General features: G+C 46.4%; 3 protein-coding genes across 3 annotated transcripts; 2 read left to right on the top strand and 1 right to left on the bottom strand.

The window, feature by feature from the left end:
- The first annotated feature begins 26251 nt into the window (after positions 1-26251).
- LOC144100417 (uncharacterized) lies at positions 26252-36088 on the top strand. The gene is made up of 4 exons (XM_077633378.1): positions 26252-26329; positions 30526-30843; positions 33388-33459; positions 35795-36088. The coding sequence occupies exons 2-3, from the start codon at positions 30532-30534 to the stop codon at positions 33445-33447; spliced, it is 372 nt and encodes a 123-aa protein (XP_077489504.1). The 5' UTR covers positions 26252-26329; positions 30526-30531; the 3' UTR covers positions 33448-33459; positions 35795-36088.
- A 10913-nt stretch (positions 36089-47001) lies between these two features.
- Cisd2 (CDGSH iron sulfur domain 2) lies at positions 47002-59436 on the bottom strand. The gene is made up of 3 exons (XM_077649981.1): positions 59298-59436; positions 50284-50492; positions 47002-47180 (listed from the first exon to the last, which is right to left on the bottom strand). The coding sequence occupies exons 1-3, from the start codon at positions 59299-59301 to the stop codon at positions 47091-47093; spliced, it is 303 nt and encodes a 100-aa protein (XP_077506107.1). The 5' UTR covers positions 59302-59436; the 3' UTR covers positions 47002-47090.
- A 118-nt stretch (positions 59437-59554) lies between these two features.
- On the top strand, positions 59555-87206 carry LOC144115556 (ubiquitin-conjugating enzyme E2-17 kDa). The gene is made up of 6 exons (XM_077649979.1): positions 59555-59695; positions 61049-61112; positions 62463-62494; positions 62706-62783; positions 76166-76271; positions 86911-87206. The coding sequence occupies exons 1-6, from the start codon at positions 59672-59674 to the stop codon at positions 87048-87050; spliced, it is 444 nt and encodes a 147-aa protein (XP_077506105.1). The 5' UTR covers positions 59555-59671; the 3' UTR covers positions 87051-87206.
- Positions 87207-144179: the final 56973 nt, after the last annotated feature.

Raw genomic sequence — 144179 nt, 5'->3', positions numbered from 1 at the left:
TCAATCTGTACGCAAAAGCCACTGAAGGAAAGTAAACGTGCATAACTGGCTCCCTGGCTCAGTGGACACCACGATCGCGTTTTGAGCTACGTGGCGATTGACATTGAGATTTGGGCCGCTTGCATTTGCGTTGACAGTGTTTCGGAGGAAACGCGGCAGTGGAGCAATAGGCAGCCGAAGTCCATTTGGTTCATCGGCGATGACAATGTTGTATACCGTTGAATTTGAGGATGGGAAAGGGCATAACTGGCTCACTCGCCCAGTAAGCACTTGAGAATTGGTTTTGGGGGAAAGGAAATGGCGCAGGATCTGTCTCACGTATACGTATGGGCGGACGCCTGAAGCGCGCCGTAAGGGAAGGGATAAGCCCCGCCGCGGTGGCTCAGTGGTTATGGCGCTCGACTACTGATCCGGAGTTCCCGGGTTCGAACCCGACCGCGGCGGCTGCGTTTTTATGGAGGAAAAACGCTGAGGCGCCCGTGTGCTGTGCGATGTCAGTGCACGTTAAAGATCCCCAGGTGGTCGAAATTATTCCGGAGCCCTTCACTACGGACCTATTTGTTCCTCTCTTCTTTCACTCCCTCCTTTATCCCTACCCTTACGGCGCGGTTCAGGTGTCGAACGATATATGAGACAGATACTGCGCCAGTTGCTTTCCACCAAAAACCAATTATTATTATTAAGGGAACAGATAAAGGAGGGAGTGAAAGAATAAAGGAAGAAAGAAGTGCAGTAGTGGAGGTCTCCGGAATAATTTCAACTACCTCGGGATCTTTAACGTGCACTGACATCGCACAGCACACGGCCGCCTTTGCGTTTGCTCCATCGAAACGCGGTCGCCGCGGTCGGGTTCGGATCGGATCGGAAAAACATTTATTGAGCTCTAGAAAAGAGATCTTCGCGGAACCTCTGGCCACGCTGCAGTTGTCTCACACATAGCGAGGCGAGGCAGCCCGTCAAGGTGTCAGGAAATAAGCCGGCTCGCTAAGCGAGGAAGCAAAGGAACGAAGCACCTCGCCAAAATAAACTGCTGTCGAGCGATAAGAAACATTAACGGGCGCATGTAAATGGAAACTGCCGCTCACGTGAGGGCTCCACCTGAGCGCAGTCGGAGAACAGGAACGAGGAGAGGCCGCAGAGAACAACGCAAAGGCACGGGAACGTGGCTGTCGGCTCCGTCATGCACGCGCTGCTACAGCGGGGTTGTATTCTTCTTCTTCTGAAAGTTTTCATTACGTTTGCAAGAATTAACCAGAAGAAGAAGGGAAAACAAAGACCAGGCGGTAGCACGTGGACATTTCTGGAAAAGTTAGAAAAAGGTGGAGAGGTCGGGATACCTGAAACAACACTTTTCGTCACCGAGGCGTCGCCGAACTTTGAGAGGCGCCCCAGCAGGTCCTCGGGGAACTCTTTATGGCTTAATGGAAAGGCGGAAGGTATGGGATGACGGGTGGAGTGAGACACTCGAATTAATTCGTTCATTACTATACTCTGCAGTCGAGAAACAGCCGAATTGATGAGACTAAGATATCAGCCGCCGATTTTCAAAATTCTGACCTGATTGTGTGCGAAACTTGACTCCATTATTACTAGGTTTGACGTAGTGACGCCTCAAAACTGATATCATGCAGTCACTGACTTCAAATCACTTTCCTTCAAGAAGACAGGAACCCGTCACAGCACAGTGCAGGACATTGTCTACCCGAGTGGAAACCAGACATGCAGAAGAGAGGCTGCACGCCTTCTTTTAACATTTCTGCAGTACACGGATCTTGTTTTTAAATGGTGACAGCAGGAACGGACTATGGCCTACTGTGATTGAATGTGTGCGTAGATGGTGTCTTCCGGAGTGGACTGCTTTATACTGTGAGTGAATGTGTGTATAGAGTGTGGCACTACAATGGCCTATGTTCTACTGTGATTGAATATGTGCGTAAATGGTGACTTCTGGAGTGGACTGTGATGTGGACTGTGTGGTTTGATTGTGTGCATAGATGGTGACTGCGGGAGAGAACGTGTGCTATTATAAGAGACTTTGTGCTTAGCGGGGTAGATGCGGCATTGTTAATATTGAAGGGACGCTGCGGTGGAGCAATTGCCGGCACCGAAAGCAAGGCTAACCCCACCTGTAGCATTCAACACCTCAACTCAACTCAACTCACTTCAAATCACTTCTTAAACCTAGAAAAGATAGCAAAAGCGCAACGTGAGTGGTGCTTACAGGACAACATTATGAATTAAAACGGTCAAAATCTTCAGAGCAGGCACGTTGAGCGCGCTGTATACGAGAGATCCCCTAGACACCTATTAGCCACTGAGTGATTTCCGGAAAACCTACTCAAGCTATATTTATATATCTGCAAATGTCTGCAGTGCCTCCGTGATTCTAAATCACAAATTGTTTTATACAGCCCTACGTGTAGCCCGTCCCATCAACAACTAGCAGATATTGTTCATTTGATGCAGGCGACGAAGCAATGTCCGAGATACACTGAACACCAGAGTTTCGGCGAGAGGGCCTTTTGGCGAGCTAGTTGGTGCATGAAGTTTAAGGGAGGGACGAAAAAGATACGGACGTGCCTGTGCAGTTGTGGTTTCCCTCACTTAAATATCAGTGAGTGTCAGCTTTCTCTTCAGGACTACAAAATGGACGTTAACGAGTCGTCGTAAAGGGCACACTTGTTATGAATTGGGCGAATTGCAGCGTATCGCTCCAGTGCGGCATGACTACTACGGCGGCAACCAAGGCAAACGAGCGCTCAGAGAGATGAGGAAGACGAATTTCACTTACACTTTGTGCTAATCGTCGATAGGAAGAGTAAAGATAGGGCTAAAGCAGTCTATTTTATTCCGTGTGTCTGCAGCCATTTTCAGGATATCCGCATTACAGTTATATTTACCATCCCTTTTTTGTTTTGCTCTGCTCTTATCTCGAATTCTTTTTGTTTTTCCAGGGCGGAATACTGTGGGGTGGAGCGATAGTACGCATACATTCTTTTGGTGCTTTATTTTTATCGTCTCTTTTACTTTTCTTCTGCACCTTTTTTACAGTACCCTTCTCCCCCCCCCACCCTCCCCCCCGTATCCACACACCTTCAACAAGGAAGCTAACTTGTAACGACACTTACCGGCTAGTTCTTCACGCTTAATTTTGATTAATTATTCTTCCTTGAGAACTCTCATTTGATGCCTGCCGCGGCGGATCGAAATTCGATGCAAGTGAAATTCTAGAGGCCCGTGCACTGAGCGATGTCAGCGTGCGTTAAGGAACCTTAGGTGGTCGAAATTTCCGGAGCCCTTCTCCAGTGCGCGTCTCTTAGGCAGAGTCGCTTTCGGACGTTAAGTCACCATAAAACTTTTTATTGCTTTTCTACAAAGTTCCTTCCAGCACCATCGCTCTTCATTTTTTTTTTGCTTTCTCCGTCTGTTTTATCTTTCCCAGCAAAATAAAATTTTTCAGGAAAAGAAAAAAAAAGTGCGCCCCTCTCGAGCGGCGCGTGCATCAGAGAGCCGAACGCAGCGTCCCAGTCCCTCCCGAGCCGTGCACGTGCTCCTACCTCTCTTCGCTTTTCTTTCTTTGCGAAGACGCTGGCGTGAGGTGAGCAGCACTTCCCGGTACTACCTGCTTCTCACTGTTTCTGCACACTTCGCAACACTCTCCGTCGGTGAGATATTTCATTTCTTAGCGTTCTTGCACAGGCAGCTTTATTAATCGCGTTTACCCCGCGCTACCTGGCCTTCCAAAGCATTTCACCAAACTGAACCCTTTGCCATTGACAGCATAGCGCTACCTGGAGCTCTTAGCGCCTCTTATTTTGTACGAGTCTAGAAGTCAAGGTCGCTTACCATTTTTCCTCCTTCAGACGCGAATGCAGCTTGCGTGAAGAGCAAAACGTATCGCAGCCTTTAACTGCGCAAAATGTAAAGCGGTATTCAGTTAACGGGTACGCTCTTTTGGCATTAAATTGGAATTGAGGTCACGTCCCAGACTTATTCGAAATGGTTGTTACGGTCTTTGTGGTGAAACGGCATACGAGAAGCCAACTAACCGAAAGCAGCCAAGGCCTCCACTACACGAATTTTTCCTGCGTTGGTCCATAACCTTGTGTACTCACTCCGCGTTGCCTTTAAAAGAGCTGGCAAAGGGAACAATGAAGTGTCCAGTCAGTGCTAGATAATAGAAACGTTCGAGGTTTGATGTCCGGTCAGGAATGGCATTTGAAAATATTGAATAGCAATGAGGCGCCTGTACAATGTTTTAAGATCCTTTAGGGACATTTGAGAAAGTAAATCACAAGCGTCGGTGTGCTTAAGCTCAATAGCTAAAAAAAACGCTGCTCCGCTGCTGCCTGCAACTCTGTATGCAGAGCAATGGCGATGAGATTTCGAAGAAGGGTGATGTAGGGTTTGGCGTCCCGGTGATGGATGCACCTAGGCCACAAATGTCGCGATTGCTGAAGGCTCTGCATTTATTTCAAGCACTTGGGGTTCCTAGATCTGCAGTGGCATCGCACAGCACACAGCTATTTTTGCATTTCGCCCCCATCTAAGCTGTTACGCTGGAACCGGATTGGATACCGCCCCCTCTTGTCCAGCATCAGAGTGACTTAGCAACTACGCATCAGCTAGAGTTCGGTTATGGCGGCAACTATTTTTTTAGTATTGAATCTTAACTTCTGGTCACCAGTGGCCCTACTCTGCCTGCTCTGCCGGTTTCTTTTAAGGCGCAAGCTTTACTTGCCCCATTGAGCGAATGCGTCTGTGCGTTGTGTGTGTGTGTGTGTGTGTGTGTGTGTGTGTGTGTGTGTGTGTGTGTGTGTGTGTGTGTGTGTGTGTGTGTGTGTGTGTGTGTGTGTGTGTGTGTGTGTGTGTGTGTGTGTGTGTGTGTGTGTGTGTGTGCGTGCGTGCGTGCGTGCGTGCGTGCGTGCGTGCGTGTGTGTGTGTGTGTGTGTGTGTGTGTGTGTGTGTGTGTGTGTGTGTGTGTGTGTGTGTGTGTGTGTGTGTGTGTGTGTGTGTGTGTGTGTGTGTGTGTGTGTGAGAGAGAGAGAGAGAGAGAGAGAAAGAGTCTAGTCTAGTCGATTCGAGTCGGGAGGTCGTGTCTAGAAAGAATGCATGCTTTTGAGGCAGGATAGCGAGAGAAAGGAGGGGAGATAAAGGTGTCAGAAGTAAATATATAAGGGTTACCCATTTATAACAACAATAATTGGTTTTGGGGGGAAAGGAAATGGCGCAGTATCTGTCTCATATATCATTGGACACCTGAACCGCGCCGAAATGGAAGGGATAAACGAGGGAGTGAAAGAAGAAAGGAAGAGAGAGGTGTCGTAGTGGAGGGCTCCGGAATAATTTCTGACCACATGGGGATCTTTAACGTGCGCTGACATCGCACCCATTTATGAGACAAGGATTATTCGGTTTTGAGAGGGAATAGAAGGAAGAGTCCCAGGTTTTTGGTAAAGACCCCCGTGAATTGTATTTAACTAGTGTATAAAACAGGATTCACTTTTTTCACGTTCTCACGTGTGCTTGAAGCCGCCTTGAAGAATTGTTGCTTTTAGTGCATCAAATTCAAAGAACCGTTTATCTGAGTTCACATGTTTGGATAAGGGCAGATTTGGTGTGGGCATGGTGTTTGTTACACTGAGAGCGTAATGAGTGTGCGTCTCTCCTATGCATTGCTGGTTACACAGACTGCATTCAAGAAGTTAAATAATCTTTATGTATCGCAGTCAAAGTTGCCATTGATTGGATATTGTAACCCTGATCTCGCACTTGTTGCGGAACGCGAGATTGCATGCGTTTACAATTTTCGTGACGCCATATAGCACATAGGCGATATTCATAATTTGGAGTCTTGTATTGCTTCGAGTGGATTAGGTAGTTGTGAATTTTTAGTGGGAAAGTATTATTTCACCAGCAATCTTGAGACAAAACAAATATTGCCGCGACTGGGTTTCGAAACCGAGGCGGCGCGAACAGACTGGCCACTGCACGAGAGCACTTTCATATCGCCGCATTTTTTATTGCTCCTGCTTTTTTAACTGCTCTGTATTTCCCTGCAGGTTCTCGCTCTCCAGCACGGCACATTATTTTGATACTCTGCCAAGGGAATCTGAAGGTAGGTGCACGCAATACGTGAAAACTTTACATTTTTGTGAACTTCGGGATGGCATGCAGCCAACTAGGTGGTATTGATGCAGCTCCCTTCGGCATGCCATAACTCAACAGATTTTTCCAGATTAATGCGACAACCTACCACATCACAAAACCTTCGGGCCAGCCTCATTGCATTGCTGATGCTGTCCTCACGGACAGAAAAGCAGCCGTAATCAGCAAAGCCTAATGTTTTCATTATGACTATATGACCATGATATCACCGCAGCCAATCACGCCTCGAGTTAAACTCCCGCACTGCCGCGCTATGCATTCCACGTTGTCTTCATCAACCTCCATCTGTACGCAAAAGCCACTGAAGGAAAGTAAACGTGCATAACTGGCTCCCTGGCTCAGTGGACACCACGATCGCGTTTTGAGCTACGTGGCGATTGACATTGAGATTTGGGCCGCTTGCATTTGCGTTGACAGTGTTTCGGAGGAAACGCGGCAGTGGAGCAATAGGCCGCCGAAGTCCATTTGGTTCATCGGCGATGACAATGTTGTATACCGTTGAATTTGAGGATGGGAAAGGGCATAACTGGCTCACTCGCCTAGTGAGCACTTGAGAATTGGTTTTGGGGGAAAGGAAATGGCGCCGGATCTGTCTCACGTATACGTATGGGCGGACACCTGAAGCGCGCCGTAAGGGAAGGGATAAAGGAGGGAGTGAAAGAATAAAGGAAGAAAGAAGTGCCATAGTGGATGTCTCCGGAATAATTTCAACTACCTCGGGATCTTAACGTGCACTGACATCGCACAGCACACGGGCGCCTTTGCGTTTGCTCCATCGAAACGCGGTCGCCGCGGTCGGGTTCGGATCGGAAAAACATTTATTGAGCTCTAGAAAAGATATCTTCGCGGCTTCAGATGGCGTCTTCCATCTTCCGATGGAGTCTTCCGTCTTCATTCACAGGGTAGGTGCCCTAGTCCAAGGCTCCAATGAGTATGGCCATCTCGCGAGCCAGTTCACTAGGCAGCTTTGGCCTTTCAAGCTTACGCTGGAAAGCATACTCTCCCACTGTTCCGCACTCAGGTGTTTCATTCTATAGATAGTTGGAGGCTCAATCTTTTTACAGGCCCGTGATATGCAGTATAAATCTGGTTTCTTTCCGCACCTTGGGCACCTAGCCTCATACGGCGTAGGGAACATTTTACTAAGAAGGTTTAGATTCGGGAAAGTACCCGTCGGCAGCTGTCGCCATGCAACAGCATCCTCTCTGCTTAGATCCTGGTGTGGTGTTGAATACTTCAGTCTGACCCGTTTATAATAATTTAGACCAGTGAGCAGTTCAGTCGCGTTTTCAGGCACGTTTTCAGGAACGTGGCGGTAGACCGGCCGCGGTGGCTCAGCGGTTACGCGCTCGGCTACTGAGCCGCAGTACCCTGGTCCGATCTCGACCGCGGCTGCCGCGTTTCGATGAAGGTGAAACGCAATAGGCGCTCGTGTGCTCTGCTATGTCAGTGCACGTTAATGATCCCCAGGTGGTTGAAATTATTCCGAAAAAAAAAAACATTTACCTACGTGGCGGTGGTGTCCACCCAAAAAACATGCTTTTGCGCAACATTTCTGGCTTAGCAATGCTAAACCGCCTGGAATTTTTTGGCACGCCTGCACAGTGTAATAATATTTTCGCAGAAATGGTGCGAGGGATCTTTCCCGACCCGACCCGACCCTGAAAGGGTACTTCTAGCGGTCCCTAGACGGGTGCGCTATTGGACAGTTGTCTACTGTGCATCTTAAACGCTCTTCTTACGTCCTTAATACTTCCGCCTTCTTAATATAGGGAAGTTAGTGACTGGCAGCAAGGGTAAAGGGAATGAAAGCGGATTCTGCATAGAACGCCGGTGCACTTTCATGCGTTCAACAGCACGCTGGACGTGTTCGGTGCGACGCCCGGTCGCCTTAAGTCAAAGCTCCCGTCGGGGCAAGAAGTCACGTGGACTGCCACGTGGCTGCCGCACCACCACCGCTCCTCCACTTCAACGTCAAATTGCGATGCCGATCCCCTTGGTTTCACGAGGCCAGTAAAGCTTTCGCTTTAAAAATTGGCTACTCTATACTGGTATACAAGTTATGTAGCCTCCAATGCCTCTCAAAGCAGGCCTTCCAGCCAATATCATCGACCGGTTCCCATGACTTCACGGTTGCAATGCAGCAGAGGCTGAGCAGGAACGAAAAAATTAATGCGGATTAGCTCAGCTAATCCAGGATATACAAAGCGAAAGATGTCGGCGTTCAGTGTGTTCATTGGCGTGTGCGTTGACAATGTTCTAGACGGCGACGGCTTTGAGCAAAGAAAGGGCGCAGAACTGCCTCCCTGGATATGCGGATGCCTGATTCGTGCTTTGATACATGTGGCGGTGGTGAGAGAGGTGTGGCCTGAATGCATTAGCTCTGACAGCGTTGTGGCTGATATGCGGCACTGCAGCAATAGCTAGGCCGCAGCGTTCATTTGGTGATCAATCTCTCGCGATCAACCATTAACAGCATGCCACCTCCCAGGGTGGCAGGGAGGGTGCGCTCCCTATTGTTGGGATTCAGGTAGCGTGACTGGGCCGGAGAAGGGACGACGAGCATCGAAGACGTGGTTACGAAGGAAGAAACAAGAAGTTCATACAGCGGCTATTTACATAATGTACAATTAAGGGCAACTGAGAGTGCCTCTCAGTAAAGGGAGCTTCTTAGCGATCGGGAGTCTCTCCCAGCAAAGGGTATCTCTCAAGAGGGGAGGCTCTCCTCTGGTACCAAACCAGCAGCTCGTTAAATACTCTTCGTATTCCCCAGATCTCTAGGTGGGGAATACAGTTCGAAGAATGATGTCCAATCAAACGATGGCACTGATGGTACTACCCACGGCAGGGCGATCCTGATGTTCTCTCGCAGCTCGGTCGATGGAAAGAGAACTGGACCCGGTCACGTTGTCGTCCACACGGCCTCCAGGTGGGCGCACAGGTGGGTCCGGACTGCGCCCATGTGGAACAGGAAGGCGTCTGCGTGACACAGGAATGCGGGCTGTCTCCCAGCAGGGGTTGAAAGATCTTGTTCTCTGTCGACTGATGACCGGAACGTGGAACCTCTGTCGAAGGCGCACCTCTCGGGCAATTGTTCAACCCCAGCGTGACTGAAGAGGACAACACTGATCTTGTACTTCGTCGTCTGATGTCCGGAACGTGGAACCTCTGTCGATGGCACAGCTCTCGGGCAATTGTTCAACCGCAGCATGACTGAAGAGCACAATACTCCGTTCGTCGACCCGATGGCATGTTCGAATACGTGGGGACGCTATTATCGTCGCTGCTTCCGACATTCCTGCAGCCACGTTTCTTCCAGAGGGCTCAATAGCCTTCTCGTTGGTTTTCTGGAATTCCAGATCGGGGAGTCCGCGTCTATTCATTTGGGCTGGAAGGCATGAAAGGCATAACACTATGCAGTGCGCGGAACGCAATCAAAGCGGGCTTTTGCAGTTGGACGCCAATGCCACGGACATGACAGCGAGATTTAGGCCTCCACTGACCACCCGCCGCGGTGGCTCAGTGGTTAGGACGCTCGGCTACTGATCCGGAGTTCCCGGGTTCGAACCCGACCGCGGAGGCAGCGTTTCGATGGAGGCGAAACGGTAAGGCACCCGTGTGCTGTGCGATGTCAGTGCTCGTTAAAGATCCCCAAGTGGTCGAAATTATTCCGGAGCCCTCCACTACGGCAGCTCTATCTCTCTTTCACTCCCTCCTTTATCCCTTTCCTAACGGTGCGGTTCAAGTGTCCGCCGATATGTGAGACAGATACTGAGCCTTTTCCTTTCCCCAAAAACCAATTTTCCAATTTTTCCACTGGCCCACGGAGCCGGTTGTGCGCCTTTCCTTTCGTGAAAATGAACGGGTCTTTGCAAAGTTGTCAACGGCACTGAACTCTATGAACGCCGTCGGCTCACTTGTTTCGTTCGGTTTTTGAGGAAAGGAAATGGCACGGTAACCGCCTCACATATCTCGGTGGAGACCCCAACTGCGCCGTGAAGGAAGGGGTAAAGAAGGGAGGGAAAGAAGAAAGAGAAAACTGAATTTTGAAAGTTGGATTTTGAGGAAAGGCGCGGCGCTGCGTAGCGGCGGAACACCTGCGGCTCGGTGCTACTAGTGGCGCATGCGCTGTTGTGACTAGGGAGCGAGAGAGAGAAAAAAAATGCAGATGGCCTAGCTCTGTTAGGCCAGGATATAAGTAGCGAAAGCGCGGCGCCTTCTGCATCGCAAGAGTGCATTCACTAGTTGCGCCTTTATTCATGGTTAAAGCTTGAGCCGTCGTGGCGGAGTGGTTGCGTCTCCGTCTCGAACGCCAAATGCCCTGGTTGAATTCCGAGCCTTGGCACAGGCTTTTTTTTCTCATTCAGTGAGTGTGCGGGGGCTTCAGTGGCTCCCATAGATGTCGCCACCGAATAAGTTGCTTAGCGGTTAAGCGCAGGCTCTGTTAAGGCGCGTTTATACTCGGGCGTAACGCGCGCGAGCGCGCTGCACGGCAATGTCGCATCGGCCAACGCGAGACCCTCTATACTCCAACTGCGCTTGACCGCTGACGCGTTCGGCGGATTCGGTGCTCTATGAAAGCACTGGCGGAGACTTGGAGCATGTCTCTACTTCGCGCCGAGTGCGCCAGCCGCCGCCGGCCCGGCCAGACCGGTTCGACTCCGGGGCGAGGCGCGCGTTGTGACATGTGCCTCCTCGGAGCACCGCGACGGCAAAATCGCAAGTTCGCGGCCAGTAAAGCTTTCGCTTTAAAAGGAGATTGTCCTTAATCCCCGGGCCGCATCGCTAATCCCCTCCTCCACCGCGTCGGTGGTGGTGTGAGGAAGTCTGGCCCCGACCTAATAAGTTGCGCAGTCGCAATTGGGATAGAATCCGAATTTGATTGCATGTGGAGGGAAAGACAACAGACTCAGAATGGAAATAGAACCACAAGTGAAATATAACTAACTATAATTGATTGGTGTCACATACAATGAGTTTGAAATAATGTTTGAGCGAAAGACGTTTGAAGAATACGACGAGGATGGTGATAAGGATGACGTGTATTAACCGAAGAGTAAAGAAGATGAAGTATTCGGTGACGGTGAGAACTGATGAATGGCGGAGAAGAGAAGAAGAGGAGGATGACCAGGATGACATGGACCAACGCCAAAGTTATAAAAGCGCGAGGCAGAACGAGGCACGGGGGGGACAGAGAAGCGGAGGTTCCAGCAGGTCAGGAACACCTCTTCTGGAAGAGAGCGAAGCCGTCCACTGGGCCCACGCAACGCTGCATAAGCACTGAACCGTGAGCACGAACGCCGACTGCTAATAGTAGAACGCTAGTAGTAGACGCTAGTAGCAGTGTTCCCGGGTGCTGTGTATCGGTAGTCTTTGTGCTAGTTTTGTTAGTTTTGTGTCCTAGTGTCTCTGTCACGTAAGGTGTATTAAATGTGCGTCTGTGTGGGTACATCTGTCGCCTAGTCCATTCTTTCGGCCTTAGCGCTCTCCTGGGGGATTCGAGACCCTTGACGAGTGAAGAGGGATGAGATCGCACTTTCTCGCCATCAGTCCAATTGATGGCCCATAATTTTTTTTTGGATCAGTGTGCTTGAAATTTGCACCGCCATTTTGGTTCAAAAAGGAAAACGCCCTACGGAGTACGCGGGTTCGAACCCAACCGCGGCGGCCGCGTTTCGATGGAGGCGAGATGCAAAAGGCGCCCGTGTGCTGTGCGATATTAGTGTACGTTAAAGAATCTCAGTTAAAGAACGTCACGTGGTACTCCTCGGTTCAAGGCCATTTGGAACAGGCCGAACAAGCTACGGAAGCTAGTAGTAAAGGTTTCGCTTTAAAACGCACCGGCTGTTGCCTCAAACCGCTGCTGTAACATCGCGACCGCTGTGATATCGGCCCTCATCTAGGCGGGTATCCCTCTAGCTACTCTCTTCGTGATGAAAATTCTATCCCATCTATGCAAAGAAAGGCACACTGCATGCCGTCCTCCTTTCTGCCAAAATTGCACTCACTGTGAATCAGTTCATTCTCTCTACCCTGTGGAAACGCAGGCTGTCCATTTGTCCTGGCTGGCCGCTGGGAAGGAAGAGCTAGCTGGCAAGCACCGCAACCTGCCGGCGGTTTCCTGCTTCCATTCCTCAGCCGTCACCTACAGCGTGTGCAGACAGAAGCGTTTGTCGAGGCAGCTTGCAGACCTTTGAACAGTGAGTTATTCATTGGTCGTGCGGCAAACATGACGAGACGAATGACCTAAGCAGTCGGAAGCAAAAGTTTACAGGACGCGTGCTCTCGGCGGAAAAGGTTATTGTATCGTTGCCTCACGACTCAGTCGTCTGTTACTAGGGGCTTTGGCATGAACGTCCTCTTAATACATTCAAATGACCGACTAACGTGACGCCATGGAAAGAAAATTATTACACACAACCGCGTATCGTGAAATTCCCTGTCGATACCGTGTTTCATTTCTGTGTATATATTACCGCTACCAAACAAGTGGAGGCATGGTACGTACTTGATAGGACGCGTTTTCACCGCAATAAATGTGCTCCGTTTTTCGACACTTTTGCACAAAACGCCACAGCTCACCTGTCGAAGCTCTTGATGCTAAATGTGTTCAGACTGCTTTTTTTTTTACTTTTCTTTACGCTAAAGTTTTCGTTGTAGGTACCCTCCGCATCTAACTCCGGCCAGCGTGCCTCGATACTGCTTCCTTGCTGCTGTGCAGCGCAGCTGGCCACTTCGCTGCTCCTGCGCAGGCGGGACAGAGGATGCCACGTGGCATGGGTAGTGTCTCGATTTGATGGACGTCACCATCAGGTTGCTTTGCGTTCTCCGCATGCGCGCCGTTTTCGAATGACTTGAAAAATGGCCTAAATTTGTTGAGCCACTGCGGTGAGGCTAATCCCGTTTTGGAAGTGTTAAAAACTGATATGGCTATTATTCAAATGAATAGTATACAACAACTCTATGTTTCCGATACTCACCTAAGTTGCAGGCACGCGGAGGTTGACAAAAAGGGTTTCGCTTAAGTTAAGGACAACGCAGCAAGCTTTGGAAAGAAAAATGATAGATTTAACGTTAAGAGACCGGGTATCGGGCAGAGTGGGTAAGGGAACAAACGCGGGTTAATGACATTCTTGTCGAAATCAAGAGGAAGAAATGGGCTTGGGCAGGGCATGTAATGCGAAGGCAAGATAACCGCTGGTCCTTAAGAGTAACGGAGTGGATTCCAAGACGAGGCAAATGTAGCAGGGGCGGTAGAATGTTAGGTGGGCGGATGAGCTTAAGAAGTTTGCTGGGATATGGCGGCCGCATCTAGCCTAGGACAGGGTAAATTGGAGAGATATAGCAGAGGCATTTGCCCTGCAGTGGCCTTAGTCGGGCTGTTTATGATGATGATAGTTATTACTAACGGCCGACAATAAATCCGCAATTGGAATCAGACGCCTGTCTGTAACAGTTAAAGAGATAACCATGAAAGTTTAGTTAATCACTTTACCAGTTAACATAATTCGCCTCTTTTCTGACGTCAGCCAACACTGGTAGCACTAGGTTGCAGGTTTAAATAATAGTAGCGGGCTTCCCTCAAACACTTATTAACAACAGTGGCGACAATGGACACCCTTATCGTTGGCGCGCACAGAGCGCATGTTCGTCGGGAAGCGGATTTTTCATTTATGTCTTCGGTGTGGTCTACCACGCAACGAATGTACGTCTGTGCTGTTCATCCCTACTCACATTTTCCCTCTATCAAACAGTACTAAAGGTTTTTAACGCGTATTGTTGCTCGTCGTGTTACCCGTGAGGCAGGCTACTAGCTGAAAACTGTCATGTAGTACGAGCAGATCCCTGCGCTGGTTGGTTGTTTGTTGCTGCCTTTCACGAGCGCCGCCGTCAAGGATACCTGTAATGCATGTCTGCTTTCCTTCACCTGTTGCCGGTTTTATGCACCTGAATATAGATTCATTGATTAAACTCGATGGTGTAGGGATCCGCAAGAGGAATTCGGCTCGGCAAGCTGCAGACTTCGAGTTATTCGGGCGACTATTGCTCTTATTAATCACAGTTCGTGTGCAGGACTACAAGCACGATACCTACCAAATTAAATTGCTGTTCTTGTATCTTAGAGGGCAGTAATACGTGCTACAGGGCTCACCGTTGCATCCGTTGTGCTGTTGTTATTTTTCCCGAACCAATGTAAAACACGTACGGCTGCAGTAAATTCTATGACACTGACTCAAATGGCGATGCTACGCTGTCCAATCCGCCGAGAGCTTCTGATTAGAATTTTTCTAGGTGTAGAAGAGGTGAAAGCTGACTTCCCTGATAACATTATAGATTCATTATATATATATATATATATATATATATATATATATATATATATATATATATATATATATATATATATATATATATATATATATATATATATGCGGGAGCATATAAAGGAACACTATGCTTAAGTTTGCTTGCTGCCGAGCTAAAAATACGTACCAAACAAATGGAACAACATCCCGCAAGATGCCTTCGTTTAGCATACGTAAGCGTTCATACGTTCATTGTACGTAGACAGCGTCGAGTTAGGCTCTTTTGTAAAGATATCTGTGTACGCCGCGAGCAGAACACCAGTCGCGGAGAAACACGTTTAAAGCCCTCCCCTGATTCGCTGAGCAATAGAAAGTAAAAACAGCGAGCTGTAAAAAGTAAAATGACAGCGGTACCCTTAAAGACACGAGAAGGTGAGAGTAGTTTAGTTGACAATATCCCAGCTGACGTCAAGAAGAGGAAATGAACATGTGCAATGATTGTGATGAGCAGAAGAGATAACTGATGATGTCTTAGGGTGGTGAAGTGGATTCCATGAGAAAGAAACTGAATCAGGGAATGGTACAGAGTCGGGGGCCTGTTGAGGTGAGGGTTGATTGAATCGCAGTGGGTGAGGGTTTTATCCTGCAAGAGAATTAGTTCAGCCGATGATCACGATGCGTGTATAGCTCAGGGGCATGAATTTGTAAGGCGGGAGGCTCAGAATGCGTCCTGCTTTAAGAAGATATCGGCAAACTGTACGATTTCCCCAAGTTAAATTTTAGAGGAGGTAAAACAATGGAATAACAATGAAATCTTTCTGATTCGCATTCTGATGCTTCCACTTGCCCCCAAGAAAAAAAATGTACGTTCGTTGAGGACACGTTGAGAGAAAGTCTGATTCGAACCCTCCAAACTTTCTTGCAGCCGACGATGGCTCCGAAAGACAGGCGTCTGCAGCAGTATGCGGCCTACGTGCCTGATCTCTGCCCGGCGCTATACTCGTCCGCCAACAAAGCGTACGCCAGCCTCCAGGAGCTGAAGACCATTCTGTCCCAGCGCGGAGCCAACCTGAAAGCTAGATGCTTTCAAGGCAGCACGCACAGCTGCGAATTGCCGCGACAGCTGCAACAATGGAACCGAGTCTTGGGGATCATAGGCGTGCAGCTCAGAGAACGGAACAATTGTGGCGAGCTTGCCGTGGTCTGCTTCCGAAGCATCTACGGACTGCATACCAGTTGGCGCATTCCACGCTCTGTGCTTCTCTTCCATTGGTTGCTGGCGAATCACCGGTGCGTCACCGCCCTCCGGATGGAAGGATCGGGAGTCTTTGGTAGGCTGGAGTACAGAACAGTTTTCTGGGACGCTGTGGCTAAGTGCACTGATCTTAAAAACCTGCGCTTTTCCGTGCAATTTTTGAGGATGTCAGCTTGCAAGCAGCTGCTGCATGCGGTGCAGTCCCTACCCAACCTCGAGGAGATCGTCTGTAATATTTTCGACGTCGGCAACGAATACAAAAACTTGAGCGCCCTAGCTGACGTAATTAGTACAAAGGGCAAGCTTTATCGGCTCGCGATCGAGGACTTTGATGTTCGGCCGTATAGGCAGTGCCATCGACCAGGCACACGCGGCATCACGGCAGCGCTGCAGAGCAACACGGCGATCACCGACCTAACCATAGACGTCAGCGTGATGACAGAAGAAGATTGCCGGCTCTTCTCGCAGTTTATCAAAGAAAGCCCCTCGCTGATGTCGTTGAGCCTGCTCTGTTGGATCATAAGCCCCGCCTTGAGCGTGGTTGATATCGCTGGAGCGGTGGAGAAATCGCAGGCGCTGGTTAGTTTACAGTTGGTTCGTTTTTCCGTCGACACCAGTGCGGCTTGGGCATTGGCGAGGTCGCTGTCCAGTGCGAAGAAAGTGCAGCAGCTGGAGCTCATCTCCTGCAGACTTGACATCACAGACCCGAACAGTGTGCCCAGCCCTGGATTAGAAATGGAAGGAGGCTCACACAGCCAGGTTCCCTGGGCAATGAAGCCCTTTGTCCACATGCTGCGTAATGTCAAGACGTTGCGGAGGCTCAGATTCCCCTTATGTGTCTCTACACCGGAGAATGAGCGGGTGTGGTTCGACTCATTGGCGAATGAAGCCTCCGTCGAAAGTGTACGCTGGGAGTGCCAGAACAATTCTTTTCTAATCGACTTATGCAGCGTCGTCAGTGAGGCAGGCACTGGCGTCGAAGTAACCATCGACGACCTTTATAGAGACGACCAACAGTTGGAGTGGATAACAGAGTGGGCGCGAGTTGTAAGGTTTTTCCTGTTGGTAAACGAAACAACACTGGCTGTTGGCCGCTTTAAGAAGCTGCTCACATTCAACAGCCTGTCAACCCTGACGGTGGAAGTTCGTGTGCGCATTCAAGCCGAGCAGGCTGAAGCTCTTGCTCAGTTCCTGACGGCAACCAAGTCACTAAGTAAGATCACAATAAGCTTCGAAGTTGAAAGCACGGTGTCAATGGTTCTGCTCGACGGACTCTCGCACAACACCAGCATCACGACTCTCATCATTGAGGGCTGGTGTACGGGTAGGCGAGCCGGGCGTTTTCTCGCAGACGTCGTCTGCTCGAGCAAGAAGATTCGGTCGCTTACCTACAACGTCAACCGCGGGAATAGACCTCGAGCGTTCTTCACTACGCTCGCCAAGTCTATCGGGAACAACATCACCCTCCTTTCGTTGACGACAGGCGTGCTTAGTGCTCCAACCAGGCAAATAGACCCGGTTTACGAAGTCCTAGCCCGCAACAACCAGCTGCTTGTCCACACCGCACGATTTGTCAGCGGCCGCGCCTTCAGCAAAAGTGGTGCAGAGGCACTCGAGTTAATTGGCTCGGACCCCATGATAGTCGACAAAGTGCAAGAAATGTCGTCAGTAAATAAAAAAGAAGCCGAGGACATGATCAGAAAAAGGCTTGGTGATCTGGACGACATGGACGGCTTCATGAGAGCTGCCGGTGTTGTCCGCGACAGCGTCGTCTGCAAAGAAAGCCCTGACGGCCGCCCCGGCCTTGCTGGACTTCCACAGCTTTGCTGGCGGCACTTGCGCCAATATTTGCGCCTGGTGGACGTTGTAGAACAGCCCTGGAGTAGAAACGCAGTTTCGTGGCAGCACCAGAGCTGATTGGGTTTTCGCACTTCCAACCTGCCGAGGTTCTGGCATTTTGTTGTTGTTGCCTTGGTGACATGGCACATACCCACGACGGGGTATTGGCCAGGGTTCAGTGGGGAGACCCCATAGAATAGGGTAAACTGGTGCCAAGCTATAATGATTGAGCCTTTGGTGGCATTTTGTAAACTGGTTGCTTCATTTTTCTCCCTGCTCTATATCAGCTGCTCTGAGAAACGCCGTCTATATAAGATGGACCACGCTTCACTGATTCCTTATTGGTCTTTAAGTTTGGTGTTAGTGCTTGTTGTAATGATTTTTTTCCCAACACGTAATTTCTAGTGCTGTCCCAATGTACAGATGACTTAATTTACTCTCGTGAACTTTTTCTTTTGAAGCTTTATCATCTCAGCTTATGCTTTTTCTGCTACTAAATGCTCGTTTCTCGCCCTGCTTTCGATTATTTCTTAAGCATCATCCGTATTATTCCCTTTGCACAATCAGAAAAAACTTATCTTCACGGTGGCAACGTACATTTCAGCGCTGCTTAGCGTGCTCGAGAAAACAAAGCCCGCCACTAGAGCGCTCTATATTCCTGGCCCACGTTGCCGCCTGCACGGTTGCATTGTAACGCCGCTCCCTGCATTGTGATGCTAGCAGATTCGTGAGAATCGGTCGGCGCCATTGGTTGGAAGGGGGTCCGTTGACGGGGCACAGCCGCTTCGTTCTTCAGTTACATCCGACTTTAGCTACGTGATACGCAGTCACGCGCTGTCATAATGTGCTGGAATTCTGTTGTGTTCATGCTACCCCAAAGTAGAAAAAAAACCTGCATTTGAAAAGAACAAAATTCCATGGATGTACTTAGGTCTGCTTAGGTACATAAGAAAGCAAAAGTCCTTAACAGATTATCGTGGCTTTTTGTCAGCCTGAACATTTGATTTAGCAGTAATAAAGCAGAAATGGTCGTTAATTACTGATTGGTTGTTCCTGAATAATCTCCACGAGCAAAAATATCGGTTGTTAGACGCCGCGGTGGCTGAGTGGTTATGGCGCTCGGCTGCTGGCCCGAAAGACGTGGGTTCGATCCCGGCCGCGGCGGTCGAATTTCGATGGAGGCGAAATTCTAGAGGCCCGTGTACTGCGCGATGTCAGTGCACGTTAAAGAACCCCAGGTGGTCGAAATTTCCGGAGCCCTTCACTACGGCGCCTCTCATAGCCTGAGTCGCTTTGGGACGTTAAACCTCCATAAACCAAACCAAACCAATATCGGTTGTTAAATGATGAGAATCTCTAGACAAAAGCACAAGTAGAAGTTGATTTCTACAACGTGGCATATGCTCTTCTGCATTCTTGGAGTAGCAAAGACTGGCGCTCGCGCAGACTAAAGGTCTCTTTCACGCGTTTGCGTTGCCGGGTTCCCCTTCTAAATTTATATCTTCACAGATCTGGCCTGGCGGTCTCCCCATTGTGCCCTTTTTGTGCCGAACCGAAGACAATAGATCACTTCCTGCTGTTCTGCCGCCATATCTCTCATTTGAGGGAGCGTCTTTTGCAAATTCCATTTCATCAACTGGGTTTGCCTGTGTCCTCTGCGGTTGTCTTTCCGTTGGCGCTTCTTTGCTTGGACGAAGCGGCAGGAGTGTGCGCTCTGCTGTGCAAAATTTCCTTCAAGAAACAGCGACTTCCACTCTAATTTCTTTTTCGCGCTCTCAGTCAGTACGACATTGAAATATTACAGGCATTGTATACTATTATGCTCATTAAGCCATTGTCCCGTCTTCGATCTCCAAGTTAACAGGACCCCTGTCCTTGCGTCTTCCAATCTATCAGCCTACATGCTATTACCACTCCTTTTCCCATCAAAACTTTCCTGTATCCAGCAATTAACCGCCTGTCTCTTGGCCACTCCCCCGCAGTGGGGATGTGCCAGCATTGTTTGAGGCCTACCTACTTACCTATCTTGCTGGGCCGTCGGGCTACGTTGAGCGAGAGTGCAGGCAGTGGTGCTCCATTTGCACCATTCTGATACATCCGCATTTTGCTGCTCCAAAAGCGGCCGATTGACCAATATTGCGCCTCAGCCGCGCCACAAAGAAGACGTGGTCACGGGAAAACGACTATTTTTGGAACCATTCAGGCTTTCAGTTGTCAACCTAGTAAGACGTTTCCGCAGTTGGCAATCCAAGGTGGGCTGGCTTGTGGTAGAATTTAGCAGGCAGTTCATTCGCCACATGGAAGAAGGAACGAGCTCAGGAGAGGTGATTAAGTCATATTTTTTGAAGCCGGCTGCCCCCTGCTCCGCCTATACTTGGCCACCGGCTCAGCGCGCTTGCTCATGCGCAGCAGGCGACGCCTAGCGTTATTGGCTGCACCTTCGGCCAAAGATTCCCAATTGTGCTTGCAAAAGTGCATGACTGGCGGCACATTTTTTGGCGTGCAGCTCGGATAGCGAGAGGCTCTCTGGAGTTTACCTTGCTTCGTGTTCGCGCATCATGTCGGTTACATGAAAATGTTGCATGTCAGTGAACCCTGAAGCGGACTGAAGAAGTCATATCTTCTGGGTTGAGCAACAAAAGCTTGTAGAAGGTCCAACGAGGTCAAGCTTTGTTGGAACAAGGGAATTTCAGCCCTGCTGATTCACTTTGCGCTCTTGATGAATTTGTGAAAAATTCCAAGAAGCGTTGAGATAGTGGCAACGTGAAAGAAAAAATGGTTCAAGTAAATGTGTTCTTTGGACTTCTTGTCAAGCGTGCTTGGCTGAACTTGTGTGCGAAACAGTGCCAGCATTAATAAAATGTTTTGTCGCTGTTTTTTGTGAGCACCTTTCTTGTTTTTTTTTCTTCTTAGCTACATATGGCTGAACCTGATCCCGTTAGTAAAAAACTCTTCAGGGTGACTGCTTTATTCCGTTCGCGCTGCTCTCGGTTTCTCCAGAATTATAGTTCTGATACAAAGAGGCTCCAAACTGAATCTTTTTCTGCTCCCAAAATTGCTCCAGAACTTGAAATGGCTGGACCACCACTGTGCAGGACATCGCATGGTATTCGTGTTGGCGACAGCGATGGAGCTGCCGCTAACCGTCTCTGTAGCGAGGACATGATGCTATTTAGTAACGCTTGTGCATGATTTCGAGAGCCCTCACATGAAGCAGAGAAACCTGCTTAACCGCGTAACTGCACTACATGGCCAATGACACTGAAATGACAATGTTAGTCTGCAGAGGCGAGTAAGACAGGAAAGCAATACCTCAAAAAGCACAAATGAACTACTCTCATCTGAACACCGTATCACTATGTCCATTGCTTCCGCACTCTTTAGCCGCGCCCTGGCCTTGAAGCGCGAGATAAGCAGATGGCGACGCGCTGCCACACGGTTCAGCCAATGAGGCGGATGCATGGTCATACGGCTGCAGCCAATGGGAGGGCTGATATCATATAAAGATCACCCCATGTCAGATAAAGATCAAATTCGAATTGTAGCAGATTTGGGGCTAAAAATGGGAACCGATATTTGCGCCCGAAACGTAGAAAAAAATCAAGCCTGCAAGCAAAGCGCCCTACGTACCTTAGAAATGCCTCAAAACTTTTTTTCTTTTCCTTATCTAAAGCTTCAATTGTCTTACAAAATTTTTCAAAACATGCTTTGACCCATAACGTGGCTCGCTATTATCGGCGCCCAGTGGTTAAATGTGTTTGAATAATTCATCTCGGAGAAATAATAGAGAAAGAGCAATGTCACATTGAAAGCATCGAGCTCGCAATCTACACAATTCAAAAGCAACTCACAGATGTGTGAGCACAATATCCGCGGATCAATCAATGTTTCGAGGACACGCGGATAAACTGCGTGATGATTTCAATTCTCTGGGCACAGCATTCTACATGGGACCACCCTGCAAGTACAAAATTCGATCGTAATCATTGCTGCCAACCAGTGAATAGCAGCTGTTGTTAGCTGCTGTGCACTTGTTAAGTAAACAAATTCAGAGGAATTACACGCATGAACTGAAAAGGAAGAGTTTAGAAATATCTGCTCTTATTGCAGAAAATGATCTCTATTCTCATATTTTGTAGTCGATTCACGGATTAAATCCGCTTTTCGTGAGCTGTCTCAGTATTATGGGTTCAGATATCCTTGCGCGAAATTCGAAATAGCAAATACGCAGAACAGTTGCCTCAAGAGAAAGAGACTACCTAAATGCTGTAATTAGACAATCCTACAAAATTGCGCTCAACCTCCCCCGTCATGCCCCAAATGAAAAACTACTACAGTTAGGAATTCATAACACCTTAGGGGAAATGATGGAAGCGCACCTCACCGCACAATACGAAAGACTGTCAGGCACTGAAACGGGACGTTTCATCCTAAAGGCAGGAATATAATATGAACGAATCCGTGCACACACCTTGCCAATTCCAAGACACGTCCACGAACACTTAATAGTCCATCCTCTGCCCAAAAACATGCATTCACACTACGATACGGACAGAAAGGCTAGGGCAGAAAAACTTCACGAAAAATTTTCTGCTCAGAAAGACACGGCCCATGTGGACGTGGCAGAACATGCGGACAGAGACGCCTTTTCCCTGGCAGTTGTCGATCGAGGTTCTGCCCTCGCATCGGCGACAATCGATAAAACAAAATTTTCGGAGGAGGCCGAAGAAGCTGCCATAGCTTTAGCTATTACCTCCACCACTCCCAAATACATCACCAGCGACTCTAAAACCGCAATTCGAAATTTTGCCAAAGGAAGGGCCCACTACGCAGCCAACAAAATATTATAAAAAATCTCAAATACCCTCCAGATCACATTGATCTGGGTCCCCTCGCATTCGGGCCATCCTGGAAACGAGGCAGCGCACCAATTTGCCTGAGGATTCATAGTTAACCGGGAGGTGCGCTGCCCCGAGCTCAGGTCGGCCAAGGAGCGAATGACGACCTACAAAGAAATTACTACCCACTTCAAGGAAGAAAGACAAATCTTCCCAGAACCACATAGATCTCTAAGTAAAACACAAGTCAGCTGGCAGCAGCTCCAAACAGACACCTTCTTTAATCCGTACATGTACTCTGTATGGCTTCCAGAGCAGTTTAGCCCCATCTGTTCTCTCTGTGGACACCATGAGGCAGACACACCACACATCCTATACTCATGTAATCAATACAAGCCGTCGAACAGTCTGCAGCTCTCTACCCAATCGCAGTGGGAGGCCGCGCTGCTCAGCACGGACCCGGAGGTTCAAGTCCGAGTCACGGAACGGGCCGAAGAGGTCGTCGACCGACGATGTCGTTCGGCCACCTGGTCTATGAGATGTTGAATGCCAAATTAAAATTATAAATCCTCGTTTCTTCGACATTGCAGCGCTGAATTATTACAAGCAAGATCTTTTTCATTTTCGTCAGTCAGTTGCATGATGAACAGAAAATTGGTTTTCAGGAAAGGAAAGGACCCGCCGGGGTGTCTTAGTGGTCAGGGCGCTCAGCTACTGATCCGTAACACCCGGGTTCGAACCCGATGGAGGCGAAACGCAAAGGCGCCCGTATGCTGTGCGACGTCAGTGCATGTCAAGATTCCCAGGTGGTCGAAATTATTCCGGAGCCCTCTATCACGGCACCTATTCTTTCACTCCCTCCTTTATCCCTTCCTTTTTTGCGCGGTTCAGGTGTCGGTCCAGGTATGAGACAGATACTGCGCCATTTCCTTTCTCCAAAAACCAATTTTCCAGGAAAGGAAATGGCGCAGCAACTGTCTCACGTATCTCGGTGGACATCCGAACCTCGGTACTCCGGCTCAGTAGCCGAGCGCCCTACCCTAACCACTGAGCCACCGCGGCAGGTTAAACATTTTGTTGGTTTCTATAGAGAAAAAAATCGCACCATCTATCTCTCGTTGTCAAGGGTAGATAGAGCATAAAATGCATTTCAGTACCGGCGTAGCACTCTCCAAGAAGTTAGTCCGGCTATGCGGACGAAGCGTGAATCCAAACATGAGCGCTTCCGCGGCTGCTCACTTGCGCCCAGTGCTGGTTACTCAGGTGTATTTGACAAGAAGCGTCGGGTCTTTGTCATGGAATTTTCTGCAGAGGTGTTAATCGACGCCGCAAAACATTATCCTTTCTTATATCTAAGTAAAAACCGCCTGACAAAAAAAAAATGGCCGTAGTTTAGCTCTGGTTAACCCTATAGTTGAATTGCGAAAGCTTCGTTTCCTCGGCACGTCGTCTACACAGCGTCTCGTTCCGACCTCGCGAGAGCTCAAACTGGTCTCTTCCGCACTTGAAGAGTCACTCCGGGACGTGGCACGACTTCTAGCCGCATCTTCGTTACGACGCTTCTAGAGTCGTGCGGCGCGCTCTTCTGGCGTCTCTTGTGCGCGTTCTCTCTTCCTCGCTTCGTTCTGTCGTTGTTGCGTCTCTTTCGCGCTCTCCATAACGACTGCAATACACTGCTGCTGCTGATAGGAAGAAGGAAAGGAAAGAGCACGGGCCTGCCTACTGGCTCAAGCCGAGCCACACTCACTGTGCTGAAAGTAGGAGAGTTAAAGGATAGGAGAGCAAAGATTGAAAGAAAAGGCGCGCGCTAATATGCCCCGGGCCGATCCCGGAGGCAGTGCCATACCGGACCGACCCGTGCCAGAGAACAATACACTTAGACCTCCTGCATGTTTGTAAACAAACGAGGTGGCGCTGCAGTCGCTAGCGAGCTCGTGGTAGGCAAAAGGTCGGGGAGTGGCGTCGCGGATAGGTGTTGTGCGCAGGTTTTCAAGGCTTGTAGGCGCGTTTCCAGTTTCTGCGAATCATAGCAATGGTCGATGCTTCCAACTTAGTAACGCGGAGCGTTCGGTCACTGCGTGTAACTACCTGGCGGAGAACAGACGGGACGTCAAGCCCGTGTGTTCGCAGAATGCACAGATGCTCACCAAGGTTCGCTCACTGGTGCGCGCACTGCCCTGCGGCCACAATAGTGTCTTGAGGGAGTCTGGTAGTATGCCCAGCGGCCTATAGGCTGCAAGCATGTCACGACGAGCATCGGCGAACGTGGCATGTGGAAGACTTTGAAGTAATGAGCGCCAGCTGCTTGGTTTACTAGAATTTATATGAATGACATTACAGCGAGGTACCCCTATGGAATTACGAACTTTACGCTTCAATAAACTACCATTATTGGCCGACATCTTCGAATTATAAGTGACGTCACCAATCGATCACCAAATGAATAAATCAGTGACATCACCAATCACCAATTCGATACACTAATGACGCCAGCAATCAATCCCAAATTGGGTTGCTATATCGATTTACTATGGCGGCCGCCATTTTGAATTGCTCCGACAGAAAATTTCACGGCGAAGGGAGGCGGTAGCAGACGCCAAGAAGTCGAGAAACGTGACAAGTAAGAGCTAGCGCTATTAAAAAAATGAAAAGCACAAGCAAGGTCAAGGTATTCCCAGGAAAATCACTATTTTTTCAAAGACCGGCTACCGTTATCATTTGTCTCAAATGTGGGTGGACACCGGAAACGAGCAGTGAGGGAAGGGATAAAGGAGGGAGTGAAAGGAGAAAGGTGCCGTAGTGGAGGTCTCCGGAATAATTTCGACCACCTGGGTATCTTGACATGCACTGACATCGCACCTCACACGGGTGCCCTTTGCGTTTCGCCTCCATAGAAACGCGGCCGGGTTCCGACTACGGTACTCCGGCCTAGTAGCCACCGCGGCGGAGCATAAAGCGCTGATTATCAACAAGTCATCGAGTGGCGATTATCAACAACACGAGTTGGACAAAACGCCCGTCGCGGTGGCTCAGTGGCTAGGGCGCTCGGCTACTGATCCGAAGTTCCGACCGCGGCGGCTGCGTTTTTATGGAGGCTAAACGCTAAGCCGCCCGTGTTCTTTGCGATGACAGTATACGTTAAAGATCCCCAGGTGGGCGAAATTATTCCGGAGCCACTACGGCACCTCTTTCTCCCTTTCTTCTTTCACTCCCTCCTTAATCCCTTCCCTTACGGCGCGGTTCAGGGGCCCAACGATATACGAGACAGATACTGCGCCATTTCCTTTCCCCGAAAACCAATTATTATTGTTATTAAAACGCCCGACACGACTTCCACCACGCCTGATGGCCCAGTGCCATGTGTCTTGGCAAGTGACTCATTTTCATTAATTTGTCGAGAGGCAGCGGCTGGGCTGGTTGAAGGCTGTAATACATGGAGCGCGACTGCCTGCGGTCATAGAGAGATATCCTCCAGCACTACAGACTGTAGCGAGCAAGGGACCTGCCGGCCGTGAAATATTCAATAATTTCCATCTAAAATGTCAATTTTTCTCGCAAACCAAGATCTCCACTACGGCACCTCTTTCTGCCTTTCTTCTTTCACTCCCTCCTTTATAACTTCCCTTACGGTGTGGTTCGGGTGTCCACCGAAATATGTGAGACAGTTACTGCGCCATTTCCTTTCCTCAAAAACCAATTCCTGTCGCAAACCAAAACCGCGGCGTCCCGGCGCGCGTCTGTGCGAAGACAGGACGCATGTCAGACGCGTCTTTTTTTGGTTGTTGTTTTTGGCGGGCCAATAGCACGCGAGCATGATCACGTGACTCGCCCACGTATGTAGACAGTCCACGAAGGGAGCAGAGAGCGAGCCGCTGCATACAGTTCAGTGGTGCGAGAGCCGGCTGTTCGTGAGCTCAGGCAAGGTGCGTATTGTTATTTTCTGCTTCGCAATATTTTCCCGTGCTTTTATTTCACATCCCTCTGAAGGAGATTTTTAAGTTCCTGGTGTGTTGAGGAATTTGGCAACCAGTTTTTTTTCCCAATTGTTTGAGTCTGTCGTTAGGCCTAATGACGGTTTTCACCCGAGGTGTACATGTACCATGTGATTATCATGCTCCTTTGCAATGCAATTTGGATCTCGATTTTTGCTCACTCACGATGTATTGCCTCTGTATTAGTAAATACAAACCGATTCCGCGCGTCGGAAGTTCTTTTCGAATGATTTATACGGGCGAAACGGGCTTCTGCATTTCCGGGAGCGTTGTAGAATGCGTTGAGACGCGACTTCGAAAAATCAATTGCACGAGAAAGTGGGTCAATAGCGGATGTTTCAGGAGAAGATATGACCTCCGATTATTGCGGAAATGCATTTTGTAGTTCGACAATCTTTCCCAAGTGTCGGAATTTTTGTTGATCTTGGTGCAGAATGCTTTCAGATCTGCTAAGACTGAGCGTTCGAAGAGTGCACGGAGGCCAAGCTTTGTTGTGGGCATGCTTGCTTAAACGTCGCATTTCTTCTCTGCGTTATCGAGTTGTTTTTAAACCTCGCTGACTGCTTATTGTCACGATGCAGTAACCGAGATGTGCATCTTGCCACTTACGTATAAATATCTTTCTGCGCGTATTAGCTGGGAGAAGTTACTAGAACGAACGCTTGTCAGAAAAAAAAATGAGCAGTCCATAAAGAATAGTAGTGCGGGAACGTAAGCTGTGTAAGGTTAAGCTGAATTAGATTCGAGTTCTGCTTAGCGTTACGCGGCTTTCAGACTAACGTTCGAGCAACGCGCCGGCATTTGCTGGCCTTGACAAAAAAAAAAAAAAGCCGTGGGCAGCTGTGAATAAGAACGCCCTGATGGCTGGCGTTTGGCAAAAATTGGGGATGTCTTATTGGAATACTTTGCTTAATTTCGTGCCCATTTATGATTTTGGACGACGAGCTCATCCGACTGCCACGAAAGAAGGGAACTGCGAGTCAGTTTAGCGTTTCCTGAAATTTATAGGCTTTCACAACTTTTTGCTATGTGTGATCTTGGTTGTTTTATGGTCGAAAGCTGCGTTGTGCGTCGACTACAAACCTGGATCGGGATCCGGTTTGGCGTTGTTGCGTTCGAACTACTACTGCGCACGCTATCTCCCCCTCGAACGCTGCGTGCCCTTGGCTGGTTGTGCCGTTCAGTTCGAGGTTTAACGCGATGGCGTTAAGGAGCTCGTTTCGCAAGAAAGTCGGCGTTGTGTCTTAAGAATTTTTTCCAATTATTTGTAGTTGATATTTGTCATTTCGACTTCTGTTCATTTTTTATTTCTTTCTATTGCATGTCTGTCAATTTCCTTTTATTTCTTATTGTTTTTATTTTTCATTCATTTTTTAAATGTTTTTTGGCTTTTTATTCTGTTTTATTTTGCTGATTCCATGAGTTTGAGTGTGACACGTTTCTGCGAACATCCCCGCTGGCGAGTCATGTGTCTATAAAGGTGTTGGCCTTAAAAAAAATCGCGTAGACACTGGGAATGGAACCATGGTCTCTCAGATCGCGAGGTGAGTACGCGCTACGAAGGCTCGTTGGTTCGAGGTGATTAGAAGACGGACTTAGTGAATGCGTTGGGATCTCTGACTTCGTGAAGTCTTTCTGTACTGATGCGCACATGAGTAATGAGTGTGCAAATTTTGAAACGGGACCCCATAAAAATCGCGTTCTGCTTTAAAATGCATTTCAATTTACTGCTGTGAGCTGTTTGAACGCAGCGCCATCTATGTTATAGAGATGAATTAAATGTGAATAGCTTGCACTGAGGCACGATAAGTGCTATAATGGCTGTGTTCGGTTTGGGGTTATGAAGTTCGGCGTTCCAAAGCGATTCAGGTTATTAGGGACGCCGTACTGGAGGGCTTCGGTAATTTCGCCGATCTGGGGTTCTTTAATGTGAACTGGCATCGCATAGGGGTTGTGGATTTAAATTTAGGGAACCAGCAGGCGAAATCATTGAAGACGTCAACTGGTCCGAACTCTGTGCCCAGTGGTAACATGACGGTGGTAACATGCCCCTGCGCGCGGCAGCTTGCGTGCAACACATCGCGACCTTTCTTGGCATTGCAGACGGGCAGGCAGCGGTGGCCGGACATGTGTGCGTCATGTTTTCTGCGGGTGGCAACCATTGCGATGTCGTTCTTCTCGCACCGTCCGAGCGCCTGTGATGTAGTACGCGTCCGTGTGCTCTTGTGTTCAACGAACGCGACACCAGCGGGGACGCAGGCCTCCATTACAGCCTTTGTCTTTAACTGCAAACTTCCTCCCTTCCCTGACAGCATGGTTGAGGTGTCCACTGATATGTGAGGAAGTTACTGCGCCTTTCCTCTGAAATCGCAACGGAGACGCACAACGGCCAATTCAGGGAGCAGCGTCACTCCTGCCCATTCGCGACCTCTTTGGGCGGCGGATGGGCTTTCTTCAGAGGACTGCTAGAGACGCCGAGCCATATGTTTCATGGGCAAGTCGTTGCGCCGAACGGGCGATGGCGTTCCGTGGACTCCCTGGCAGCGCTGTAACGCACTGTCGGGTTCCGCACTTAAAGCCGCCGCTTAAGCGTCCTGCAATGTTTTGTGCCACCTTGTTAAATTTGTTTCTATTTTGCAAGCCTGTAATCTTCAATGCAGTTGTACGTTATGCCTATGTAAGCCCGGAATGTCGCGTGTTTGCGCGTTCTACTTTGCTAGCGTAGACGCTCCTTGACATCCGATAGAGGGCTCTCCTGCCGAGTTATCCGTTACGCGATCACGTGATCACCGATTGCATCCACCCCGAGCTTTGCTGTTCGTGCAGCTTTGTCGTGAGACGCTGCCGCGCGCTTGAAACGCCTCTTGGACGCTATACGTAGCTGCGAGCTACGTGCAGCGTTCGTGGATTCCCGGCGTGTTTCATATGAGGCGAAAAGGAATATCTGCACAGGAACGCCCTCGTGTACTTGAGCTATCGGTGCACTGTTGAGAGCCACATCTTTTCGTGGCAATGAGGAGGAGCCGTCGAACCAGACACGTATAAAAGCGCAGTCTACTCCATCCCGTCGTAATTAATTGGCAGGAAGAATATCCGCCGAAACCATTAGCCTTGCAGTGCATTTCAGTGATTGCATGGATGCCTATACATTTTGGCTGGTGGAACAAAAATGTTTATTATAGAGCGACGGGTGACTGTCAGATCCTTGATGCGAAGAGTTCTGGTAGTACCAAGCGATTATAGATTTTAGTGTGTGACGTAGCAGTTGAGGTATACTCATTTGGGAAGGAATTAAACGCCCTCGTCAACGGCTTAGTCGCGTTGTACCTCTACCCGAACTAGCCGGAACGCAATGTCGCAGGTAGTGTCTAATATTTGCGATTGAAAATCAGCTAAGCCGTACACGGAAACCCATATTTCGGTCGGGCCTTATACCCAACCAGTTAGACACCCAGATAGTGCGCTTGAGCCGTGAATGCCACCATTTGAAGCACGATGCCACGTGAGGCAGCTTCGTTGCTGTTGTCCCTCTGCTGCTGTGTACTGTCGCGCTGCATCGAACGGAAGATCATGCCTTTTGAGATCCAAGTTTGTTTGTTTTGGTTTGATTTATGGGGTTTATTGTTCCAAAGCGACTCAGGCTATGAGGGCGCCGTAGTGGAGGGCTCCGGAAATTTCGACCACCTGGAGTTTTTTAACGTCCAACGACATCGCAAAGTACACAGGATTCTGGAATTTCCCCTCCATGAAAATTCGACCACCACGGTCGGGATCGAATCCGCGTCATTAGCCGAGCGCCATAAACACAGAGCCACCACGGCGGCTTAGGTGCAAGTTGTGTTATCCCCTGAAAGACATGAAAGCGCGTGTGTGCTGAACGTCAGCGCTCGTGTAGGGGTGCTATGCAGTCACCTCCCCATATATGGTCCCTTTGTCCTGCTTATATTTTAAAAGTGACGATTGTGTCTGTTCGCCGCCGCAGGGCTTCTGCTGCCCACTTTCCCGCTCTGGGAGTCGACGAGGCGAGGACATATACCTAAGCGGTCTCGCCCTTGAGCTGTCTTGTGTACAACACCACTACACCGAGTGGGCATCGCTGTAGCTCAGCGTTTTTTTTTTTTTTGCAGAGCCAGATGGACGAAAACAGTGGCGATAAAGCACCTCCGCCCGTCGGTCGCGCTCGCGGCCGTTCGCGCGACAGGGCACGGACCGTGGTCGTATTGCCCGGAGCACAGGTGGCACCTACGGTGCCTCAATTTCCTGCTGCCATGGCGCCGCTAGCGGCTTTGCCAAGGGAGCCTGGTGTTTTGAGGCCTGCGACGGTGACCTTGCCGTCGATGCCCACCCTCGACAGCGTGGCGGGCCTGTCGTCCTCCATCGACAGGATGGCCATCGGACAAGGGGCGCACCTCCAGCAGACGGCGGCGATGGCCCCTTCAGCTGTAGTGAGTTATCTTTTGTTTACGGCGACAGCTGTTAAAGGGCTGTTGCTTATGTTTTAGCCCTTGGTCTATGGGGTTTAATGTCCCAAAGCGACTGAGGCTATGAGCGCAGTGAAGGGCTCCGAAAAGTTTGACCACTTCGGGTTCTTTAACGTGCGCTGACATCGCACAGTACATGGGCCTCTAGAATTTCCTCTCCATGGAATTTCTACCGCCGCGGCCGGAATCGAATTGACATCTTTCGTGTCAGCAGCGCGCCATAATAAGCCACAGCGGGGCACCCCTGGGTTTTGCGTCGTAGTAGCAGTAATGCGCAAAGGAAAGATGGTTGCCACGGAAACCGTTTGAAGAGCGTCCGGCGAGCGTGGAATGTGCAGAGTATGGAGAGAGCGAAGGGGTGTGCAATCTGAAGCATTTCATTCTATAACGACACCTGTTAAATTCCCGTTACCTGGGTTTCGCGTCGTATACTGCTAGTAAAGAACTTCAAAGTGACGCTGCTCTGTAACTATACGCGTATGCATGTCGCTCTGAAATTCTAGCGCATTAATCTAATGGCGGGGAGCTGCTTCAACTGGAAACGAAGCTTTTCTACGCTAAGATAGAGACGTGGAGCGCAGGTGTCGCCTTTGCCGTCTGTGGCAAAATGAGGATACTCGGTACTGTTTATAGTCGCAGAGCTCCGAGGCTGTGCCACACAGTCGTTCACATTCAAAATGTGATCACGGCAACCCGCCGCGGTGGCTCAGTAGTTAAGGCGCTCGTCTACTGAGCCGGAGTTCCCGTGTTCAAAACCGACCGCAGGGGCCGTGTTTCGATAGCGGCGAAACGCAAACGGCGCCCGTGTGCTATGCGATGTCAGTGCAGATTAACGATCCCCAGTTTTCCGAAAATTTTCCGGGGTTCACTACAGGACCTCTTTCTTATTTCACTCTCTCCTTTATCTCTTCCCTTATGGCATGGTTCGGGTGTCCACCGAGATATGTGAGACAGGTACTGTGTAATCTTCTTTCCTGAAAAACATATTTTTTTCATTTTCACACGGTCAGATCGAGTGGCAAGAAGGATAAAACACCGTTTTATATTAACGCGACAGCGGTAAGGAGTTAGTGTCGCAGAAAAGCCGTTATCGTCGGCGTCTTTGGCCGTGAGCGAAAAATGGCGCATCTCGGTGGACACCTGAGCCGCGCTGTAAGGGAAGGGATTTTAACGGGACAGCAATAAGGATTGATTGATTTATGGATTGGTGGATTCACTGAATAATTAATTGATGGATTGATTGACTGGTTGATTGATCGATCGGTTGATTTTTCTTTCCCCACGGCATGATTCGGGTGTCCAGCGAGAAATGTGAGACAGGCTTCATTTCCTTTCCTTGAGAGCAATTGTTCATTTCATTTTCCTTCCCTTACAGCCCGGTTCCACCGAGATATGTGAGACAGGCGTCCTTTCCTTAAATTGTCCAACTGGCCGCGCAGGCGATGGCGTTCCGTGTACTCCTCAGTAACGCTGCGCTGCGACACACGCAGTCGCGTCTCACTCTTAAAGGGAGTATGCAATCAATTAGTCTTAAGCAGTAAAAAGATCCTGTGCATATAGCACTAGGGCATGCTAGTCATCCATTTGATACATCAGCCAGGTACTGGGGTGAAGGGGGAGGGACGGCAAAGAAAGGAGGTTTGTAGGGCTGCTCGCCGCTGAAAGAGACAGTGCCTAATAATGCATAATAAAGATGCATGTATAGTACCCCACATCAGGAATATATTGGGGACGCCGTGGTTGAGGAATGCGGGTTCACCGGGGTTCTTTAATGCGTGCCGACATCGCACAGCCGGCTTTTTTTTTTTGGACTTTGCCTCCATCCGAATGGGCCCCCTCGGCTGGGATTCTGTCCGTCAACTTGGGCTCAGCAGCCAAAAGTATATGAATTGTAAATTTTGGTGTTTAATTAACGTCTCGAAGCAACATGTAGGCTATGGGGGATGCCGTAGTGAAGTGCAACGGATTAATTTCAACCACCTGGGACTCTTTAATGTGCGTTGACATCGCATAGCTCACAGGCGCCTTTTGCGTTTCACCTCCGTCAAAACGCGGCCGCCCTGCTTCTGATTGAACGTTGGTCTTCCAGCTTGGCAGGAGAGTGTCCCAACCACTAAGCCGCCGCGGCGGGTCTATTTCTAGGCTTACAGACCATCTGTAATGGGCAGCGTGTTGTACAATACACTCACGTGCATTAACGTTTCTGGTGTGGAATGAACTTATAAAGTACAGCAACACGTCTCATACTTTTCAATCTCTGATTAACGCACATGTGTAGAGCATTTAGCCCTTGACTGACTCTGAAGTGCCAGTCTTCTTCCCACCACCCACTGCGTGAACTACTGGCTGCTTTTCATACATAATGCTTTGAGCGGTGTTGATGTAGCCTTGTGACTCCTGTACTTAGTGATGTTAGTCCAATATGGTCAGGGTGGGGGTTAAAAAAGCAAAGCATCTAAATGACTGCACTCAATCGTATCCACAACTGCTCTTGATGAATATACTCAGGTCACTACCACGCTCCGATTCGTCTCTGAGCAGCATCCGCTTCCGGACACCAAGCACTGATTCTCATTCAAGGTGAGTGCATATGATTTATGGATCCAAAAGTAATAAAAAAATAGTGTCTTTCTTGGCCATGTTTCAGGCCATGTTTCAGGTATAATTGACCCCAGAGGTGGTATGCACTGTAATCTCTGCTTGTAGCAGTATGGTGATTATGTTAAAAGAAACCTGCTTTGTTCGCAGATTCAAAGACATATTTTAATCCAGCGGTAAGGGTGAGTCCTTTGTTCTTTAGGAAAAGCATCAAATACTTAATGTGGCGCACATTTACACAACTGCATGCCCAATCAAAAATCCAAGCAAAGAGCACTTAAATGTTAAAGTTGCAGTGACCTTCCAACAACCATGCTTTTAAAGCTTGCTTTTAATTCTTGTGAAGAGGGTTCTAGTTTTCACATTAGGTACCTGCTGTATGTATGAATGGTATTGATTTCTCTTTCATCACAGTGTGCCAGCATTATTTAATTGCATGATTCTCTTGGGCAAGCATCGTCGTTCTCAAGAACTTTGAGAAATAAGTTGTAGAAGTGACCATTCAGTTAAATCTAATCGCCATTTGCTTAAACGTTGTTCTGGCCATTACCACAGCTAGACTCTCTGACAAGAAAGTGCAGGCAAGAAACAGGTGTGCAGAGAATGTTTTTTGGCCACATCTCCCATTTCTAGATTCAGGCATCCAGCAATGTCTGGAAGTACAGTGTGTATGGAACTGGCGATAAGATTCTGATAGCAGCTTTTGTACAGGTTTTGCAGTAAAAGAAATTTGAAATTTTAGCAAAAGTTTTTAGGTTTTCTATCAGAGAAAATGGCATTTTATAGCAGAAAAAAATGGTTCGCACCAAAATTTCAGTTCTTGCAGGACATAAAAAAGGGGATTGATAAACTTCAGGTTTATTTGGCAAGTTCAGTGTTCACTGTGACCATAGTAAAGCAAAAAAATGAAAAACCCTATTCCCAACTGCTCTCGTTAAAATGCTATTTCCTAATAAAAAAGGATAGCCAGAAATAAACAAATGGAAAAACGATTTTGCTGAAGACTGTGTAATTTTTATTAATTGTGAACAATAACAAAATGTGAAAAAATCAACACAACACGCTGGCGAAGTTTGGCGCAGAAGTTCCTCCACTGCAAGTAACATGATAGTGGCACCTTGAATATTCCAATACTTGTCATGAGTTTTCTGTCAGCGGAAGCAGACAGCTCCATTGGCTCCAAGGCAATGTCAACACAATGTACCACTCAAAACTTCGCTTGATATTCTCTACGTGGTCACATTGTCGGGGATATGACATCAGCAATCATATCGCATTAGGTTTCTACTATACTGAATCTCATGTAAACCAGAGCATATGGACTAGAAAGGTGTATTTTCCTAATGTAACAGACAGGCCATGTTGTAATCAGTAGCCATGCAGGATGAAGTGCCAGTGCCTTTTGTGAGATACTATATGCAAACAGCAATTCACTGCCGTAATGCGATATTATTAGCATACCGTAAATTATGGTGTACAACCTGCATGCTAGACGTTTAAAAGTTATTTGGGGCTTTGTGGACACTATGCGATTCTATATACAAGGTGCGATCATAAGAAAAAATATTTTTGCAGCGAAAATTGAGCCCTGCAGACTATACCCAGGGTGTGTGTGGACTGTATACCAGAGATTACTAAATTCATTCAACACACCGATCTCGATTCAAAATAGTGAAAGCATCGATTAAAGACTGTTGCATGAGTTTGTGTACATGGTGGTGCAGCTGCGCTAGCTAACAAATCTGCGCCAATATTTTTGTTGCAATCAATATTTAAGTTTCACCATGGTGGAGCAATTGGAGGGAGAGTAATTGGAAGGCTAACTTTGCCGGTAGCTAACAACTCAGCTACGGTGAATCATACGCCCCATTAAATTCGGGGAGCCAGAACTAGTGAGGCTGGGCATTACTGAAAGAGCTTCAGAACAGTGAGCCTGTTTTACACAGTTGGGTCCATAGGGCTTCCTAGGCATCACCAAAATTGCTGCGCTTCACTGATACCTACAAAGATGAGAAGTGTGTACAAAGCAGGGTGCATAATACCACGACACAAAGTCAGCTAATTGAATTTTCAGTTTATTGATAGCTACTGAAAACACCGTATGGGATAGGCCAGAAAAACAAGCAGTTGTGTGAGTACCTCCAAAAATGTCTCAGCACTTCATTTGTGTCTCTTGCCATTTCTTATGTCTCGTCCCTTTTCCTATTGCCATGCGCCAACCAGCCCAACTTAGCGCTTCGCTGAACTTCCAGAATTCAATGAGAAACTGCTACTGATGGCAGTTAGGAGCTCACGATGCTGGCCTGATTTTTTTCAGGTTCCCAGTGAGCAGGTGCTTCTCAGAAGACCACACGCGCTCTGGGAAAGCTTCACCTTCCAGGAGTTAGAACACAACGAGAACTGCAACATATTATTATAGCTACCTGTTAAAAGTTCTTGTTGAAGTTAAGTTTAAAGTCTTGTTCCAGTTACAAGTTAGTTAATTTAAAGTTCTTTATTAAGTAGCGTGGTTCTTTAACAAGATGGCAAAGTATGCCTGAACAGCTGTGTGCATGTAACAGCTTCTGAGAATAGAACACAGCAATAACTGCAACACATTTAACGTAGCTAGCTGTTAAAGTTCTAATGAAATAACGTTTTTTTCCAGTTAAAAGTTAGTTTTAGGCTGTTGTTGAAATAGCGTTGTTCTTTAACAAGATGGCAAAGTGTGCCTCCTTTGTTGTGTACCTAATAAAACAAAACTTCACTTTATCTCAAGAAAATTGCCCTGCAGACTCCGAAACCCAGCTTGTGCCAGCAGCACCAACACAAAGAACTGAACATCGCATAATCAATCCCTCGCGAAGTGAATTTTACAAGAAACTTGTGCGGGGAATGCAAAATGAGAGGAACACAATTTTCACATCTCACCTTACTGAATAAAGAACACAGAATGGCTTCAGAAAGCTTTAAAGGAAGCGTGAAATTTTTTACCCATTCGTTAAGCGGAAACTACCTACTTAACCATGTAAATTTGTTAAAAAGGCCAAAACAAACCTCTCTGTACAATTGCATAATGAGGTAAATCAAGAACATGAACTGAAATTAGGCGTTTCCAGAGATTTACTGTTAGCTATCAACTAGAACAAGCAAGTTGCCTGGCAGAGCTTTGCGAGTCACTTTGTTTGCCATCTCGTTTTCATAATGAACTGAAATTACACGTTTCCAGAGATTTACTATTAGATGTCAACTAGAACTTGCAAGTTGCCTGGCAGAGCTTTGCGAGTCGCTTTGTTTGCCATCTCGTTTTCATAATGGCAGTGTGCTGGGGATATCTAATGTCAAAGGAGATTGGCTGATGGTTAGTTTTCCTAAACAGACTTGAGAGATTTTTGTAGGACTGGTTTCAAGCCTGTGAATGTCACCCATCGCCCATCTATTCGTCACAACATTTATTATAAAGATATTTTCTTTGATGCCGTGCAGCTCTGCCACTGTGGAGACTGTTGTCCATTGAAGGTGATAGGAGAGAATTTGCCCTGCAGAAGTGGCACACAGAAACCAAAGGAGGAGCTGTGGTTTCAACATTTTTAGAGTGAATAAAGTTTATTCTCGCTCTCCTTTGAACATGAACCATGGGTGAAGATTTTGCTCTCTTGCGAGAATTTTGAATTATTTAGGTCAGAGCTGCTTGCAGTAGCACAGCCTGTGGCACACGGTTCTTTGCAATGATGCGGGACATAAATCACATGATCGCTTTTGCAAGTGCGTGTAATAAATCATTTGCACTAGCAAATGCAGGTATAAATGCGTGCAGGCATAAACTGATCTTCCAAGCGCAACAGCTGTTGCAGTAATATGAGGCTAACATGGTTTTCCTACTGATGTTGGCTTCAGCTGTTGTAACAGCACATTGCCAGGCATCTTTTTCCTGAGTACCGTAGAATACAGTATCTGAGCAATAATATCACCCCCCCCCCACCCCCCCGCAAAGATGAAAATTTTCTTTAGCTGCATAATATGTTTCAGATGGAAAATGTCTTTGCGCAGGCGTGAAACAAAAGCTGCTGAAAATGTACAGTGGGAGTCATAAAGGCATGAAAAAACCATGGTAAATCTCAATTTCGGATGAAGTAAGTGCTAGGATGTACAACAAAAAATGCAGCACTACCTAAGGATCGCAAGCGGCATTGCCTGTTGATATTTTGGCACCACCGTAATTCTGATTCAGAGTTGTCAGATTGGAACCAGATGCGATCACTACCTGTGAGTAAACACAATTGATGGCTAGCCATGACACTGCCTGCACTTCCTCGTACAGTCTTCAAGTTCTCGGGAAGTTCCGCTTTAAAAAGTCCATCCCTAATCAACAGGGGCTTTTGCATGTAAATGGTCACTTTTAGAGTACTTGCAATTGAGTTGAACAAAATGGCAATATGACCTTTCAGACATTTGTTCCATTGACAATGGGTCAAGCTATGAGGTGGGGGTCAATACGCGCACTGCCATATTTACCTGATTTTGACACGCACTTCTTCGTGCTCGAAAATTGAGCCGTGAAACAAATGCGCGTTAGAATCGGATGCAAAACCGAAACCAAGCTATGAACCGTCCCATCACAATGTGCTGATTGCACTTTTCTCCGCTAGTAGTTATAATTCTGGAGACAATAGAGACCTTTAATATAGCGCATGAGCGCTTACGTACGTTATACGCAAGCATTTAGCAGGAGGTTACAGCAGAAGTCGCATGAGCACACTTTTAGTTTATCATATGCCTACAAGAATGCAACGATAGCACAGGCAGCAGTGGCGCCATTTGGTGTTGAGTTCTGGAAATAATTTGTGACAAATTTTTCACACTTAGCCAAGGTTATCCAAGTCGTATAGCGTAGACAGCCAGTTCCATGGCCTGTACAGTCGAGCCACGGCCTAATTTTTTTTAGGTTACTGAACCGAGAAAGGTTTTTAATAACATCATACTGATTTTTTTCGAACCTTTCTGCCTACCACCGTAACGACTACACTTGGCAAGGCTATGACCACTATGATTACCTGGGCGTAAAAGTCCAAATCAAGGCAATCCACAGGCGGCGGTCGCAGAATCGAAAACAGGTTAAGTTTATCCCTCATTCGTTCTACTGTCAGTGATAGGAGGAAAAGCGAATATCACGCGTACCATTTAAAGTCAATGAATATGCCTAAAAACCGAATAGCATTGACGAATTCTCTCCAAAGCGGGGGATGTGGGCGATGCGAATTTTAGAAGCTATTTTTCTTAGCGCAAGCAGCAGCACGCACGCTAAATTTGAAAAACAGCGTACGTAATGCGAACGTAAAAGCTCAATTTGAAATATCGTTTGGCGCATGCACAGTACGAAGAACACTATTTTATAGACCTCCTGCATGTTTGAAAACAAACGACGTGGCGCTGTACTCGCTAGCGGGCTCGTGGTATGCAAAAGATCGGGGAGTGGCGTTGCGTATAGGTGTTGAGCGCGGGTTTTCAAGGGTGGTAGGCGCGTTTCCAGTTTCTGCGAATCACAGCAATGGTTGATGCTTCCAACTTAGTAAGTTGTCGAAGTACACGAGCTCGCGTTGTCCACGTGCGGCCTATAAAGAGAAATAGTTTGCCACTGTGTATTGTATATATGGTTAGTAGTAAACATGTAGAAAGCGTTCCTGCCGTTTATTTATGCGCTAGGCATTGAATAAAACAAGTTTTGACACTCTGCACTAGCCGGAATGATTTTACTTCGGGACAGTAGTGAGGGGAAGTGCTGGCGTTGTTTCGTCGGAGCAGACATGCGCTTATCGTCTGCTGACATACGTACGTGTCGCGCTGCGCGAAAAGTGGGGACAGCGTCGTGTCCCCGATCTCCCGTCTCGCTTAGCGCTGTTTTCAGCCGCATGACCACGCACCAGCCAGGCTGACTTGTCCTCTTGTTAAGCAGGTCGATTTGGTGAAAATTCTTGATTTCTAGAATTATTTTCTTTCCTAGCCCTGAAGTCTAGTTTCGTGACGAAAAATTATAGCAAAATATTGAGTACAAATTTATAATACGCTTTTTAGAAGTGTGGTCGTCAAAAATTGTGAGGTAATTTCTTTGATTTCAGTGCCGCATTTTGACCAAAGCGAAAGCGAAGATGCCATAAACGAGGGAATATACTTTAAGGTTCGTTTTCTTTTAACCTCCCTGCGTTTCCTTTTCATTCTCTCTCTCTCTTCTGACCTCTCACATTTTCTGCGACTGGATCACAGTGCACCTTCGTAATTCGCATGAAAATCAAATGATTCCATTTGTCGCAAACTATTCCTGAGACGTTGAGGAGCGTAATAAATCTCTCGATTTTTTTCCCTACACGTGCAGTATTGTGTTAGTTATTTTTTGTAAGAAACGTTTTCATGTAACTATGCATGCATAAGTACTGATCATATAGAAAAAGAACTAATCGCGTCATCATACAGAACAGGGCTTTATGCACATGCTGGCATAAAAACCTGCGCACTATCTACTCAATTATTTGAGACCTAGCTTGGGGAGACTTGACGACGGTGTTAATTATAATTACCCAGAACTGCACCAGGTATAACTATAAATAAAAGGAATGACTGAAACTAGGGTAGGAATTTCATATTTGCACCAAGTTTAGTTACATATCGCATGCATGAATAACGAAAACATTTTTCATGCCGCGTCCCCTCTCAATCTCGCCACGTGTCTGTTAGTAGCACGCCTGCGGCTGCTTCTTTCCAAACAAGCTTCTGATCATGTATTACCTCATGAAACATGCATGATGCAATGAAAAAGCATATGGCGTTTAGCACACCACTTAAGGTACGTTATTCTAAGCACACCAACGCGACCGCGCAAGATTGACACAACTTACCAGACTTCTTTCTACTCGAATGAAATAATTACGTCGTCATATCAAGAAACAGTTTCAAGTAACTATTAAATGTCACAAAACGCGCCATTTAACCATGGTGTGCTATTAACAAAAAACGCATTCCTTGGGGGCGAGTGAACCTGTCGGCGCCCCGTGCACTCTGGCTCAAGGTGATAATAGGTACGTGTGCAGCTGCATATGTCTTTTTTTTTCCTTGGGCAATTATCAGCCTACTATCCTGAAGTTCAGGTGAATGAACGCAGTAACTTGCATGCTATTAAGTGCATTGAGTGGCAGTGCCTATCGACTCCCAGACTTCGCGCTTTACTACCGTGGCCCAATGCCTGTTAGCCAGTTTCCGAATGCGGCATTTATGCGCGAGACACCTATCGAGGCTAATTTAATATTTTTTATGCTACTACGCGGATCCAGCAGTGACGCAGCTGGTCAATACATGCTGCTTCTGCAGTGCACAGGCTTGAAGCAGCCGCCGGTAGCTGCGGCAGCTGCGGTAGGCACGGGCAAGCGGAACCTGTTTTGCCTACCATGCGAAAGTCGCTGCTAACATCAGCGCCACCGCATCTTCGTGACGTCGCGGGGTGAAGGAGGTCCATACACCCCCGCGAGGCAACACCTCCTCTCCCTCTACCCCAGCGGAGCACATCTGGTGGAGCGAGTGGTGACGGCGGCGCCATCTGTTGGAGTGCGGCGTTGCTAGCCAACGGCGGCTCAAGGTCGTGCGTCGGCCACGGGCATATGGCTGAAGTGCGCGACGAGCCGAAATGGCTCGCTGGCTGGCGTAGTAAAGCTTTCACTTTAAAATAAAAGCAAACATGAAACGTGGAAGGAGTTGATTTGTTCAACAACATGGTTGGCATGGTCAAGCATGCTTGAATATGCTGCCTTTGATAACATATGGAGGAGCCTATTGCAAATGATGTCCCCTGAATGACGATTAACACAGCTTTATTTGCGAATATGCTCATTAGGCCTTTTTCTATTTTCGGTAGTAGAGGTGCAGCAAACTGACCCTCGGCAAGAGCCTTGTTGTGTGCGCACAGCTTAGGCGGATGACGGCACACCACCGCCAGTTACGTCTTCGATACACACCTTTCTGGGCTTCCAAAACCGCGTTGTTGCCCTCTTCTGAAATGGCGCTGTCACAGAAGGGGCGGTATCTTTTAATTCACTTATGCTTATATAAAACTGATCTGTCAGTGTTTCTTTAAACATAGTATGTCGATGTAGCCACTATGTGTCTATGGAAGAGTACGAGTACGAGCACGCTGTTTCAGTTGCAGTTTCTTCTAGTTGTGCAACCCCCTCGCACTGCACTTGCGGGGGCATGCGTGCTGCTTGTTCTATCTTATTTTTTCCCAGCTCAAGGTCACCCCTACTACTGCCAAAGGCTTGAGCTGCTTTTGTGTACTCGTAAATTTTTCCTACTTCAAGATGGCGGTCACACAGTGTCAAAGTGTGGGTGCCCACGTGACTCCTTTTTTGTGTGTGAACTACTTGGTGCGTTTTTGGTGTGTGTGTGTTTTGGACACCGAGTGCTTCGTCCGCTAATGACCTAAGCCTTTAAGAAGGGGCCGAACGGGCTCAAGCTTCTGCGCGCTCTGCGGAAAGCCGCCGCCAAGCACTCCCAGGATCCCGAGCCGCCGCACCGCATCCTTGAACTCACCAGTTGCCTCAGAAGGACCGTCGCCTTCGGGGGCCACCCAGCCTGCGTCTTTGTGGACTGCCGCCGCGCTCCCCGGTCAACTGTATGTTCGCTCCCCTTCTTAACTTTCTTTGCAACTGTCGCTAATTGGACTCACTCCTTCGTCCTCATCTTTGAAAACAATCTCTTATTGAAATGTATAACTTCATTCAGTGGATTTAATGCGATGTGTTTCCACAGTCCGTGGTAATTGTTTTGCAAAATTTCCATTCCTCTCCTGTAAAAGCTGTCGTATGGCTAGTATCGATTCTATAAACGTTGTTTTGTTGTTGTTACCTCTTAACACGCCTCTGTCTCATTCACTGCGTTTGCTTACCGGCTAAGCCGGGCATCGAACGGCCACCCCCTTATTGTCATGATTCGGTGATGACCTCGCGTGATCACCGAACCCGTGACAAGCACATACACACAAAGGTAAACTGACCGACTTTATGATGAGCGCCGAAGAAAATGATATTTAAAGCTTTGCACATGAGCATAGTCGCAGCCTCTTCTCTCAGGTCATCGCTACCGCGACGGTTTAGCAGCAATTCCATCACTGATCGTCTACATGCAGTTCACTTGATGCCCCACCTTCTTTGATAAAGATACTCCGAAAAGGGCTCTCAATAAAGTTGCAGTATGCATGGGATGTTAAAGGACGCCGCTTCACGAATATCCTAAGTTCAGCAAAAATTCTTATATCTGTAGTCAAAATTTGAATGTCAGCGTCATCGTGCCTTTCCCTCTCCTCTAGTCAGATACAGGTCAAGAAGGTAGCAGCAAGCGTCCCGCAAAGGAGGCTCTCCAGCCAATGCTGTCTTCCGGTTCTCATGACATCGTGGTCGCAATGCAGCAGAGGAGGTAGGAAAGAAAAGGAGACTGTCCTTTATCCTTCTGTAGTGGGGAGTGGGTTGTTCGCCTGGAGGGGGAAGTTGGACAGCGGGTAGTGTTGCTAGTGCTGAGAGGACAGTCTCCTTCTCTTTCCTGCCTAGCCTCTGCTGCATTACCATAAAAATTGCAGGTGACCACTGACCAGCAAGTGCCTCTGTGGAATTGGACTAACTGCAACGTCATGACAATCTGTCGACGCCATTGGCTGGAGGGCTTCCTTTGAGGGGTATCAGTAGCTGTCTTCAGTCTCTTTTTGCATGCTGAAAGGTTGGCGCTCTTTCACCGGCCCCACCGCCGACGCTTCCCGACACAATGGAGCGATGCGTCTGACTGGCCGCGGCCATGGTAGCTGCGTAACATCTAAAAGAATCGAACCAATAGTCATCTCTCAACCAACATACGTAGACATGCGACGCGGAGAGAGACTTCCAAAAAGTCACCGGAAAGGGCTCTCCAACTTTTGCGCCCGTGTGGGTTCTCTGCTGCGCGTAGAAGTGTATTGTTTAGCTCAGGTGTCTAGGACGATACAATATAGAGATTCAGTGAGGTTATGCACTTTCCTCAGGTGTTCCAGAGCCCCTTTAAGCACTTGGAATAGCCCAATGATAACAGGACAACCTAGTTCAGAAGTGCCCATACTGCATTCCGCAAACTGGCTTTACGCACATTGGCGTAGCCCCCTTTCCGGCACACTTTCTGCTGACGCATGCAGACCAAGTATAATACCTGGTTTAAAACTCATTTCAGAGCGTTATAAATGAGTTTTGCGTCATCTGTAGCACTGGCCTTGGCAGTGCGTCAGTAATAGCCAGGCATTTGTTTCGATGGTTGCACCGGCGGAGGTGGCTCACACGCAGCGAACTTGGCAGCGTGCCGAGACTTCTGTGCCAGTGTACAGTCTAGCGTGATTTGATGGTTATCGCACGAGCGTCGACAGAAAACAGGAACAGCGCCATGGCCCAGAATCCTCTGCCGTGGCAAGGGAGGTATCAGGCCAGCTTCCCCCACTCTCATTGCTGTTCCTTAAGCAGCCGCCACTCCCTTGTTGGCAAGTAGCTCTTTAGCTTTCTTTTTGCTTCATCGAACAAGCATGATGGTATTGCAGGATACGTATTCTTCAGTATTATCTGGAATTAGACGCTACGAAGATGCATCAGGCGTGTGTAACAGCAGTTACACCCTTCTGCAAAAATCTTTTGTGAAATTTTTGACGGACAAAGACAGTATGACGGGGCGATGTTGTGATGGTATATTTTTTGCAACTCAGAAAGTGGTTCAAATGAAGCAGTGCTAAGGAACACCTTTACCAAATCTTTCCCACCAATTTAGTTATCATCCGCAAAGATAAGAGGTAATCAAGTCCACACTTCATTGCAAAGAATGGAAAGCTTAGAATAAAGAGAAAGGGAGATAATTTCGTCATGGAGGTGATGGTTGGAGCATGGAAGATCGAACAAGGGAGAGAATACGAAATCGTGACACTCATTGTTCCAAAACCGGCCGCTAGGGGCCAAGAACGCTAAGCCGATCAACGGTCACGCGATAACCTTCAAATCGCGCTAAACTGTACATAAGTTTAGAACACTGGCTAGAGGTACTGAAGGAGCATGGCGAACAAGGAGCTGCGTGTTAGAGCACATGTGCACTTGAGCATCACATGGCGCACCTAAAGCTACAACATTCGCGTTATACACATGTAACCAACCTGCGAGTTTTTCTTATGAAATGCATAAATTACCTCTAACACGCAATAAATGAGGAGCATGCAAGAAGGAAAAAATTTTGAATAAGGGGATGCGTTAACCACAGGCAATAATTAATGCGCGTTACCTTGCCAACGACACTGTTGTTGGTCGGAAAAGAATTCTAAGCCACTGCTTGCACAAGCCTCCAAGCTTTTTTTTGTGGTGTTGCAAAAACTGCGCAGCCATTTTCAGGCCACTTGCTGCAGTTAAACGCGCAAAAGCACAGCGTATACTGCTAGAGCAAAGCACAGAAAGCATAGCGTGCAACATTCACTATGCCGCGCTGAGAAAAATGGTGCCAACGAAACAGAAAAATACAAGTAAAATGCAAGCTCCACGCATTTCCAAGGACAACAGAACGGGAGAATCAATCATTGCCCAGAAAAGCAGGTGAGAAACTGGTCTGCATGAAAGGGACGCACAAGGGACGAGGACGTTCCGTAGTGGTGGAAGCGTTTGAAGCGTGGCGGTACTTTCAAATTACCAAAAGGTTTCAGTTACAGCAATTTATTAGGGGCAGACGAATATTCAACATGAGAATCCAGCAATTCTCCAATCGACATTCGCTTCCACCTAAAGCATTCTAATTTGTCGAATTATTCGATGTTCCCGAACAATTCCAACATTCCGGGGTGAAGTAGCGCGGCAGCCAAGCCCCGTCCATTCTACTGGTTCACCGTTGTCAGCATTAACTCAACCGTCACTGCTGAAAAATCCAATCCAATGTCTGCAGTGCCAAAAGGGTTTTTGGCACTGCAAACAGCATGGTTTACAAAGGGATTTGCTACACTCCCGAAAGTGAGAGGAGTTGGGTGAAAGGTTTGCTCATAATGCGAGCAGCAGAGCTTGCAGAAGCTCAAAAAGATCATTAGCAACCACATCTTAACAGTACAGGCCCAGTGCGGAGTGCATCTATATATAGTACCATGTGGGCTTTACAACCTCAATCTCCACTGAATGCCATGAGACTGGGCATTAAGCTGCTGCCAAAAAGGTGGTCAGCAACCTGGGTACCACAGGCCCGGTGCTCGGCCTCTCTGGGATGATTTCTTGCTTGGAAGAGGGTTCTTAACCCCCTTGTGTAAAAAAAAACACCTTGTGTCATAAGGTTTTTTGCCAAAGCTTCCCTTGCCACATTAAAATTCATCATCACCACAATGAAGTAGCCAGCTAGCTGCTCTCCATTACCTTGTGTGAGAACAAAAGGGCTGGTCGAAACATCATTGTAGGCACTTGCATTGTGCTTTAGCCAAGGTTATCCAAAAGTGTCTATCCCTGCCACTCAAACCAGAGAAGACTTGTGAACAGTGAGCAATGTGGTAAGCAACAGGCGGGAGCTGCTTCTCGCAGAACACGTGAAACAACTTTTTGTTCACGAGAACCTCCGAGCGCCTGATAACCACTTTTCGACAGGATACGTCCCAAACCGTGACGAAAATATGTGAACATTTGTACGTATTGTTTTGCAGTTTTTATGTGAAGTATTGGCACTTGTATAGCATGGGCACTGTCCAAATATTTTAAATTGGCAATTGTTAACACAATAAAACGGTAATGCTAGATGCAATTTATACTGCGATCTATATTTTGGTCGCCATACTGTTCATTACAATAAACCTTAACCTGTCCTCCTGCCACATTCATTTTTATTCTTTCTGCTCTAGACTGCTTGAAAAGTGAGTATGTGCTTTGCAATTATTCATCGAATATCACTGTTCGATTCAAATTTGCTTTGACCTTAAAGTACACTATTCGTCCATGCCTGCAGTCACGTTATGAATCCTCAACACTGCCATTACATTAGCATTACACGTCGCTGTGCAGGGATCTGCACATGCAAGCTTTGCAGGCTCAGCCTGTGCTTATTCTGTTGCAAGGAACGAGAGACTGTAGTGACTTATAACCAGTTAGAAATGGTGTGACCAAAATATGGCTGACATCTTTAATTTCCTTCCCTTGCCTATCTCTTTCCATTATTTGCGAGTAAAAAGCCATCGAGCTCTCAATGCTCCATGTACACCGTGATGACTGTGGGCACACAACTACAGTCCACCTGAAAGTTTTCAGAACACAACAAATGCTTGCTCTAGCTGTGTGCCCTGTCAGAGAGCATTCATTCTAGGATGCAGTGCCACACCTCTAATGCTCATTACCATGTCCAAGTGATGCTGCCCGCCACTGTGATGGCCAATGCAGGTACCAAAAAAAAAAAGCACAAAGTTACCAAGTTCCTCTTTCTGCCGCAGCTTTTGCAGAATAAAGCCTCCCAGATTAGCAAAAAGCAAGGTTGAAAATAGTGACAACACAGCCTCGCTTCACTGGGTCGTTGCTTGCGAATTTATTTCAAACTAACAGCTCGCCTGTGAAATGCACTACTGGATTCCTGGTTTGCCTGCCACTGCTTCAGGCATCCTTTCGTTTGATAATTAACGGGCCAACATTATCACTACATTCTTCATTGTGCTTGTTGTGTGAACCATCGCAGTACGGAAACTGAAAAGGATAAAGGAAAAAATTTGTAAGAAAAGACTAGAGACAAACGCCGACTAAAATACAATTAGTGCAAACAAACTGCAATTTCAAATAAAAACTGTTGACATGGCAGTATGCACTGCAACATGCAAGGTGTTCTAGCTAAGCTCTGCTAAGCGGAAAAAAAAAGACAATGCGGTACGAAGATTCGATGACCAAGATAGCGTATTTATCAAATGTGCTGCACTAGCTAATTAACAAAAAGATGAATTAGACAAATGTTCATCACAAACATTAGAGCAAACTGTTCAATGTAAATGATGTAGAGCATGTTGAGAAATGCCTTTTTCAATTTTCTTCAAAGCAACTTTCGTGTGGGTCCTGTCTTCGAGCCCAAAATCAAGTCAGTGAGATTTAAAGTTGTCGCATGACTATACACTCCTGTATCACAATACTACCACCCTCAATGCGCTCCGATTGAAAGAGTTCAGGTATACAAAGCCGTAATGAACAAACATCCTATCAGTCACAGAGGTGGTTTCGTGATGAACATGGGCAAATCGTTTAGCTAGAACTATGACACAGCATAGGTGTGATCACTTTGGACTGCAAGAAATTATCTATGATATGCTGTGAAACAGTGACAGTGTGGTTGTCATTTTTTAAAGCTTGGCCGAAATTAGCTGAAACACCCTGCATACTGTGGCAAATGCTATTTTGCTGAAGAGTGGCAGTGTCTCCGCCTCAAACGCCGAAGGCCCTGGTTCGATTCCGAACCTCGGCACAAGACTTCTTTTCTTTTATTCAGTGAGTGGGCGGAGGTCTTCAGTGGCTCCCATGAATGCCGCCGCCCAATACGTTGGTTAGCGGTTAAGCGCAGGCTCTGTTAAGGCGCGTTTATGCTGCGGCGAGGCGCGTGCGCGCGCTGCACGGCGAAGTCACGTTGGTCAAAGCGAGACCCTCTATACTGCAACTGCGCTTGATCGCCGACGCGTTCGGTGGCTTCGGCGCACTCTGACCGCACTGGCGGAGGGAGACTTGGAGCATGTCTCTATTTCGCGCCGAGTGCGCCAGCCGCTGCCGGCCCAGCCAGACTGATTTGGCTCCGCGGCGAGGTGCGGCAGTTGAGCGGAGCTGTTCATTTCGAGCTCGGCTAATTTAATCCATTCACAGTACATATCTGAAGGTACATGCAAGTGAGCGAGAGAGCCGGATCCAGTGGACCCGTTGGATCTAGCGGAAGCCGTTGAAGCGTCGTGCGCCGGCTTTAGTTTCAAGCCGCCGACTTAAAACGCGACCGCCCTTGAGCACCCATTTGTTCTTTGTGGCAAAAAATAAATAAATAACTTTGCCCTTGCAACCATGGGAGACCTCGATGCCGCCTGCTGCGCCGTACAACCGCGCCGCTCAAGGAATCACAATCCGTTAGCCCCAAAGCCTTGGCCAGCCTCCGATGGGCGCAAGGCGCCGACCTTGTCCTGGCCCCTTGCGACTCCCCGCAGTGGGGTTATGATATTTAGTTTGCAACGGCTGCTCTCTGACGAAGGGGGAACCACCCGCCGGCAACTAACCTAACTGTGCTCCCTCAAAAGCATCGCACGCTCTGTGGGGCTGAGGTCGCTGAAATGCAGGCCGGAGTTTTTGCGAGAACTTCGTCGTCGGGTTCGGGAATGGGATCCATCGTAACGCTGGCAAGACGCCGGTGCAAACGTAAACGAAGCGACGGTAGCGACCCCCGATAGATGCCTTCAGCGTGCGGCGGCGGTAGCTTTCATTTCGGCAGCTGCTAGACCGCACCGCTAGCCGCCAGAAATCACGGAGTCTCCGTTTACGTCACGTTTCACGTCACTCCGTTCTGTGGCGTCATAACAGTTCTCCGTGTCGTCATAAGAGTTCTCGAGTTTGAATCGGAGCGGCGGGAAAAAAATTTTCAACTTCAAATCCAAATTTCTTTGAAATAAATGCATCTTTCGCTCCCGGACAAGCGGCAACAAAGCCATGAAATGCCGAACTATTAGATATTGCTAACAAAAAAAATTTGATAGGGTTCTCCTCAGTGTCCCTTTAAAAACATTTTTAGCTCAAACTGATAACGTCGAAAGTACATTTATCAAGCCATATTTTGATACATTACATTTTATTTTGAAAATTTTTTACTCAATGTGAAAAATTTATATCAAGGACACTTTGAAAGTGGTTTTTTCATGTAGTGTCAAAAAAATTTCTAGCTCAAAAAGTTTGAGCTATAAATTCAAAGTTTTGGTACCTAGTTTATAAGCAAAACGGAAACATTTTGTAAGTTCCAAGATGTTTTCAATATTTTTTCTCCAAGAAATATTGTCTTGTCAATTAAATTTTTTTCTTAATTTTCAACATTTTTGCAAGCTTGCCATGTTTTTCTCGCAATATTCACACCAAGAATTTTTGAAATAAATGTCTTCAGAAAGCACATTCTATTGCCATCATTTTCAAGTAAATTTTGCTCTTTTACGCCTCACATATTTTGGAGGAAAAAAATTATACCTCAGACCTATCAAAAACATTCACTATTCCCATGGTAACGAAAGAGTTGAAGGGACCCGGAAATGATTCCGATGGTTATATTCCAATGTAGCAAATCTGTAGAGGCGGTCTTTATACGAGTATTTGAGCTAAATTTAAAAGCTCTGCACGGACCTTAGAATTTACAAACAATATTTAAAAACTGCTGCTCACAACCGATTAGGGTGACACCTCGCCACGCATTCTTAGCTTCCCCTACCCTGCTGATGTAAAGTGGGCAATCTGGGCGAGCCTTCTCATTGGGCCTGCCCAAGTGATGTGGGCGGTATGGGGCACTGTAGGGTGCAGTCCCGACCCGCTTTCTTAATTTTTATTTTCTGGAGTGTCAGCATGTACGAGTTCAGTGGGGAGAGGAGGAGCATCATTTTTAATTGCTGACACCTTCTGCGTTTATGAAGCAAGCTTACACATTTTTGCAGTGCAGTGACAAATGATGGAATACTGATTGCTTGTGTGCTTTTGCTGACTTTAGTAAATATCATTTCATGGTCCCTTTAAGTTCCAAGTGAAATTCACCTCATGTCCTCATCACACTAAACACAGTTACGTGCACTAATGTTACCTTTTTGGACTTCCAGCAGCGGCAGAAGACAGCTTTGTTTCCGATGTCCTCGATATCAACAGAGTTCACAATTTTGGGATTACTCATGTCAATCTGCAAATTCACTCGGCCCTTTGCTTTGCTGTAGGACCTATAGGCAAGGACAGCAAAGCCTAGTGCGGCAGCTGTGCCAAGCCATGGCAGGAAGGGAAGAAGAGACTCCTTTGTGCCTGAAATGCAAAAAAAGGATGGATGAAGCAATATCTTCAGTTTGCTATCCTGCTTGTCAAAGAATGGAAATTTTGCGCACATAGCAAGCATTTCCATCCATTATGAACAACCAACTCGCCCAAAACGCAACGATGCTCGTAAAAGATGGCGGCAAGAAGAAGAGTTTTCATCAACAGTATTTAACTTGGCAGCCAACAATAATAAGAATACTTACTGGTTGTAACCCCATTTTTTTTAAGGTCCAACAGAAACAAGATATTGGACCTGCTTTTTTTTTTCTTTATCAAGAGAGTAGACCAACGTCAAACCATTCTTTACGATAAGAATGTCTATGCTTGGCACTTTGAAAAATGAAATAAATAATGTGTAATACATTATTGAATTAATTATTATTGCACATTATTAAAATAATATGTAAGACAGTGATATGCAGGTCGCTCTAAAATGCACTTGAGCTGGTGATTACCTCTTGCTGCATGCCCTTCCACACTCCAGATGTGGCAAAAGCATCAAGTACAGGTGTGGTCAAAATATTGCAGAGCACACTTCAGCGTTTCAAATTTTCTCATGCGTTTTGTGGAGAAGGTATGATAGTTCCTTGGGTTCATAGCGAGCGTACTAATAGCATGTGCCACTATATGTATAAATTGTCAATTTTCATGCTGTAAGGAATGAAACGAGCTTGACTGCCGAAGCATACGCTGTATTACTATGGCCAGGACTGTACATATAAAGTTTTGAATGTAGTGTGTTTTAGTTCAGAGCTAATGAAACTGCAGCCAAAATTCAGGTTTTCTATAACTACGGTACAGATGGTGTGCGTGCACCATGGCACTTTTAGTAGCAACTGAGCGTAACTGCCTTCACTACTTCATCCAATCACCAAACGCTTTAAGTCCCATGAGGAATCGAAATTAGAATGTGGGCCCTGTATTCATATAAACAGAGGGAAAATAAAAATGCAGTGCATGCCAGTGTATGAATCAAAGCAATATGAAAGGCAGCACTAATACCATACTGTCAACAATTGCTCCTCAAGTATGGGTAAGAAACAGTGTTATTTTAGTGCTAGCTCTTAAGACAAAGGTTCCTGGCATCCACTTAGTAGTAGCTACTGTCAACACAGTGTCCGTGATCATGTGGCCACCCCTTGCACATAGTACTTGCTCGTGGCTCGCACTAATTTCGCTGTCACCAGGTGAGGTGCGCAGTTGCAACAAGACGCCAGCAAACTCACTGAAACAGCGCTCAAAATAACATCCTGAAATTACTGAATGGCGCAGCACCCTGCACGCCTGTGCAGTAGAAGCTACAGTTGTTATGATCTGTTCGCCGTTCCAAGAAGATGGCTTTGCGTGTGACTCATTGGTGAGTCACATCGCACTGAAGAAAATTTATGGGTGGCCTAGCAGTGGGCGACGATGCACAGGGATTAGGGCTTCGAAAATCGCTGCCACAGTGTGTCAAGTCTGCTGCAGAAGTAAAAATTAATTTTGTTCTTAAATGCTAAGTGCCCATTTTCATACTGTCGACACGTGTACAAAAATATCTAACATGGCTTCACAAAAAGGAATCATGCACTTTCATATTCTTTTAATGCGAACAATGCATTTCTTGCATGCTGTATTGTTAATATAAGTTTTCTTAAAGGACTATAGACACCAAATTTTAGCTTGCGTGTTTTCTTTCAACTGACGCTCTAGGTATACACAGCGCACCCCACGGTATTTGCCTACAACCGCTAAATAATTTATAATTGAATTTCTTCTTGACGCTGTTTCAGTTTCATCAACCGAACAATGGCTGTGACGCGTAGTTGATGTTTAATTCACATGACACGTGAAAAAACCGCCAATATAAATGCTGATACTTAGTTTTAACTCACTACAGCACTTAAACCAGCCTGCTTCAATAGCCAGGATTACAATAAAGAACGTATTAGTAGCTATATTGCCAAACAAAGAATGGCAGCACTTTGTTTGGTGGCTCTTTCATGTGCATGCAAACATAGAATACTAAAGATTCTGCTGCTTTTTCTACTTGAGAATAAAAGCACACCAGCAAGCACTTCCTTTAATGCAAAGTACAGCTTAGTCAGCACCCCTCATTTCTTTTAGAACTCCGTGCAATGGTAAGCACAGCATTAGAGTATTTTGCATCCAGTAAAAGCGGGCTTAAACAAGTAAAATTCAGAGCATGCATGGCTCAGAACTTGTTCGTTCTTGTCGCCCAGAAAACATGTGCCCTTTTTACCTCAACATTTGCAGCCATTTCAATATTGTGTCACCAAAGCAATGTTAGTCAGCAGCTCTATTTTTGTAAAAGAAAGAAAAGCAACAATGTTGAGCGATGCAGTGGTCATGGTATTGGCACAGCTTATTACTCATGCCCACCAAGCTCACAATACCGCAGACCACCAGCCAAGGATAGGAAGGTGAGGGGCTGTTAGGATATGTATGCGAAAGTCAACAGTTGCTTTCAAAGACTGCCAGCTTCTTTTGTACACATTAACAAAGACAGATCATTCAATGCCAACCATCTTAGGCCCTATTACTGACAATGATCGATTGATTAAAAAAAAAAAACGATGTTTGCTACTGCGCTACAAAACTTCTCCCAAAACATTTTTTTTCTGAAGAAATTTATTTACTAAGCAAGCACTCCTTCTGCAGAGCAGCAAAACTAGGCAAGTTATAAAAAAATTTCAGCAAAGCCAGACTCCAAATTTACTTTCAGGTACTGCTCTTGCATTATTCCATATGATGCCAACAACCATCCCATGTCATTTTTTTTTTTTTTGCTGTTCTATCCAACCGAAAAGCACAAAACAATACACTGTCAGAACATTTTTAAATGAATGTTGTGAACTTCCTATCCACTTGATAAGATTTATCCGACTTCGGCTGTTGCTGTAGTTTAGAACAGAAATATATTAATGTTCACAAAATGAACAGTTCATAAAATATATTACTACTTCCAAAAATTGGCCTTTTCCTGAAATTAAGTACCAAATTGAGCAATAAGGCCCTCCAGATAAAAATATGCAGCAAAATCCATTAGATACACCAACTCTGATCATGTGAAATAGAAATTTTAACTGATTACGTTTGGCTTTAAAACTGAGAGCTGACCTCATCCGTAAATGGCACCATACTGTGTCTCCACTGCATAGCATACACATACTGCATCCAAATTCCCAGTGTACTTGTGCATTTGAGCTGAAAGTCGGGCAAACAAGTCTGTTTCCAGTGTTGGAGGGTAAATAGAGTAAAACCTCGTTGATACAGTTTTTTAATTGCGGGAAAAACGTATTATCCGAGAAAACGTATGATCCAAACCGCCTGATTTTGAGAAATGTAACTGTTTAATGAGGTAAAAAGACATTTATTGACAATTTCACTTTATAACAATGTCGATTGGCATTTCTTGGCACAAGAGCTGAACAGATCCTATACCAGTGCTCGCTGAATTCAGTCCGCGTTCGCGCTTTCTTTAGCGCGGGAGGAAATTCGTAACGCATCCGGTACGCCGACGGCAGTGACGAAAATAACCAAAATCTCTTCTTTGTCATTTTAGGATGCCTCGCCCCTTTGCGCCAAAGTACTGTGGGAAAGCCATCGAGGCGGCTGATTGCCGCGGTGTTTTTTTCTTTTTAAGCTGCGTTTCCCAGATCCGGCCCGTTCGTACATAGGCGCATCGCTGTAGTTCGTAGAAGCTTCGCCTCCTTTCCCTTATGCACCGCGAAGAAACCTCAACGTTTCTCCTCTTCATATCGCGTCCCCGCAGAAGCGGCCGCCGCGAATGCTAGCGCGGCGTTTTTTATTTTTTGTTCTTGGAGGTGGTAATGTTGCTTCGCCTCGATGCATCGAGGCACTGCAGGCAAGCCACCACGGCGGGCGACTGCCACAAAACACATGTCGCGTGCCCTCTCGTTCGGCCCACTTGTATGTTTGCACATGTGCATTTGGTCAATAACTGTATTATACGACCACAATTTGACAAAATTTTAAACGTAGTAGCCGGGAAATAAGTGTTTGCCGCGAACATATTAACCGGGACATTTTTAATGTCCGCAATTTTATACATACGAACCGGGAAATCGTATGAACCGGGAATGTATCAACGAGGTTTTACTGTAATTGTAAGCTTCTGAAGTGTACGGCATGTTTCGCAACTTCTATCAGAGGAAACTGAAATTGACAATTTCAAATTTAATAAAGTGCAAAGGAAGACAGAAAGCACCACGGAAAAGCTTATAATTTTGTATACAGAGCTAAGCCCACAGAAACCCAACATGAAATAACCAACATACCAATCGCAACACACCCAACCAGAGAAGAAAACAAATGAAGCATACCTGAACACCTCCCTCAAGTTTTACTGCCAGGTTACGAAATGAACTGTTAACAAGTGGAGCATCAGTACTCCACAAAGAGGAAAAAGTATCTGGAGTTTGCTGGCTGTAGCAAGAGTCATGCTCACTCATGTGCTCAGTCATGTATGCTTTGGCTAGGAAAAAAAATACACAGCACCTAGGCCAGCAGGTGAACACAGTAATGCTCTATTCTGAATAATCAGGCTGTGATCATGTTAAATAACCCACATTTGCGGTATCATTGAGTTCTCTTACAGACGACAAATTATTACTACTACTACTACTACTACTACTACTACTACTACTACTACTACTACTACTAGAACTACTACTACTACTACTGCCACAACACCGCCATCACCACGCCCACTGCAAAATGAAGCCATAAACTCCGAAAAATGTACTACGTCATTGAAAAGAAACGCGAACAACCCTTCGCCAACACGCTCCGCTGTTTCAATTTCTTTTCACCGCGCTTTTACTTCGGTGATAGCAAAAAGACTCTAGACTCGTCCATGATACATTCTAGGATGACTGTAACGTCTTTTTTGTACCACCTAGGTAAAAGTGCAATGAAAATAAATTCCAACAGCGGGGCGTGTTGGCGCCGGGTTGTTTGAGTTTCTTTCCATCGAGGTAGTACCTGATACAGCTACTGCGTTAAAAACAGCAGTCTGGCTAGCCACCTTCCTTCTTATTTTTTACTACAGCTTTGGCTGTTCTCTGAAACATCCCATCAGGCTATATTTGACAATGCCTCACTGGCGGACAGTCTTAATGAATTATCCACGCTGCGAATGGGATAGTTGCCCAATTCGAAGAATTGTCCAACCAACAATTTTTCCTTTGGTAAATCAGCTTTTTAAATCGGAGCCCGAACTCTCCACATGTGTAAAGCTAAAGAGAAAAAAAAAAATCCTAGTGTCTCTAGGCTCCCACTGTTAGAAACAACCTGAAACCAAGTGATGCGCCACATTTATGTTAGGTAAGTAGACCCCATGAGCACTATGCTGGACGACAAGGAATCATTACAAATAACATTCATGCAATCACAAAGAAGCATAAAACTTAGCCTACGAAATTAGAGTTGCTGCCTTTTGTTGCAATGAATCAAACAAACCAGCTCCAACAGTGGCCGCCTGCGCAAGTGATTACTAATGCCCACATTAAAGAACTGCAAAAAGCATGCCCAAGCTCTTCCTCACCAAAACGCAAATATGTCAAGATTGAGCAGGGTGCATTGCGGGGCTAGCTGGTTGAGTTCCGTCATTATGGAATGCACAGCGCTGGCAGACGATGGACATAGACGAGAAGGCAGTTGTGCGTTGGATCACAAGAGGGCAGTGCAAAAATGATGCAGAACGCAGAAGTAACACTGAAGACAGGTCGGGCGCTGACCACCAACTGCTTATTCCCAAGCAACCCAGCACATTATAAAGCCATAACACAGACCATGTGTCAATCAGGGAGCCAATGAAGCCCCAGGGCAAAAGTTAAAAAAAAGAAAAGGAGAACAAGAAGAAGAAGAGAAGTATGGTTTTTTTCCCCCTACATGGCTAACAATAGTGAGGCCAAAGGGTGGTGTCAAGAAAACAAAAAGCATGGCAAGCGAGCATGAAAAAGCACTAAAAACAGCAAAGCAAAAGCAGAGTCGCATTCTAAAAAAATTGCTGACAGTTTAGCATTGCTAACCATGAAATATTGTGCGGAAAGCAGGTATTTGTAGGAGGACACCAATACCACGCACCTGGAAGCGCGATTTAAAGTGCATTTCCTTTCCTTTCATGACTTGTGCCCAGATGGAAGTTGACGAAGGCGACGAGATGCAATGCACAGTGCGAGTGTGTGTTGCAGTTTAACACGAGGCGCGATTGAGCATGAGCGATAGCATAGTGCTCTCAAACAGTGACTAGCGAAGCTGATCAGTTTGCTCTGCTGCGGGCTCGAAACCCAGTCGCAGCAATATTTATTTTATTTCTCCACATTGGCCAAGGTCACCTTCATTCAAAGTCTCGCTTATTTCTCGCCCATTTCCTGCACCACGTGACCACCTTCAGAGGCTTCGCCACACACCGGTATTTTCCAGGTTAGGAGGCCACTAGTGATTTTGTGATAAGACAGATAAAAGCTTATACAGTATTTAGGAAGGACAAGAAATAATGTGGCTAAACAGTAAAAACAAGAATAAGTCATAATAAGGAGGGAATCTGAAAAGAGCTAAAATTCGCTAGAACCATCAAAGCAAAAAAAGGCAGAGCCAGACAGGTAAAAGGGACCAATGTTCAACCATCACGGAAGGCATCGAGAATGTCTGTAAAGCGCCTGGCACATCATTCTGACTACTGCAATCAGCGTGACCAGACCTGAAAGCCTTTATCAGCGAGCAAAGAACAGAAAAGGGAAGTGACTGAGGCTTATCACATTACGAAGGCAGGTGACTTGTGTTTCGATACACCATCAGTTTCACTGCCCGAAAAAGAATTGTGTTTCTTGGATCATGCCTAAATTTTTTCCGTTTCCTTGATCATGCACACACACGCTTATGTGGATGCAGTTCCTCTTCCCTCGATGCGCATGACCAGTGCACTAGCTGCTTTTAATGTTTTTTCGTATGTTTCATCTTCACGGACACATTTTTAATGTATTTGTCCTTGTCCTCATGGTGCCAGGTGTTTTACTGGCATTTTCAATGCCTTCCATGATGTTTGAATGCTGGTCCCTTTTACCTGTCTGACTATGCCTTTGCGCTGATGGTTTTAGAAAATTCTAGATCTACTTGCATTGTCTCCTGGTTATGGTTTATTCATGTGTTTACTGTTTAGTTGAGTTAGTTGTTGGCCTTCCTAAACATTGTATAAGCTTTTATCTGCTTTTAGCATGTGACTCTACTTTTGCTTTGCAGTTGTTAGTGCTTTTTCATGCTTGCTTGCGATGCCTTTTATTGTTTTCTCGATACCACCCTTTGGCCTCACTATTCTTTTTTTTTTTCCCCCTTTTGCCTTGGGACTTCATTGACTCTCTGATTGACACATGGTCTGTGTTATGGCTTTATAATGTGCTGGGTTGCTTCAGAATAAACAGTTGGTAGTCAGCGTCCATCCTGTCTTCAGTGTCATTTTTGTGCTGCCCTCTTAGCTCAAACACAAATTTTAGTTGTGTGTCCTTCTCGTCTGCCACGGCTGCTTAATCCATAATGCAAAAATTATGCAGGATTTAATCGACCAACTGGATGCACTGCACAAGTGACACCCAGCAGGGTAACTGACCTTAAATGTCTGTTGCACAGTGCCAACATTGCAAAACTGGCTGCAATCTTTTTAGCTTTGTGTTGTACAAGTCACAGTAGCGGTTATACAATCTGATAATGGCAGCAACTTTTAGCCCAAGGTGCGACGGAGCAGAGCTCAATTAGGGCGAGAACTTATTTAATGCGGACACACACACACACACACGCAAAAAAAGAAACGTGCAATTTTTGCGGCGGCTCAACGGTAAGAGGACTGTGCAATTGCAGCAATTGCACAGCCGTAAACTATAGGCTGGGCAAAAAGCGGAAACAACGGACCAGCCAGCACAGGTGCTCACGGCGCACAGAGACTCGTGTGGCGACAAATGAGGTCGTGGAAGTGCCTGCCGTCGACCTAGTTGTCGATCTGAGCAATCTAATGTCTCAGTACGTTTGCTAAGAGCCCTACATTTCATTACGGGTGTCTATAGGCGTTTCGCACAACTTTTATGACTGCTTTTAATCAGTCTTCCTGGTAGCTCACTTTCACGTGCGTGCACGAAGCACGAATAGTCCCCCATGGCCGAACACTACCTGCAGGAAAAGGTACTTACAACGAAAAAAGACCGGACTAAAGGAGCGGACCTGCCCCACGTCTATTAATATTTTTTTAACAGGCCGCATGCGTCCTTCATATATTACTGCGAATAAACTAGCGTAGGAGATACGTACGCCACGCCTGGTTCCGTTGTGCAATTCCTACAAAAATTAGTTGGCGGTGCCTGAAGTAGCCAACGCCGCATAAAGTCCTGTCCATCAAGGTTTCTGTTTGTTCTCATACCTTGTGCATCGGTACAGGCACGTGAAACCCACAATTACTATTTTGGTCCCTCCCAAGTAGGCTTTCCGAGACAGGGTTCAGGAGTCTGAGCGGGCATAACAGTGCACCGAGACTAATCACTAAAAACAGATACCGAGCGCCGATGCATTATTTTCAACCCTGCATATGAAGCTTAATGCTTCTAAATTGTAATTACCTAACCGTGGTTGCGCCGTGCACCCCGCTGAAACTTTACACTACGATAATGAAACTACACGAACTCTCGCGGGGTCAAACTTTGTAAACAGAAGTTTCCTAAGTTTCAACAAACAGATGTATGGAACAGAGAATCGAGTTAGCGTTATTAGGTGAGAAAAGCTTACTCATTTGGTCCGATGACACCCGTCTCAACAAGTATGCAAAGCAAGCGGAATGTTAGCGGCGATCTCACCGAGTCAACACTTAAAACTAACTCAACAATACAGCTGCTGCAGCATGCTGCACGCTGCACTACGCACCGCGCGATACGCGGAGGCGCGTGAGATAGCGAAACATTAAATAACAATATTTAAAATAAAAAACGCCCAAATAATGCTTTAAAAAGTTGTTATAATTTATTGTATTTTTTGCCTTAATAAAGTGTTATTAAGTCGTCTGCAATAAAATCATTAGGAACAGTTAGCACGCGCAAGTCCGCCGCTGCGCACAGGGCGACGATTGTTTAGCAGTCGGAATCAGCGGGGTAGGCTTACTTGTCATGGCTTTGAAGAGGATCAACAAGGTAATAATAAGGTTTTCAGCATTTATCAAGGTTCTATTTCTTTGCTGAGGGTTTTATGGGGCGCATATGGTGCAAATATCGCGGATCAGCCGATAAGGTCGTGCTTTAGAACGTCGCCGTGTCAAGGTGGTTGTAGCGGTTGTAGGCCTACCAGCACACCGGCTCGAGTGAATGAAAGCCTTCTTTTTTTGCAATCCGTGGGCCGTATCTCCTACTTACTCGGTCATGCGTGCGCAGTACATTGGTTTCTTATTTATTCACTCTTTGCAGTGCGATGGTAATTGTCTATAGGACATTTCTAGTGTTAAAACGGCGTCCCGGTGCTCGAACTCCAGTGAGCCGACAGCTTTGAGCTGCCTACCGGATTGTTCTAAACAGGCCGTTCCCCGTTATAGCGTGCTCAAAACTATTGAGCAGTTAATTCAAACCCTCTGAGGTAGTAAAAAAGTATACTGCTCATGTATTGCGGCCGATGTCCCTGATAGAACGTGACGCCGCTAGTCTGGAATGTTCTTCGCACCATTCATACTGCTTTTCTAGCGGTTACATTCAGCAGGTTTGCGTTGCGCGCCGGCGTTGTTTCGTCAGTTTAGCCATCTCTCTTGAATTTGGTTGTGTTGCGTGTTACGTGAATATTTAGGAATTATTGAACATATCCCAGGGCCGTCTCGGTCCTGGATAGCTGTCTCCGCGTGCGAGATGTATGAAACGAAAAGGAAAACGTGATTGAGTCTTTTTTGCTCAAAATGCGAATAGTGCTACGTATACATGCTTTTACGCGTTGAGTCACTATTGGCGTTGGAAGTGCCGACAGCGGACGTCACGTCGAGCGCGTGCTGGTGTTCGAATCTTGGCGGTGCTTGTGCAGGGATGTTCTATGGCGGTTTCCGGCCGCAGGTGAGATTTCTTTGAGGGCCAGTATTGTAACTTGTAGTAAGGCGCATTTGTTTGTAGTCGATATTGACTTGCTCGCTGTGGACGCTCTTATAGTGGCACTGACCTTCAAGTATGCGCGACGGGCATTTGTTCAAACCTGTTAGATGTCGGCAAGTGTCCCCCCCCTTCCCTTCCCGTGCGATTTTTCTTTTTTATATCGATCGCTGTGGCCGATGCTACTAATCGCGTCGCATCTTCGTATTCAACTCTGCGTGTGGTACACCCACTGCGGGTGCTTCTGCGGCTTGCAAGCTTTTGGCGGCCTCCGTGACTGAACAGCGAAACTGAAGCCTTTGCTCGTGCAGTTAGTTTAGAGATGCTATCCTAAAATGGATTTGCATGCATGTTGTAACAGGTTGATGCATGCTGTTGATGTTCAAGCTGTTGGAGCTCATTTGTTTTCCTCTTTCTCTCAAGGAGTTGCAGGACCTGGGACGAGATCCCCCTGCTCAGTGTTCGGCAGGCCCTGTAGGAGATGACTGTGAGAGCTTTGTTGATTTTTGTTGCTGAGCGTTCCTCAGTGTTCGGCTTTGATGTGGCAGTGTGTCTATGCAATGCTGTGCATAAAGTCGCAGACTGTCACTTTCTGCACATGCGTGTATGCTTGAAAGGTATGCGCAATTCTGTGGGCAATGTATGTGCTTTTTACGACATGGTGCATCAGTGTTTTCAGCTGCTCTGATGTTCTTGTAAGTTACTCCAAACAGAAGCAAACTGTGCTTCTTCAAACGGCATAGGCTTTGAGCGTGCTTGTATACTCTAAACATGTGTGGCTCCTAATGAATGTTTTTACTAACTGTTTCCTCTGGTGTAAAGGATGTGCTACATATGTCTTTGGCAGTGCGTTTGCTCTGATGAACAATTCCAAGACATGTCTGATGTGTTCCAGAAGCCTATCTTGCCATTTTGCTTTGCTGAAAAGTTGTCATTGAGGTAATTTAGCCCCCCCCCCCCCCCCTTTATTTTTAATGATTAAGTGATAATAGGTTCTATGTCATCAGTGTAGTGTCTATGGGGTGAGATGATTGATATAAATTATGTAGAAACCCAGTGCTACGGCTTACTCTTGCTGCCATAGTGAACTTTAAGTAGTTGAAATTATTCCGGAGCCCTCCACTAAGATATCCCTCATAACCCATGCGTTTCTTTGGGCCAGGCATGCACATTGTGCACAGTTCCTGCTGCCGTACATCTGCCCATTTCTTAGCTAGCCTGGTATGGTGTAGCTGTAAAATTGACATGCTTTTATCGCTCATTACAAACCTCTCAACGGTGTACATTACGGTAGGGTTGCATTTCATGGAAGTAAAAACGTGGCTGTTTTTCTTCCTAACATTTTGTAATTCAAGAAGGGCAGCAAACTGTTGTGGCTCTTGAATAATTGTGATGCCATGGGCACTATGTCAGTGCACTGAAAAAACTTTGTTGTGCTTCTGGTTTTTAACATGCTCAGCCACTGCTACACCCGTGCAGGCTACCCATGTATTATGCTTCAGTTTTAGCTGAACAAGTGGAATTGCAAGTGCTCGACGTGACCTGGAAGTTTCTTTGTCTTTGTAGAAGGGTGTAACCCTTAAAAGTTTTGTGCTAGGCTGATGCAAGCTGTCTTTTTCCTTTTATTTTAAGCAAGATTAGTCTTTCATTGCTACTGTGCATTTATCAATGCATGTGTGCTACTGCTTGTGAGCTATAAATATGGCATACATTGTGTGTATAGTTCAGTGGCGTTTTTGCTGGTGAGTGAAAAGGGGGGTACGTACCAAAGCTTTCTTTCAGATGGTAGCGGCTTTGGGTGGTTTGCTTATTTGCTTATGTTTCTCTTGCTTTACAGTATTCCATTGGCAGGCTACCATTATGGGACCCGTAAGTGGCTCTGCTTTGTTGCATTTTTTGTGAATTGGTTTTTTTTGTTAACATGGGGTAGTCATTTGGATGTGAGTGAAGTTTAGCGAGTTGAGTAGTCCTGCTGGAAGTTAAGCGATTTTGTTTGGCATGTTAGGGCTCATAGAGATGCTTATCTGTGTCACTATGACTGCTAACAGCCGCTGTGGTTTGCCCTCTTGCTTCTTTTTAGCCTGACAGCCCCTACCAAGGTGGAGTATTCTTCCTCACGATCCACTTCCCGACAGACTATCCGTTTAAACCGCCCAAGGTAGGATTCCTGTTTTTGCGTATTGTCCTTTCACATTTAGGTGTGTGCATAAGGTGTGCATGAAGCAGCTTTGTAAAAAAAATTTGATTGGAATATAATTGTTGTGAACACTGCAACTGAACTTGTTCATTGTGCTTTATTTAATTAAATTCAGAGGAAGAATGTGGTTTGAATTTAAGCTGATGGGTTTTGTTTTGGTTTCATTTTGTTTAGAATAGCTGTGTACGCTTTGTATTCTGAATGTCTTGGCTGGCTTAAATAATGAACTTTAAATAAAGTCGTAACGAAACTTTTCAGGATTCTTGTTCGGCGCCATTATAGTCGAATGCAACTCAAGAATGAAGCAGCAGATGTCCCTCAAAGGTGGCTCTCCAGCTAATGACATCAACCTCTGCCACATGTGGCAGTTGCTAAGTGCTGCCTTTACTTTGTTCTAGATCGGTGATCTCTACGAGCACACTGATCCAGCATATCGTCCTTCCTGCGTGATAACGGCTGCGTGTGTGACAATTCGTGACTGCACCCTGGAAGCGGTGCTACTGAACTCTTCAAAAAATGGACCAGCACATCCTCGCCGGGATTCTCTGCCACATGTGGCAGTTGCTAAGAATCGTCTTTACCTTGCTGTAGGTTGGTGGTCTCATCAAGCACGGACAAATCTGGCATATCGTCTTCCTTCCTTCGTGTCTACAGTGGCTCTGTGTGTGTCCGTCTGTGATGTCACGATGGAAGCATCACAAGGACCTACATAAGGAGTGAACAAGCAACACTGCACCGGGATTCTTGGTTACAGATCACAATTGCCAAGTTTTGCCGTTACTTTGCTCTAAGGTAGGCAATTTGCAGCCAGTTTGCAGCTTTACTGTTCACTTGTTATAACTTCTGGTACCATATACTTTTGGCTGTCTTTCCTAGTATTATGGGTATTGATGTGAGCTCATACCACGCCCCTCTTGTTTTTTGCATGCAGACAGCCCCTCAGGCTGAACATATCAGTGTTGGTGCCTACCCAGTCCATCCTTTTTGCTTCACTCGTTTGGCGTTATTGGTGCCAATATGCCTATGTTTGATTTTGCTGCCTGCTGGAAAGGTAGAGGGTTAGTTCAGATGGGCTTCTGACTGGAAGCCATGTTGAGGTATATCTGGCACAGCAATTAGTAGCTCTAGTTGTCCTCAAGTGTGAATTGCATGGTTCAGTCCTGCCTGTGCATCTGGCGTGCATGCAGTGAAAAGGGTAACGATGTTTGGAGGGTCCCATTGCTGAAAAATAGTGCAGTTGCATAGTTTGGGTCTTAGTTTTCTGAGCTTCACTCTAGACCGCAGTGGCGATGGTGCGGCCGCTCTGGTAGACTCCTTGCCTGTCTTTATTTTTCTCAGCAGAAGGCATCTTGCTGTCTTAGTGCTGTCAAGTTTTCCTTTCTTCCATACCAATGGCTATTCTCCTTCTGTGCACTGAAGCTGTGCACTTCTTGCGTTCTGTTCAGTTTTGTGTAGTAGTGTTTCTTCACACACGAGTATGCCGCTTGTGAGGAGGCTCCCTTGCTACTGCATGCACCATAACAGAGGCTTTTTTTAGTTTTCGAACAGTACATTGCATTTCCGGCAATGTGCACGTAATGAGGCATCTGGCGCAACTGCAAAAAATCACTTGCTCTGCAGTTTTCATCTTAGAAGCAGATGACTGCCACCCCGGTTTTCATCAAATGAGATGTTAAAACTGATTTTTGGGATTTTTGTTGGAAGCAAGCTCGTAACGTTTTCTAAAAGTGTACTGCGCTTAGCAGCGAGTTGCATGCTTCATGTCTTGAACCAGGGTGCTTTTCAAAAATGCAGACAGATTTGGCCACCAGTAAAGTCAACATTTTTTTCCTGAATTTTTAACGTCATGTGCACCTTTGGGACAGAAAGGGATTCACGATGCCTCCTGTGCTTAAATGGGTAATCCTAGTATTTCAGTGTTGCCATTTCCAGCCATTGTGACACCTAACTGCATTGTGTCGGGTGTGGCACATGGAAATAAACATTAGCAAGGCAAAATGCGATATTCTGTACGCTCTCGAACTTCCCATCTAACTTGCACATTACATAAGTACTATTTATTGTCGAATTTCGAGTGTTTGGGTGTTTTTTCTGACCTTAGTCTCCGCGCATGCATCTAACTCCCTAATAGGGCGAGAAACTACGCTGCTGTTTTCTTGCTAATGCTGACTCCAGGCTTCGCGCACTGAAATCTTTGATCTGAGGGATGTTGAATATGCTAATAATATGAAACCTATGTGACATGAGTCTTGCATCATCTGCAGCATCTACAGAACAAGCAGTCCATTTTCTCGTTCCTACTTCCTTAATTGGAACATTTCGCAACCGGAAAAATCTTAAGCCTTAGCACACGACAGAAATTCTCGTGTTTTTATTCTTTCACACATTTTACTATGGTAGTTTACCATTAGCCTTCTGCCGCTGCAGTGGCTCAGGAAATGTTGCTTGGCTGCTGTCCCGAAAGACACTGGTTTGACCCTGACTGCGGCGGTCACATTTCGATAAGAGGCGAAATGCCAGAGGCCCATGTACTGTGTGATGTCAGTGCACGTTAAAGAATCCGAGGTGCTTGAAATTACTGTATTTACTCGCGTATAACCCGCCCCTGCGTATGACCCACACCCCTAACTTTTGAGCTCCATGAAAAAAACCTCGTGTATAACCCTGGCATTTACCCGAAAAAAAAAAAGAGCACTAGAAATATACAACTGCACACTCAGTGATCATTTCATTTTCAGAACATTTATTCAAACGACTAGCACCATGTCACTGGTATCAGATTCTCAATCATAGCCGCTCTCACTGCTGCCATCAGAGGCTTCGTCGCCACTCTGAGACGTAGTCGTCCTTCGAACCATCCAAGCTGTTATTGATCGCACATTTTTCAAACCTTTTATGCACAAAGTCTGTCGGTATCGCTTTCCGTGCATCCATGATCCACTGGCACAGCAATGGAATATCAGGCCTTTGCACGCATCCCGTCAGTGTGAGGACGTAAAGGCCGTCGGCCATCCACTGGGCATTGACCGGCGTGCCTTCGTTCCCGGATTACTCGAAGCCAGCCATTGACTAGGCCACTGTTCAACCAGGAATTTTCTTCCGTACGCACGATTCCTGGGGGCATTGGTGTGCTAGGTAGCGTCTTGAGTTTGAAAATCGCGTACGGGTGCAGTTTCGTGCCGTCAGCCGAAGCTCATAACATGACTGTGCAGCGCAGCTTGGCATTTCCGCCGGGCAGCACGATGACTGATTTGGAACCCTTTTTTTCTATGGTCATGTCCATCAGCATCTCTAAGTAGACAGGTTTCTGATCAGCATTTCCCACCTAAGACAGCAAATAGCTCGCTCCTTCCGAAGTGCGGTGACATATCGTTGAAAGTTCAGCCATTTTTCCTCGTAAGCATTAGGAAGCTGCTGGCACATGGTTGTTCGCCGCCACATAGAAAATCCGTCTTCGCATGAAGCGCTGAAGCCATCCACAGCTGGCATGAAACTCGTGTGGAATGTTCATTTCCTGGGCCAACTTCAGGGCTTCGATTTGCACCATCTCAGTCGAAACAGCTTGGCCAAGACTTTTCTGCTCCTCAATGAACTTGGCAAGCTGCGTCTCGAGGTTGGGGTACGCGGCAGTCTTCGGACCATGAAACGCTTGCCTGTCCCGGTTCATTGTTTCAAGACTTTTTTTTTTTCTTCCTTCAGTCGTGAATGCACAACTCGTCAACGTCATGCTGTCTTGTAGCAGTTCTGTTACCGATTTCTTCGCCAGTGGCTATAATTTTTGGCTTCTCTTTACCTGTGAAACACTGCCGCCGAGTCGCACTCATGACTCCAAAACAAAGCAGGCAAACAGTGCAAACTGGGGTGTAGTACACGAAACGGCGCTTGACACTAGGCTCAACAACGCTGGCTGAAGGAAACGTGGCCATTGGCGTGGTGAAAAATAAACAGACTATGAATGTGGATTTGGCTATACCTTTCATTGGCCCCTCATCGGCTTGACAGAGTCGATGACGATGGGGATGGCGGACTACATGGGAGTGGCCGCCGCGTATTGCCGGCAAAGCCGACCCCCCCACCCCAAAGAAAGAATTTGCACATAATCCGCAACCCCACTTTTTAAATGTTTTTTTTTTTAAATTTTGGTGCAGGTTATATGCGAGTAAATAAGGTATCCACAGCCCTCAACTGCGGCATCCCTCATAGCCAGAGTCTCTTCGGAACTTTAAACCCCGTGAAACCTCAAAAACAAACCCTTTGCCTTCTTTCATATCCATTTTGCACATCATACTTCCAGTGATATGGACAGTGCACACTTGGTATTTTATATTTGCACACACCAAAAAACATCCAAGATTCCCCCTTAGTGCTATGAATAGCTGTATGGAATATTTTACTTGCAAGCTTATTATGACCAATGAGTCTAGATTTCTATTTTATGTAGAAGCATTACTAGTCCCATTACGAGAAAAGCAGGCAACGTGTGTTAGTGTGTGTACACTCAGGTGGTACAGAAAATCCCAACGATGGCCGCAGTGGCTCAGTGGTTAGGGCGCTTGGCTACTGAGTCGGAGTACCTGGTTTCGAACATGATCACAGCAGCCGCGTTTTGATGGAGGAGAAAAGCTAAGGCTCCAGTGTGCTGTGAGATATCGGTGCACGTTAAAGATCCCCATGTGGTCGAAATTATTCTGGAGACCTCCACTACTCTTTCTTCTCTTAAACCCTCCTTTATCCCCTTCCCTTATGGCGCAGCTCAGGTGACCTGGGATATGTGAGACAGATACTTTGCCATTTCCTTTCCCCCAAAACCAATTTTTTTTTTCCAGGGGAGGCAAGAAAAATGTGGTGATGGTCATTGGTCATTAGCCGTAAGACACCTGCAGCAAGAGCAGCACCATCATCTCAGACATTCGTATATATGTTGTCTATTCAAACCCCCACTGGCTGACCTCAGTGTGATGCCAGTTTTCCAGACTACATTCGTACCAGAATTGTGAGCAATCATTTGTCGTGCAGGGTTCCGGGTGGTGTCATGCGATTTCTTGTGGCATATAGCTTACATGTGCTAGTCAAGTTGGAGGCTAGCTCGTGACAGGAATTCAAACAGACGACATATGCACCTTCAATCATATGCCTTCCCAGTCTCTTTACCTGTTACCCTTAAGGCGCACTTGGGGTGCCCAAGATGTGAAACATATACTGCGCCTTTTCTTTCCTCAAAACCAATTTTCGTATCAAAAATGGTGAATAATAATAATTGGTTTTGGTGGAAAGGAAATGGCGCAGTATCTGTCTCATATATCGTTGGACACCTGAACCATGCCATAAGGGAAGGGATAAAGGAGGGAGTGAAAGAAGAGAGGAACAAATAGGTCCGTAGTGGAGGGCTCCGGAATAATTTCGACCACCTGGGGATCTTTAACGTGCACTGACATCGCACAGCACACGGGCGCCTTAGCGTTTTTCCTCCATAAAAACGCAGCCGTCGCGGTCAGGTTCGAACCCGGGAACTCCGGATCAGTAGTCGAGCGCCCTAACCACTGAGCCACCGCGGCGGGGGCTCAAAAATGGTGCAAAACCAATTTTCGTATCAAAAATGGTGCCGCGGCGGGGGCTCAAAAATGGTGCAAAACCAATTTTCGTATCAAAAATGGTGCAACAGTCCTTCGTACACAGTTGCAGGTGATACCATACGATATCATTGCGTGTAGCATGTCTTAGGTTTGAGGCTGGCTAAAGACAGGTAGGTATTCAAATAGTGTCTGAGTGTTTCACTCGGATCTTTGTGGATTCAGCGTTTGTGGAATCAGTGTTCAGAGGCATGTCTTAGTTTCATTTCTTAATGCGCAACCTGCTTCGAGGTCAAACGATCGCGATGACACATTAATGCTTTCGCCTTCACAAAACGTAAGCAGTTTTAAGTGCCCTCTGAATTTTTTACGCTCCTTATAAATGTTACCTTTAAATTTGTGTACTTCAAGTGCTCCCATTGGCATTTTGTTGTGCGTTGAAACAATGTGCCTGCTTTCATACTCCTGTGCACTTTTTGTTGTACTTTGCTGTCAGCTTTCCAGTTGTCACTTGTATACTTCACACAATACTAGGTTTTTCTTTATGCCTATTCAATTGTTTGTGTAAGGTGGGGGTTTATTCAAAGGAGCTGGGAGGACGGGAGCAAAGGCGAAAACAGTTGGAGGGCAGTCAGGTCAGGCACAGATGATCTTGCAGATCAGAGATGCGATGGGGTGCACACTGCCGAGGCATTCACCAAGGCGCAGAGCGGTAGGGCAGGAAAACGGGTTAGAGACCAAAATTATTGAGAGGCCAGCGGACACAGTCAGTACGGCGTATGGCAGAGGGAGACACTTGCGGTGCAAAAAAGTATGGCCTGGAGTAAAGAGGACAGTGTCGTCACCAATAGTCTCGAGACAGGTGAACAAAAACGGAAGAGCATGGAGGAATATTGATGTCTTCGGCGGCGAAGGCTTTAACACAGGCAACAGGAGGAGTAGCGTCCAGCAAAGGATTGGGCAGAGAAGCGAGCCCGACTTCCGCTCGAGCACAATCGATGATAGCTTCATGGTGGCAAAGGAAATCCCAGCTCAAAATAACAGGATGGGAACAGGAAGGCAGCACGACGAATTCTATTGTGTAGAGGGAGTCCTGAGTCACAACTCGAGCAGTACACGCTGTGGACGGCTTGATGTGCTCAGCGTTGGCTGTATGCAGTGACAGTTCAGCAATCGGTGCCTTTACCTTCAATGAACGACAAAACTTTTTGTCCATAACAGAAATTGCAGCACTGGTGTCTACAAGGGCCAAGACAGAAATGCCCTCGACAGAAACTTCGATCGGATTAGCTGGGGATATGTGAGGCCTTGGAAAGCTCAACGGGGACGCAGCTCTTGCCTCAGGAACTGCGGCGCCTAGTTTTTCTCTTGATAGTATTGGGGTGACGTCACATAGGAGAAACGGAGCGGCGCCTCTGCAAAGGTGAAAGGTGTCAAGCAAGGGCCGAATGGCCAGGAGAAAAAGGACAACTGGACGGCAGCTCAGCAGGCTCAGAGTACTGACTCATGGAAGGCCAGTACGCGGGAGCTTGAGGAGTTGGCACGTAGACTGGGAGACGATGATGGCAAAGCGGGGCCACATGATCAGGCAAGCCGCTATGGTAGCGGATAGGCCTGTTGTCGATGGTGTGCCAAGGATTGCTGATTCGTGGAGCTGGCCAGAGAGAAGCTGCAGCTCGCGCAGGTATTGGAGGCAAAGGATAGGTAGGCGGTTGAGGCCTGGTGACGACGTCCGCGTATGTCAGTGGAGCGGTGATGGGGGTGGCAGTTGGGCGACAACGTCGGCGTATGTCAGTGGAGCGGCGACAGGTGGTGGCGGATGGGCGGGTGGAAGAGCCTTGGCAACCTGCTTTTGGATGGCATGTTGAAGAGCCAGACCCAAATATGGAGCTCTCTCTGTAAGGCTTGGCAGAAGAGACAGCTGACGCGCCACTTCTTCCCAAACAGTCTTTGATCTGTTGCATCAGGGAGGAGGTCTCGGATGCTGGCGTCAGCCCAGCAAGCAACCCACCCTGTCAGGGGGGCTGACGAGTCGGGAGCCTCTGCTTCCGCAGCTCCTCGAAGCTTTGGCAGTGAGTGACGACTTCAGCAATGGTGCGCTAGTCGCGCGCTAACAGCATCTGAAAGGTGTCGTCAACACCCTTCAAAATGTGTTTAATCTTGTCAGCTCTGACATGTTGAGGTTGACGTGCTTGCGTAGGTCAAAGACATCTTTGATATAACTAACTGGTGAAGCTTTCGCCGACCTGCTGAGACTGTTCGCGCATGCGTTATTCGGTGGGGAGTTTCTGGACAGCAGGATGACTGAACTCTTCGGAGAAAGTTGTCTTGAAAGCAGACCAATGTCGGATGCCCACCTCGTAGTTCTGATACCACAGGTTAGCCACGCCGGTGAGATAAAAACTTCATTATTTAGTTTTGTCGCTTCGTCCCATTTGTTGTAAAGGCTCACCCGCTCGTGAGACGCGAGTCAATATTCGACATCCTGCTCATCAGTCCCACTGAAGATGGTGGGAGAGTATAGTTGTGCAATTCCGGGCCTGTTACCCGGCACCTCCACCAAATGTAAGGCGGGGTTTTTTTTTTTCAAAGGAGCTGGGAGGACGGGAGCAGCGGCGAAAACGGTCCAAGGGCAACCAGGTGGGGCACAGATATTCATGGCGATAGCAATATGGCTGAGGCGCAGGGCCATCTCCTTTGTAATGAGTCATCTGCTTTGTCTGTGCCATCATCTTCTTTACAGTTTGTAGTTTTTTTTGGAATCTAATCAACTTCTGTGCAGTATACAGCTCCACATGATTGGCTGCTTATTTTTTTTTCTACTGTGTAGTCCAGACATTACCTGGTTTGTCTGTCATTACCCTGTGTTCTTTGTACATTTTGTGGGCAGTTTTGCATTGTTTGAAATCCCCCCCATTATCTTACGCCTTGCAGGCCGACCAGGTATTCAAATTAAATAACATCGCAGTCATCCGCCTTGCGCCAGGTGGCGGCAGTGTCACTTTAGCAAAAGCAAGTAAATTGGCCTCAACATCATGACGATAGGTCCACGCCATTGGCAGAAGGGCTGATCTGCATACAATAAAGCATTTGTCATTGATGCTTACTTGTGAAAGCTACTTGTGGTGGTACTGTCTGTGTTTTATATGAAACAGTCCTTTAATTTTTCGTCAGTTATGCAATTGCTGTGCCAGAAGGCAGAACCTGCTACATTATAAATACAATCTGCGTCAAGCCTGCATCGAAATCTGCGTCGAAAGTCTGCATTTCCTTGAGAACAAATTTTTAAGGCATTGCGTGTAACCCTAAATCTGCATTAGGCGGCACTAGCGGAAAACCTAAATCCTTCAATCGGTATATATACGGGCGGGCATAGTGTTGTCCGGGCCGGCTATCGGCCCGCATAATAAAAACAGAAGCGAAACAGGCCTGCAGCACTTTACTGGTCATACCATGGTCTGGAGGGCACCCCACAGCGCCGGTAGTGATTTTTACGTCCTTGCTTGGCCAAAGTAGGAAAACTGCATATGCAAAGTTATACTTATGTTATGTTAGTGGGCGTCTGTTTTGGGCTTCTTCATTGTCGCATCGAAAAGACTGTTAAGCTGTGTGCGCCGTGCATGCATCCAACATGGGAAAGCCAGCTTAAAAGGCCACTCATTTTGTCTATATTGAAGTTTGTGCGGGAGAAAAAGAAGCCGATAAAATTGGATTTAAACATCTTCCTGCCAACCGATCACCAAAATGGACTGGTTGCCACAGATTTGAAGGGAACGGCGATGGAACGTAGCCTCTGTGCCCTGCGATAAAAACTGGTGTCGACGTCAATATACCCCAGTGATGGATACAATAAGGAAACGCTCTTATGCTTTCCTCTGTACATGTGTAACGCATTTTCTGGCCCATAAGTCACACTCCCCTGCAAACTGCAGTTTCCCTGAAAAAAATCGCTCGTAAGTCTCACCAGTCTGACACACCTGTTATTTGATAAGCTCTGGAAAAACATGCCAAGGATATTTTCTTTGGAAGGCGTGATGGAAATGCACGCATGGGACAGGCACCTGCCGTGCGCAGATGGCCCTCGAGTTCTGAGAAGCGTTCTCTCTTCCCACGGCTTGCCTTTTTTGTTGGCTTCATCTACCGGAGCATTCTTGTGGGTTTACACCAGTCCCGGATCATTTTTTCACTCATGTTGAACTGTCTTCCTCCTTCCCGATTCCTGTTCTCTAGCACATATTCAACAGTACACTACTTGAGGTTCTTGAGCAAGAGCAACGAAAGTCGCGCGTGAAGCCACGCGGATGTGATGCCGAAATCGAAACTTTCGATATGACTAGACTGGATGCGGCGCGTGCTTCGTGCTGCCGCCGCCATATGCAGTTCGGTTGTTGCGAGATTGTGATTCTACCTGTAGGATAACATTTTAATAATAGTTTTAGCATAGCGCAATTTGCATTCCAAGGACAGCCCACCGGTGGTGCAGGTGGGTCCCCGCAAAAGCGGATTGCACTGCGCTAATACTGTAGTACAGTCGAAACCCGCGATAACGAAATCCCGAGGCAACGAAATTCTCGCCGCAACGAAATATTTTTGAATCCCCGGCGAACGCCCATACGAGTCAATGCATTTTGTATCTCTCGACAGCGAAACTTTTTTGAACAGCAATCCCTCATTAACGAAATTATCTCAAACGGCAGTCCGCATATTATGTACTTACGTAACGCTAACTTTGTCCAAAAATTGGTTAAATGCTTTCCTTGTGCCCTTAAATTGCGAAAACTACCGCCACAGCACATTGCTGTGGCAGCCGCCATTATTGTTTACTTAAAGAAAGCTGCAGTGGAGACCCATAGTGGAGCAGTTGCACCTCGCAACAAGCGACAGCGATGATGGTGATGGTTTGTCCATCGCAACGGGTAAATTATGTTCTGTGCAGTATATTCTGACCAAAAATGCAATTATGTGTATCAAGTATTGAAATTATCAAAATATCCTAAGAAAAAGCTGAAGCGGAGGCAACCTCTCAGTGGGTAGATATATTATTTAATGTATGCCATCACGACATAAGCAAACGCGGAGCGGAGCGCCCGCGTCACATGCCGACTGACTCGGTAATTGCTTGCTAGCCAAATCCACATCCACGTGCGAAGACAGACTCCAACCTGCTCCGACTGCCGACGCGCGACTTGTAGGACTGACGACATTTTGAGCGTTTTGTGTACCGCCGCACGTGGTTGACAGTGGTGTGTGCTTCGTGGAATATATAGTACGTGCAAACCCGCTTAGTTTGTTTATCTTCAAATTGTCGGAACATCCGCCGATTTCTCCCAGACGATAATCATAGCTCTCGGCGCTTTGGATATGGACTGTGTAGCGCACGTCAACTGTTTGGTGATCGGACCGTCTGCTTAGCCAGCCTGCTAAGTTGCCGCCTGCAGCCAAGAAGCGGAAATTTATGAGTTTACAAGATAAGGCTGCAATTATTGCCCAGGTTGAAAAGGGCAGGAAAAAATGGAGATCGCCGATGAATTTGGCGTTGCATGCAGCTCACTATCCACAATTTTGAAGAACAAGGCCTCCATTCTCAGCGTGCTCGGAAATGGTGCAAGTAGAAGTAACAAAACGGTGACGGCTGCGGCATTCCCAGATGTCGACAAGGCGGCGTTTGCATGGTTTTGCGAACAGCGTGCAAATAAAGTGCCCCTGTCTGGCAGAATGCTTCAGCAGAAGGCACTGGACTTAGCGTGCATAGTCGGGCACAATAACTTCAAGGCGAGCCCTGGCTGGTTGAGCCGTTTCAAAGTCCGCCACGACATAGTCGCCAAAGTCATCTCCGGGGAGGCAGCAGCCGTCGACCCAGCGACGTCGTCGTGGTGGCTGCTGACCAACCAGGAAGCATTGGACCAGTGCAAGCCCTCAGACATTTACAACGCGAATGAGACGGCTTTATTCTACGGGATGCTTCCATCGAAGACCCCGGACTTAACGCTGAAGTGGAGCTCACAAACATGCGGGTAATTTTTTCCCCCCAAACTGCACTTCCGTGCTGCAGCCGCTGGATCAGGGCGTCATTCGTAGTGTCAAGTGTGCCTACAGGGAGAGGCTGATCCAGCGTCTGCTCCTGAACCTCCAACTCAAGCGTCCTACCGACGTGGACATGTTCATGGCGCTTGAGATGGTGGCCGCCGCATGGGTTGCGACACATCCTGTCGTGATTGCCAATTGCTTCAAGCATGCCGGCTTGATTGTCACACAGCAGGCATCATGCACTCATCCAGCGGCACCAGAAGATTTGCCCGAAGGCGCACTCAACGACGGTGCTGACAGCACAGTGCCGCCATCGCTGTCCAACGCATGGGGTGAACTTTGCGCTGTGGCAAACGAAGTCTCAGGTGGCCTCAGTGTTGATGAATTCGTTCGCGCGGATGAAGACGTTGTCATGCACGAGATGACCGGTGAAGCCATGATAAGAAAGGTGTGTGAAACTGACGACACCGACGATCAAATACCAAAACATCAAAAGAAGACAAGCCTACAGGACGTGTTAGACGCCTTGGACACACTGCATTCGTTTTTCGATGAGCACGACGACGACGTTGCTATGGACCACTTTTTGCAGTGCGAAGGCAGAGCTTTCAAATTGCTGCAGGGCAAGGTTCGACAAAGCAAGCTTACTGACTTTTGGCAATAAATTTTTTTTTCCATTTTCTTGTCTTAACAAAATTCCCACAGAAGCGAAATTTTTTGCTTTCCCCCGCGATTTTGTTGTAGCGGGTGTCAACTGTAACTCTATTCTTTTTCTTTTATGTGCCATTTTCTTTCAAACTCAGTTACTGGGAATGATTTAAGATTGCACATAGTGCCACATCATTTTGCAACAATTCAGGAAAACCCGGCTTATACACTGGAAAATACGGTATATATCTGCGCCAAATGCTTCCTTTTGTGTGCCATAACTGCTCCAAAGACCTTGGCCAATCACTTCACTGAAAGCTCACTTCTGTGTCTTTCTATTCGAGGATGCTTTCTTGGTATGGTATTCTTAAGGTATTGCTTTGTGCCTAGATTAAGCATATCTTGAGGGGTACAGTACTTGTTTATGCTGCCTTCCAGGAGTGTGTCGTAAGTTAGTCAGACCAGGTGCAATGGAAATTTGCATGCCAACAAGGCGTGCAACATTTCAGAACAATCTGTAGCAATGGTTGGCATCAAAACATGGCTTTAGTTAGATATTTAGGGATGTAGTTATATGCAAGACACGGTGTGCCATTAAGTAGGGTGTATACAGCGGAGAGCATGTTTAAAAAAATATCGAAACAAATGTTTCTAACGTGTAGTGTACAGGGCAGCTGTACCATCAGTGTCGGATGAAACTCAAATAAAACAAGAAAAATTTAGCGACTGGAGAGGGGAGAAGGTGTGGGATATTAATATTCTAAACAGCGGTCTTTACACCTTCGATGCAAAAATAAACCGCTCTGTTGTTTTGCCTCCTCGGCACAGTGTAATCCAGGTTGTCTTGTTAGTTTCATGTGACTGATAGTACATATTGGCAGAATTGAATGCTGTTCCAGCCATGATCCTTCATATCTCCTGCACTCAAAATGGGCAAAAACTAATCTTGTAGCTACCATGGGTTGGGTAGTGGGCTTACCTTTTCTATTTCATGGCAGCACTTGTGCTTGTTAGCTTTGTTTGCATATCAGCTTGGGGGGATAATAGGTAGCCTTTGAAAGCATATTTATGCTTTTTTTTTTCATTTTAAATTCACAGGTAGCCTTTACGACGCGCATCTACCACCCGAACATAAACAGCAATGGAAGTATCTGCCTGGATATTCTGAGGTCTCAGTGGTCACCGGCTCTTACGATATCAAAAGGTAAGTAGAATTGTGCTGGCAGTAGGCAGGTGTGCAATATATTAAGCCCCATCACTCTTATATGTGCAGATCTTCGACCTTGCCAACAGTATTATTTACACAGACTCGCTAAGTGTGCTCACAGCCCTTCATTCTAGAAATGCAATAACCCCACTGCTTGGCGACCTCATACGCAACATTACAACAGACCTAGCTCAAGGACAAAACATAAGACTCTGTTGGGTACCAAGTCATGTCGGCATAAAGGGCAATGAAAGAGCAGATTTGTGCGCTGCTCAAGCTTGTGACAAGCAAATTAAAAACATGTATATGCCCTATAGAGATTGCATGAACTTACTACATAGTAATGCAAGGAAAATTTGGCAGTCTGCTTGGGACAGTGAAGTAAATAACAAGCTACACTTAATAAAACCAGTGCTCGGTGAATGGAAGTCGTGTGCACCAGAAACGCTTCAACGAAGTCATTATCTGTATCTGTCGTCTCCGTATCGGTCACACACACATTACACACAACTTTCTGCTAACAAAAGACAAACCATTTTGTGCATGTGGAGATGAACTTGCAGTCAGTCACATTTTAATTTCATGTTCGAAACTGGAAAAGCTACGGAAAAAGTGCTTCTCTCCGTTTTATAACCAATGCATCCCTTTTCATCCATCACTGCCCTTAGGTGAAAATGCAATTGTGGACATGTCCTGCGTTTTTTTTTTTTAACAGAAGCTGGTGTTCTTAAAAATATGTAAAACATGACCCAGTACTTTGCCTGTTGCACCTCAACCACTTTCTCATTCCTGAGAAAAGGGCTGAGGTTTTTTTATTTTGATTGGTTGGAGGCCTCCAGTCCTTGCCCAGCCAAGGACGGCTGATGAGGGTACCGGGCCTCCTTTGAAACCTTTAATATTGGCCATTTGTGAATCTTGTTTTGCTCTCAATACTGGGCAGAAGGGTATAACCTTTTAGGCATCTACACCGCCATATTTTTTATACCTTTGTAAAAATCTACAGAAAAAATTCCTAATACCTTGAGCTTGGCGCATGATAGCTTTAGTTGCTTATGCGCCACTAAATTCAATACAGCACAGTTTGGCAAATTGCACATGCGCCTCTTGTTGCAGACTACTTAATACCAGTGGTGATCAATTCAGCCTCACCCTGCCATTGCTAGCTGTCCATTGTTCAAGCCCTGGACTAGGCCAGATTTTTCAACCGGGAAGTTTCCAAGGAAGCTCCATAGCTTTCTTTTATAGCTGTTTGACCATAATCTGATGGATGCTAAGTGTTAGGTGTTGAAGGCATATTTTTCATGCTCAAAATAAAACTCTGCCACTGAGCGCGGCACTTCAAAGGCGATTGGCAGAAGTGCTTGCCGACAAAAAAAATATGAGCAAAAATGCTGTTCTTGAGAAGCACTGCTGACCTTTTCATCGGGTTCCAGTCACTTTTTCAGAGGGAAGAGTCACTGATTCATATTGTCTACTTTGAAGTGCTTGCTTTGATCAAGAAGTTCCTGGGTCGGTTTATGAGGCATGAAGTGTGTTCCACCTTGTCTGGTCCTGAGCTGAAGCAGCTTGACATAGCTGCACCAGGATATCTAAACAAGTTCCCGAGATAGGGGCGGACATCAAGTTAGCTATGCAAAGCTGAAGTGGTCAAGAAAAGCGAGCATTCAGGGTTGGTGCGCAGGCATTTTATATTGCTACTACAAAGCACTTACAGAAACAACTTCCACTCGACAGCAAGCTGCTGTTTCATCTACGCTCTCTCAATCCATCACTTGACCTGCCAGTGGAGGACATTGTTCGTTCTATTAAGTATGTGACTGCCCATGTGCCACATATTTTAGGGACTGACTATGTTGCATCTTCAGATGCATGTATTACTCTTATTTTTCATGCTATTTTTTTCCAGCAGGAGAGCTTTAAATACTGGTCAGGGAAGCCAACAGCAAGCTGGTAGCAGTAAATTGATTTGTTGACAGTATAACTGTTTTTAAATTCGCTGCTTTGTGGGCTACGGACCTCTAGAAACTGTACACAGCTGCTTCAATATGCTCCAAAGTACATTTTCTTAGTGCTCTGAATCCGTTTGGCAGTAGCAGCACTATCCTCAGTGTTCCTTTGAGAGGGATGCAAGGCTCTAGACAAGCGTCATGTTTGTAAACAAAGGTGGCGCTGCGGTCGGCAGCGACACGGGGTGTAGGCAAAACGCAGCATGCCTACACTGCGCCAAGTGACGCTGCCTTCGAAACCAAATGGTGTATGCGAATATTTCAAAGTGTGCACGTGGTTTGTGGTTTTGGCATCCACACGAATGCAGCCATACGGTTGCGTATGGCTGCGTTCGTGTGGAGACACATTTTTCTTGATGCTCGGAGAGTAGTTCTGCACTATTTCAGCCTGTTTGCAAGACGTAATTAGTAGGCGGAGCGCTGCATCGGATGCTTCTCTACTCCTAGTTGGCGACAAGTCACAAGTAACAGCTCAGCGCTACGACAGGTGAAAGCGCGAGGTATGGGGAGGAACTAATCGTCCACAGTTCTCAACTTATGGGCCGATAACGCATATCCGATTGCTCGTGCAAGATAGGACGGCGTGATGCACGACGCGAATCAGCTTTCTCACACGACGAACCATGTAATGTGCTTCGTATTTTCTCCGAGCCGCTTCACTCCGGAGACCTTGGAAATTAATGAACACTATAGCCGCTTTGAAAAAGGCAAATGCGATCCGAGAACTCCACGAGTGCATGCATAGATGTTTTCCTCGAGCTCCAATCGAAATTTACACTCACTCCGCTATAGCTGTAAAATTTTGCTTATTTTAGAACTTATTCATGTGTGTGCATTCTGCTTGATCGGAGTGGCTCTAGGCATGGAATTTGCTGTGTTCACTGTAGGTTTTGATCGACCTACAATGTGAAAATTCAAATAATTTGGGAAATAACACTGCACGACTTGTCGAGATCCTAGCGTTGTTGGACTGGTGTTGAAACAACACGCTTGTTGAAATTCGCAACAATGAAAACAGAAAAGCCCGTCGTGCGTGCTACTGCCAGAGTCTGGAGCTTCTTCAAGCGCAGCACGATGTGAACGCTGAAGGCGACTGGCGGTAGCTTCTTGTCTTTATTTTTGCAAAGTGATGCTCGGTACGTTGTCCGGGTGATAAGCATCTGAAAATTGCCCCCTGCGTTCAACTTACAATCCCAAGCACGCGTAATATCGCGCCTAAACTTGCGCTGAGAGCACGACAGAATGAGGACGAGTTGCAGGCGTTACTTGATTTTTGCACTGATCACCACGCGACCGAACAGCAACGATGCGAAGTCAGAGTCACGAACCAACTTATTATATTTGAATACAGAAACGCAATTTAATAACCCAAGGGGTGAAACGAGCTCCGCTGTAACAATTAGCCGCGAGGCCGATCCATCGCCGAACTTATCTTGCTCCTCGGCCCCTGCCCGTCGCTTTTGCGCCTGACTGCAGTAAACTTGTGGAAACTTATACCCCTTCCTTTCTTCTGCATTGCGGCTCAACCAACTGCTCCACAATTTGTCGGCACGCCGTGAATTGTGCCCAAAAACACGCAAGTGTGGCGCACCCAATGCGGGAGGTCCCACTTTTTGCCTACACAACAAAAATTGCTGCTGACGCTAGCGCCGCCGCATCTCTGACGTCACGGCCTGATGCTTGTCTATAAAAAGAAAAAGTTTAAACTATTTTCTCTGTTCGGGTAAAATTTTAAAGTTGGGCTTGCTTTTAATTGCCATGTTTGTCTACCTGCCAACACGTAGCCTTCGCTGACCAAACAAAAGTTGACTGGCCGATTTTCGCAAAACTCGCTCCATGCTGCAGCACCGCCGCAAACTAGTCTACGAAGGATCCGTGCAAGTGGAACAGTGTCGTTTGCTCCTTTGTTCAAGTGGTTTCCCGGTACATTGACATTTTTGTCATATTTCGGCTGTAAAAATATATCTTAGGAACGCTGTTACATGTACGGTTGCAAGATTATTGTAAACTGCACCCTGTTCACTGCACGCACATGGGTGCTGATAAGATCTGTGAAACTCACCTATGTTTGCTGGCGTCTCCCGTCATCCGCATGCACAGATGAGATCCGGCGTACACCCAGGAAACACCCTTGGAGTTGGCGCTTTACATTCATGACCTGCATTCCACCAAACGCTTATGAAAAAACTGAGCACAAGGCGTGGTTCGTCGCCCTAGAAAACAGTGCGCCAAAAGCTCATTTTTCTTGCTTGCAACCTACAAGCATGATTAGAAATCTGAACTCATATTTATAGTAGGACACGGTCAATAAAATTTTATTTATTATTATTATATTATTAAGTTAAATATAAATTATTAAAGTACACAGCTTCATAAGTTACACCTCAAGTCAGTGTCGCAAGCTTTTCTAGCTTGTTTTCCGTGTAGGCAGCATCAGAATGATTCACTAGAACTTGTTCACCTCTAGTGCTAAATGCTAAAAATTGCGCCTAGAATCATGTAGTTTGCCTGTTGAAGTCTTCATTGCTGTTGTCATTGATTTTAAATTTTCTCAGAAGCATGAGTTGACTGTCTACCACTTTTCTTTTGAGTCGGCTGTTTCAAATGACAGACTGCAATTTGTTCCTTGTGTCGCATTTGTTTTTTTATGCTCTCTAAAAATTTGTCCGACTCACAGTGAAACCTCGTTGATGCGTTCCCGGTTCGTACACTAAAAAAATCGCGGACACTGAAAATTCCCACACAGTTGCACTATATTTTCGTGGTCAATACTTTCCCGGAAAACACGATTTCCCGGCTACTACGTTTGAAATTTCGCCAAATTGTGGTCGTATAATACATTGATTGAAAAACCGCACATGTGCAACCATACAAGTGGGCCAAACGAGAGGGCACGCGACGTTTTTTGCGGCAGTCACTTGCAGAGGGGGCTTCTCTGCGATGCCTAGATGCTATGAGGCGAAGCGCCGCCGCCACCACCACCACCAAGAACAAAAAAAAAAAACCCTCGCGCTAGAATTCGCGACGGCCGTTTCTGCGGGGACGCGATATGAAGAGGGGAAGCGCTGAGGTTTTTTCGCTGTGCATAAGGGAAAGGAAGCGAAGCTGCTACGAACTACAGCGATGCGCTTACATACGAACGGGCCAGGTCTGGGAAACGCAGCTTAAGAAGCAAACACTGCGACAATCAGCCGCCACGGTGGCTTTCCCACAGTACCTGGGAGCAAAGGGGCGAAGCATCCGAAAATGACAAGGAAGAGAATTTAGTTACGTATTTCCTTCCGCGCTGAAGAAAGCGCGAACGCGGAGGACTGAATTCAGCGAGCGGAATAGGATCTGTTCAGCTCTTGTGCCCAGAAATGCCAATGGACATTTTTATGAAGTGAAATAGTCTATAAATGTCTTTCACCTCATTCAGCAGTTTCATTTCTCAAAATCGGGCGGTTTGGATCACACGTTTTCCCTCAATTAAAAAATTGACGTACGAGGTTTTTCTGTACTTCTAACACCATGGTAGTGGGAATTCTGCACTGTTTCACTAAGCCTGCTGCATGCTGCTAGAAATTGGGCATTTTTGGCAAATTTTAACTATGCCTATATACAGTTCCAACAGGAGTCAACCAACACCTGGCGGTAGGGGCTGCTGCCTGAAGCAAAGGCTAGATGCATGCTGTAATTTGCTGTGTAATGGAAAGGGTTATGAGGGTGATCAACAAATCTATTCCCACTTTGTTTTTATATTTCTTGTGCTGTTCTTGCAGTTGTGCATGCCACGCCCAGTCTGCTTTGGGGCATGCTTCCTTTCTGCTGTTGCCCCCTGATGCTGTTTTGCCTCAATTTTTTTCAGCGGCATATTCTCAATGCTGTGCCTTTTTCCGGGCCTCGTGCTTCTATGGTATTGGTATGCCGTTGATACCACCTGCACATGCCTCCTAGTTTACTATGTTCTGGCTAGTGCACTCACTTCTTTTGCATTATTTTAGTTTCTTAGTTTTTTGACACGTGTGCATCAAAAGCAGTGATAGGAATGCTGTTCTGTGCCAATTGCACCAGCCTGCGTCATTGCATTAAGCCTGTTACTGTTACAAATAGGTGATTTTTGATGAAATTGCTCTAGGGCTGCGGCGAAATATTATTCAAGCAGTTGAGCTGCGACAAATGCAATGTGGCGGAAGTTACCATCCAATGTGTGCAGGCATGGCTCTGGTTTGTTTTAATGTGTGACGAGAATGATGATAGATGGAATCCAACCTCACCATTTCGTTTTCTAGTCCTCTAATGCCTACTGCTAGTGCATGTTGTCCGCACGTTTTGCTCATCTGCCTTGGTGGCACTGCGAGCATTGTCTAAAACAAGCGATGAATGCACATGCAAAGCATAAATTGCTTTGAAGAGGCTTAAATAGTGCTAAATTTTAATCCTGGTAGATTTATCAGACTTTTGCATAATACCATCATGTGTCCTATAGGGTCTATGCACTACGGTGTCCCTCACAGCCAGGGTCGCTTTGGGACATCAAACCCCTAAACCATATAACAAATAAGGTCTTGAAGCCGTCACGCTGACAGCTTGATTTTATGGACCCTTATTGCACACTCTGTAATAGTGGCATCAATATCCAAGTTTCCGGTCTGTTTATACAATAGAACCACATTAATACCTAAAAAATACCTTGTGCCATGGCGCTCTTTAGCCGCAGATGCCCGTGCGCCATAAAAATTTGCTATTATCATCAGAACCATGTTAATTGGAACTCGTATAATAGGAGCTCTAGCTAAATTTAGCCACTTCCAATGATGGGTTGGCATCCTCCCCAAGTTGGTATGCAGCGACCACATTGTGAAAGTGTGATCTCGAGCTTGTGTCATTACTCGTTGTGTTCCACCACGTGAGCTAGAATTTATAGTTGCTGTGTCGGAAATCATCCAAACTGAAATCTCTTCATTGCAAACAATTGAAGAGGAAGCAGCAAAAAGCTCACATGGCAATGCCAAGGCCATGAGAGGAGGAAAATGAGGGTGCTCACTGAAGTGAGGACCACGCATGCGTGACAAAACACTTTGTCGCGAGAGGCGGAGCTGTGATGTTCTGCAAGGAATTCAGTGCTGCAGCATATCAAACTGTAGCTTGATTGCATCTGAACAAAAATGCGAACTTTTCGAAAATGATTACTTCTGAACAAAAACGCTAGTTGTGCATGCACAACTTTTTGAAAATTTATTGGTTAAATATGCTGGTAGCACAAAAAAACTAAACAAAATCAAGCCATTGCACTGGGCAGGAAGTTTAAAAAAAAATTGAAATATACAAAACTTTGCACATATTAGCTGCCATTCCTGTGATTTTCAGCTGCGTGCATAGTACACTTCACTTTCCATAATGCTTAACTTGAAAGTTAAGCATTATGACTGGTGTGCGATTAGAGAAAACAGTCGCATAAGGACAAGAAGTGGAAGTAGATATGGGATGGGTTGCACATTACACTTGTCCAAAGTTTTGTTCGTGTTAAAACCTCTCTCATCATTTACAAATGAAGTGCACTACGTAAAATGCACTACGTGCTCTAAGGAAAAGACAACATAAGACAAAAGTGCTCAGTGTAGCCTTTAGTCTTTGAGGAGCGCACGGTGAAACTAATGCCATAATCAGTGACCTGTGGACTACGTCTGGTCAAGGTTCCATTTTTCACGTCACTTCCTATCATTAGAAAATGAAAAAAAACACAAACCAAAAAGATGGTGTTATAGAAGTAAACTAAATGGCGCAGCATTTCCAGGAGCGCACTGTCTTGAAATAGCTTATGGCGTGAAACACTGAAATATTTGTGCATCGTGTTGACTTTTCTCGGGTTTTGGCTTAGTTTAGCTGCAACGCCTTGTATATTTCCTTTATTATTTCTCAGTATCAAGCTTCTTCTTAATAACATGAGAAAACTGCTTCAAATTTAACTTTCACCTACTTCAAATCCTGCTCCAAAACTGTCTGCCATTCCACCACTGCAAAAGCAAAAAGTCCATCATTCTGTTGTGCATGTAAATATAAAGTGTTCAAACACTAGGCAGCCAAGTTAGGGTGCAAGTCCAGGATTATTCAGTGAATTGGTTGGGATGCATAGATTTGGACAAGAAACCCCAGAGTTCAAGAACAGGCAGGTAATATTGTCTAAAGCTGGAGAATGGCTGCAAGTATCAAGATAAATGAGATTATTGGCTCATGCAAGCAAAATTCTTCTCCAGCTATTTTCCTTATAGTAGTGTATACACGTGTGTGTAGGCTTCCTGATTTGCAGATTCTATGCTGTTTGGAGTTTAGGATTTAATTCGGGAATGCATTTTGTTTTTCACTTTCTCATGTCCACGCCTTTTTGCTCGTCCATTAAGAGTCCGTCCTCAGGTGGACACATCACCTGGAGAAGTTACCCTCATCTTTGTGGGCATACAATGTGTACTATCAGCGTCAAATGAAATGCGAACTGCGGAAAGCCTGGCCAAAGGTCCCACTTACGGTTCAGCCTGTTGACAGGAAACCCAGGCGCGCCCATCCGGTTTGTGATACTTTTGCTTCTGCTTTCTTTGACGTTCTTTTTCGCGTTTCGCCATTGGAGCGCCACAATCATTCTTTCTACGAATGGAAACTTGCGCAGCGCGATCAGTTTTTTATTGTTCGCTTTGCAGCCAGACGTTGCTAATACGACGGTGACTGAAGCAAAATTATAGCGCTGCAGGCAAGCGAGCCCACAATGCCCGCTTCACTAAACTACGCGGGCCAGAGCCGCCGCCGCCAGCGAATGCTTTGCAAGTTTCCATGCGTAGAAACAATGGATGTGGCACTACAGTGGCAAAACATGACAACGAACGTCAAAACAGGCAAAAGTATCGCAAACCGGATGGGCGCGCCTATGGTTCCTGTTGACAAGCTGAGGCATAAGCTGGGTCAGTGGCTGCGCTTTCCGCGGTTCGCATTTGTTTTTACGCTGACAGTACATGGCCAGTAGCTTGGAAGACTAATGTGGCCTTGATAGAATACATGGGGTTCTGTTGGAGAACAGAGGAAATGGGAAAACAGAAGCTATTTCACAAAGTCCTCCACCTTTATGGACAATGCTCAGTGTGTATTTTTTACTCAACATGGCACAGCACACATGCACTTGTCTGCTTTGGTGTTACTAAATTCATGACTAGTGTTTTTCTTCTGCTCCTATCATGCCTTTCTATTCTAAATTCACTTTGCCATATTCCACTGTCAAGCTCCTACTACATAGTGTTTAACAAAGCTTTCCTCAGTTTGCGTTTTTCTTGTTGCCTTTCCCTCCTGCTCTTTATCTATCTACTAGCCAAAATGAGGGTTAGGCTTCACTGTATGCATTGTTAATAGTCTCGCCCAGAGCAATCCCTTCATATGCTTCGTCTTCCCCAGCTACCCATCCGGGACTTAGGTGAATACTATATCGAATTTTCTTCTGTTGACATTAGCATGCATTGTAGCATTCGGCTTGCAAACACAAGCAGGCTGATTGTGAGTGTAAAGTGGGAGAAAACAAAGCAAGTATGGGATAGTTTTCTTTCCCACTGCTTCATTACATTAGTTACTAGAGAATTATGGGTTCTGTGATTGCCCAGTTGTCTGTGAAATCAGTGAAGCAGCAAAAAGCTCACATGGCAATGCCAAGGCCATGAGCGGAGGAAAATGAGGGTGTTCACTGAAGTGAGGACCACGCATGCGTGACAAAACACTTCGTCGCGAGAGGCGGGGCTGTGATGTACTGCAAGGAATTAAGTGCTGCAGCATATCAAACTGTAGCTTGATATCAAACTGTAGTCTGTGAAATCAGTGCTTTTCTTTAAACACTGTTATTTGATATTGGCCAACTTCAGTTTTTCCTCAGTTTTCCTGTAGGATAATTTCTCATGGCTAAAAAAGTTAATTCTCAAGGGCTGTTGAAACTGCCATAACTACAAACTGTTCTGCGCAACAGTCAGTTTGCTGAACTGCCTTTAAAAATGTCCGTGTAATAGACATGAATTGCCTATACTGGTGCTAAGTTGTGCTGCGAGCCATTTCTCCAGACCATTTGTGGCATGTTGAAAACAACTCTTATCACTAGCAATTGCAAGTCATTGATGCATATGGTGCTAAATGCTATTGCAACTGAAAGCCGCTAGCACTAGTCAAAACTAGCCCAGGTTAAGTTAGTGGCAAGGTGATTGCAGATATCATAAATGCAGGCATCGTGGCTTTGCATTGGGCAGGCTCTGGCGTGGGCAGAACTCCTTGGCAGGTTGACCAACAAGTTGCTCTCTGCTATTGGGATGAGTGCAGCTGCGTTGCCATATGCATGGAGGTGCGCGGTTATATTAATGACTAACAGAACTGTTAGCATTAAAATGAATGCTGACAATTGCTTTGCTCTCATACCGCCTGTTTCAAGGGATGGTGTGCCCATAGCAGAAAATTCCCTCACTTCTTAAACCTTTATGCGTGGTATATATGAAAATTTTGCAAACACTGATCTTTGACAAGGAGACTTTTCCGTTGGTTCTGCCCATGGAGAGCAAAAATGTTCTTTTACATTTTGTGTTTACTTGTACTGTCTACAATGCCATGGTGCTTTGCTGTACTTTTTCTTGTAGTGTTGCTGTCCATTTGCTCTCTGCTGTGTGATCCCAACCCGGATGATCCCTTGGTTCCTGAGATAGCTAAGATCTACAAGACTGACAGGGAGAAGTACAACGACCTAGCAAAGGAGTGGACCCGGAAGTATGCTATGTGACTCTAAGATGATTTTCCTGGCCTTTTTTTTTTTCTCAACATTCTTTGTATCCCCACTCAAGGGGCTTAAAAAAAAACCCTATAGTAGTGCAAAAGAGAACGTCAGCCACTGCTTTGGAAGTCTGTGCTTTGTGTAAATAAAGTCATCTTTTACAGTTGTCTGTTTTTTATTCCTATACCGTCTGCTGAATTCAAATAGCTGCAGCCATTTCATTAGAAACCATTTGTCTTGCAGCGATCTGTAGGAATTACTGGTGCTCATTGCAGCACATAGCATGCATTGGTAAAAATTTGAGCATGCAAGGAACCCGTGCCTATGCATGGTACTCTAATAACCACGGGAGGGTCGAAAGTTGTGGGAATGCCTGAATGGTACTGACAGTTGCGCATGTGGAACAAGTAGGGGTTTTCCTTTAGGATAATTTCTCATGGCTAAAAATAATTCTCAAAGGCTGTTGAAACTGCCATAACTCTACAAACTGTTCTGTGCAACAGTGCTGAACTGCCTTTGAAAATGTGTGCAATAGACATACAATTGCCTATACTGGTGGTGTCTGGATAAGCTCTGCAGCAATTTCTCTTGTCTACTTGTAAAAGGTGTGCATGGGTTGGCACTGAGGTGTGTGTGAGAGCAGAAATCTGGTTGTCTCCAGTGGTGCAACATGAACATGGCTCCATTTTGAGTCCCCAGGTTTCTAAAATTAATCATCTGTTCTTTGGCCGTCATGCACAACAAACTAGCGGTGCGCCCGTAAAACAATTAGACGACGACAAAGCATTGGGGGAATCGCGGTCGAAGCTGTGAGGCTGTGTTTGGGCCATTTTTTGCACTTTAGTAGGTGCGGACGGAGCTTGAGGGATTTGCCCTACTAGCCTCGTATCCTAGCGCCACATCGTTCTCTGAATATGTGTCCCGGGATGAAAATGTGACGAGGTAAAACCATGGGGTAAATTTGCACAAACTACTACTTGGACATGGATAGCCTTCATGAACGGCACGCTAGCTTTGGTAGCATTAGCTACCCTAGCAGCGCTCACTGCATATTGTATGAAACTGAGCGTAGTTTGTATTTTGCTGCTTGGGTACTTTATTTTTATGGGGGTTTAACGTCCAAAAGTGACTCTGGCTATGAGGGGCGCCGTAGTGAAGGGCTTTTAAAAATTTCAACCAATGGGGTTCTTTAAGGCGCACTGACATTGCACAGTACATGGGCCTCCAGAATTTCGCCTCCGTCGAAATTCGGCCTCCGTGGCCGGGATCGAACCCACATTGCCCATGTCTTTTGGGTCAGCAGCCGAGCGGCCGTAACCACTGAGCCACCGCCGCAGCCTTTTGCAGCTAGGATAGAAATTGCAATGCTATAATAAAAACTGTACCGAAGTGATTCCATGAGATCAAACTGCCCAAATATTTGAAATTTTTAATATTCTTGATTATTTTATATAATGCACACATTATTCAGTAGACCAGCAGTGAATTTCGTTTCCTGAAAATGGTAATATTTATGGAGAAAAAATAAATGACGTGGCAGAGGCAGTGTTTTCAAGCACAGCTCTATTTCGCAAATTTGTAATGACTAAGAATCGAGATATTAAAGCCATGACTGATATATTTTTCATGCGAAATGTACAGGTGAGAAGGAATATGTCAGGCTTATTTCCGCCATTTTGAGGAAGTTGCTTACTGGAAAAAGTGACGTACGGCTCAAACGAGGATATTTTCATTAATTTTTTCTCTGCAAATATAAAGCACATCTTCAAATTTGCACAATAGCTAAGCATCCAGATGCGAAAAGAGTTTAGACTTTCATTTTTGTATAATTTAGAGAAGTGCAATAAGTATTTCCTTAAATCTCATTTCTTTAATGTAGGAGTGTTTTTTAAAAAGAAAAAAAAAACCCAATTTTTTTAAAACTCCTGAAATGAGTCTAAAAGGAGACAAAAAATACGAAAATGTGTTGCATTATTTTGTTTTCAACAATGTTATCCACGCTCGGACTTGTAGCTTCTTGAGCATCGGCAGGAGTGCCTAAATGGGGGGGGGGGGGCAGCAAACACTCCCTCCGCTGTTCTAAATTTTCCCCAAATCCCAAGACGGAGACCTCTCCATCAAGAGAGAGCATACCTAATTAGTTTTTGTTGATGAACACCGATCTGTGACGTAAGCAGGATTCGGTAGCACCGGGTAACAACTGGGAGTGCAGCCCATAGGAATGCATGTAATTTTCTTACTGCACAGTGCATCTATGAAGCCGTTTGTACCCCCGGCCCTTGCTTTGTCATTCTACTCCAGGGATACCGAGGCTAATTTTCTTTTCTAACTTGCGTTTGATTTAAAAATATATTTTTGTTTCTCTTTTAGCTGCTGTTCATTTATTTTGATTGGTTATGCTGGTATATGCCGGATTGGTTATAGCTATACTGGAGTAGGCATTCCCTCATCTTATGTACTAAGCTTCTGCCTATCACAGAGACTCCAAAATGAGTAAATGAGATCGTTAATTAGATTACTTAAGTATGATAAGAGCACATAGTACAGAATGTGAATTTGTAAAATGTCTCTGGCAAACACATAATGTGATGTTTTAAAAAGAAACATTGGCTTTGAAATGATGCTGTATACTTCCACGTTCCTTTCTATGATGCAGTCGGCTTTTTTAATAAAAGACAGCCCTGTAGGTCCACTATGCAGTCGGGAAATCACATTGAGAGCTTTTGTTTACATGCATTCCTATGGGGCGTACTCCCAGTTTTTACCCGCTCTCGGGGATACCGGCGCCACAGAATCCTGCTTATGTCACAGATCTGTGTTTTTCCACATATGTTTTTCCACCTGCTCTGCGTTGACGGAGCAGCTGCTCAAGGCCTCCGCCACTGGCGTTCCGTCAAAGGTCAAAAGTTGAGGCTTCACACATATCTCGGGTTTTAGAGCGATAGCTCTACTAGATGCAAAAGTCGGTCTCTGGAATGTGCATAAGTTTCACCTTGGTGTGACCTTGCAAAGCGCTTAGCAGCAGCCTTAAAACGCCATATGTCGAACCATAATTGACCATGCCCGACACGATGCCAACCTTGAAATTTGACCCGGGCGCGTTTGCTCTGAGATGTCAGTGCACATTAAATGTCCCCAGGTGGTCGAATTTCGGAGCCCTCCACTACGGCACTGCTTCTTTCTCTCCCACCTTCTTACTTTACGGCGCGGTTCGCGTGTCCATCGAGATGTGAGATAATTACTGCGCCATTTCTTTTCCTCAAAAACCAATTTTGAATTTTCCGGGACCTCCGAAATTTGACCTTGGCTGATTTGGACCAGAATGGATGTCCAAACATAATTGAGCGCGCCCGGCACGACGGCGACCTTCAAAGTTGCGGCTCATTGTTGTCGGTAGCGTAAGCTAAGCTGCTATTTTACTGTTAGCATTCAGGGTGTTCTGTGCGCAGGGGTGCGCATGGAATAAAAGACGCCACTAAATGGGTGCCGTGGCAGATGCTCTTGAATAGCATCTGACGGTGCTTTAGATACATATAATGAGTTTGATGCCGCGGGTCTGTATACGTTTTTAGTGGACGCATGTGGCAAATATAATAACTGCAAGTGGATAAGAGAGGGTTGCAGAGATGGAGGGTGTGCCGCCACAGCAAGTTGAATACCTGGAATTCCAAAGGAAACGAGAATGAATTGTCGCATCTTACTGTTTGGTATAGGAAGTGTTTTCCCATTATGATTCACAGGCCGAGTTCAAAACCGCATGAGGTCGAATTGGTTTGGTTTGGTTTATGAGGGCTTAACGTCCCAAAGCGACTCTGGCTATGAGGGACGCCGTGTGAACGGCTCCGGAAATTTCGACCACCTGGGGTTCTTTAACGTGCACTGACATCGCACAGTACACGGGCCTCTAGAATTTCGCCTCCATCGAAATTCGACCCCCGCGGCAGGGATCGAACCCGCGTCTTTCGGGCCAGCAGCCGAGCGCCATAACCACTCAGCCACCGCGGCAGCCCTGAGGTCGAATTGAGGCTGCGGCTGTACTGAGGGTGGGGACGTCCTGGAGCTGATTTTGTCAGCTTTCTCCGTGAGTCTGTCACTTGTAAATTGTTGTTTCCTTATTTATCTTTGTCGCAAGGAAAGAGCTTACCTTGAAGTAACGGGATTTAGCGATCGCATCCTGCCATCAATAGACTTTTCCTCAACACTGGCCACACGAAAACCCAACCCTCCTACACTCGATCGCCACTAGAGGAGAAATGGAGCGTGCTCTTTAGAGTATGCCGACCTGTGGCCGTAGCAGAGGGTTCTAGATGAATTTCGACTCGGGCTTCAATCCCGCAATCTCCTGCTTCGCAGCAGAACACCATATTGACCACTGATCCACCGCTGCGGTTGTATTTCGAGGAACTTATATAGAAAGGCGCAGTGGTGACGGCCCTGTCGGTTGCAGGCGCTCTTGTATTCCCCTAAATTCTGTAGTTTAAGTAAAGCAAAGGCCAGTCAGCAGGCTAGAGTGACAGGCGAGCGCTATCATGCGAGTAATGAAGCCATTCATCTAAGCTGTTTTGCATTTTTTAATTACATGTTTGAGTTAGAAGAGAGCTTTTTTTGGCATAACATTGCAAGCTGTCTAGCGCATCAGAACACAGCTAAGATGCTCACTAGTAGGGTGGTTAAATAATATTCAGTAAACTTTTTACCTATGACTTTTACTCTCCTTATTGAGAGGCGTGTAGCCCACGTGTCACATCCGTTTTTTTTTTTACTTTTTAAAACGCAGTTGCCCTCGGAGTTGACCATAACACATAGCTTGCACGTGATGTCACGTCAGCGAGATCGCTGCTACGGCCGGCAGCCATGTTTAAGACGCGGTTATACTCCGACGTAGCGCCCGGCACGGCGACGTCACGTCGGCAAAGCGCGACCGTTTACACTCCTGCAGCGGCGCCTGACCGCCAGCGTGCTCGGCGGCTTATGCATGTTTCTAGCATACCGGAGACTACTAGCCGGCTGCACACGCGCCGTGGCCCTGTCTGAACTCAGCAATGCTACTGCGCGTGCGCAAGAGGGATCCGGTAAGCCGGTATACGTCTCCGGTACGCTAAAAACGTCTGATAGCGCAAGTTCCGCAGCGTTCGTCTCTAGAAGCAAAGCAGCATCTTGAGTTTGTGGCATATTTCCTGTGAGATTTAGCGCCTAGATAAGCAGCTGTAATTCATTTTCACTTATTAATAAGAGCCTGTGTTCGAGTTCGGCTGCATTACAGGCACGTAATCGCGCCGCCGACGTTGACACATGCACCAAACTCGACGCAGTAACGTGCGACGAACACTTTCATTTTTAAGGCGAATGCCTTTAATGGCTCATGCTCGCGTCCGTCCGTCCGTCCGTTACGCTCTTCAACTCGATAAGAAAAAAAAAGCTTTGTGCATGATGGGATTCGAACCACCATCCTTCCGTTCCGCAGCTGAGCGTGCTAAAGACTACGCTACTTCCTGTTTTTTTTCTTTATTGTACTACGCTACTTCCTGCTTTGTTGTCTTTATTGCATGTTTCGACAGTTTACAACAGATCACAAACATTTTCTGCGCTACATTCCCAAACATCAAGAGCGGACATGCGTTTTACTCACGTGAGAAAATCAATACTGTTACGGCGCGGTTCAGGTGTTCAACGATATATGAGACAGATACTGCGCCATTTCCTTTCCCCAAAAACCAATTATTATTCAAAGAACACAACTCTCCCATCAACTCGATAACTTCATCTCGAAAACATAGCTCCTTGTACACTTCACGCAGCTTAAATACGTTTTCTTTGAAGTAATCTTGGGCAGACCGCGCATCTTCATCGCAGTGTCGTACAGCCATCCTGCTTCGCCAAATGCTGTGCAGGCCAAGAAGGAAAATTACATCGTATTTACAAAGATCCGGCTCAACGTCCAGGAATCGTATCCCATACGGCGTCACGGGTAAGTCTTTCTTTATTGTACGCTGGAGCACGTCCCAAAAGAGCATCACATCCCAGCAATCAATAAAGACGTGTTGTATTGACTCTGGTTTGTGACGTAACAAGCAGACGGCACCCCATAGTAAAAACAGTCCCTTCTCCTCCATCCATGTTTTAACCGGCAACGTACATACCAGTGTACAATTTGAAGAAAAACGTCTTCACACCCGCTGCACCACCATTTTCCTTACTCTTTTTAAAACATTTCCTCCTTGGCCTCCACTATACAGAGATCGATATATTGGCTCAGGGAAGACACTGTCAAGCAAATCTATTAGCAATTTCTTACGCATGACATTTGAAAGGTATGGGGAACCTGCGCTGCCAAGGTGGCACTGCAATCGTTCCATTCGGTGACTCAAAACTGCTTTTGTCAGCCGCTTGGGCCGCTGAAAACGCGAGAACACATTCTGCGCGATTAGATACCCGCGTTTGGCTGACAGCATTCATTGCCTAGCTTATCTCGGCGTAGCCCAGATATAGCTGACGCACGGCACGCTTGCGGCACGTGCGCCTTCGACAGAGCGCGGAGGCTCACGCCAATAAGCGCCTCAAGGTGGCTACCCAGAACTGCATGCTTGCTCTTCTCGCTAGGCAGTGTGTTATGGCGCTGCAATCGGCACCGCAAACTTTCGCGCAAGTTCCCCATTCCAAACTGAACCGAGCATTTAGAAACCGGAAAGCAAAGGCCACTTCTTTCAAAAATCTACTTGCACTGTATCGCATCCCATCTGCAGTGGAAATAACATAGTTTGGCAAAGATAAAGCCTCACTTGAACAAAAGTCCGCAGGAAAGGGTCGCGTTGATCTCGAAGAAACATAAATCTTGACACCACCTGCCTAAGGTACAAGTGTGGCAAAGACCCCCTTTTCTCAAACGCAGAAATAAATTATCACGTTTAGTCCTCCCCCATGGGGACTGCCAAACAGAAACAGCGAAGAAACGATGAAACTTTTGAATGTTAAGCCGAGAGTACGAAAGGACCTGAAACAAATTGCACAGTTTTGAGACCAGGTATAAACTACATATGTTTGCGCGCACGAACATAGACAGCTCCTTTCCCGACCATTTCTGTGTACGCGTGGACAGTTCTTGAATTTTCTCCTTCCAAAAGTCATTGTTATCTCGATACTTGTCAAGAGGAACACCTAGGTACTTGGAAGGGACATGTGACCATTTTACACTTGCATGAAACAAAGGCGCTGATGTCCAGTTCCCATGCCAAATGCCCGCACATTTGTCGAGATTAACAACGCTATTGGTCACATCCACAAAACCTGCGAACAACCGAAATCGCATGTTCTATACTGCTGTGATCGCTAAAAAAAATTGCCACATCATCGGCATAAGCCAAGACTTTAATTTCACATGCTTCTAGTTCAAAACCACGAATAGAGCTGTTATTTATTTCATTCTGGCAAAGCAGCTCTAGGTACAGAGCGAAAAGTAGCGGTGACAACGGGCAGCCTTGCCGAACGGATGCACTCACGGCAATTCTGTCTGTGAGCTCTCGGTTAACAACCAGATTCGTGGTACAGTTACTACAAGCAATTTTAACCCCTTTTGAAATTTTAAAAAAGAATGTCATGACATACACGGTCAAATGCCTTCTCTAAATCAATCTGCAACATTGCGACTCGCCTAAAGTCAGCGTCACAGCATTCCAGTGTACTTCAAGTGACATGAACATTCGTGAAGATGGTCCGCCCTTGAATTCCACACGTCTGGTGGGGGCCAACCAAGACGTCCATAACTGACTGTAAACGCTTGGCTAATACTTTCATAAAGATTTTATAATTAACATTACTAAGCGTTACCGGCCGATAACCAGTAACTTGCTTAGGCTTAGCAGAATTTTCAGTTTCGGTATAAGTACTGTATGCGCACAAGAAAACGACGGTGGTAAAATACCTATTCTAAATGACTCTTCATAAACGCGTTGTAAAATGAGAGCAGTTTCACGTTTGAACGCCTTATAAAATTCCGCTGATATCCCATCAGAACCTGGCGATTTCCCCAAGTGAAGCTGATCAATAACGTACTCCAATTCTGGTGTTGATAGGTCGGCAGACAGGATGCCCGTGTCGTGCTGGTCATTTGGGGTAATAGATTTAAAAACTCAGCCTGAAATGCCTTGTAACCTGTAACCTTGTAACATTTCCGGCACTGGTCAAGTTTCCCTAAACCGAAGATATGAAAAAAACTAAAGCAGGAGAGACATGTTCGAAAACTTCATCGGTGCGCCGCGCTGGTCGCCGCTTGCGAACTGCCGCCCCACTGCAAGCAGGGAAACACCGATCGGCAAGCATCGATGCGCAGCTCGGCTCAAGCGCTGCCTACGGCCGGCGTCACGCTTTGAAGTTCGCACCAAAAAAGGCAAAACAACTATGTTATCAGAAAGACTGCCTGCTATCGTCGAGCAATGACAAAGCATGCCTGAACAAGTAGCGAGCTTTTGGCTACAGCACCACCCGCGGGCACACCGCGCTACGAACTGAGCCCGGCTGGCCTGGTCGTCGCTAGGTCTATAGCCTGTTTCGCATCGATGCAGCAGCGCACAGCGCTTCGTAAGTCGCCTGCGCTGTAATAATGGCGCACTATTGATATTACTGTGCTGCCAACAGCATCATCTCAAAATAAATTAAACAAAAAATATGGTCGATTTGCACTACGCCTTCGGCACCGGAGCTGGTGGACGCCAAGCGAGCCGGACCGCAACGGCGGGCCAACGGAAGCTGCGAGGCAGTTTTTGCAAGAAATTTGCTCGTATCACAGTTGTCACTTTTACCAGCAACTCAGTATTGGCCAGTACTCCACAATAGTGATATATTTTTGACATTTTTCTATCCCATGTTTTATTATTTACGTCAAGAACAATCTTCAGCTCATTTTTTGACGCCGGCGCACGGGATTCAGCTAGGCCGGCCGGCCAGCTGGCCTGGTGTACTTCACGTTCGCACCAGAAAAAACAAAACAGCCATGCTATCGGGAAGTCTGCCTGCAATATTCGAGCAATGACAGCATGCCTGCGCAAGAGCCCGCCTTCCGACAGCGACGCCGCCTGCGGGCGCGCCGGGCGACGGACTACGCTGCCCTGCTCGTCGTTAGGCCTAGCTAGTTTCGCATCGATGCCGCAGCTGAGGGCGCTTCTGAACACGCCAGCGCTATAATAAAAATACTACTCTTGTCACCCCTCCACTGTGAACCCGTGCCATAACAAAATAAATATATGCCCGATTTCCGCGACGCCTTCAGCAGTGAATCTTGCAGAAGCCAAGGGCGAGCCGCACAAGGTAGCAGCAGCAACAGCAGCAGCAAAGCGGCTATGGGATGAAATTTCCTTCTATCGAAGTTGTCACTTCTACCAGCATCTTCGTATTGTCCAACAATCCTCAGAAAAGGCGCATTTTTAACGCTCAGCACAAAATAAAAAATAAAAGCGCGCACAAGCACAACACACCACAATCGAGGCACACGAAAATAAACAAACACCGACGTCGACTCAACAAAGCTTCTTGTAGCGACGGCTGCCTATCACTGTTGCTAGACCAAGAGGAAACATGCGTAAAAATTTGAGTCAGGCTAGTTAATTTCGTATACTGAGTGATTATGACAGCTCCAGTATATGTTTAACTGATTTATATAGTATACAAAACATGTTATCAGTGCATCCACTGATGCGGCAAGCATTAATATTTCTTTAGCCTCGTTACCATACCTCTTACTTCTGTGGGTAAGGGCGCTTTCCGTAAGGCTGCCTAAAGGTGGATTTCTGAAACGCAGCTTGGCCTTTCCCTTACCTTTCACTTTCAGTAACCTTTCTGAAAGCCGCCCTTTGCGTTAAAGTAAGGTAAAGGTAAGGCCAGTTCGTGAATACGGCGTACGTAGAGCAGGGCCCAGCGGCACCGGCCGCCAGATTTGGGGGGGGGGGGGGGGAATCCGGTACAAAATCATCCCGCTCCGGCGGCGACGGAGGAAGCGAAAAAACGGCTGTGAGAATGCGGTCTAACGTGCCGCATTTTAATCTTGACAGAAGACAGAAGACAAGCCATGCTGAGAATCCTGAGCACGAACAAGATAAGGTGGCTTACCAGGCGTGCGCCTTACCCAATAAGAAGGGGTGATTAATCCGCGCGCCTTGCGCTGCGTACAGGAGACGCGGACGAAGACCGAGACTCAGGCACGTACTTCCCCTTGGCTCGGTGTATCTGAGCCATTGGCGCTCGAGGCGTTGCAACCTGACCTCGGTGGAAGGGGATGAAGCAGGTAGCAACATCGTCTTGGCACGCTTAGCGAGGCCGGAGGTGTCATCTTGTGATGCCCTGTCATCCTGGACTGGCTCCGTTTCGGCGTTCATTGCAGACGCCTGATCGCTCATCGGCGGCGTTTCCGTCGCGTTGCTCACGTCACCTTGCTCTTTCGGCGTCTCGCTCGATGTTTTCATGTTTCCACCACAGATGCTTCCTTGTTCACCAGACACGCTGTTCTTACAACGCTCATCAGGGGCCGTCGTTTCAGCTTCCTCGATGTCCATGATGTCCTGTTTATCTTCACAGTCTTCTGAGGCCGCCCCTGTCACATTGGCGTACGTACGTATGCTGTCCTCACGGACATGGCCAAAGGCGCGGCTCTTAGTGCAGCGAGGTTTCTGGCAGTCGTGGCGGTTATGACGGCGTCTGCGACACCGGAGACGAACAGGTGCCCTACCGGGCACAACCATAAGAATGGAGCCCCCGTAGAACTTGAAAAGATGCGGTTGCTCCTCCGCCGTGACCCCCTCTTTAAGAACCATTCTAGCGACACGTGTTGTCGACTCCGCTGATTCAAATCCTCGAACATTCCATTCCTCATGCCAAATTTCCATCACTTCTCCAAACTCGCTCAGAGCCTTCCGAAGGGTCTCACTGGCTATATGAAATGGCACCCAGTGAATCTTGATCATGATCTCCTTTCGACAGGGGTCGATAATAGCGCAGTAGCCGCCTTTCACACTCAGGCCTCCGGCCGCAAGCACAGCGTCCTTCGCCTCCTGGGTACGGAACCTCACGAGCCAGAGGTGGCTCATCTGGTAAGCACCAATGCCGCTGATATCCTTAAAGACGCCGGCGCCTTGTAATAGTTGACGAAAGTCCTCTATTCGATACGGACGCTTGGAGGTATCACCGTGCTAGAAGACACACAAACGCATACCTTCGTCAGACGGCAGCGTCGGTAGCAGAAAGCGATAACCAAGAGGTGGTCCAGAAACCGATTCATCCCGGCCAACAGAGGCCGTTGCGACACCTCGCTCGGAGCGAGCCATTTCTGCGTCCGTTTAGCAGGGCAGCCAGAAGCAGAATCCACTACGCTACTTCCTGACGTCACAACGCACGCCTCGCCGCGGAGATTTCTCTCTCGCTCCCAAGTCACTACTGCGCATGAGCCACTTGCAGCGCCGAGCAGCAGGTGCTCCACCACTGCCCAACCTTTCCTCAAAATGCAACTTTCAATTTTTGAGTTTTATCTTTCTTCTCTATTATTATTATTATTCTCTCCCTCCCTCCTTATCTCTTCCTTTACGGGGCGGTTCGGGTGTCCACCGAGATATGTGAGACAGTTACAGTGTCATTTCCTTTCCTCAAAAACCAAACAAACAAGTGAGCCGACGGCGTTCATAGAGTTCATTGGCGTTGACAACTTTGAAAAGGCCGTTCATTTTCATGAAAGGAAAGGTGCACAACCGGCTCCGTGGGTCAGTGGTGTTGCAAATGGGTTGCAAGCCCCAAGGGTAGCGTTGGCCTGGCGGCCTGGGGCACAGCTGGAAACATCCGAAGGTCCCGGCAAAGGATGAGTCGACTGGCAACAGAACAACTTGTTTATTCTGGCATCGCAAAAGAGCAGCCGGTCAGGGCGACCACGTTACTCGAAGGAAGAAATCGAAGTCTCTCTTTGGCGTCCGGGGCAGCTGCTTTTATACCCACGGAGTCGAGGGCAAGAAGGAACGGCTCGGGATGAGTCGCACTAGACGGCGACGCACGGACATGTTGAGACGTGAAGTGACGCGTCCGCCGGGCCGGCGCCGGTCAGACCTCCTCGCCTCCCAGTTGGGGAGCTCCTCTCCCCGGCTGCCGCGCTTTGACAAGCGTGGGCACCAACATGCACACACACACACACGCACACACGACGACACGTGGCATTGAAACCTGCCTGGACGCGCTTGGCGGGAGGCGTTACGGCAGCACTGAACGGGCCCAAAATGACCGCCACTTTGAACGAAGCCCCGGCGTCCGTTGCATCCGCGCCGGCTATACCGCGCGTCGTAGGCGAAACGTAACAGACCGCCCCGCCGGGAGAAGGAGATCCCGATGGTCAGGGGACTGCATCCGCTGTCCGGAGGGATGTCGCTCGATGATGCTCGTAATCGAAACCGGTCGTCCCTCGACGTTGCTTGAGCGCAGCGCACAGAGAAGGCCTCGTTTTCAGGTTCAGGTTCACACGGGACACTGCAAAGTGACTTCGGGAGAGTTGCCATTTTTGTTCTCGTTCCCAGCAAGCGTTAGAACTACGCCGAAACGCAACTGCTCAGTCAGCAAGCACGAGACAACCCTCAATAAGCTCTGCCAGGCTCTTTCCCCTTTTATACTACTGCCTAGTTCCTTACAGTAGTCAAGCAGCACTCAGAACGCGTCCACAAATTGGAAAATTGCACTAGAAAGCACATCATCACTTTGAAACACTAAACAAAAGCAATATGTTAAAAATCCTGCCTCAGAAAGAAAACATCAGTAACAAACAACTTTGAGGCGGATTCCCACGTTAAGGGGCCTCGACTTAAGCCATCGGCGTTACCGTTGAGACTCCCCTTTTTGTAACGCACCTCAAAGGAATATTGTTCCAAAGCGAGGCTCCAGCGCAGGAGGCGGCCATTTTTGGGAGAGATGGTCTGCAGCCATTGGAGAGGGCAGTGATCCGTCTCAATGATAAACCTCGAGCCGGCTAGGTAGCATGACAATTTCTGAACGGCCCACACGAGACACGCACACTCTTTCTCGGTGGCGCTGTACGCCTGCTCACGACAGGTCAGCTTACGACTAGCATACAGGACGGGGTGTTCCACTTCTCCATTGTCCCTTTGGCACAGTACAACGCCCATGCCTCGCTCACTAGCATCGCACTGAACAACGAACCCTTTTGTATAGTCTGGCGATCGTAGCACAGGCTGGCTTGTTAGGGCGCTCTTTAGGGCGCTAAAAGCTCTTTCCTTTGTCTCGCCCCAGACGACTGTTTGGGGCTCTGTTTTTCTTAGAGCATCCGTCAGGGGAGCTGCGATATCGGAGTACCTGGGGATGTACCTCTGATAGTAGCCGGCGACACCTAAGAACGACCGAATATCGGTCTTCGTGCGCGGTGGCGGGAAGTCTCGCACAGCGGCCACCTTTATTTCAGAGGGGCGGCGACGACCCTGTCCAATCACGTGACCGAGGTAGACAACCTCGGCCTGTGCTAATTGGCACTTGGGAGCCTTGACTGTCAAGCCCGTTTCGCGCAGGCGGGTTAGCACTGCCCGCAAGTGTGCCATATGCTCAGACCAGGATGCGGAGAATATCGTTACGTCGTCTAAATACGGTAAAGCGAATTCTTCCGGTCCCCGCAACACTTTGTCCATGAGGCTTGAAAAGCAGTATGGCGCGTTCTTCAAACCAAAACTCAAAACTTTAGGACGGAATGTTCCCATTGGTGAAATGAACGCCGCATACCTACTAGCCTCTTCTGTAAGTGGAACCTGCCAATAACCCCTGACAAGATCTAGGGTGGAAATAAACTGAGCGCTACTAACTTTCTCAAGGCGCTCTTCGATGTTAGGGATCGGATAAATTTGATCCTTAGTGATGGAATTAAGCCTGCGGTAGTCGACGCAAGGACGAGGTTCCTTGCCCGGTACCTCAACTAAAATCAAAGGGGAGGTATAATCACTCTCACCCGCCTCAATAACACCGAGCTGTAGCATTTTCTTTACCTCAGCCTCCATAATAGCGCGCTGGCGGAGTGACACCCGGTACGCCTTGGATCGTACTGGCTCTGGGGAGGTAAGTTCAATTTCATGAGTAAGGACAGAAGTCCTACCAGGCCTCTCAGAGAACTGACCTTGAAACTCTTGTAAGAGTTGGTGTAGTTCGGTTTTCTGCTCAGGCGACAGCGGTGCTTTACTGAGTAAGTCACTAATGACCTGATCGGTGTCTTCCCTGTTCGTCACTGAGCTTAGTCCCGGAAGCTCGACCGGAAGCTCTTCTAACTTTCCCGTGTCGGGCATTTCCTCTCCAGTACCTGGTGCCTTCAACGCTACAGGCTCAATTTTACTCAGTTCGGACGTGCTCTGAATATCAGCTTGCTGCGCCTCCGACCCTTTCTCATTGTTCGACAACGTCGGCCCCGCAACTACCGCCTTTGCAGCGAGCTCCCGAACTCTCGATCTGGTTAAGGCCTGAACGCTAGCCTCACCAAACAAAAGCCCCTTCTCGCACAGGAGGTGATCGGACCTGTTCGAAAATAGGTACGGGTACTGGGGGGGGGGGGGGGGGGCAGCATAGATGACACCGCGGCCTCCGTCTCAAGTGCTCCGAAAGGTCCTTCAATAAGCACTTTTGCTACGGGCAGACACACGCTATGAGCTTCCACGGCTTGCTTGATCCATGCGCACTCGCCCGTGAACATATCGGGTTCTACGTAAGAGGGGTGAACTACATCCATTGTAGCTGCGGAATCACGAAGCACTCGGCACTCTTTCCCGTTCACGAGGAAGTCTCGCATGTAAGGCTCGAGAAGCTTCATGTTCTCGTCAGTGCTACATAATGACAAACACACGACTTCTCTTTTTGTTTCTGGACACTGCGCCGAAAAGTGACCCGGCTTCTGGCACGTATAACACACGCGCGCTTGCCTCGTCTCGAACCGCTTTCTGCGTTCGGCTTCGGCTGCCGCCGTCTCCTTACGTTCGGTCGGACTGCTTTCACTCGCATCCGCACTACGTGTGTCTTCCCTTGCTCTCATGGGTGTGAACTTCGGCCTCTCAGACTTGGAGCCAAATTCACCTTTTTGACCGTCCTTAGCTCCGCGAGCCCGACGCGTCACAAACTCCTCGGCTAGCTCGGCGGCTTTAGCCACTGTACTAACGTCTGGCCTATCCAAGACCCAGTACCGCACGTTCTCAGGTAACCGACTATAAAACTGTTCCAGCCCGAAACACTGCAGGATTTTCTCGTGGTCACCAAACGCTTTCTCTTCTTTGAGCCACTCCTGCATGTTTGACATAAGCCTGTAGGCAAACTCTGTATATGACTCACTTCTGCCTTTTTCATTTTCCCAAAACTTCCGACGGAACGCCTCCGCTGACAGCCTGTACTTTTTTAGCAGACTCGATTTCACTTGGTCGAAATCCTCTGCCTCCTCTCTCTTCAAGCGAGCGACTACGTCGGCCGCCTCGCCGGGTAACAAAGTGAGCAAGCGCTGTGGCCACGTTTCCCGAGAGAACCCCTGCTTCTCGCACGTTCGCTCAAAGTTAACCAGGAACAAACCAATGTCCTCTCCAAGCTTAAACAGCCGCATCAGGTCAGTCATTTTGAACGATACTCGTTCTCCTGCACCGTGTGCCTCACTTCCATTACGAGCGCGTTCCATCTCTACCTCGAGACGCTTCATTTCCAAAGCGTGTTGACGGTCGCGCTCTTCTTTCTCTTTATCTTTTTGTTCTTTACGTTCGCGCTCGTCTTTCTCTTTTTGCTCTTTACGTTCGCGCTCGTCTTTCTCTTTTTGCTCCCTCTCCTCAATGGTCTCAAGGCAGTCCGACAGCTCGTCATCCTCAGCCTCCAACTCAAGAATAGCCCTTAGCAGTTCTGGTTTTCTGAGTTTGTCTGAGACATCCAGACCCAACTCTCTTGCAAGCTCCAGCAATTTTGGTTTGTGCAACGACTTCAAATCCATGGCTGCTCCGAATTCTGCTTTCTCTACTGCCTACTATTGTCTTGCCGCAAACTAACCCGGCAGCAACGACAACCACAATTACCAGCTCTGTTTCTGACACTAACGAAAGCCTGGCAAAACTCAGAAGAAGGAAGTCCCGCACTCACCAAACCTCGCAGCCAAGAATTCAGCGCAGTCGTTCCGCTGCAGGCAACCAGTCATCACACAGGGCTCGTTGCACTGCTCCCGGATGGTCGTTGAGCTGCTCAGCATACAGTTGACCGCATATCTTCGCTGCTGGCCTCCGTTGTCGCGATCCCACCGCTGGCAACCAGTTGTTGCAAATGGGTTGCAAGCCCCAAGGGTAGCGTTGGCCTGGCGGCCTGGGGCACAGCTGGAAACATCCGAAGGTCCTGGCAAAGGATGAGTCGACTGGCAACAGAACAACTTGTTTATTCTGCAAGGTTTGTTGCTGGGCGAGTTGGTTGGGGTACATCTTGAGAACACAGCGCTTGCAGACAAAGGACCAGAACAAGAAGGTGTGTGTCCTTCTTGTTCTGGTCCTTTGTATGCAAGCGCTGTGTTCTCAAGTTGTTTATTCTGGCATCGCAAAAGAGCAGCCGGTCAGGGCGACCACGTTACTCTAAGGAAGAAATCGAAGTCTCTCTTTGGCGTCCGGGGCAGCTGCTTTTATACCCACGGAGTCGAGGGCAAGAAGGAACGGCTCGGGATGAGTCGCACTAGACGGCGACGCACGGACATGTTGAGACGTGAAGTGACGCGTCCGCCGGGCCGGCGCCGGTCAGACCTCCTCGCCTCCCAGTTGGGGAGCTCCTCTCCCCGGCTGCCGCGCTTTGACAAGCGTGGGCACCAACATGCACACACACACACACGCACACACGACGACACGTGGCATTGAAACCTGCCTGGACGCGCTTGGCGGGAGGCGTTACGGCAGCACTGAACGGGCCCAAAATGACCGCCACTTTGAACGAATCCCCGGCGTCCGTTGCATCCGCGCCGGCTATACCGCGCGTCGTAGGCGAAACGTAACAGTGGAGACCTCAATCTCGCTTTCATGTACGTGGCGTTGGTGTGCAGCTGCAAAAGCCTGCTTTGATTGCGTTCCGCACACTGGACAGGCAGCGCGCCCTCCCTGCCACCCTGGTAGGTGGCATGCAGTTAATGGTTGATCGCGAGAGATTGATCACCAAATGAACGCTGCGGCCTAGCTAATGCTGCAGTGCCGTATGTAAGCCACAACGCTGTCAGCGCTAATGCATTCAGGCCACATCACTCTCTCACCACCACTACATGTATCAAAGCACGAATGAGGCGTCCGCATATCCTGGGGGCAAGTTATGCGCCCTTCCTTTCCTCAAAGCCATCGCTGTCTAGAACATTGTCAACGCCAACGCCAATGAACAGTGAACACCGACATATTTCGCTTTGAACATCCTGGATTAGCTGAGCTAATCCACATTAATGTTCTTTTTTCAGTGTGTTTGTGTGCGACCGTACATAGGAGGGTATGAATCTCACTTTTCTTTCGCGATTTTGGCGCCTTTCGGCCCTTGCCCGAAAGCGGAATTCTACAGTTCCGATTTTAATCTGTAGTCTGAAGAGACTGCACCACGGATCCGTACAGTTTGACGCTATATTTGGTGCCTACACGAGTGTGGCCCTTACTTACATATATACGGTATGTATATTTATTGCACGCTGGTCTTACACGGGGTGTCTCGGCTAGTTTGTCCGCATTGTACATTGCTACGGTATTAGAAGAGGCAATGTATGCTGAAGTTTGAAGCGGCAGCCAGAGGGTCATTTGGTGCTGCCGCGGTGGCTCAGTGTGGTTATGGTGCTCGACTGCTGACCCGAAAGGCGCGGGTTGGACTCCAGTCGCGGCGGTCACATTTCGATGGAGACGAAATGATAGAGGCCCGTGTACTGTTAGATGTCAAGAACCCAATGGGGTTCTTCAACCACCTGCAGGTGGTCGAAATTATACGGAGCCCTCCACTACAGCATCCTTCATAGCTTTAGTCGGTTTGGGACGTTAAACCCCATTAACCCAAACCCAGAGGATCATTTGAGCTTGACGGAACGGCGAAAATTAGCGTTCGAAATGTATTTTCGACTCGAGAAGGAAAAGCGCCGCGATCGAGTGTGCAGAAGACGGTTGTCCAGAAACGTTTGCGGTTGTTCAGCCACTTTGTGCATTGCATCCGAGAAACGAAGATACAACTGTGAAATTCTTGCCACTGTTCATGTCGCCCCACCCACCCACCTACGCCGCGAGAATCCTCCTTAAGAATAAAGTTTTTCATTCATTCGCAATTGCGATGTGACCAGAAGGCAGTGTTTAATCGACACCTGAAGCTGGATGATAGCCGTATCAACAGGTACAATGCAGTGAAAATACATACGGGAATGAGGGAAAAATCGTTTTCTACAAGCGTCCACCACAAAATAGCACAAATATGCTTCACAACAGCTCAGTGTAAGCACTGGATTGCTTTCGTGCAGCTGAAATTCGCTACGACAGTCGTATAAACAAAACTCCAAATAGGAATGCATTGACAACGCGGTATCGTGGCTCCAGAAAAGTACGTCGCTGAGATACACACGGATCATGGGGCTGAAATTAACGCCTTACCTTCTCGCCCAACGTACTTAATTGTTGTTTTCGCTTGGTGGCACGAACAGCATGCTTGCTTTTTCGAACGTCCATTGATTCGCACACCCTGGAATAGCAAAATATTTTCACTTCTGTCGCGTATCTTCACGCTCCAAGCCATTGCGGTCGCCCGCACCGCGAAGAGCGGTCACCGGCTCGCTGCTTCAGATAGAGACGCCGCCACCATCGCTGGAACGACCGGCTTGCAATAAAAACCTCCAGCACTGCACCCAACTTCTGCCCGGGTGTAGGAAAAAACGTCCCCCTAAGATACGCCCCTGAGGAAGCGCCCACTAACTTACAAAAGTCCCCAAGTGACCAATTATCAAAAGAATGAACTCTTCGGAAACTTATTTGGCAAAAAGCTGCTCTCTTTATTGGGCTTTTCCTGGACTTTGAGATTTGATGTAAGCATGAAGTAATTTGCTATACCAGATCACACTATGGTCATGTAGTGCAGGTCATGCCGAAAAAAGCCACATCGCAAAGGACTTCCGCCGGTGACTTTGCTGAAGCGCCAAATGATCCAGAGTCACAGACCTCGTCCACTCCTTTTCCGCCGCCATCATTAATTTTTTTTAATGGACGCCCCACGCTGGGTTATGGTGGTGTGATTGTGCAGGCGGGATTAGACTCACAGTGGCCTGTTTGCAATTGATCCGCTTGAGTCACTGATTTAAATTACTATGTCTCTACCACTGTTCCATAAGGCAAGAGTCCTCTGAAAACTTGGAGTGATTGTGACGCTGATCGCCGCTCAATTCTGGAGCACTCAGGCTAATGGATGACAGCCACCACGTTTTTCATAGCTCCAGCTGGGGGATGAACGCCCGAAATCTCTGCATTATTTGATCACTTCCATGCTCGGATGGGTGAAATCGCTGTAGCGCACAATGCTGCACGATTGTTGGCCCAGCTAGTGTCCTCCAACAAAAGTGGCCGAGTGGACGCTCCATATCGCAGGGGGGATAAGTGGGATGCTACGTTTTAGCTCTTTTTACCCGCCTGAAGGTACCGGAAACATATCATGTGTATCAAAGCAGTGTAGTATTTCTCGGGCAGCTTCTGGCATTAGTCTCTTTTGGAGCGGTTCCGAATTAAAGTACTTTTTCAGCCATTACGTTTAGCACAGCACCAGCGGGGGCAAGTATCCTGTTTAGAGCACTCTGCATAGCGGTACTGCACGTAACGTAGGATAAGCTGAGCACCAGGCCAGGGGAAAGCTTGTGGCCATTAGAAAAGCGGAGGGCACGTATTTTTTGCGGCTGGGCACGAATGCGCCGCGAGAGGGAAAGCACTGAAAAGAGGTGGAGAGACGCTGCCTGGTTGGCTGACCGATTCTCGCGGCCGGCTGTTACCAGCGGCGGGCAGCATCCCCCGCGCTGTCGCTTGCGCGGCAGCGGCGGAGCGCGCGTGCGTTTTCTCGACGCCGCGGCTGCTGCGGCCACGCGGGGTACGCATGTTTGCTACCCCGTAGGTAATCTGGGTAACACATGGTGCAGCCCTAAAACCACTATCATTAATCTCAGCCAGAAAATTTCCCTACCCCAGCCTCTAAAGCCTGTATGCTATAATGAACATGGGAAGTGGGGCCAAACCATCGAGGCTGTTAAAATCATCTGTGGCTTTTAACAGCTACTGTCCTTAGATGACATGCGAAGACAAACTGCTGTATGGATGCTGGATATTTTTCCGATCGATGGCTCTTGAGTGTATCTGTTCCATTTTGATTTTTATAATGCAGCAGATATGGCTGTCAAAGGCAGATAATGGTCATTTGTCAAGCATCATTTGTCAAGAACAGTCTTGCATATTGCACACATTTGCAAAAATCCATTTTTTGAGGAACAGATTCCTAACAGTTCTATGTAATAATAGTAACAATACTTTATTGCTCCACAGTAATAATACATCTATTTGTTGAGTCAGCCCAAACTGCAATTTCTTGTAATGGTGTGTACCCAGCAGTCAGTACAAAATAGTTTCAATAGAAATCAGTTAAGCAATTCAGAATGAATGAAGCATGGTCAGTGGATGATCATGGTAATAATGGATTTCTACGGCCAAAGAGCGCCATGGCACAAGGTATTTTCCATTTCTCAAGGTGGGGTCAAAGACCCATTTCCCAAGCATTTCACCCTAAATAAGCCGAGCACCAGACCAGGGAAAAGCTTGTACCCAGTGGGTACCCGGCGGCACTGGGGATAGAACCCCGCACCTCCCGCATGCGAGGCGAATGCTCAACCACCATGGTCAATGGAGGTTTTGTTTTTACCTAGAATGCTTTCAGTGAACTATTCAAGTGCAAAGACAATCTATTAGTTGGAAAAGACAAAATTCTGGAAACAGAATTTGGAACAAGAAAAGCAAAACACCATTTGATGGAAAGATTTGGGATGTCTTAATGAGTGTGCAGGTATGTGACGTGTTAAGTTTCCTTGACCCATAAATGAGCGGTTACCACTGCATTATCTGTTCAAAATTTCAGGTTGTTTGCTAAAACAGAAGACCGGGCTTCTTGGTAATTCATCTTCTATGGAACCGGGCAAAAAAAGGACACGGATGCAGAAAAGAACACGATGCCAAGTGTTTCAAACCAGTCATTTCTCAGCAATGTGCAAGAAGCAAGGAAGTTGATAAATTTGGCACGCTTTCACATTGCTGGCCTGTGAATTTGTGGCATACCTTTTCCATTACTGTCCATGCAGCCTTCAGGGAGCTGCACTATGTGCTACTCGTACCATATGGACAAATTGTCCATGTGAATGAGAACATGTGCGGTCATTCCGCAGTCACTAGAGTATTTGGCTGCTCCTCTTCCTCAGATGCACAGTCCTCTTCCCATGAGCACATCAATTCTCAATATAGCCCCTAGCAACAGGAGTACACTTCCACCACTTGTGCATTAAAAGGATAAGAGCACGTGCTTTGCTTCATCCACCCTATGCTCAGACCTTGTGCCAATGGGCTTCTGTCTGCTTCCCCAGGATGAAGGAAAATTTGAAGGCTACGAACTTTTCATCTCATGAGTAGGTCACCTATGCAGTGTGCACTTAGTGTAGTCAATAGATGCACTGGTAACAGTAGTTACTACCACTAGTCGAGACTGTCGAAAAGTTGGGACTAAATTCATTGCAAACTTACTTTTAAATGTAACTTTCTTCAATTTTTTCAACTAGTAAGTTGCAAGGCAAGAAGCGAAATTTATTGATTACACCTTGTATTATCAACACGTCTTTAATTTGCAGTTAAAAATATTGCAGTTAAAAAGGCATTTGCCACAAATGGCCAGTGGCTGATAAGGTCATAGCAAACATTCTTGTTCTGTCAAGATGCACAAAAGACTGACCTTTCCCATGGGCACAGTGAAGAACATGATGGACTTTTGTGCTTTCTATGTTGCCAGAGGGCATCAGTTGGTGCCAGCATATGCACTACGCCCGGGGTTTATGTAATCAAGTGCGGGTTCTGACTTCCACGGAGAGCTTCCGCAGATATACACTTGTATCTTTTCACTTTGATATAATGGTCCAGGTGCAATTTCACTTCTTTAAAAATGAAACTGTCAAGAACCACCCCCTTCCAGTTTCACTTCACTTGAATAATACGATAGCCAGCAAGCTCTGGTGTCTTTCACGAATAGACTTGAATAGAATAGAAGCTTTATTGTCTGCAATTTTACATATAGATTTTTCTGCCGCACCTAAACACCTTGGTGCTTGTGGGTGGGCCGGCAGAAGCAATGCACACCATACACCGGACAACGAAACGCTCACAAATATACTCAGTTGACTCATAAATCAGCACTATTAAAAAAAAAAACGAGCAAGTATATCCTCAAAAAAAGTGATGCCACACTCTTGTACAGAGTTCAAAGACGTAACAATATGCAGAAGTACAGGAATAAACCATCACAAAAGTAGTGACAATTTTCACACGCAGTTCTGCTGAGTAATAGAGCCAGGAAGCAGAAAACAACGATACACTGCCCCTTAAATGCAACCAATTCTATAAGTGCACTTTTCATTTTCTAAGTAACAGAAGACAGTCATGCTCATGAGACTGAAAAGAAAAATGAAATAAACAAATAAAATAAGTACAAAAGAGCAACATAAAAAGATTAGCAACGCTTTGAGAAACACGATTATGGCAAGCGGGAGTGAAAGAGAGAAAAAAAGGAAAAATTCCTTTATGAAATACCCAGTTTCTTAACGCGAATATTGATTTTTTCTGTCGCTGATACACAGGAGCTCGTCAGGTAAGCTGTTAAACTATGGTAAACAATACCTACAAGTTCTTTTCCCATAATCAGTACAATCTCTCGGCACCATAAGTCTTTCCTTTGGCCTTAGTGTTCTTTGCTCACAGGTTCTTTGGAAACATGTCATAATAATTTGTTGTTAGAATTACATACTAATATCTGTCTTAAATTCAATAGGCTTAAATTATTCATCATATCTTCATATTGTCTATTATTGAGTTGTGTCACGTACACACTATTTCTGGAAATCTTACGCAGCAGTTCATTAACTTTTGTTTGCCGAGTAACAGAGCAGCTGCCGTAGATTGTTACAGCGGATCATAGAATGCTTCCGCCTACAGACTGAAACACATTGTAACACGTTTTGACAGTTGCTCCTCGTAATTTGTATATATATGCCTCAACTTGCCTTAACCTTTTACAAATGTATATGACATGTTCATCCCAGGTAAAGAACTCATCTATGCGCAGACCCAGATATTCGACAGTGGGTACAAGGAACTGGGATGCAACAAAAATTGCCACATCGCAGTCCATGAAGCCTTAATTCACCATTAAGTTCAACGCACTTGTGAGGATTCCTAATGCACATGAATGCACATGTTGAAATCACCTGCTAGTACTAAATTGTCCCTATCGTCAAGTTTTTCCAGAAGTTTTTCAAACTCGAACAAGAACTCACCTATCGGCCCGCTAGGCAAATGGTAAACTGCACAGATGACAAAAGTGTGTTCATCAGACGTTATATTTACAATCACTGTTTCCATGTGTTGTGTAGGTATGGCGATGCGTTCAGTATTCCATTCGTTTCTAATGTATAGCAGAATGCCGCCTCCTCCACCAGTTTCACGGCAAAAGTAATATGACTGATAAGCTGACAACTCATGTTTCACATGTGGGTTTATCCGCATTCATTTCTGTCAACGCTATTACATCTGTTTGCTCTGGCTTCTCGGATAAATGTAAAAGAAATTCATTCCAATGCTTACGAATACTTCTTATATTGGCATGAAGTAAATCGACGCATTTCTTATACCCTTCTTTGAACGCAAACTGCTTTGCGTTCATGCGCTTTTGATTTTGCAGCCCACCACAACTGGCGAACATGACGAGTCATGTTGTCGATGATTTAGATGTCTTCCGATTTTAATTCATCTCTCTTCGCGGCCCATGAATTGCGAACATTTCGATCATTGAAGCGGACCAATACTGGAATTTTTTCTTCTTTAGCTTTTAGCCTGTGAGCAGCATCAACACTCTCAGAATATGGTGTGGGCAAACCAATCTTTTGTGAAAGGAATGCCAAAACACTGAAGATATCTTCATTTTCTCTGAAAGGGATGCCGTGTATTTCAATGTTCTTGCGCCATGAATACTGTTCAACATCATTTACAGCTATCTTTAGTTGTTTCGTCTCATGGTCACTTTTATCCAGTTGTTCGTGAAGTTCGCACGTGTTTACAAAGCTCTGCAATGTTTTTTTTTCATTTTCCGCAGTTTTTTCCATGATGTCATCGTACTGCCCTGATAAAAATTTCATCGATTCTTCTATGCTGGCAACTGTTACAGCTTGCTCTTGTGCCGTTTCTAAGATATCGTATTGTCTTGAACTGTGTATGCTCATTTTCTGCTCTATCGACTCCATCCTGTTGAGCATATCAGCAAGTTTCTGCAATGTCTCTGTTCCCTGTTGCACAAGGAGTTGAATATTGTCAACTTATGTCTGACTGGCCTGTTCTCTGGTTCGGTAAACAATGGTCCTCTATACTGTTGTTATTGTCAGGCAGAAGACTCTATGGTACGGTTCTTAGCATAGTGAAGCTATTATTTAGAGAACAAACAATATTGGAACATTTGCACCTCACAACATTGTTGATTTATATTGTGCCCCATCTTTGATGTCAATTTAAAGCACAGCAAAAAGTACAACAGCATGAAATGTGGACCGCATATAAACAAGGCGGCTTTTTCGGTACCTGTTGCAAGTTTATTCTCGGTGACTCGTGAATATAGGACATGAAAAAATATTTTCTGTCACGCGAGGACACCAGGGTTAAAACGGTTAAATGGCTCTGATACTTTCTTGCATGTTCTGCAACCTGCGGGTACAAAATATAAATCAGTCTTTTTGTGCTGGGAAAGCTGCATAGGAAAAGCAACGCGCCATATCTTTTTCTTTCTAGTGCTGCACCGAAGCCAGGAGGGCCCTTTATATCATCCTGGGCAGAATTTCTGCGAATAATGCAGCTTAAATAAGGCAGCTTAGTGTGGTAAGGTTGAAGGGGCCCCCTGCATTACTTTGGAATGTCTGTTGGGTTCGTTGGTAGCCAATGGTTGTGATGGGGCACCATCAAGAGTGTTGCTGGCTGGTGTTGATAGAGAGTTCTGGGGCTCTTCAACACCATTCTCAGGAGTTTTGCAAGGGCTGCAATCACCCTCTCCTTGGTAGGACACCTCTCCTGTTGGCTGCTTGACTTGGGACACCTGATGATCTACAACATAAAAACCATCGGCGCAGCATGCCCACAGCTGCTTCTCTTGACAGTTCATGTGATCTAGACCTTGTCAAATACACACAGAGTATGTGACGCATGAGTCGTATGCATTACAGAGTTGTCCTCAGTATGATATTGTCAAGCATCCAGAACCTGCATGCTTCCCAGCACTCTACTTGTCTCTCAATCTGTAAGCACGCCAACAACTGAACTTCAAACATGCAATTTTTCTCACGGCAATGGAAAACGTGTTTCTAAGGTACTCACTTTCACAACACTTTTGTCAGAAACGCTGTAGAAGATTGTAATTGAAAGCTTTTTGATCACCGAATGCCAGTTTTTATGTATCCTGAAGAAGCTGGAAACCATGATCAGTGAGTGAAGATCACAACTGCCAGACAGTAATTTTACCATTTTCTTCTATAGAACAGCATCCATTTCAGTTTCCGTACCAAAAGCTGTCATGGCGCAGTGATGTGCGCCTTGTCGACAAAACTTTTATTACTGCTTCAACCAACAAATGCAGTACACGTTAGCGGCATCTGGTGACAAAAGCTTGAAGCACCTCATTGGCAGTGCGAAGGGAGGATTCCTTTCCTTCGAAGGACGCATTCGAGAGAGCGTAAACTAAAATAAAATATGACGAACACTTCCGAGAGAGAAAACAAAATCTACGCTCAACAAATATAATATTTTACTGAGATGTGGTCACATCGTGGGATACACTGATATAGCGGCAAGGTCTCGCTGCAAGTGGCATTTGTTTGTTTTATGCAATTTTCAACAAAAAATTAAAATTATAAATCTTTGTTTCATATTGCAAAGCTCAATTCTACTACATGAGGCAACACATCATTTCCACCACAACCTCAAGACACGTTTTGGTTAGTCTTCGGTCCCTTTAATGTGAATTCTGAAGAAACTACCCATACATCTTTCACCTGCTCACTCTTTTGTGGCTCTACTAAACACAAATGCAATAATGCAAAGCTTATTCGGCTCGCAACTGCAGCTGTGTGTTTCCTTCTTTCGAATGATGCACCAAACATTAGTGTATATGGATCACCATGTGGTGTTTGCCTATGACTGCTATATAATATATAATTGATTTTCTTCTGACATGGGTTCAATCCCTACTGCGGTGGTCACATTTCGATGGTGGCAAAATTCTAGAGGTCCATGTACTGTGCAATGTTTCTGTACGTCAATGAACTCCAGGTGGTTGAAATTATTCGGTGCCCTCTACCACAGCGACTCTCATGGCCTGATTAGCTTTGGGATGTTAAACCTATAAAACCAAACTAAAACCACATTGAATTTCTACTCTCACCTGTTTCGGTTTCACCGCCGCGATGGCTCAGTGGTTATGGTGCTCTGCTGCTAACCCAAAAGATGTGAGTTCGATCCCGGCAGTGGCGGTAGCATTTCAAGACAAAACGCTACTCTTGTGTACTGTGCGATTTCGGTGCCCGTTAAAGAGCCCCAGGTGGTCAAAATTATCCACAGCCCTCCACTATGGCGTCTCTCATAGCCCAAGTCGCTTTGGGCTGCTAAACCCCACAGTCCAAACCAGCGCAGCTAAGCATCTCAGCTGCCGTAAGCAGGCAAGGCACTCATCGTCTTAGCAGCAAACACGGGAGTAGTCATGCATAACATTGGTTCGGGCCATGGAAGATGCGTGACAAGTGATCACTTCATTTGAGCGTCAAAACTGTGAAAATTGGACAAGGAACCTGACAGCCCTGGGCGGCTCACCACCACATCTGTGCAACCCAGGCTACGCTAAGGGACTTCAAGTAATGCAGAAAGTTGAGCGAGTTGGTGATTCATTATTAAGCTTAGCACCAGCTTAAGTAAAAAGACACAGAAGAGGCACACGGGTCAGCGATTGTCCTGCGTGCCTCTTCTGTGTCTTGTCTTCCACTTAGGCTGGTGCCAAGCTTAATGATGCTAGGCGAGCCACGTGCGTCGTCAGCCGTGGCAGTAATCTCATCTCTTCCATTGTCAGCAAACAACGAAACAGCAAACGAACGTAAATTTCTGAGAGCAGATGTGAACATGAGTACGTAAGTAGATGTTAAGGCAGGTAGGCGTGAAAGCGAGTGAGCTCAGTGAGTGAAAGGACCGGGGTTCAAATCCCTGTGCCGCGCAATTCTCAATCGTTTTTTTTTAAAAATTCCGTGTGTCGATGGAATTGCATTATCAGTCGTGGGGTGCGGCCTGACCTCGGTGACCAGAACCGAAAACGCACTCCGTCACCAGAATAGGATTTCGCCACCCTGGTGCAGTATTTGGCCACAACCTCCCATATGAACAAACCAATTGAAGGCAAGCACAGCAGGGGGCGGCAGAAAGTTAGGTGGGCGAATGAGATTAAGAAGTTTGCGTGGATAGGAACCGTGGCCACAGTTGGCACAGGACAGGGTTAATTGGAGAGATATGGGAGAAGTATTGGTCCTGCTGTGGGCGTAGTCAGGCTGATGATGAGTGATTGTAAGTGGACAAGCGTCTGAGTGAGTGAGCCACTTCTCATGATGCCGTGGTATGTGGGAAATACAAAGTCGATGGAACTGCCATATAATGACAGCATTAGAAATGTTATGTTCATTGGATAGAAACATTTTACTTTTGCTGATGTATAACTCGTTCTCTGAATTAACTAGCCTCTAGATTTTGATCTTTAATGTACAGGAAAGTTAGACGAAAAAATAGATTTGAACAGTTCAGTCAGCAGCGTAAAATTCAAGCTTACCTCGAGCGAGTAGCCACGATAGCAAATGGTTTCGTTGTGCTCATCGTCAGCTTTCTGTCTGCGAATTTTGAAATGCAGTTTTTCAAGACTTGCTCAAACCCATGGCAGCACTCGCGCGTCCGCTAAGTGTCGCCAAGAAAGTCGCAGACATGTGAAAAAGAACCACGATCCCCTTCTTCCAGCCCAGCGGGTACCTTCAGAAAGGTTGGGTTATCTACAGTCTCGTCAGCAGACGTGTTGAGTCATGAGCAACGCCGATGTCCCAAGCGATGGGCCATCTTTCGTTCTTGCTGGGTGGAGCGCATCGGGCCCACGCTGCTCGTTATTTTTGTATTCCCTTCGAAGACTCGAGCCATGATCCACTGCCGAGGTTTGAAGCGTGTCTGAATGTTGAAAGTGCCGGCTCTATATCTGTAATATTAATCCTGAGCGAAGTTCCTGTCAATGCAGGCCGCCATGCTGCTGTTGTCACTGCTACTGCCGCTTTGCCGCTGCCTCATTAACTGTGAGACAAGTGTTGATTTATCTTGCGCGACATAATTATTTACTTTCAAATTTTTTAGATTTGTTTTACTGTTAACTTCTTATAGCACACTACACAATATGAATGACTGCTTTTAGTGCTTTTCGGCAAAGTTGCACATGACTAAATTCGGCGGATTTTATTTTTTTGATCAAGCGTTAGTTTTTAAGATGGCCGCGCCCAGAAGATGCGTTTGTCCGTGGAGCTGTGGACCAGGCGATGGTCTAGTTCGGGAAGGTTTGTTTTACTTCTCGCGAAGACGCTATTCTTTGAAATTGGTGTGGGTATAGCCGTGCTACACGTTAACATTTGTTTAGCAATGTTTCTTAGTAGCAGTACTGGTCTTCTGATGCCAACTTTTTATTTGAAATGTCCGATTACAGACAGACATATGACGGAAGCAACAACCACTGAAACCAAGGCGCATAGGGGAGTGTTTCTATCTGTTTTAAAAATGAATTTGTGGTGCTGGTCAATGAGAGATTAATAATGTATTCCATCGCTGTAAGGTAATCATAAGAAATCAGAAGAAAAAAACAGCCACATGCCGCCGGCGGGATTCAAACCCACGATCTACGAATTTCGCGTCCAGTGCTCTACCAAGTTCGGTTAGTTCGCTTTTCTAGCTATTTCTTCAAACCTACGAGGCGTTTCGTCACAAATGTGCTTGAAATTAGTCTCCGCATGCTTTTGTACTCTCAGAAATGCACCACTGAGATTTGTGTTCTGAACGCATATTGATTTCACCAACGTGGTCCGTTGCTGCCGCTAGACTCGGTTCTGGCTAGAAGCCAAATTTTGCGCCGAGCGTTTCTTCAGGTCTGTCCAGTGTGGCTGTGCTAGTTCCGCAAAGTTGGTGCCGCGAAATGTGGAGCTCTAATCAAGGTGAGGCAGCCTCGTAATACTGCTTCGACCTTTGAGCACCCATGCTTAGAACTTGGTAGAGAGAGGTTGGTCAGATGGTTCTTGATAATCACAAAGTGAACACGGGAAGGAAAACCTCACGGTGCTTGCCAGTGTTTCAACAAGAGGACTGTTATTTGTGACTTTATGTTTTCCTACAATTTGTTATTATCTATGTACAAGCGGTGACTTACATCAACAAAAGGTATTGAATATCATTGTGAGATTGCTCATGCCCTTCATTTTTTTTTGCTCTGGAGGCGATACCCGGTTGAGGTCAGTGGGCTAATGTGTAGTTGAAACAATTTTTAGGCAACAAAACATGCAAAATCTTAACATGAGAGGTGCAAGAAAAAGTTGAACATCACCATGTTGCTTCAGGTTTCAAATCTTGCTCAACATGAAGCCATTGCAAAGATGCGCACATGGTGTTGGAAAGCACGATCTTGCATATTGCACGAACCAAAGCCAGCTGCTAACTGCTGGTCATAATAAATGTGCTCACACCAGTTCAGACAGAGGATGGTTGAGGTCATCAAAGGGCACATTGCAGTACACATGCTTCCTGCCGGCTTTTGAAAAATCTACTTACTATGCATCTTATTTGATGTTTCATTTGTCGCATACAGCAGGAGCTAATGCTATCCATGTGTGGCTATGAGGGTAATGCCAGAAGTAAGCTGACGTGCAAACACTAGGGAAAACTCTGTCCAGTAATAAACCAAGGTGGCTGCTCTGTGATGCACTTTGTGTGTATATGTTAATGCAGGCCAACATTGCAACTCTGTATGCAACCCATGTACAACCGATATACAACTTGGTGTCAAAAGTCACTCTGCCAGCAGTGAGCATATTGTTACGTGACGGCAAGCCAATGAAAAGAGGACTACATGAAAGATGGCGATGAAATGATTTAATGATGGTGGGCCTAGCACGAGCGCTCCGTGCCACGCCACTGCCCACTTTGTCGTCTTCTAGTCCATGACACTACTCGGGGCCCCCGAGTGATCATCCCGATTCTGCGAACTACAACCTTTGTCCGTAAAGTTCCGAGACTGAGTGTATTAAAAAATGCGTTTAACATTGAAATCATTTGTGCAGCACCTCTTCGACATAATCTCCCTTGCAGTCTATACACAGCTTCCAACGCTTCTTGAGATCTTGGAAACAGTTGGAAAACGCTTCTTTTGGCAGGGCTGTCAGCTCTTTTGTCGCGTCTTGAATGGCCTCCACGCTCCCCATCCAGCGACCTTTTAGGGCTCTCTTCACACGAGGAAACAGGAAAAAAATCGTATGGGAAGACGTCAGGCGAGTACGCCGGATGGGGAAGTACAGTAATGCTGTGCTTGCTGAGAAATTTTGTCACGCTGAGAGCAGTGTGCGGCCTTGCGTTATCGTGGAGAAGGCTTCATTGTACAGATGCCCATAAGTCAGGGTGACGGTGTCGCAGTGCATCACGCATGTGTTGGAGCACGCCCTTGTGGGACGAACTCATGGTGTATGACATCTCTGGCATTGAAAAAAAACTATCAGCATCGTCGTTTTGGTCTTCTAAACTATCAGCATCGTCTTTGTTTTGGTCTTCTGTCGCCGCACCTTCCTCGCCGCCGGAGAGCTTCTGGACTGTCATTCGGCGCTCTGCCTTTTTGTTTGAGGATCGTATTGAAAACACTATGTTTCATCTTCAGCAGTGATGCTGTCGACGAATGCAGCATCTTTCTCTACCTCGGAGAACAAATCAGCGCTCACTGATTCCCGCGTGTCCGTCTACGTAGTCCTGTGTGAGGGAGTGTGGCACAAGTCTGGCATTCAGCTATCGTTTCCCCAAGTTCTCACCAAAATTTGGTGGCATGTTGTCTTACTAATGTCGAGAGCATCTGATAGCATGCGGACTGTAATGGTGCTGTCTTCCTGTACGATTTCCCTGATCCGAGCCACGTTGTTTACATTCCGTGAGGTTCAAGGGCACCCCTGCCTTGTGTCATCTTCCACCGATGTTCTCCCCAAAACAAACCTCTTGTGCCACTCGAAAACTTGTGCCCGCGATAATGTCTCGTTGCCGTAAGCGTCACGAACGAGCTCATACCTCTGTGTGGCTGTCTTGCCAAGCTTCACACAGAATTTTATGTTTAAATGCTGTTACGAGGTGGATTACATTCACTCATAGTAGAATGCACAGACGACTAGCGACAACGTATTTTTCTACATGTAGTGCCATCTAGTGGCTGCCACAGCAATTAACATAAATAGCTCAGGTTAGCCCAAAAAGATGGCACTACACATACGCACCAACATTTGTTTTGGGGAATCATTTATAGAGAAAATAAATTAGTCTCGAAACTTTACGGACAAAGGTTGTAAAATACAGTGACGATGAAATGTAAGACGTGACGATGGGCGTGGTAGAAGGGATGAACAGAGTCTGTGAGAATATTTTGTATGAAGTAGCCAAAAAAATTTGCTGTTCCTGACGCCGCATGAAAAAATTTAACACTGATTAGGAAATAAATGACTTATGTGCAGTAAGAAATGGGAACATTGGCTGTGCCAGATGCATGCATGTTGCATCCCCGCAGCAGCCATAGCTCGAGCAGTGGCAAAGGGAAATGGAGCTGACAAAACAGCTTATTTGGGGTCGTCCATTCTTTGCCTTCCTTTTAAGATACAGCTGTGAGCAGGTAAATCAAGGCACAGAATGTCAAGTGTTTGGGAATAATGCTCTGATTAAATGTACTGCCAGGCTCTGGGTTCAACAATTCAGCTTGGGAGGTATGCTTCTTCATTGCGCATCCCACTCACTGGACACATGTTGGATGGCGCAATACTAAATGTGCCCATAGAAAAAGACAACTTCCCATGTCACTTTGCCATACATTTCGGCATCTCTGGGCAAACTGCAAGCTTTTGCCCCCACTGCATTGGAAAGGCATTCAGGTTGAGAAAGTGAGTATTGCACACACCGTCACATGCCAACAAGCAGTGAATACGGCAGCCTCTGTCGTTTCTCTTCCGTCACTGCAATGGTTTCATATTCGGTTGTATTAGCCACGGTCTGTTTCTGCACGCACCCCAGGCACGTTTTCAGCACACGAGTCAGTTCTTTCCATATCAGTGCTCATTTTTGTAGCGAGATGTCAAGAACAGTAAGAACTTTTCTGGTTACCTTGTGCAATGGTGGTGCATCTGCCACCAGTTCAGTTATCTTGATCAAGCTTCAGCAGTGGTGGACTTTCGAAACAAAGGTACAGCATCTACAAGCGAGTGACGGGGTACAAGAACAAAGATGAAACTCGGAGCCAGATAGCTCTGCTGTTACTAGTTAGACAGCTGGAACTCCAACAAAAGTATGAGACCGTCCCACTTCTGTGCCGCAACAAAAAATCTAAGACGTCCTGAATCGCTTCGATCAGCATTTCACAAGGGACTGCAGTACAACATATGCATCGAAGTACTGCACAACATGAAGAAATGACAAGCCAAGCTTTTGACAGATTCGTGCAAGCTGTTAACGTACAAGAGGGTCATATCGGCACTATGCACAACCAGATGATTACGAACCGTGTAGGCATGGAATCGGTGACACCGCACTCTGCGAATGTTTTTTGCATGAAAAGACACTTGTCCTATGGAAAGCAATCAGCCACTGCATGGGAGCACAACTATCTATGTTGTATGTCAAAGAAATGCAAGCGCTCAGGTCGGAGGATCTCGCACCACATTGTAACCGACCAAAAGCTTCTGACCTCATGCTAGGCGAAAACTCCGAATGTGTGCTTGCTTGCTGCCAACTGTTTCAAAGTGTCCTGCTGGACAGAGGCCCACATCAGTGCCAGCTTTCAAAGACCAATGCAACACGCGTGGTACACCCAGCTGCTACACTGCGTAACAACGAAGATTTGTCAACGCGGTAGTGGCAGTGCTATCGCTGAGCGTGCGCTTCTGGCTGGCTCTAGAACAACCGCCGACGGCCAGAAGAACACCGTTCAGTGCCTGGTTCTTTCAGGGCCATTAAAACCCTTTTCAACTGCATCACGTTGCTAGCCCTTGAACATTTGCATATGGTGTGAACATTGTTCAAAGGTGCACCCCCCTTCGTTAGTTGCATTCACTGTTTGTACTCTTCTACACTTGTTATGGCAGCAAACCAAAATGAATGCACGTGATGCCACTTTGGAACTGGACAAATAATCAGATGTCAGCCTCCTTTCTTCTGATGAGATTCAAAAGCAGTCCTACCTGCCAGTGCTAATTAGCCTTAATGACAGTGCAATCACTTGCACTGATGCAGTAGCACCATTACAGGGAGAGAGTTCTTTCTAGTGGATTTCACCGGGTGCATCAAGACTGAATTCTTTGTTGTTAGTCTGCCAAGTGCAGTAACTTTTGGGCAATGTGACTCCTAGAGGCTGAAGTTCATCCCACATCTCGACAAACTTCACTGCGGGTCATCTGATATGAAAGCCAGAAATGAAGAGTTGGCAAACATAATTGAGCATTACAGCGATGTACTTGTTGAAGGGACAGGTCTTCTCCATGGAGAGTATACAGTAGCACTGGACAAAAGTTAGGAATATTCATTTTGGTACCATATGAATTCTCATCAGACATGAATGGTGAGTTAAATCAAGAAATGCAAACCCAGGGAAAGAACAAGTGTTCACACAAGTTGCTGAACCAGCCCATTGGCAATTCTGAATAAAAAAAGATGGTTGTGTTCAGATCTACCTTGACCCATGAAATCTGAATGAGGCAAACAAACATCCATAAACATCCATACATCTGAATGCTGACATTTCATACCTTGCTGTCAAATTTAAATGGTGGATCAGCGTTACTCAGATAAGCTGAAGTTAGCAGGGACCAGCTACACTGGCTCAGAGGCTTCGGCATTTGGCTGCTGGCTTAAATGGCTGTATTGCAATGAAGGCAAAATACAAAAGCACCTGTGTGCTGTGCGATGTGAGAGAACAAAAGAACCCCAGTTGCTCCAAATTAATCCGGAGCTCTGCACTATGGCTTCCCTTATTGTCCGTGTGACACTTCGGGACATTAAACCCCAAAATCTGCAATTTGAAGCCAGCAATGGCGAAGATCGGTTACCTTGGCCATGTGGTGTCTGCTGATTGAGTCAAAGCAGATACAACAAAGGTCAAACCTTTCATGCAAAACATTTAGCCAACTGGCCAACAAGACCTACAGTGTTTTCTGGGTATGGCTAACTTCTTGACAAAGCTTACACCACAAGGAGACCTCTAGTTTGGGCTAGTTGGTTCATGATTCACAGAAAACGGCGCGAAATACGGGGACAAAAGAGAAACAAACACGACGGGACCATCACCAACTTACAATTGAGTTTTATTTCGCGTAAAACCTGTTTTTGTAAGCCAACATGCCGTAACAACCGTGCACTCACGCATTCGCAAAGTCACGAAGCCAACTCACGCTGTACAACAGATCACTGAAAGGGATCTAATACATGAAGCATGATAAGTAACCAAGTAATATTTTATCATGGCCATCTGGAAGAAAAACCCAAAGGACGTGAAGAAAAATATAACAAACAGCTCTGCACAAGGATGAACATCAAACGATCATGACCACGCAAACCCTTAACAACCGAAAACTATACAACTACATGAGGAGTGACACCAGATAACCAACAGGACACGTGGAAAAAGTGCAAAATGAAATTTTAAGACCAAAGCTGCGTCAAAGGTAAAGACGGCGAAAGGCGTGATGAGTGCGAAAACCTTTAACATTTGGAGCCGGTCAACCGGCAACCATATGAATGATATCCGATGACCAACAAAAACATGGAAAAAAAAGGGAAGAAAGTCAAAAACAAGGTCAGACCAAAGTCTGCGTCAAAGGCACAAAAAGCGGACAGGAATCCGCGCAAACAACAGCACTTCGTCAGAAAGAATAGCACCCAATGCTGTAGGGAGTGCACGACAAAACAATAAACCTACAAAATTCCTTCTAGCAAAGTGAACTCCTCGTTGCTAAGCGTAATGGATGGCTTGCTGATGCATCTGCTCCCTTCTTTCCTGATATAAAAGGCTGCTTCCATCACCTCTCTCTACTCCGTCCTTTCCACTCCTCAAGAAGATAGTTTTCTCGAACTCAGGACGGCAATTCCTGCAAGCTTTGCAGGGATCCACTGGGAAGCTTCCTTCATTATTTCGCAGGTTTCGGCAGTGCTCGCTGGCACGCTCATTGAAACATCGACCTGTTTGGCCAATGTATATGAGCCCGCAGCTTAAGGGAATCTTGTAAACAACCAGAGTTCTGCACTGTGTGAACTTGTTTTGTTGTTTCACAGTACAAGCCGGTTGTTTTTCTCGGTTATTCATGGCACAAAGCAAGTTTGCATGGGGCTGAGAATGTGACCTGTACGTTATGTCCGCCTGCTATTTTAAGGTTGTGCAAAACCTTGTGGATGTACGGTATTACAGCCACACGATTGCATGAAATCGGATCTATGCTTTCAGGACCTTGCTTCAACTTCTGCAGAATGGCTTCACACATGGAAGAAACCACACAAGAAGGGTACCCTGCTTCTTTTAACTGCTGAACTTGAGCGCTGAAACTTGACAAGGTCATATGGGGGCATGATTTGTTCAAAGCCGCTTGTAAGGAGTTCGAAACCATCGCCGTTTCACGAGCTTCGAATGAGCACAGTTAAATAGGGAGCAAACCTTTCTTTGAATCTGGACTATACATCCAACACAAGTCATCTTAAGAAACCGTATCCTAAGATCGAAGAACTGGAGTTCACCATTTGTCGGGACCTCTTTTGTCACGGTTGTTATGGCGTGTTGGCTTACAAAATGGCAGGTTTTACGCGAAATAAAATTCAGTTGTAAGTTGGCGCTGGTCCTGTCGTGTTTGTTCCTCTTTTGTACCCATATTTCGTGCTGTTTTCTTTGTGATTTACACCACAGCTAGACCAACAAACCCAATTCAAGTGGCTGTTGCACAAGAGCACCCTTTTGTTCAATGTCCAGTTCTATGCGATTTTGCATGAGGAACCGCATCCTTGACACTCAGATGCAAGCTGTGAAGGCGTTTTGTTTTCCTGCTGCCAGCTGTTTTCAAAGGCCGACCGGCATGAACTCTGGCTGCGCTTCGTGTGACACCTGGACGGCGCCTTGCTAGTCCAGTTGGTTGCACCTTGATGATGCGGCCGCGCCTCAGTGAACTTGCTTTTGCTGCTGTTGAAGCAAGATGCATCGCAACTACTTGAAGCTCTGTGCACGCTCTCTTCAACAGTGCCAGGTCTCTTTGGAGCAGGGTGAGATAAAATGGGTTATCTGCAGCCAAACTGTATTGCCGCCACAGCTCCTCTGTGTTGTTCTTTAGTACCTCAGCAGCATCCTGTGAAAAACCCAAAATAGCTCAGAGATCTGTAAAGTGAGGCACTAAAGTACCAACTGTAATGACTTTTGCAATGTACCTCTAGCACCCCACTCACTTTTCTGTACTTTTTGTCCTTTCATCTTATTTACAGCTGCCCTTGGTTATAACAGCCATGTGTTTAGTTATTCCGATATGGGCACTATGATTTACAAAGCAAATTGCACTGTGGAAGTTTGCAAGGTGCCAACATGATGGATTGTGGAAAAGTAGAACATCAATGCACTGCATCAAGTGAGAACGTGGAAAGGATGATAAGCTGGAGCATATCTTGCAATAAACCTGCATCCTCATATACTTGGCACTACTAACGATTCTCATGTCATGAAAGTTATATTACATACATCAAGTACATAAATGTTTAATGCGCAAACACAGAGAAGTAAGCTGTTTGTCGATCATTTTTACAAATAAACAGTTTTTTGGACTCGCTGAATTATTCAACATGCCTGTGAGGCACGGTACCACAGAAAACTTCCAATAAGAAGCAAAAAATACTGAAACAGCTATGCACTCTGGTTACGGGGAAAGTTTCACATTACACTTCTACTCTGTGACCAATGCTGCCTTTGAAAGCTCTGTTCATTGCTGAAATCGGTGTAGTAGCATAGTGAGAGGGTTGGTTACTGCGAGTCCAGTTACAGTTTTGAGCAGGACAGAGAGAGGTTTCAGCTCCTCTTAAATAAGAACCCTGCATACTGCTTTAGGGAACTGCCATGCAGCCAGACTTGAAACTCGTATATTGTAATGCACAAAAAAAATGTGCCCCAGATCTCACGGCATTGATGATTGGAACTTGGCCCTGCAACAGCAAGCTGCTCCTCAACTTCCATTGTGTCGTGGGGCAAGCTTGTAGCATCTTGCACCAAGGCCTGTGGCTGTGGCTGGACAGGTTCATTGCCTGGCTCGCCTGAGCCGCTCCCTGGCTGGTCCCATGCAGACTCACAGAAGTCGCGGAAAAAGACAGGATTTTGACACTTCTCACCTAGGGCAAGCCATGCGAGCTGGTGGCGGCCTTGAGTGCTAAGTATAGGAGCATTCGGGAATCCTCCCCCATAGGTGCTGTGAACGAGTGCCTGGTGCTTGCAGAACGCCCCCTGCCACACTTCATCCTGCCACACTTCATAGATTTTGCCATCCTCTTTGCAGCTGGGAACTTCAAACAGATTGCTGCCAAGGGTGCGGATGCTTGCAGCAGCATTTTCAGGCATCCTTTCGAGGAGTTTGTCATATAGGAGCTTGTGGCTTGGTACACGGTTGTAAGCGTGCTTGAGCAGCCTTTTCTGCAGGTCACCTTCCCATAAGCTTGTGATAAGGTCCACAAGGGCGACAACATTAAATGCTTTATGCCTGCCCAGAACCACATCCTTAAGGACACGTATGAAATTATTGGTGTTGTGGCCCCTTGTGAGCATTCCAGAACGGTACAGAAGCACCCATTCTGCCTTGCGCTGCAGGAAGCCAAGAACACGTGCTACGTAGCCCTTATGAGACTTTGCCTTCATTTCCGCTATGGCAGTATTCAGGTCATTAGCAGTTGATGCATACATAATCTGCAAAGGAGATTATAAAACACATGTCGAATGCACACCGATATTTGCCTCCTGTAATGGCACTATTTGTGCATAAAAATTTATATTGAGTGATCTGTCTCTGTGTCATCTGCGACTTATGCTTCTGATGTTGCAAGGTAACTAACATTTCTGACGCTACTCAATATCGGGCTGCTAAACACGTAGCAATGACAATTTTCCACGAACTATCACCTTGTCCCAAATATTTCACCAAAGTGGTGTTTCCATTCTCATATTCTGAGTTTGTTTGCCCCCTTTTATGCTATAGGAGATGTGACATAACTATCTGATATGTTATTGATGGTACGTTGCATTTTTTTACAATGTCTAAGATTGTGTGGGTGTTTTGGGAGCTTTACATCCAAACCTCACTGTTACCTTCAAACTGCACACGACTGAGAACAGCAGGTATTTTCAATCCATGTTGCACACACTTGTTGCCATTATAGCTATTGATTCATTATTTATTTGTGGGCTCAAGTTTGCCTAATCAACAGTTTTCCACCAAAGCTTTCACCTTTCTCCTTCTTGCCACCACCGCATGACAATTTTTTTATTAACAATAGCCTGAATGGCCCCATTCTAGAATGTAAGTACTTTAATACCTATGCTACTGATAACCTTTGCTGGAAAACTTATGTTAACTACATAACATAGCACCATATGCTCGCTATTAACAATACAATTGCTCACATCAACGTCGCTCAAAACAATGACAGCTATAGTATATACTGTGTCCAACCCTGTTTAGAATCCTCTTTCTAAAAGCTACGCAAGCAGATTTTCACTAACTAAAGCTGGAGTGAACACAGAATCAATTACTTTAATGTGTGTAATTTCGATCTTTTCAGAAGATTTCTCACTCTATTAAAACCACCTAAAGATACCTCTGATCGCTCATGGCACTTGCATTCATGTAATGTTCATCATCCTCACAAACTTGATGCACCTCTTCAATTAATAACACGTATTTCTGTCAGAGACATTCCGTACATGGAACTGCTTGCCAGGCACATTAGCCACTATCTCAGGACACACTAGCTATTCATTTCAGTATGCACTGAATTTATGATGGGTGTTGTGTTCAATGTGTTGCGTCTGATTTTATTGCTCTGGTGGTTCGAAGGGCATGTAGTTATTGATTTCATTTAATTCTACTTGCAGCACGCCTTGTATTATACGAGGTGTTTTTGACTTGCCTCTTCTCTTGCCAACCCAGTGGCTTTGGCTGTCAAACGTAAGCTCGCAGGCTTGATCATAGCTGCAGTGACTGTTTCAGTGGAAGTGAAATACAAAAATACCCATGTGCTACATGATGTCAGTGCACATCAAAGAACTCCTAGGCGGTATGAAATAACGTGGAGGCCTCCACTGCAGTGCCCCTTGTAGTCCATGTGTCACTTCAGGACATCCAGTACCACGATTTACATTTTTCTTCTCATCTCTGCGTCTTTGTGACATTTGACCAATTTTATGCATTCTTTTCATGGACTTATCATGGAATCATCATATTAATCTCACTCTTGCCTCCGCTAACCGTATTTTCGGACTTCTCAAACATAATTTAAAAGAGGCCGCGACACATGTGAAAAAACTAGCGTACACCACATTAATCCGTCCGAAACTCGAATACGCGTCTGCCATTTGGGATCCTCATCAGAATTATATCATCAGTAACATCGAAGCCCTGCAAAACCGTGCTGCGCGATTCATCTTTTCTGATTATTCATGTTACACCAGCGTCACCTCATTGAAGACTAAAGCCGAGTTAGATAACTTAGCACTGCGCCGAAAAATTTCCCGTCTGTCACTTTTCCACAAGCTTTATCACCATCCTTCCCTTCATGATGAATTCTTTCAGCCACCGCCAGTTATCTTTCCACGTCGCGATCATCCTTACAAAGTTAAACGCATTAACTGCCAGTCATTCCATTATGCCTATTCTTTTTTACCACGCACAATAACCGAATAGAACGCTTTGCCATCAGAAATTGCCACTGAATCTGATCTAAATAAATTCCAACATCTTATGCACTCATGTTTCAACAACTAAAAAGGTATTTTTTGAGCGTTCTTTTCTTCCGCCTTGTCTTGTGTTTATTTTATATTTTTTTGTACTTCAGCGCACCTTTTCCAGTGTTGTCTTTTTCTTTTTCTAGCGGTGCTGTTATTTATGCTCAAATTTTGCTGTTATGTGCATTGTTGCGACCCTTTCTGTGAATGCCTATTTATGATTAATATTTTGTGATTTCTATTTTATTTTAGTGCAATATCTTTAACCTTATAACAATGCTTTGTACTTACTCCCCCCCCCCATGTAATACCCTCAAATGAGGGCCTTTGGGGGTATTTTGAATAAATAAATAAATAAATTTTCCCTCCTCTCCGCAATGCTTCTTGTAAGCTGTGACGGTGAACTAAATAGGCATGCAAGCTTGCATTTGCAATGAATGCAGGTAATCATTATTTTATGACTACATAACAGAACACAATGCTTGAATGCTTGACAGGTCAGCCTTAATTATAGGCCAGACCTCCCAGCCCAAACTTTTGGCAGGACGATGAAAAAGTCGCAGAATGTTTGCTACCTTCTTGTTACATATTTTAGTTTATGTGGTACTGTGCTCAAATAATCCATTTGTTACCGCACTGCCATTGTTTACGAGCTCTGCCTATCCCAAATGTAGTAGGGATTTGATGGATTACCCTTGTAAAGTAGAAATTTAAAACTTGTTTATGCAACTATGACAATGGAAGCCATCACATCTTCAGTACAACCGTTTGATTACTTGGATATAGTATACCAGTTTCCTGTATTATAAAACTGCATTGGGGCAGCTAGGTTTGTTTGTTGGTATGGTAGCTGCTGACAGTTGTAACCCTCCTCAGTGAAGTATGAACAGAGAGCGATGGTAACACCTGAAAATACTTTATAATAATTTCACATCATAGTGATATGTGCAAGAAGGGCACGTGGCTAAGAAAATAGGGTTCTTTGGTACTGCTCCTTTGCTGCATGAAAAAAAAATCCACAATATTCGCTACATCTACAGCATGTTTTCGTGGCAGTCACAATCATTCAGGCGCACATGATTGCGAAGGCATGCTCATTTAATTTAATGAAATCATGATTTGCCTCTAGGGGCACAAAGAAAGACACCGGCCCAGTGCCCTAGAAAACCTGCTTCATTCTTATGCTTTTGAACCCCGTCCCCATGCCAAGAAATGATGCTATACTACTTCTGCTGCAGATGTCACTGATTTCAGCACAATAGCGTGCTTAATTTCATCTTTGATATCATGAACCACAATGCCAATGCCAGAAATGTAAGAACTTGCCTTGCCTTCAGAGTTGATAGCCATCAATTCTACAATTCCACCATCTCTCTATGCCTTAGCGAACCAAAAAAGTATGAGTTGAATTCTTTTAACTGCATTCTGTGATTGACATCATGTTTATATTGCATTGCAATCCACTTGCACAGACCATAGAAATGTTTCTTTTCTGGGTTTTTAAAAAAAATCTGTGTAGAAGAGAAAGAAAAACTTGCCATGTGTAGTGTTCCAGAAGCCTAACACCCTACAGTGTTGCAGATAAAATGTACAATTATTTCATACTGTTTCAGAGGGATCATTGGCACGAACGTGTGCTCTTTGAAGCTCCCATGATGCAGTCATGTGTTGCTTTGAAGGCACCCACCGAAGTACCTTCACTGGGTTCTCTTCATTCATGCACATTCCTTTAATACTTAATACTGGACATTATAAGTCTGACATAGTTCATGTTATTTTATTGTAAGATTTCAAACAGCCGGCATTTTGCATCACTCATCACTGACCAATTATATTTTACTGTCTTAGCAGATGCAATGCAATATCTGACAGCCACATTTTCTAGAAGAAATTGACAGAACTAAAAGTAATGCATGCTTCATTTGCGTTCACCTTCTGAAATGTAGTCATCAAATCTCGTTTGTCATCCCTGCTGGTGTCACGTGATGCATGTAGCCAGCGCCACTCGGCTTGAGCCACATCAAAGAGGCAAGGGAGCTGCTTGCCTTCATGCCATGTTGCTTGCAAAGCAGCTTTTTCAGCTGCCGAATTATCCATCATAAATGATTGGGGTGCCAGCAGAATATAAGAAGCAATATTTTGCACCTTTGTTGCTGTAAGTAAACAACTTTATTGTTCATTCTAAATAGTATGAAGTCTCTACATTGCTTTTCATTTGGGGCTTTTGTGTTTCAAAGTTTGAGGTGCAAAGGACACAGAGACTTTCTGTAAAAATTGAATTTGACTGCCCAGATGCCCCTTCTCATGATTTTAATAAACTACATGCCTAAAATATTAGCACAGCGGTAAACTGGAAAAGTAAGATTTCTTATCCATTTTTTATTGGTGAAGCTTTTAAAAAGGTGGCATGAAAATGTGGTGCTAATATTTCATTATGCCAGCAGAAAGAGCATGAAGTTTAGTGGTCATAGCTTATGCTTAAGACACCATTCCTTTTTTCCTTGACTGGGGAGCAAACAGCCATTCATCTTATGTGCGGCAAAAACACTGACAAGTATTTGGGCTTTGAATGGTGTAATGAATCTGCATTTTTGAAACAGAGCAACAATGACAACTGAGAGACACTAATGTTTGTATGTGCTTTTATCCTCTCCTATCGAGCCATAAATCAAGCGGCCAAATATCGCAGTAGAAATGATAATGAATAAATATCAACATTTTTATTCTTGAACTTTCACATAGCACTCTATTGATATGGACATGACCTTGATGCTTTAACTTTTGTTGTGCCGTCTGAAGTAAGATTATCTTATGAATTATTCTATTAATTATGCACATGGGTAAATGACAACTTTAACATGTGGCCACTGGGAACAAAAGCATGCAAATCTCATTCTGCCCCCCCCCCCACCCTTTTACCAAAGATGCCTGTGGAGTTCGCTGACCTTTCCGCGAACTCGTTGATCTTGTGTTCGCAAAGGAACGCCGCTCCAGCGGGGCCGAAAGTCCCTAACAAAGGGGCCCGTCCAGTCCCTGCCTCCCCTTCGTGCGGCGGGGGTCCTCGTTTACGCCGCGCCGTCACGGGGATGACCCGCCGGGAAAAACGCGAACCAAGTACAGCTGACGACATGTGGTTTTTAAGGGGTTGACGAGGCTTCGGGGGCGCACGAGGTATTAGCCGAGTGACCGGAAACCCACTATTCCTGTAACGACTGTCTACTTCCCTTAACGACTGTGTTCTCTTTGTTGCTGTCAACAACCTGAGTCATCGCCTCGTCGGCACATGTTTCTAGCGTCTGGGGTGCCGTGGGTGGCGTGGGAACGGAAGTCGCATTTGTATTGTTTGTGTTGTTATTTGAAACCTCCTTCCCAAATGTTTTAATCAGACCTTTTTCCCCAATCTCTGATCAGTGGGCGGACCTTATTTTCCTTTCCCTAACCACTGATTGGCGAGATGGGTCGTTGGTTATCTTATTGGTTGCTGTCCCCGCTAAGGGCGGAGACAGAGGGTTTAAAACCAAGCGCTCTGGGTTGAGCAGGGGCTGAATTCGTCTGATCCACGATTTAGTCATGTAAATAGTTTTCTCCTTGCTTTGTTTCTTCTCGTTTTTTTTACCTATGTTGTAAATAAATAGTTAACCTTCTCCTTTCCTTGAGTAATGTGAATGTTTGCGAGTAGAACCACCGGGTCATCAAGAAACCCTGATTTCATCATCAAGTAGTTTCCTCTCATCGCCACCGGAAGGGGAAACTCAACTATGCCCCTATGTGAATACAACAGAAGAAGGCGTAAAAAAAATGCATGTGATGGGCCACTCTTGTTTATATCCACTGCTGTAATTATAATTTGTTAGCTCATAAATGCCGTGAGTATTATTCTTTACTTACATGAGTGCCACCAAAGCAGGTTGGGTAGTTCAGCTTCAGCAGACCAAATGCAGCTTTGTAGCTCTTGCTGCTTTGAGAACTATGTAGTAGTACAGCAAGAGGCATTGCGCCAACTGCAGTTGCTGTAAGTACCACCGTGAGACTGCTTTGTGACTCATCACATGAGGCTGTAGAGTCTACAAATATTATCTCCTTAGCAGCACTCAGTCCTTACGTCCTTTTCATGACCTGCGTCACCACAAGAACTGCCCAGCAGGTACCATCCTCTGACCTTGTGGTTCTCACATCAGCCCCTGCAAAAGGCAATATAGGACTCCTACTTATAGCGGCATTAAGGAGAGAAGCAAAGGTAAATAAGGGGCTTGTTAAGATATACATTTAAAAGTTGCCAGCAGTCAAAGCAAATCGGAAATTTCAAAAGATAAGTTTCATGTTCTTATTCATCAGATTAGGAGCAGCAGAATCATTTGTTAGATGTTAGATAATTAAACGCAACGTAGGAGAAAAGGCAGCTACATGCCTCCAATGGAATCTGAATCAAAGACCTCCGCGGGTTGCAGATGGTGCTCGACCAACCGAGCTATGGCACTACTACTATCAAGTGTACCTCTGCTAGCGTGCACTTCGCATGTTGAACCTTTTTATGCCTGTTTATGGTATCAAGAGTGCCAAACTAGATACCTTCTTTATGCTTTTTAGCAAGCAAGGGAAGGGAAATGATTGGTTCATTAATATGTACACAAGAAACGATTAATAAAGTCCAGGAAAGCATAGGGGAATACTGTTCTAGTTATTCTTTTAATGTTTTAAACTGTATTGAGAAATTAGTGACAGCATAATTATTTTTTGGATGTAGGATAACTGCGTAACATAACGTGACAGAACGCACAAGGAAAGACAACCACATGCTGCCGATGGGGTCCAAGTAGGTTGCACCTGCATACTCATGTCTGCAATGCTATGCTTCGGGCTTAGGGTAAGGCAAATGTATCACTGGGCAGAGTAATGCTGGCATGTATGGATATTAAATCTCGATATTACAGATAATGAAAAGTAGACACTGTAGCATACTCACTGTTTCACAATGCAGGAAATATTCATCATGGATGGGATTTTTGTTGTGAACCACACAGCTTTAGCAATGCAGACCAAAGAAGGTTGCTGTAAGCTGATTTAGACATGCGTATGGCTTTTCATTCTGCTCTATTTTCACCGAAAAGAGGGCCACTGTGGCTTGAATGAATATACTCTAAAGCCTCAGGTGGTCCCTCTAAGGGGAAAGAAAAACTACTGCTAGCCAAGAGGTTGCCCCTGTTGGCAGCATGATGTGCTACAACATTTGGTGATGATTCTGGTGAAGCAAAAGGTAAATATTTATAAAATACCTAGACCACAAAAATAAAAATAATCACACAAATATGTGCAAATGTAAACAGTTAAACACCCAAAAACCTTTGCAGTTCAGTCCTTTCAGAAAGTCGCAAGAATTTCAAAGAAAAGAAACTACACAGCTCAGATATATTGCAGCTTACCCTTGTCAAGATAGCATGACACTTTCTCTGAAAGTTTGCTGACAGGGTTCACTGCGCTGCCATAATGATCCCGCCACAGCCGGAACCAGTAATAAACAGTGCCTGCGCTTGGATTCACGGCACCACTGGCAAGCTTCTCGGCGGCGTCATCTTCAGCTTCTAGCTTCTGCTGGTGCATAGCTATGGCCTGTGCTGGTGTGAGGCCATCATGAAAATAGCTATGGAACACAGCTCGAGTGTCAGCTGTGGTGCGCAGGAGGCGTAAGGCATCAGCACAGTCTAGCGCATGATTATGGTCCTCCCTGACCTTCACAATGGCACGCAACGGCGTAGCCCTCTTCAGGAATGGGTCCCGCTTCCTTGTGTCCCTAGTAATGTTTTTTATTTTGATGTCCACAAAGGCTGGGCAGTTGGTGGACGTTTGGCCGGTAATCTTATTCCTGTTCGAGTGCTAGCATTTCCACTTCTTGTGGAATGCGATCCTAGTAAAAAACAAATGCAAATGATTTTTCTTAGAATGACACTCATATTTTTGCGTAAGAATATTTTACATTAGAGAGACACTAGTAACAATAATGTAAATATTGCGCAGTGCTCTGCAAGACATTGCTGCCGTGCGGTGAAGCCAGCCTTACAAAACTGATAATTGGAATCTGTTACAGTCCACAATTCCGCAATTCTAAAAGAAATGCAAATGATTTCTCTTCTCAGAATAACGCTCATCTTTTCGCTTTAGTCTATTTTACATTAGAAAAACACTGGTAACAATAATGTAATTATTGCGTAATTTTCTGCACTACATTACGTCCATGCGGTGAAGCCAGCATAAAGCTGAAAATTGGAATGTCACATTCCACAGTTACATAATTTTTCCATGACAGGCTTCAGAACTTGCACACAGCACCCTGAAGCGCGTGAATAGCTCTGATACGTGAAGCGAAGTACGTTCGGCTGCAGCACCGCGCGGATATGTACTTTTTTCACAGATGGCCTTGGATGTAAATATTGCGTAATTTTCTGCACTACACTACTGTCATGCGGCGAAGCCAGCCTAACAAAAAAAAACTGAAAATTGAAATCTGTCACAGTCCCGCCGCGGTGGCTCAGTGGTTAGGGCGCTCGACTACTGATCCGGAGTTCCCGGGTTCGAACCCGACCACGGCGGCTGCGTTTTTATGGTAGAAAAACGCTAAGGCGCCTGTGTGCTGTGCGATGTCAGTGCACGTTAAAGATCCCCAGGTGGTCGAAATTATTCCGGAGCCCTCCACTACGGCACCTCTTCTTCCTTCTTTCACTCCGTCCTTTATCCCTTCCCTTACGGCGCGGTTCAGGTGTCCAACGATATATGAGACAGATACTGCGCCATTTCCTTTCCCCCAAAACCAATTATTATTATTATTATTAGTCCACATTTGCGAAACAATTATGAATAGACGACCGCTCTTTCGAGTAATACATCAAGAGCATGGGTGAATAAAATGCAAAATCTCCCATACCTTTTAGGCTTTGCAACTTCCCAGTCAACGATCCACGTGGTTCTCGTCGCAACACCGTAGCTGGTGAGCCACTCGTACGCATCTCCGTCGGTGTTCAGAGCTATAGTGCCTAGAAATATATTGACTAGTGTGGCAAGCGCGGGCTAGGCGAAGGTCCCGATGTCGATGATTTCCGGCGGCGCCCGGTTGGTGCGCTGTTGTGCGGGTGGGTGCATCTGCGTTGAATTCGCGCCGTGATACGCGCGCTCGGAGAGCGCGAAGCAAACTATTTTTTTTTTGTATTTAGAGCGCTCTTTAAAAAAAATGTTTCGTAATATAAGAACTACGCGAGCTCGTTCACAGTGCGCAAATTTTGCAGTACCAAATATAGCTGAATTTGTTGACGTATTCTAGCAGTTTGCTTTCGCCCGCAAAAAACACGATACTAACCATGCAACCGTTTTTTTTTATTTACTAAGCTCTCGAGAGCGAAATTATTTCAGAAAGTCTTAAGCCCCTTACCACATAGCCTTCATTTGACCATACTGAAGTGAAAATAAAGAATGACAATGAGGTTAGACAATAAACTGCACACTAGCTGAAGGAACGTGCGATATGTTCATTGCACTGGAAATTAAAGCGTTGAAATCGAGAACATTATGGCAGTGAAATTTAAAGCGCCACCCTCTATTAATTTAAAATACTCGCTGATATTTGGAAATGACTTTAAAGGGCTGATTTTGTTGAAGGCGAATAATGAACTTAATATAAACTTCCCCAATCAGAGCATTTAAGACATGCACAAAACTTGCATTGCTTTAAAAAAACTACTATAGTGACATACGTTAAGGCAATCATATTTTCGTTAAAAATCTTGGAACAGCAGTGCTTCACAATGCAGAGCATTAAAAACAAGCATTTTCATATTTATTTCTCATGAAGAGCCTAACCCAGAATATTACGACCACGATTTATATTAACTCCACCGATCTCAACAGATTCCTTATAATTCAACTAGCCCACTTACCAGATAGCGAGATGTTGAGAACTGAAGCTCGATGCCGCACGTAAAGACTGACATGCCCAAAGCATGCCAGCAATTTAACCTGTTTCTCATTTCCATCCAGAATAAACAAGCTTCTAAAAAGTATTTTATACCACTGTTTAAGCACTCCGTCGGATCGAGTCGAGCCACTGGTAATTACGTGCATGAGATCTACGGATATCTGAAAACATAAAAATATGAAAAAAATCTGGTCGCCTACATTTACTGCACACATGAAACATAAAGTACGTAATTTATTCACACAACAGTGTACAGTATTATATAACAAATCAAGGGCTACATAAAGACGACAAAGTAGAATTATTCATACTTCACGCTACTGGCAGTGGCGCAACTTAAGGAGTTTTTGTCGCTGCCTTTGACCTTCTATTTCCTTGTTCAGGTCCGTAACAAAAAATCTGAACACTAACAAGACAAAACTTGACCACTTCGGACACATTCCCCTTCTCATGGCTAGAGCAGCCAAGCTGCGGCAGTGAGAATGAACGTAAGCACTTGGCGAAATCCAGCAAACTCTCTTCATGCAGAATATTTCTGCTGAAGAATGCGGTGAATTCGCCCTCGATTAGCTTGACTGCAGTGGACAGGGCGGAACTAGGGTAAACAAGCCCACCGTTGTCAAAATGAGTCGTGAAGTGAGAACTCTCATCCATGTTTGCGTCATTTGGTGTCACACAAAGGCAAGATGCAAACTGCGGGCATGCGTTTTTTTCCGATTGTCTTCCTCGCCACATATCCAGCAGCATAGTAGATCAAGGCAGCGTTACTTTTCCTTTCTACGTACCCGGCATGGTCATTTCTGAACAGAACATTATCAATTGCCTGCTCGACTTCATCAACATTTCCATAGTCAAATAAATCAATAATGTTCAAAAGTGGCGCTGCCTTGGTGCTAGACTGTGATACAGGTGCTTCACTCAAGAGTGCTTTGATAACATCTGGTGAGCAGTTCGTAACTATCAGTGGTTTTTCCAGGTTATAAAACGGCATTAAGTTAACAGTCACCAGAAACTTTGACACGGTAGGGTGGTCGTTGCAACCGGATGACTGCCTTATAATGCCGAAAACGTTTTACAGTTTGTCCTTACTCAAACGCGATGTGAAGAAGTGGTTGTATCCTACAGTGGAGCTAAGGTAAGATAGCAAGTCTAATGTACTTCTTATCGTAACCCTTAGTCCACAAGCCGTGTTTTCAGTAAGATATCCGCCCCCAGCTGGTTCTGCATGCCACTGCCATGCGTCTAGGTAATGTAATAAATTTTCTAGGAATTTTTCATCTGCAGTATCGTTTCGCTAGCTGGTTCTGCATGCCGCTGCCATGCGTCTAGGTAATGTAAAAAAATTGTCTAGGAATTTTTCATCTGCAGTATCGCTTCACTATCACACACCGGTCCTGTAGCAATGTCTGTATGCTCGGAATCGGAAGGCTTCTGGAGTTCCTCCGATGCGCCTCCACGAGAGACGCAATGAGAGCCAATTAACCCACGTATCATCGCCGTCGACTGCAGAACACAACTCGGGATCTACCAGCTCGACATTTCGCTTCCGTTGTTTAGGTGCCGGTCCTTGGTCGCAAATGTTTCGCACCTTCCTTTTCACCGTCTTTTTAGGCACAAGATGAGCTGGGTAATTTTCAAATACTGTAGGGACAGCATCGGGCTTCAGGCGTGGCTTCTCTCGGGCGGGTTCGTTCATGACGCTGTTCACCGTAATCTTAAAAGATCTTTCGATACATTCGTTCTCAAAATGTTTTTCGCACACGACAGCCTTCGGTGTCAGCCTTCTGTCTGCCCTCTTGATCTTATTTTCCCATTCAGCAAGCCGTGCTGGGTCCGCCGGTGCAGTGAACAACACCCTTTCTTCGTTAGACCGATAACCGCTTCGACAGAACGGAACAAGACACGTCCTCGCTTTCTTAGCCTTTAACATCTCAGGACGTTTTTGCTCACGTTTAGCGTCTTCCAGCTTCACAATCTAAGAAATGATGCCTGTCAAACATTGACTTCACACGCCCTAAGCAATCGCGCGAGGCTGCGGCATAGGCGCGACAGCCGACGACAGGCGCACCCACTCGACCGGCAGCGCCCCCTGCGGCCTCTGCGCGCAGTCATCGTGGCGGGGGCCTCGCTCTCCCGTTAGAAACACGTGTGCTGCGCACACTAGCCAGTATATTTCTAGGCACTATATCAGAGCCACACGAAAATTGTCACACGCAATTGTCACTGTCCAACTCGCATTCGAACGGCAGCGATGATGCCGCCATAATTCACGGATGGAACACGCTACACACTAAACAAATTCTCACCCTTAAGGGTGTAAATCAGCTGTCCCCAGACGAACACCCATTTGAGTGCTAAAAAGGGTGCAAAGATCAGCACCCTTCAGGAAGGGTGCAAAACATGAAAGTTTCGATGGCGCGCATCAATCCAAGGATTTTGCTTCATGGGTGAGTCAATGTGGAGCACCCTTCAAACATGCATTCGTAGAGGTGTTATGAAAAAATGGTACCCTTTAATGAGGGTGCAACCATTACATCCTATAAAGCATCATTAAGTACACCCTTCATTAAGGGTGCTGATATCTGCACCCTTTTTTAGCACCGAACAATTGGAAAAGGGTGTTCGTCTGGGGACAGCTGATTTACACCCTTAAGGGTGGGAAATTGTTTAGTGTGTACTCGAATAAAAAAGTCCAAAGCAGCCGCGGCGGACTCAAAACTTCGTTTATGGGCGGGAATGTGGAGAAAAGGAAAGGCGGGAGGGGGAAAGGGGGATGCTGCCCACTGCATGTAACAGCCGACCGCGAGAATCGCGCAGCCAACCAGGCAGCGTCCTCTCCTCCTCGCTTCAGTGCTTTCTCTCTCGTGAGGTGCATTCGTGTCCAGACGCCGAAAATACGCCGCCCGCGTGTCAACAGATGAGAACAGGTCCTAGTTTTCCCGGCGAGCGAAGCGGATTCGCTCGCCGGATTTTTTGACAAGTGTGAACGCGCCCGAAGAGGTGGAACGGTGTCCCATTCACAGCCAGTGAACGCGCTGAAAAAGGTCGCAACAACGATTAATTCATTCCAAGGCGAGGGGTCCTGCGTCGAAGGGCGCGGCCATGTTTTTCGCCGCGGCGACGGCGGCGAACGCGGAAAATTTGGGTCCAGCCCGATCGCCCTCGCCGCGCCGCTTTCCGCCTCACTCGGCGTCAAAAGCGGCCGAATCCGCTTCGCTCGCCGGATTTTTGGACAAGTGTGAACGGGCCCAAATGCGGCCTCATTCAGGGCGGAAAGCGGCGTGGCGAGGCCGATCGGTCCGGGACCGTTTTCGCCCCCGGAAAAATTCGGCTGCGACGAACATGGTGGCACCCTTCGAAGCAGGACCCCTCGCCTCGGAATGAGTTCGTCGTTGTTGCTGCCTTTTTCAGCGCGTTCACTGCCCGTAAATGGGACACCGGCCCTTCGCTTTAATCTGCTTTTTTTTTTATTTAGAGTGGATAGTCAGCCGCTACTAAGCTTAAGAGGAGCGTCGATTTGTTGACAGTACTGGTCCCCGTCCTGACGAGCAGATAGCGCCACTAGGCTGGGCTTTTCGCAGCGAGTCTGCGTACGCTGAACTAAAAATGGGAATGTGCGTTTAACGTACGTAAGCGTGCATACGATTATGGTACATAGACGTCGTCGATTTATGCTGTTTTCTAATCATATCTGTGTAAGCCGCGAGCGGTGACGCGGTGGCCGTGAAGTGTGTGGAAATCGTGAGGAGCAAAACCGCAAAACTGGACGGGACTGAGGTAGGCGACAGCACAGGGTGGCCTACAACCAACCAAGTCCTTCTAAATGTGTGGAAAAGCGAGAAACAGCAGTGACGCGGCGGTTCCGCCTCGCCCGGGCGTCAACAGACGAGAAGGTCCTAGTTTTTCCGGCGAGCGAATCTGCTTCGCTCGCCAGATTTTTGGACAAGTGTGAACTCGGCTCCCTCCATGCCAAACCGGTCGAGGTCCATGATTCTGGATATGGACCTCCTTCACCCCGCGACGTCACGAAGATGCGGTGGCGCTGATGTTAGCAGCGACTTTCGCATGGTAGGCAAAACAGGTTCCGCTTGCCCGTGCCTACCGCAGCTGCCGCAGCTACCGGCGGCTGCTTCAAGCCTGTGCACTGCAGAAGCAGCATGTATTGACCAGCTGCGTCACTGCTGGATCCGCGTAGTAGCATAAAAAAATAATAAATTAGCCTCGATAGGTTTCTCGCGCATAAATGTCGCATTCGGAAACTGGCTAACAGGCATTGGGCCACGGTAGTAAAGCGCGAAGTCTGGGAGTCGATAGGCACTGCCACTCAATGCACTTAATAGCATGCAAGTTACTGCGTTCATTCACCTGAACTTCAGCATAGTAGGCTGATAATTGCTCAAGGAAAAAAAAGACATATGTAGCTGCACACGTACTTATCACCTTGAGCCGGAGTGCACGGGGCGCCGACAGTTCACTCGCCCCCAAGGAATGCGTTTTTTTTTTGTTAATAGCACACCATGGTTAAATGGCGCGTTTTGTGACATTTAATAGTTACTTGAAACTGTTTCTTGATATGACGACGTAATTATTTCATTCGAGTAGAAAGAAGTCTGGTAAGTTGTGTCAATCTTGCGCGGTCGCGTTGGTGTGCTTAGAATAGCGTGTGCTAAACGCCATATGCTTTTTCATTGCATCATGCATGTGTCATGTTTCATGAGGTAATACATGATCAGAAGCTTGTTTGGAAAGAAGCAGCCGCAGGCGTGCTACTAACAGACACGTGGCGAGATTGAGAGGGGACGCGGCATGAAAAGTGTTTTCGTTATTCATGCATGCGATATGTAACTAAACTTGGTGCAAATATGAAATTCCTACACTAGTTTCAGTCATTCCTTTTATTTATAGCTATACCTGGTGCAGTTCTGGGTAATTATAATTAACACCGTCGTCAAGTCCCCCCAAGCTAGGCCTCAAATAATTGAGTAGATAGTGCGCAGTTTTTTTATGCCAGCATGTGCATAAAGCCCTGTTCTGTATTATGACGCGATTAGTTCTTTTTCTATATGATCAGTACTTATGCATGCATAGTTACATGAAAACGTTTCTTACAAAAAATAACTAACACAATACTGCACGTGTAGGGAAAAAAATCGAGAGATTTATTACGCTCCTCAACGTCTCAGGAATAGTTTGCGACAAATGGAATCATTTGATTTTCTTGCGAATTACGAAGGTGCACTGTGATCCAGTCGCAGAAAATGTGAGAGGTCAGAAGAGAGAGAGAGAATGAAAAGGAAACGCAGGGAGGTTAAAAGAAAACGAACCTTAAAGCATATTCCCTCGTTTATGGCATCTTCGCTTTCGCTTTGGTCAAAATGCGGCACTGAAATCAAAGAAATTACCTCACAATTTTTGACGACCACACTTCTAAAAAGCGTAATTTATAAATTTGTACTCAATATTTTGCTATAATTTTTCGTCACGAAACTAGACTTCAGGGCTAGGAAAGAAAATAATTCTAGAAATCAAAAATTTTCACCAAATCGACCAGCTTAACAAGAGGACAAGTCAGCCTGGCTGGTGCGTGGTCATGCGGCTAAAAACAGCGCTAAGCGAGACAGGAGGTCGGGGACACGACGCTGTCCCCACTTTTCGCGCAGCGCGACACGTACGTATGTCAGCAGACGATAAGCGCATGTCTGCTCCGACGAAACAACGCCAGCACTTCCCCTCACTACTGTCCCGAAGTAAAATCATTCCGGCTAGTGCAGAGTGTTAAAACTTGTTTTATTCAATGCCTAGCGCATAAATAAACGGCAGGAACGCTTTCTACATGCTTACTACTAACCATATATACAATACACAGTGGCAAACTATTTCTCTTCATAGGCCGCACGTGGACAACGCGAGCTCGTGTACTTCGACAAATTACTAAGTTGGAAGCACCGACCATTGCTATGATTCGCAGAAACTGGAAACGCGCCTACAAGCCTTGAAAACCTGCGCACAACACCTATCCGCGACGCCACTCCCCGACCTTTTGCCTACCACGAGCTCGCTAGCGACTGCAGCGCCACCTCGTTTGTTTACAAACATGCAGGAGGTCCATAGCGTACTAGATTATTCTAGATAGTGTAGTGTTGCCACTCCGCGGCGGCTCAATTGGGAGGGGTGGCCCCGCGAATGTCGACAGGCTTCTTCGCGGCGCCGACACGAGGTGGCGCCACATTAGACTTCACGGCGCGATTTGCCGCCGCTGTCGTTGCGCTGCGTGTGAACTTGTGGGCTCGTTGTTGTAAAGTAAATTAAACTGTTTTTTGGGGGAAAGGAAATGGCGCAGTATCTGTATCACATCTCGGCGGACACCTGAACCGCGCCTTAAAGGGGCTATGCAACGAATAAAAAGTCCCTTGTAAATGTTTTCAATGCTTAGAAATGATGCTAAGAAGCATTCACACCAAGCATGAGTTTTCAGAACTGAGCCGGCAATTTATTATGAACTTTTAAAAACCGTGTTTTTCAAAATTCGTGGGCCGATTGGTGTACTCGTAGTGACCGATTTTGGAACTAAAATCGTGGAACAAAGACGTCACTGTACCATGACGTCGCCAGGGCACCACACGCTCTCATTCGCTGGAGCCACGACGTCACGGGCACACTTCCGGTAGCCGTGAAAATCGTCTGCTCGTGCCGCCGCACGGCCCTCTCGGGCAAGCGCGAGCCAGGGCATTGCCTTCGCGCATATGGTTTCAATTTCCCTCTTCCGCCTCCTTCTGTCGGGAGTTCCGGAGCCACTCGCACGGCTCTTCGTGCGCACGCATGGGGCTCGATGCCCATCGCGGCCGTAAAAGCGAGCAGTCGCGCCTCGAGGTCCGGGTTGATTACTGCTAATTACTACAGATAACAAGCAAAGAAACCCGACGCGCGCCGCAATCCAGGAAGGAGAAGAGAGCGAAGAGATGCCGCCACGCCGCCGACGCTGCTGATGGGGGGCTAGGAGCGACAACCGGAAGTTGCAAAATAAACGTCAGCGGATGACGTATTCATAGGCGGGGCCCAGTCCCAGAGCTGTTTTCTTTATTTTTTTTCTGGTGCTCCTCGTGTACGAGTTGAGGGGGGATAGGAGGAGCGTAATTTTTAATCGTCTATATCTTCAGTGTTATTGATGCTAGCTCAAAAATTCTTGCACTGGGGTGACGAGTGATCGAATACCTGTCTCTCGTCTGCTTTACATAATGTCAATTAATTTATTGCATAGTCTCTTTAAGGGAAGGGAAAAAGGAGGGAGTGAAAGAAGAAAGGAAGAAACGCATGCCGTAGTGGAGGGCTCCGGAATAATTTAGAGCACCTGAGTTCCCGGGTTCGAACCCGACCGCGGCGGCTGCGTTTTTATGGAGGAAAAACGCTAAGGCGCCCGTGTGCTGTGCGATGTCAGTGCACGTTAAAGATCCCCAGGTGGTCTAAATTATTCCGGAGCCCTCCACTACGGCACCTATTCTTCCTTTCTTCTTTCACTCCCTCCTTTATCCCTTCCCTTAAGGCGCGGTTCAGGTGTCCAAAGATATATGAGACAGATACTGCGCCATTTCCTTTCCCCCAAAACCAATTATTATTATTATTATCTTCAACGTGCACTGACATAGCACAGCACACGGGCGCCTTAGCGTTTTGTCTCCATAAAAACGCAGCCGCCGTCGGGTTCGAACCCGGGAACTCCGGATCAGTAGCCGACTGCCCTAACCACTGAGCCACCGCGGCGGGTTCTAGGCATGCGAAATGAGCACAGATAATCACTTCCAAAATTGACGCCTCCATGTTGTACAGTAGCCCTGGTATGGCTTCGGTAAGTTTGCCTTGGTTTGCTTGTCTTGCAAATGTTAACACATCAGAATGCATAAAAAGTGCTCATTTTGTTACATAGCGATTACATATGGCAGGAAAAAAAACTACATCATTCAGACCTTTAAAACTGTTCTGACCCTCAATTTGCACATACGAGGTTGCAGCGTGGTATAGTGGTCCGGCCGCCAAAGACGACGACATGCCCAGCACACCTGCCAAGCGTGAACAGATTCGATTTTTCGTGGCTGCACAGTGGAAGGGCGGCAGCATGCTGTCCCACTCGCATCTGACTGGGCGGGTCCTGTCAAATATATTTTGTGGAGACCCGACAACGACTTGTGTCAGCACTTCTCCACAAATTTGGTGACTCCGGACTTCGCTTCTTCGCACTCTGCTCCTGGCCTGCGCTTGCCTCAAGCGCTTAGCTAGACCTACCGCCGCCCAGAGCTCGAGACCCCGGCTGCCTTTGCCTGCCTGCCTTCCATCGTGCAAGCCATGGCCATGGATTCCTTCGCTCGTGTACCGACTCCGTTGCCTCTTACGCCACCTCCTCGCGAGCCCGTGGTCTCTGCCCCCCAGCTCTCCAAATTCTGATGATTAGACTCAGAACTTTGGTTCCCGACCATCAAGGCCTTGTTCCGTCAGCACCATGTCACTTCGCAGATGACCATGTTCGACCACGTCACTGGTGCGCTCACGTCTACAACAGCTGCGGTTGTTCGCGACGACCTACGTTCTCGGCCTGCCGATCGCCCTTATGATCATCTTAAGGCGAC

Source organism: Amblyomma americanum, chromosome 1, assembly GCF_052857255.1.
Source record: "Amblyomma americanum isolate KBUSLIRL-KWMA chromosome 1, ASM5285725v1, whole genome shotgun sequence".
Classification (NCBI taxonomy): Eukaryota; Metazoa; Arthropoda; class Arachnida; order Ixodida; family Ixodidae; genus Amblyomma; species Amblyomma americanum.
Note: the sequence above shows the minus strand (reverse complement) of the source record. Positions and strands in the feature narration are given on the sequence as shown.

Coding starts and splice junctions, on each gene's coding strand:
- LOC144100417 (XM_077633378.1), top strand. CDS start 30,532: ATGGACGAAAACAGTGGCGATAAAGCACCTCCGCCCGTCGGTCGCGCT. Junction 30,844..33,387: donor CGATGGCCCCTTCAGCTGTA/GTGAGTTATCTT, acceptor GAATATACTCAG/GTCACTACCACGCTCCGATT.
- Cisd2 (XM_077649981.1), bottom strand. Junction 47,181..50,283: donor GCTGCTGGAAGTCCAAAAAG/GTAACATTAGTG, acceptor TATCCTTTTCAG/TTTCCGTACTGCGATGGTTC.
- LOC144115556 (XM_077649979.1), top strand. CDS start 59,672: ATGGCTTTGAAGAGGATCAACAAG. Junction 61,113..62,462: donor AGGCCCTGTAGGAGATGACT/GTGAGAGCTTTG, acceptor CTTGCTTTACAG/TATTCCATTGGCAGGCTACC. Junction 62,784..76,165: donor ATCCGTTTAAACCGCCCAAG/GTAGGATTCCTG, acceptor TTAAATTCACAG/GTAGCCTTTACGACGCGCAT.